Consider the following 144,179-nt stretch of genomic DNA (forward strand, 5'->3'; position numbering starts at 1 on the left):
GACAGGAAAGGAGAGGTCCCCTTACTCAACGTAGCTCTGTGTCTTCGTCTTAAGTTTCTGCGCTTGATGTATGTACTGTTACGCCCTATCCGGTATTTGTGTGTACGTGAATTTATGTTTTTCCCCCGCTTGTGTTTTCTTACGTAGAACTGACCCGTGCTACTCCATGTTGTGTGTACACCAAGTAGCCTATTATCATACAACATGTCTCTCTCTCTCTCTCTCGTTTTATGTCGTACGTATACCAAATAGCCTACTTGATGCGCACGTCTCTCTCTCTCTCTCTCTCTCTCTCTCTCTCTCCCTCTCTCTCTCTCTCTCTCTCTCTCCCTCTCTCCCTCGCTGAAGGCTCTCTTGCCCTCTTTTTGAATAAATTAACGACACTATACCTCCTCAGTATGTGTATAATTGGCCTAAAACACGACAGTGTTCGAACAAATTGACAGAAGCAAAACAACCGTATTTTACCACATTACTACCTCTCCTTTCTCTAACATGTTGAACTTACCTGGCTGAGAAAGAAAGGACAGGTAAGACTACTGATGTCTCCCAATCTGGCCCTCATCACGGGGACTGTATGTCAGTGGTTTTCGTTTTAGAGCTCTAACGACACCACCTCCACCGCTCAGAATTACCCCGCCCATTTGCTCAGAACTAGAATGTCTAAGCACCCCGTCCTCCCAGAATAGCCCCAGTTCTGTACTAGCCGTCCCAGGGTATTTTGAACAATACAGCTGATGACTTTATTTTTCTGAAGATACATCGCCTAAACTGATGAGGGTTACCTATTGTCTCCAGCAAGAAAAATGTTTAGCTTGTGTCCCTCCCCGAAATAGGTATTTGTGAACCCATGACAGTAGCACCTCGCACTTTTTCATAAACTTAGCAGTCCTCGGAGAAAAATGTGAATTAACAGAGCTCGTGTTAGAAGAACGAATCTCTACCGGAGAAGCCGGTTCGAATTTTGATAGACCAGAAAATAGACAGATGTCAGGCCTCCTGCCACGATTATAAGGTACAGGAATCGACACCTAGCAGGCCAGATGATGGAAATTTGCAGGAACACCCACAAAACCTGCACCACAGCAATGATTAACAAGTTAGTAACATACACCGACATAAGAGTTAATAGACATCCATCATAGAGCGACCGATAAAACATTTCCCCGACTACTCGGTGGTTGGGAGAGAGAATGAAGTGTGTAAATGTCTTCCCTGCCAGCTCTCTAAGATTTTGTTTCTTGTACTCATTCAAAGATAACATGCGGTCATCGGAAGAGAGGGGTCGGACGTGACGCACAGCCTGACTGCGGATCATGGACTACCTATGGCATCGACCAAGGGGGAGCCACGGAGCAAAAAGATGCAGGACGAGGCACCATTCTCAGCATGGAAAGCGATAGAAAGAAGGGCTATCCCGAAGCCCCCTGCTCGCTGATCAGCTCATGCCTGAAGTCCCAACCCGTCGGGCCCGATTGATGGGCCCAGTGCTGAAAGATTCTGCTCTCCTTGGCCCTCTTTTTGATCCGATCCCACTCCACCCCCTCTTTCCTCGACCTCCCAAAGCACCCCCATTTTTGAACTTGACTTGACAAAAGAAGAATGAGAAGCGGTTACTCCGTCTCAAGGTACCTATGATAAGACCAGTCAAGGGACAGGACAGAACAGGACTGTGATCCAAGAGCAAAGATTGGTCACACCCTACAACGCGAAAGCCTGGATTTGAGCTGGACCTTAGCTCCACCGCCGGTGCTCAACAGTGCCAACGAAAGAAGAAAACAATGAGAGCTTACCAGTGATGGCTCGATGCAATAAGACACTGGAAAGAAGAACCCCCCCCCTCCCTGACTGTAACTCATGTTGAGTTGTATTCCTCTCCCAACCACTTTTGAATTGACTATCTTCCAACCAAGCTTCCAAGGTCTTTTATCGGTCGCTTCCAACTGCACACTAATAGTTAAAGAAACATTAACTTAGTATAAATGACAATTGTATAGCATCAGCCGTACACATGAGTATGCTGTCTAGTTTGATCCACACAAAGTCTAGGCCTTGAGTAATGTGCATAATATTCCTTGTCTTGCCAGACCACCTCTTACGGTATCGAATTTGTGTTCAAGCGAGCTTCCCTCCACCTATCTCCGGGTCTGACATATGACGCAGCTGATGTAATTTTGTATACGCTACCTCCTCGCCTGTCACATCAACCACATGTAACTATGTACAATTGTGTCAGATTGTTCCTGTCTGTCGTAAGACTCTGTACTTTTAAAACAGGAACGCATGAAAGCATTTTCGATATTATGGCTAAGAGGTTAACGAAGGTGGATGTCGGCTAGACAAGCTGGCTAGATATGTTGAAAAGAGAGGACTGTTAAAATCTGGTTTGCAATGTCAACATAATCGGCGCCATCTTGCCCCCTCTCAGGCCCATACGCTCACTCAAGCAGTAGCCATTTTGAAAGTGCCATGGCCCCTCTGCCCCTCACCGATCACCAGCGCGTTCCCTAGGCGCAGCAAACATCCCCCCGCGCGCTGGCCACCCCCGCTCTCTCATACATGGGCCATAAACCCTCTCCTTCTGCACGACCCTGCCATGGAACCACATCCCGCGCCTGACCAACACCCCCCCTTTTCCATCCCATACATGGTCATACATCCTTTTGGTAACCCTTTCCTCCCCGCCTGATCGTCCGAACTGATCCCAGGCCATCACCTAGCCCTGCGGACGCAGTTTATTGCCCCTACTGTAAAGGAAACACCTCACATCTAAGGGATTGCAGCAGATCAAGGCTCCCAACCATTGTGACCCGATCAGTCGCACATAGCCCCAGGAATTGGCGGAATGCCCAGCTGTGTGATAGCCATCTCCTACTGTGGGTGGGGTGGGGACCTCCACTGTAGTTATGGGTGGGGGCGGATCCGAGCCGGGGATTCCGAGGATGTTCTTTCATGTATCAAAGCAATCTCAAGAATGTGCCATGTGCTGTAAACCGGTAATAAAAAAATAAACCTGTGTAGAAGAGGCCAGGCCTCAGAGATGTGGTTAGAACATCTCGAGAAGATTCCCTGTGGGTCTGATCTGATGTGTTCTCCTCCGGAGAGAATAAACCTTTGTTTCTCGCCTTCCAGTCTTCAGCGCCTGCCTCTTTTATTGGCAAATCATCGAATGGTATAAGAGGCGATTACCGCCGGGCAATACTTGAAAGGTTATCGACTGAAACTGCCGCTACCATTTAACAATGGGGGTAGGCAGACCTGGTATTCCCTGCCTGTCCTGTTCCTCCTTTGAAGCTTCACGCTTTATGACCCCTCCCACATGTGCGGGTTTTTCTATGTAGCAGAGCTCTCTCCAGAAGATAGCCTCTCCCCTGGTGAGCCAGAAATCACTTCATCAAAGCAGCCTGATTAATCCTGTTAACTCTGACCAATCTGGGAAGACTGCAGGAAGGCTGTATTTTTGCTTGCAGACAAGAAAGTATTAAAACCTATTTTCTGCACAATTTAGGATCAATTTAACAATAGCATATTGTTAGATTTATCAATATCATTCTCCTAAGTCTTTATTTATTCAATTCCTAGCAATAATTATGAGTTCATAAGCTACTGCAATGATATCCTATGTGGCTAGGCATCTAAAATGGGGAAAATTAAATGTGCAATTTCTCACTCACCAAGGTATATAAACCATATTTTGCAATGGCCCTGCTTATAGTTACATGCCCCCTCACCCCTGGGACACCAAAGGGAGACCTTGGGGGTCCAGAAAAGGCAAACATACTGTAATTCCTCACCACACAGTGCTCATAGCATCAACATCGATTTTGAGAGGCACATTACTACCATGGGGGAAGTGATATGCCGACAAAACAGAGGTCCTGGTTTTTGGTAAGGATCAGGACATCTGGTCTAATGATTGGTGGCCTACATCTCTAGGAACCTGCCCTTCCCCTTCCAAGTCGGCTCGAAATCTCGGTGTCATCTTTGACACTTCGTTGACAGCAGGTCAGCAGGACGGTATCTACCTGTTGGGGAGTCATTATGACCCTAAAAAAGAAAAAAACAAACAAAAAAAAAATTCTTCATTACCTTTCGCCATCGGCACGTAAGCAGACTGTGATCGCCCTTGTTGGTTCGAGGCTGGATTACTGTAACTCATTATACTCGGAGATTAATAAACATCTTATCCAGCGCCTCCAGGTTGTGCAAAATGCTGCCGCCAAATTTGTTTTGGCTCTTCCAAAAGACTCCTCCGCAACAGCCGCCAGGAAGTATCTTCACTGGCTCCCTATTCATCATAGGATTTCTTTTAAACTTCTATGCCTCACATATAGAGCCCTTTCCATCGGCCCCTCGGATGCTCTGGGGTCTTTGTTGACACGTTATATTCCTAGTAGATATCTTCGCTCCTCGGATGCTAATCAACTGGTAGTCCCCCGAACCAAGAAGGTTAGATGGGGTAGCAGAGCTTTTTCTGCCGTTGCCCCGCTACTTTGGAATTCACTCCCTCTGGAGATTAAATCTCAACCCTTTCTGGTTCTTTTTAGGAAACTACTTAAGACCTGGTACTTTGAGAAGGCCTACCAGTAAGTTCCTTTTATCCTACAGTCAGTATTTTTTGGTAGGCGCCTTGACGCCCATTGGGCTTAGTAGCGCTATATAAGATTTGTTTCATTCATTCATTCATTCATATGTGCAATGTATCTATCCACAGGGCACATAAAACATATTTTATAGGGACCATGCCTTTAATTACATAACCCCCCAGCCCTGGGACAACTAGGGGAGACTCTGGGGGTACCTAATATGTAACAATAATGTAGATTATCATGTGTTAAGTACCCCCACCAACAAAGTCGAGTTTGCAGTTCATTTACTTTTAAAAACAGTGCTGCAATGCAGGGCTTCTTTTAAAATTGCCTGCAGGTGCTCATCAGTGAAGACATGCAAGTGCAAAAAGGGCTGCTGGCCTCTAAACTGCAATGCTCTATTATATACTACGGACTTATAAGAAGTGTTAATCACCCTACTGTATTATCCATGAAGGACTTATATATTAGGTCATGCCAATTGTGGGTTTAGCCTAATAAATAGTATACCCTAATGCATGTGTATGTTTTCACTTGTGTTTTCAAAATAGCAGTGGGTTTTTTCAGCATAGCACTGGTCTTAGGCCTGCCCAGAGCAGAGCCTAAGGCCCTCTCAGAGTCCGAGTCAGAAAACCAGCAACCTCTCAAATGGGGCAAGATGTGGGGGGGCGCTGCAAACAATTCTTTATTTCCTACAGTTACGACCTCCCGCTTTGAGAAAATCTCACCGGGTACCACCACCCTAGCACCCGAAAATCGCACTGAGTATGCAAATACTTGCGCGGCAACTTGCCGTTGGCGAGCCACCCACCAGAATATACTCTGCCATGCGATGATTGGCGGAGTTTTGCTGGAACTCTGTGAAACATGCGTAACGCAGAGTGGGCAAAACTCTGTGAACTCCTCTGGCGTAGCAGAATTCTTTTCCCACCCCTACTCTAAACCTCCCTCATTATAGTTCTCTAAAACACTGTTCCAAAACAGATCATCGTAGAGACAGGAAGAATGGAAAACAGCCAACAAATGTTTAGGATTGATCTGTCAGTCACAAAAAATAATATCTTTCTCTGTATGTTTATGATGTGTTTTTAAACTATCAACCAAGGTGTTTTCTGTCAGTTCTGAGAGATGCTTCTACCAACAATCCTTTGTTCGGAGTGACGTAGCAAAGGTGCCATGTGCCTTAAATTCAAGCAAAGTTATGCCTCCCCACTGCTTGGTTTATGGTAACATTCAGAAGTACCTGGTGTGGAGTGGAAGTAACTGGTACAACTGCACCATCTGCACTATTTATCAATCTGCCCAACTTTTCATACAATAGTTAGAATTTGTCATTAGAAAGGGAACCAAGGAAAGTTTCAGGGTTGTGATCCAAACCAAAAAGTGTATTGTTCTAAACAAATATGGCCGATATGCATTTTTTCTTTTTCTTTTACGTTTAATAAGCTTTATTGATGATGAACATTACAAAGAGTAAGCCAAGAACTTAACATATTAACATTAAAATGGCAAAAAGAGAAAGTAGGCAGAAAAACAGAGTAGAAAGCTATTTTCATTTTGACAATATCATAGGGGGAGGGGGAGAAAGGGAACATAATATAAGTCAAAAACTGAAGATCGAGTGTCAATATCAATACAAGCTACTGAATAATCATGAAATAATCAAAACACCTAAAAACCGATTCAATGATGGAAAATAGTATAAAGAAAAAAAGCAGAGATAATAATACTGTATGGAGGTTGAAAATTCGCAGAACTAGTACGTGATACACAAACCATTGCAATCTTATTTAAATAATTAGTTAAAGGTGACCAAAATACATCCATGTTTAAAGCTGGTTTAAAAGAGGAGGCAAAAGCAATATCCAGTCTGTGATAGTGACAATTATTCAACTAAGACTTAACTGAGAAATTAGTGGAACATTTTCAGTTTATTGTAATTTGCTGAAAGGCTAAAGCTAACATCAAGTCAAATAATCCCTTTTCATGAAGAAGTAATCCCAAAGACTCTAATAAACTTCCTATAAATAGAATAACATTTGATCGAGGGGAATGCAAATTAAGGATACTTGAAATACGAGACTGGATATTCTTCCAAAAGGAGGCTACAGCAGGGCAGGAGAACAGAAGTTGCATCAAATCAGCCAAGGGACAGTCACAAGACCAACAAGTCTTATTATTAGTGTGTGCAAAGTTAGCTATGGATAGTGGAGTAAAATATAATCTATGATATAAGAAAAACATGGGTTAGTGGGGGATGCAGATCTAGAGATCCTCAAAAATCTAGCCCAGATCTTATTCCAGAAATCGGTGCTCTAAAAACAACCCAAATCCGTGTCCCAGGTGAGTTGCAATTTAGATTTTGGACAACCAAAGGATAGGGTAAGTAGATGTTTATCGATCAGGGATGTACCCCTAAAATCCTGTGAAGCGTATCCTTTCCGGGTGTAACAACATTTGAAGGAAGAGTATAAAAACATCTAGATCTATTCCCATGAAGATTGGGAATTTGTGCCAAAACGACACTTAAAGATAGCCTGAAATTGAGGGAAAGAACAAAAAGTAATTCAATCGAACACATCTTGGACCCAAATAATTCCCGTAGATCTATAGGATTTCCAATAAAGAGGTCTATTGTTTCAAGTGGAAAAACAAAAAAATGAGACTTCCATAGGAGGCCTGATAGTAGTAGGAATATAGAATGGTCACCTGTGGTAACAGGCCCCTTTAACTATGCATAAATTGTAAAACGTCAACATTGATGCACTCATGTCTACGTGATCCACAACAGGTAACAGTAGTAGAAGTTTATAGGCGTAAAGTAATGTGGGCCATGTAAGTCTGCTCTCGAGAAAAATACTGAGTGTGTCTACAGAACTGTTTAAGAAAACATTGCATATTTTACATGAGCAGACAAATTAATACAGTAAAAAAGCAGGTACTGGACAACGAATCAGCGAGGCTCAAAAAATCTTTATAAATACAGCCATTGGAAGGACGATCTTGAGTCGAGAAGATTGTTATCGTTGCGAGTGTTCAGTTGTCTTAGCTGTCCCTGTAGGAGCCTCCTCCGTAGCCGCTGCTTCGGCGGCTGCTGCTGTAAGAGTCCCTGGAGCTGTATCCGCCGCTGTATCCACCGCCTCCATACCCGCCACTGCTCCTGGAATCAAAGAGGCTGTTGCCGTAGCTGTCGCCACCTCGTCCTCGGCCACCACGGGAGTAGCCCCTGCTGCCACCTCCATAGCCTCCTCTGTAGCCACCCTGGCTCCTGTCGAACTTGCTAGCCTGGTCCACTCGGATCTGGCGTCCGTCGAGGCTCTTGCCGTCCATGCCCTTCAGCGTATCCTTCGCATCCTCCTGGTTCTTGAAGGTGATGAAGCCGAAGCCCCGGGACCGCTGCATCTTCCGGTCCTTGATCACCAACACTTCGGCGATATTGCCGTACTTGCTGAAGTGCTGCTCCAAGTCCTGCTCGTATGTGTCGAAGCTCAGGCCGCCCACAAAGATCTTCCCATCATCTGAAGAGATGTTTCTGCTCTTTTCTTAAAATGTTTCTAAAATAAAGAGACAGAATATGAATGGGAATCATAGAGAAGATAAACAGCAGAAGGGGAGTAATCATGATTTTATTAGAATCAAGGTGACCTCACCATGAAAGGAATAGAGGATTCCAGGAAGAAACGCGGTTCGAAATACAATCTTGCCCTTTCTTCATGTTAATTATCACTGAATCCGATATGGATTTGTTAAACCAAATGCCTAAGTACTTGATTCTAGAACTATTCCATCGGAAATTAGTTGAATCAAAGTTATGCTTTAAACAGAATTTAGTAATGGGGAGAATTTCTATCTTGTCAGAATTGATTGTATAACCTGAAACTAGGGAAAATTAGACACTTCTTGCAATAAATGAGGAATAGAAGTTTCAGGATTAGATAGAAAAAGCAAAATATCATCCACATAAGCAGACATTTTCAAATGTTGATACCGTAAAGAAATCCCGAAAAAGAAGTGTGCTGGAGTATATGTTATAGAAAGGGCTCAAGCGATAAAATGAATAAAATGAGAGATTAAGGACAACCTTGACACACACCATGTTTCAATGGAAAAAAATTGATAAAGAGGGCCATCAATTGTTACAGAAGTTTTAGGTATCATATATAGTAAAGAGACAAGAGAAATTTATTTAGTACCCAAATAGTGCCAATGAAGAGTTTTAAATAAGAAAGACTAATCTACTCTATGAAATGCTTTCTCCACATCGATAAAAACTGCAGCTAAAGAGTAAGAAAGCGTTGGAGCTTTATTTAAAACATTAAGTAATAACCGGGAATTATCTGATGTTAGTCTACCTTTGACGAAGCCACACTGCTCTAGACCAATTCAATTTGGCAAGAGAGGATCAAGACATAGATCGAGTAATTTGGCAAACATGTTATAATTAACACATACAAGGGATATAGGGCGATAAATGTTACATTGCTTAGGATCACAACCATCTTATGAATTAGACATATTGTAGCTTCTAAAAACGTGCCATCCGCCTTACCAGTACTACCAAAGTATTGAAAAAGATGCAAGAGTTTCAGAAGTAGTAGGTTTGAAAAATAAAGATAACATTCTACCGTAAACCCATCTGGGCCCTGATTTTTTTATTTTTAGGGAGACTTAAAGATTTAGATAATTTCAGAATCGATATATCAGATTCTAGAGATGCAAAGACAAGATTAGCATGGAAAGGAGGGGACACGTGACCAAGATAAGACTCAATAGAGGAGCTGTAAGTAGGAGATTCCGTAGTGTTTAGATTTTTATAGAATTTCTTAACCTGGTCTTTGAAAGATGTATCCCACCCAATGAGTGAATAGAGTCAATCAGTACCCGCTCTTTCCGAGATTTGAGATAATTAGCCAGAAGATTCCCGACTTTATAGCGCCCACCATAGTAATGAGCACTATGACAAAGGAGAATAGATGAAGCATTATCCATATTCACTTTGTTAAAATATAACTTTGTGCGAGCAAGATCCTGTAAGGTGGAATCAGATGAAGAAGAGCAAAACTGATGTTCTAGGCATTTAATGTTAGCTAATAAAGTTCTGTGATGAATAAGTGAATGTTTTCTTAAATGCATCCCATATCAATGCAGGGGAGATGTCTGGATTTGTATTCAAAGAAAGAAATTCCTCAGCAAAGGCGATGAAAGAGGAAGTAAAAAGCTGGTCCTGCAAAAGAGATTTATTAAATCTCCATCTAGAGGATGTGGGTTGCGGAGGAATCAAATCGAAATAGGCAATAACCGGGGCATGATCAGAGATCACAATCGGTTCAATTGAGGAAGAAATGAGGTTCTGAGATAAGGATTTAGAGAGAAAGATGTTTTCTAATTGGGACAGGGAACTCTGCGGGGGAGAGAAAAAAGAAAATTCTGGTATATCTGGATTACATAGTCTCCAGGCATCCACCAAGTGAGGCTGCGTGATTGTGCTATGGAATTGCTTATGAGTCTTGTGAGGGACAAAGCGAATTTCGGATTGGCGGTCAATAAATGGGTCAATAATCTGGTTACAATCACCTCCTAGAACAAAAAATGCATCTTTATGTTAATACACTTTTTAGGCCAAAAGGACTAATGCGGTTGAATCGGCCCATAAACATTGAATACAGTTAAAGATATATTATTAACAAGTAACTTAACCAATAACCATCTACCCTCCGAGTCCATTTCTTTAGAGATAACAGAACATTTCAGATTTTTATGACATAAAATAATTACACAATTTTTTTAGTAGTCATAAGTGACACTAAGAATAAACCGACCCGATTTTGTTTGAGTTTCATAGCTTCTGTTTCTGACAAATGGATTTCTTGCAACAGAACTAAGTCAGGCTTATATGAGGTTAAATGGGATAATAATCTCTTCCTCTTTATAGGGTTAATAAACCATTTCACTTTTCATGAAAGAACTCTGAATGCAGAATATGCAAATTAGATATGAAATAACACCTTTGTTGGAAACGGCCCTTTTTGCAGGGTTATCCCCAAACTTTTTGCTTCTTCCTCCTTTATTTTTTCTGACCCGTGGTTGTTGGCAATAAGACTCTGGGCACTTTACCACTGCTGATCAGTGCTAAAGTGCATATGCTCTCTGTATAAATTGTTATATTGATTGGTTATCCATGATTGGTATATTTGTTTCACCTGTTAGCCCCTAGTAAAGTGCACTGCGGGTGCCAGGGCTGGTGATTCAAATGCTACTAGTGGGCTGCAGCACTGATTGTGCCACCCACAGGAGTAGCGCTAAAATGATGTCTTAGGCCTGCTTGCAGTGCCTATGTGCAGTCCAGGACTGCCATGTCGACCTGGCCAGTGCACCCACTGACCAGGCCTCATCCTTCCCTTTCTGTACATGTCAGGCATCCCTATGGTGGCCCTAGGTACCCCCCTGGGCTGGGTGCAGTGTATCTGAAAGGTAGGGCATGTACCGAGGTGTGTAACATGCCCTGGTAGTGAATTACAGCCATTTTCGTTTTTCACTGCTGAGAGGCTATCTTGCCCATAGGATAGAATGGGGAAGGCTGTTTACATGCCTATCTTCCCATAAGGGCAAGATAGAAAATCCAAGTTTGGTATCTCTGTGTTCAGAATTTAATTATACATCTTTTTAGCAAGATGGTTTTTAAATTCACTGTGTGAGAATAGCACTTTTTAGAAAGTAGCTATTCTCCTGTTTAACCTTCCTGTGTGCCTGTGTGCTGGTTGGCTGACTGGTGTCAGGTGATGTGCTAGGTGGCTCCAGGAGCCTGGATGAGTCAGCAGCAGGGTGAATAGGGAGATCTGCTTTAGATGGGTGGGAGGAGTAGTCCCTGGGTCTGAATAGGGCTGCCCCTGACAAACACAAAGCTGGCTCCACCCCCTGCTGGCCAGGCTGAGGACTCTGCCTCTGCTGGCACAAAGAAGGCTCCACCTCCTGCTGAGCGTCTAACGACCCTGCCCCTCACTCTGAAAGGAACCAGGTGCTCCAGAGCAGAGCACACCCAGGAACCGGTTTGAGCAGGGGAATCCCCCCACTGAAACACAAGAGACAAAGACTTGGAGGGGTATAAGAAGAGGACCCCAGACACCTAAAACTTTAGATCACTTTGGAACTAAGAAGAAACCTCTGCCAAGGAGAAAGCTGGAAGAAACTGAAGAGGAGAAGACTGCCTGCTTGCTGTTTTGCTTTGCTGCCAAGGAGAGGGGAAGGACTTTGCTGTGTCCCCTTCTTTTGATTCTGATCTCCAAGGGCCTGAGAAGAGCTGGCTCCCTGTTAAGAAGTCCCAGGAACAAAAGGACTTCACCACCAGCTCCCCTGGAATTCTGCTGAGAGAGTTCTGACCTGCCTTGGAGTGCTTGCCCAGTCTTGGGGCTTCAGGAGGTCGTTTTTGCTGTGTTGAGGGAGCTGGGAAGCAGAAGCGTGAACAAGAGTGACTGGTACCCAACGCATCATCCGATTGCGTGTCGCAAGACGAGAGTGCGTGGAAAATTTCATCGCGGCACCATCGCAACACGCAGGGTCTCCGCATCGCCGAGTGCGTCGAGCATCGTCCCGAAGCGTGAAGCTTCCTGCCATTGCGAGGGTTGTCGCAGAACCAGTTTGCGGGCCGCACCACTGCCGGTGCGTGAAAAGTCTCCAATCGCTGCGTGCGTCGACGCAGAGTCCCATTCCGTGGCGCATCGAGAGTTGCGGCGCCGGAAGGCAACGCTGCGCCACGCATCGCACCACATCGAAGAGTGTCGCATCGAACCTGTGCGTGAAGCTTCCCCCTAAGAAACCTACGCAACGAAAGCCAAAGGTATCGCATCCTCCCCCTACAGATCGGAGCCGGCGCATCCACCTCTGCTGCGTGAAGCAGGGCTGCTGCAAAGCCTCCCCAGGATCTCAGGAGCATCGCCTTTGCCATCTTCCTTGTTATAGCTTTTGGGAACCTTATCGCAACTACAGGTACTGTTGGGCACGAAAGTGTCGCATTTTGTGCATTGAGAGCCGCATTGTGCAGGACACTGACTTTGACATCCTGGAGTACTTTCTGCAAACTCTTGAACTATCCTTAAAGTAACCTTTTTGAATTATATGTTGGTTTGTCTGTAATAGTTGGTCTTGTGAAGTTTTTAGTAAAGATACATTATTTTTCTAAAACTGGTGTGGAGTAAATCTGTGGTGTTTTCACTGTGTTACTGTGAGTGTTGGTACAAATACTTTACACATTGCCTTTGATAGCCTAGACTGCTCAGGCCAAGCTACCTAGAGGGTGAGCAGGGGTTATCTTAACAGTGTATCCCCCTTTCCCTGACTAGAAGCAAGGGTCCCTACTTGGACAGTGGTACCTACCCTGCCAACTAGAGACCCCCAGATCTAACATTGGTGGTCAGCGGTGAGGATTGAACTTGTATTTGTACTTGACCCACAGTAATTGGTGTACATCACTAGGAGTGCAGACCAATAGACAACCACATGCTGTATTTTTGATTCTATTTTGGAGTAACTCTTCAAGAGCATCATGTCTCAGGTGGCAACAAGTGAGAGGGCAGAATTGGAGTTTTCCATGGAGGATCTGTATTCGTACAAGGTTGAGGAGCTCAAGCAATTCTGCAAAGACCTTGGTTGCCCTGTGAAAAGCGGATCTAGAAGGGATGTGCTACAAAGAGTCTTGAAGGCCTGGTGGGAGGCCCAAGAAGAGGATGATGCAGATGAAGAGGATGGTTTTGTTTCCCAAGCTCTGCCCGTGGTCGGACCAGTCTCAAGGGCTGGCAGCTCCCATTCCAGTAGGAGTCTCACTCCAGAGGAGTTGGAGGAGAATCAAAGGGCTAGAGATCATGAGTTAGAAGTCATGAGGCTTGAGTTGAAGCTGATGGAAATGGAAACCCAAAACAAAATAGAAGAGAGCAAGAAGATGTATGCCTTGGAAGAATTGAAATTGACCTTGGCACATGAATTAAGAATGAGGGAGCTTGATATGGAGCTCGAGAGGCTTGAAGCCATGAGTGTCTCAGCTGAAGAAGAAAGGTTAGCTCAGGAAGTGAGCTTTGCTGAGTTGGAGGTGGAGTCCAGCTCAGATGGTGGCAGCAAGATTGTAGTTTCTAGTGCTGAGAGAAAGGTACAAACACCCAGAGATGTGGCGCCTAACTTGAGGGAGGGGGTTGACATACACCAGGGAGTTCAGGTTTATGATGTAGTTCCAGTGGAGTGCAGTATCCCTGAAGTGGATTGGGGAACTGGCACAGGGGGCCATATTCCTAGTGGTGGGAGGGACACTCTACTGACCCTAGATGAGAGGTACAGGGAGAGGGGTTCCCCCATGGTAGAAACCTTGGTGTGTGAGTGTGGAGACCGCCCAGAAGAGTGTGAGTTGTGTGACAGAGACAGTCAGGTACTGTCTTGCCAATCTCAGGAGAGTGGTGTGAGGTACTTGTGTGAGGCACTGGAGGGTGAGGCAAACGGTAGCTTGGTTAACAACTGTGGGGGGCTGTGTGATTCATTTGTTGGAGAGCATATTTTAAGTCCCTGTTTTCCAGAGCTATGCCAACACCCGGTGGAGTGTGAGTTCTCTGGTTCCAGAGAGCTTGCGTTGGAGGCAGACCTTTGGTTGGATGTCAAAAGGTCTGGAGAGGCATTGGGGAGTGATCCCAAAAGGAGTGGCCCGGATATCTTCCAGACCTGTGAGGTGGAAGAGGTTCAGTGTAGCCCAGTTAGGTCCCAGTGTAGTGGGAGTGGTGTAGGGGCTCACGTCCTGTCTCAGTGGAGAAGGGGTGAGTGTGGGACTGTGGGTCCCAAGGTGCCCGAAACCCAGTCTCAGGGCCTGGAGGATTCCTTAAGGGAACACCAGGTTGGGGGCCTAGACCGTGCTAGTAGGCCATTTGAGGAGGATCTCCTAGTGACAGGAGAACCTGGAGCCTCTGTAAACAGAGCTCCAGTGGTTCTGGTGTCTGGCGGTACCGCTCCAGTTGGGAGGGTGCAGAAGTCCAGACTGAGGGGTGAGAGGGGGATGTGTTCCCCAGTGGGAGAACCAGTGGGTCAGGGACCGGCCAGAAGGGCTGAGTCCCCTAGGAGTGACCATGGTGACACCACTTCTGTCCTGGGGGATCCTCGCGCACTGTCAGGTGGACAGGGGCCGGGAGATCTGCGCCAGGCAGACTGTCACGAGACACATGAGTCATGTGTCACCCTCGGGGAGATACTGTGTGAGTCCCCGGAAGTCCTGGCATGCCAGGCCGGTGTGCAACCTGAGGGTTTAGACCCTAGGTTGGGAGACCAGTTGCTGGAGAGAGGTCCTGAACTGGAGGGAGGGACATCTGTAAGCAGTGTCTCTACCAGTTTGTCTTTGAGGTGTACCGCTCCGAGTAGGAGGGTGCAGAATTCTGGAAGAGGGTGCAGAGGGAGGGAGTCCTCGCCTCTGACCCCGGTTCACCTGGAGGGTTTAGACCCTAGGTTGGAGGGCCAGGTCCGGGGTGTCCCCCCTGACCTGGAGTCCCAGTTGCAGGATAGAACCCCTGAACTGGTGGGTGAATGGTGCAGGACACCTGCCACAGGTGCCCTGACTATTCTAGAAGGGGGTACTGCTCCAGGTGGGAGGGTACAGAGCCCCAAGGAAGAGGAGGACCGGGTGTGGAACAGTCCACCCCAGCCTCCTGTCCAGCCACCGGATACAGGCCCAGGGCTGGTGGGTCAGTGCAAGGTTGTCAGACCGGACCTGACAGGAAAGGAAGTGGACAAAGGGTGCCCAGCACCTGGGGCTACTGCCCCCCACCTTCTGATGCCACAGGGGTTTGAGGGCCCTGAGAGGCATAAGGCCTGGGTCTCATCCCTGACCACTGTCACTGGTCACTGCGGCTTGCTTTCTGTCTGTTGGGACACATCTGTGAGCAAGTTAAGGCTAGGTGCTGCACAGGTGGTGTCCACAGGTGAAGAGAAGGGTTCCACATGGGTTGGCGTAGTGGACCCTGAGAGTATGGATGGAGAGATCCAACCGGGTTCAGGAAGGCATAGAACAGGAATAGTGCCCTGCTGTTTGGGCCAGTTTCCGTGTTCTATCGCCCTAAGCAGGGAATCCCATCGAGGTATCGTTTGGTCTACCCTGGCTTTAGGCTGGAAGGGGGTTGTGTTGGAAACGGCCCTTTTTGCAGGGTTATCCCCAAACTTTTTGCTTCTTCCTCCTTTATTTTTTCTGACCCGTGGTTGTTGGCAATAAGACTCTGGGCACTTTACCACTGCTGATCAGTGCTAAAGTGCATATGCTCTCTGTATAAATTGTTATATTGATTGGTTATCCATGATTGGTATATTTGTTTCACCTGTTAGCCCCTAGTAAAGTGCACTGCGGGTGCCAGGGCTGGTGATTCAAATGCTACTAGTGGGCTGCAGCACTGATTGTGCCACCCACAGGAGTAGCGCTAAAATGATGTCTTAGGCCTGCTTGCAGTGCCTATGTGCAGTCCAGGACTGCCATGTCGACCTGGCCAGTGCACCCACTGACCAGGCCTCATCCTTCCCTTTCTGTACATGTCAGGCATCCCTATGGTGGCCCTAGGTACCCCCCTGGGCTGGGTGCAGTGTATCTGAAAGGTAGGGCATGTACCGAGGTGTGTAACATGCCCTGGTAGTGAATTACAGCCATTTTCGTTTTTCACTGCTGAGAGGCTATCTTGCCCATAGGATAGAATGGGGAAGGCTGTTTACATGCCTATCTTCCCATAAGGGCAAGATAGAAAATCCAAGTTTGGTATCTCTGTGTTCAGAATTTAATTATACATCTTTTTAGCAAGATGGTTTTTAAATTCACTGTGTGAGAATAGCACTTTTTAGAAAGTAGCTATTCTCCTGTTTAACCTTCCTGTGTGCCTGTGTGCTGGTTGGCTGACTGGTGTCAGGTGATGTGCTAGGTGGCTCCAGGAGCCTGGATGAGTCAGCAGCAGGGTGAATAGGGAGATCTGCTTTAGATGGGTGGGAGGAGTAGTCCCTGGGTCTGAATAGGGCTGCCCCTGACAAACACAAAGCTGGCTCCACCCCCTGCTGGCCAGGCTGAGGACTCTGCCTCTGCTGGCACAAAGAAGGCTCCACCTCCTGCTGAGCGTCTAACGACCCTGCCCCTCACTCTGAAAGGAACCAGGTGCTCCAGAGCAGAGCACACCCAGGAACCGGTTTGAGCAGGGGAATCCCCCCACTGAAACACATGAGACAAAGACTTGGAGGGGTATAAGAAGAGGACCCCAGACACCTAAAACTTTAGATCACTTTGGAACTAAGAAGAAACCTCTGCCAAGGAGAAAGCTGGAAGAAACTGAAGAGGAGAAGACTGCCTGCTTGCTGTTTTGCTTTGCTGCCAAGGAGAGGGGAAGGACTTTGCTGTGTCCCCTTCTTTTGATTCTGATCTCCAAGGGCCTGAGAAGAGCTGGCTCCCTGTTAAGAAGTCCCAGGAACAAAAGGACTTCACCACCAGCTCCCCTGGAATTCTGCTGAGAGAGTTCTGACCTGCCTTGGAGTGCTTGCCCAGTCTTGGGGCTTCAGGAGGTCGTTTTTGCTGTGTTGAGGGAGCTGGGAAGCAGAAGCGTGAACAAGAGTGACTGGTACCCAACGCATCATCCGATTGCGTGTCGCAAGACGAGAGTGCGTGGAAAATTTCATCGCGGCACCATCGCAACACGCAGGGTCTCCGCATCGCCGAGTGCGTCGAGCATCGTCCCGAAGCGTGAAGCTTCCTGCCATTGCGAGGGTTGTCGCAGAACCAGTTTGCGGGCCGCACCACTGCCGGTGCGTGAAAAGTCTCCAATCGCTGCGTGCGTCGACGCAGAGTCCCATTCCGTGGCGCATCGAGAGTTGCGGCGCCGGAAGGCAACGCTGCGCCACGCATCGCACCACATCGAAGAGTGTCGCATCGAACCTGTGCGTGAAGCTTCCCCCTAAGAAACCTACGCAACGAAAGCCAAAGGTATCGCATCCTCCCCCTACAGATCGGAGCCGGCGCATCCACCTCTGCTGCGTGAAGCAGGGCTGCTGCAAAGCCTCCCCAGGATCTCAGGAGCATCGCATCGCCTTTGCCATCTTCCTTGTTATAGCTTTTGGGAACCTTATCGCAACTACAGGTACTGTTGGGCACGAAAGTGTTGCATTTTGTGCATTGAGAGCCGCATTGTGCAGGACACTGACTTTGACATCCTGGAGTACTTTCTGCAAACTCTTGAACTATCCTTAAAGTAACCTTTTTGAATTATATGTTGGTTTGTCTGTAATAGTTGGTCTTGTGAAGTTTTTAGTAAAGATACATTATTTTTCTAAAACTGGTGTGGAGTAAATCTGTGGTGTTTTCACTGTGTTACTGTGAGTGTTGGTACAAATACTTTACACATTGCCTTTGATAGCCTAGACTGCTCAGGCCAAGCTACCTAGAGGGTGAGCAGGGGTTATCTTAACAGTGTATCCCCCTTTCCCTGACTAGAAGCAAGGGTCCCTACTTGGACAGTGGTACCTACCCTGCCAACTAGAGACCCCCAGATCTAACAACCTTCAACAGTAAAGAAGAAATAGGAATGAAATAGTAAGGAGAAGGATGAATAGGAGAAAAAGTACAGTAGGAGCAATGAGAGAGAAATTAGAGAAGAGGAATAGGAGACGACACATCCAACAGAGGGAAAAAACACACCACATCCGGAAATCCAGACGAAACAGGAGACAGATATGTGTGAAATCCAGATGATCTGTAATGATGCTAAGAAAAGAGAAAACAAATGAAGATGACTTAATACATTAATACATAAATAACCTTCAACATAAAAACCTGTGAAGAGAGCACAAATGGGAATCAGGAGAAAAATAAATTATTCAAGGCAGTTACATAAAAGTCAAGTTATAAAGGAAGGACCACCAGTATCCATGGAAGTTGTAGAATGTGAATGGAGACATTTCTGAAGGTCTGCAGGATTTTCAAATGTTGAGGTGCGCTTCTGGAAAGTCACCTTAAACAATTACGGGGGAAATAACCCATATCGCCCACCCATGTTACAAAATGCAGGTCGAAGCTCATGGAATTGCTTTCATCGTTTAACAGTTACTGTGGAGAGATCTTGAGATAAAAACAATTTAGCTCCAGACCAAAGTAATAGTTTCTTAGCTTTAGCTGCATTTAAGACTTAAAAAAGATCAGTAAACTTCAAAAATAGGAGGATTATCCCACAGGGTTTTCAAGAAGCAGATGAAGAAGACAGAATGGGGCCCAGTCTATAATCATGCTGAATATTCAAAGCTGCTGATGCGGGAAGGTCCAGACGTTTTATAAGAAAGGAGGTGAAGAAGGAGACAGGGTCATCTCCCTCAATTTCTTCTGGAAGGCCGTAAAAGCGAAGGTTGTTGCGCCTGTCTCTATTTTCATGATCTTCAGCTGACCTTTTTAAGAGCAAAACATCCTTCTCCAGAGATAAAACCTTTGCAGAGACATCCTGTATATAACTTACATGTTTCACTGTAGATACTCTTGAATCAAGTGAGGGCCACTTCGTATCTGGAACCTGTAGACGTGTATTGGTTTCCTCAATAAAAGGTCTCAAAGCACGTATGTCCTCCAAAACAGTGTCCAAAGGAACAGGCAAAACAGATTTCGGCAGAGAAGGGGGGTCTTGCTTAAGAGGGTGATGGCAATTTTGATGGTGCAATGGACACAGATGTTGATCTAGAAGAACGAGATTGAGCCACATTGACAGAATTATGCAAATCAACTATGGAGGGAGGGAGAGCCCGATGCAGATAAGCCAACAGTAGGTTCTTCTACTTGAATGGAGCAACTGTTTACTTCTGCCCATGTGTTAAACAAAACATTGATCCAGCGTGAGCAGATGAAATCAATAAAAGTCTCCTTCCAATAGAAAGGAAATAGTGATGTAAATTTTCAGTTTTAAGAGTAAAAGGAATACAAAAATTATTGAGAACATGCCCAGCATTAATGGAGGAAGCATAAATAAACAGTACCTCAGCAAAGAGGAATTCCTTCAGTCAGAAAGGAATTCAAAATAGCATTGAGTCTACAGCAGCCAGTGTCTCACGGCATTATAAGGAGCCTGAAGCACGAGAGAAAAAATGTAAATATAACCTCATGTGCAGCTGCTATTCCGCGATATGAATTTCCCCATTTAAAAAGAAAAAGAGCTCGGGAACCGCTAGAACTGAGGCTGCATTTCTCAACTTGATGCGGAGTTACTAGATCAGGTGACCATCTTGAAAGGCACCACATGCGCGTATAGGCATTTTTGCATTCAATGTCTGGTTCTCAAAAGTTTCATAGACCTAAAAAATGGAGATTCAGTGTTTGCAAAGTCTAATATGTGCTGAAAAAATACAGCAGGGAGGAGTGTAAGGTTTACAAAACATTTTCAGAGAGTTATACACACCATTCATTCTAGGGCACATTTAATTGTCCTGATAATCATTCTCAGAAATGTTTAATCCCTTTCGGAACTCAAGCACTGTATCTGCTACTCGACGCATGTGGACACATTGGGCCCACTTGAGTATGTTGATTAATAACATTCATGTGACAAATGTGGGCACAAGAAAATAGTGTATGTGCAATTGTGATTTTCCAAGTTTGCACATAGACTAAAGACTGTGAGTTCAGCTCACTGCTCTGCCTGCCATATGATCAAGGTCCTAGTGAAAACTTCCATTCAGACTCTCAATAATTTAGAAAAGGTGTGCACATTTTTTGAAGATTTTACAGCTTTTCCTTAAAAAAGGAATGTCGCACTGTTTCAGTGCCCACAGTTAACAAATAAAATCATCCTGTCACAGTTTTCCAGTAATTGAATGCTGGGATTGTGGCAGACATGTTTTAACAAACTGTGGCAAAAGTTCTGCCATGCAATTGTGCTATGGTGAACCTTCTGTGAATACTGATGATTGACCCCGGAAGTGAAGGTGTAGTTGCAAGAACTACATACCAAATGTTGTCCCAACACCAATATGCTGGATGTGGTCTCCCAGCAGTGGATCAATTAAGAAAGATACTGTCCGAGGTGCATGGTTTCAGTATGAGTCGCAGACAGAACAGACTAGTGATGACCTGGACACACACACTTCTACAAGTCTGTGAAAATGGGCACATGAAGCTAGGTGACAACACAATTTTCGTAGAGAATATTACATCTTTCCCAATCCACAGCCTGCAGTTTTGTTACTAGACTACTTTGCCAAAAAAGTACAAAACCTACTTTAAGAACACCTAAATTATGCAGCATTTGCTTGAACCATGGTGTAAATGGTTGTGTTAAACTAACTTTATCATAATCAACGTTAGATATAGGATAAGTATAAAAAAATCAAGTCACTTGTTCTGGCTTCAAAACAGGTCTTGCCTTTCGCTAATCATAAGACCCAAAATGTAAGCGTCCATGCAAATAATAAGACACATAATATAGGCATCATGATTTCTAATCATGAGACAAAATATGTGTGCATTCTTGTGCGTGCTTCTCAGACTCCACCAGCAGGATGTTGCCTCTTCTATCACATTTGGCTCTGCCATTCTTGACATAAGAACGTCAAGTGATCTTCAATACAACAATCTATTAAAAAAACCTCATAGGCCATTTAAGCTGGAAGTTGCTCCTTGCAGCAAAACATTTCATCAGTTGTGTTTCTGGAAGCTTAGACAGCTGAGGTGAGTTTTATCCACCAAGATATTCATTTCCATTTGTGTAGCCACTTAGAAAAGTAGCTTCATTGTCTTCATTTCAATAGTTTAGTTGAATTCATTCATACTCAACTGTTTTTTAACTTAATTTTCCAATGTCAGTAAGGACTACAACAAATAATAGTGCATACAAGGCCATAATCATGAAAAAGTGATGCAGCAAGTCACCTTGCTGCGCTGCGTCACTGAGAAAGGACAATACTGCACATTATTGTCCTGTCCCCTGCGCTGGCGCTAAATGGACTGCCTAGCGTCGAATCAGGCACTTTAGCACCATGTTGCAAGGGTGCCTGTATTTCATGTAGGATTGTTTTTGTGCTCTGACAGATTATTGGAATCCAAATATCATGTGGACAGAATATTGTGTCAAAATTATCAAGGACAAGAATATCGGGTAGGTAAGTGCAAATAGGTAAGTGTAAATTTACTTTTCTTAATTCCAGATCTACATAGCCTGAAGATGTATATATATATATATCATCAAGGTACATATATGAGGAGTTATATGTAGTAAAACGTTACTTTCCCACAGAAAATGACCTCCTCAATATTCTTGTCCTTGATATTTTTGACACAATATTCAGTACCAGGATATTTGTGTTTCCGATATTTTGTCCAAATACCACAAAAACAATCCTGAGAGGCATTTTTCCATTACAAATAAAGATATTTCTCCATGTTACGCGTCTCCTGGGGAAGTTAAGCATTTTGGCTCATTTGCAGGTTTACCTGTTCTCGTAAATCTGAGAATACCTCAAAATCCATGGATGTTGTGTGCGAAAACCCACGGAACACCCATGTAAACGCCTCCCTGGCACTTAGTAACTCAATGCAGTTATATATGCTGCGTTACATAACTTGAGATTTATGAAGGCGCACAGGGCCATGCAAAGTGGCTTTGCATGGCTTCATAAATCTGATTTTTTTCATTTGCATCACTCTTGCACTACAGTAGCATTGCAAGAATGATGCAAAGGGGCTCATAAATATGCCACATAATGTATTTCATGAGCTTGCACGAAGAGTGCGTACTACACTCTGCACTTAATGTCAACTGTAATACTTCTTCCTCTGTTAAAGGGTGTAACAGGATATAGTTTGGGTCTTATTGGATTCTAATATCCCCCAATCCAACAGTCTCTTTTGACATGTTATTTTAGAGATAAATCTGACACGTGTTTGATTTGCTGTAATCCAGGCAGCCACACATTCCTTCTTTTTCTTTAAAGCTTTATGAGAGATTTCTCATATGGTCAACAATACAAATTATCCATCTGAAGAGTAAGAACAAACAAAATCTCTGAAGGCAAAGTTGATCAATCACAGAGACATGAGGACTCATGTTTTGTTGTACCATAACACAGGATTCGGGTCACAGAAACAATAGTGTGTGACGTTCAACGCCTGAGGTAAATGTACGTAAAGGAGGAGAACAGCATGTCCTCAATAACATCACATTTGGACATTAGGTTGGGCATTTATCCGTAAGCCGTCAAAAGAGGCATGTCGGCATGGTTGGCTATAGCGCTTGTTGAGCCAGGTGTGCCAATCTTTGTTGTCGCTCCTCCACGGATTCCTTCACTACCACCCTCTAAGGGTGCTCCTCATCTCTCCATAGGACCATCTCACATTTATTTAATGTCTTTTTTAGCACTTCTCCACCCTATGTATAGTGTCAGAGTGCTTTACCTCAGACTCACTACATACAAGGGGTCATATTAATGAGAAAATGTCACAGCTCAGAGCTGTGCCAAATTTGACAGCGCCGTGCTCCGACATTTTCAAAATGCAGGGATGCACTGTATTCACAAGCATACGGCACAACCCTGTGTTTTCCCTAGCACTGCCACTAAATTTAGCTGCCTAGAGCCAATGCAGGCATCCACGGACCATAGGTCAAGGGTGCCTGCATTGCACGGAATGATTGTTTATGTGCAGGAAGGTGTCCCTTCCTGCACATAAACAATCACTAATGTAAATGTGTTACTTCCATTTGTGAATGCAGCACGCATAGAAGAAGCAAATTGTTATTATTTAACTGTTGTTTTTGTGCAGGAAGGGACGCCTTCCCGCAAATTAACAATCATTAATGGTGTTTTGCTCTTTCTGTATGTGCCACAGAATTCATCACACACAGAAAAAGCAAAAACAAGGAGAAATAAAAGTCTTTCTCCTCAATTTGCTATTCTAATGTCTCCTCTAGCAAGGTGTTAGTTTTTGGCACTGCCTCAGATTTACACCTCCTCGTAAATCTGGGGCAGTGTCAAAAGGAATGACTGTTGCGGTGGAGCACCCACAGCAACACCCATTGTATGCCCTTTCATGCTATGTGATGCATATGAAGGATCCTTATTTACAAGGCGGCGTTAAGATGCAAAAAAGTGGCTTAATGCTACTTTTTAAATATTGAGATGGGCATAGCGCTACTAGAATGTCGCTAAAAGTGACAATCTGGTGGCAATATCCCTTTGTAAATATGCCCTAGTGAATCACACAAGTTTACAAAACAATGTATAGAAAATGTTAAGGACAATGATGGATTTAAGGGGAAAGAGTCACATATCATCCTTACAAGCGGGCATTATATGTTAGGTCCGCTTGATCTGGAGAAACATAAAATTGAGGTTTAAAATGTGAGAGAGATTGGGGATGCCTTCACTAAAAAGAATACATTTCAAGTTGTGCTTTTCAACAGGCATTTTAACCCGCTATACTACGTTGTGATTAGTCAAACCTGCAACTACAAAATACTCAGATTTATCCAACAAGCACATTTATTCCTGTACGATATTTTGAAATACACTGGCCCATAGACTCCCCCGGAGATTGTAAGCCCAGCATTTTTAGAATCAAATCAAACTAAACAGGGCTGAATGTTATAGAACTCCCAGCTGGACCCTCATCCGGTGTTCCAGCAGAAAATGGCAGTGTTCACCTCCTACACAACACAAATACAAGGATTGAACCCAGGAGTATTTACTCAGGGCACAGAGTTCAAAGCCTCTGGAGATGCAATGTACAAGGTGCATTTGTCACCAGTCTATGACTAAGTTTGAAGCATTGGTTTCATGGGCCTAATTCAAGCATGGAATATGGCATTCCTGCTACCATTTGGGTAGTAAAACAGAGCCATAATTTGGAGGCAGAGGGCCTCCTAAACACCTGATGCCCAGTGCCACTTTACCAGGTGCATATTGATAGCTATACTCCAGCCAGCAACAGGGCAGATGTCAGAGGATAGCAAGACTGCAATATTTATGAATCAATAATGATTAAATGAGTAATGCCATTATCACACATTCATTACCATGTAATGCCTTTACTGGGCACTGCCTTTACAATGCAAGCCTTTTCTATGAATATGCCTTTACCATGCATGCCTGTACAACACATCATAAGTATATTTAAATTAAATGTGAGTGTGTGTGTGTGTGTGTGTGTGTGTGTGTGTTACAAAAATCTAAGGGTATGTAGGGGTATTGTGTGGTAATGGCATTTTTAGGGTTTAGGGAAGTTAAGGGTATAGGTATGGGTGGTAAGAGTGTTTTTAGGATTTAGAAGTGGATAAGTGTATTGGGTGGTAAGAATGTTTTAGGGTTTAGGGGTGGGTAGTGTTTAGGGTGGTAAAAGTGTTTTAAATGTGTACGGGTGGGTAAAGGTATTGGGTGATAAGGGTGTTTTGGGGATTTAGGGCTGGGTAAGGATATTGGGTGGTAGGGGGGTATTAAGGTTTTAGGGGTGGATGAGGGTATTGGGTGGTAAGGGTGTGTTTAGGGTTTAGAAATGGGTAAAAATATAGGTTATTTTTAGGGATTAGGAATGAGTACGAGTATTGTGTGGTAAGGGTGTTTTTAGGGTCTGAGTTGGGTAGGGATATTGGATGGTAAGGGTGTTTTTAGAGCTTACGGGTGGGGAGGATTATTGGATGGTAAGTGTGCTTTTGAAGTTTACATGTGGGTAGGAGTATTGATTGGCAAAGTTGTTTCAAGGTTTATGGGGTGGTAAGGCTATTGGGTGGAAAAGTTGACTTGGGATGTAATGGTTCACGTTGTAACAATTTATTTATTTTATTTTATTTATTTTCTTTGCAAAGTTTTATATAGCGCTGGCTAGACCCGGAAGTATCAGAGCGCTTTACATGATGATCAGCAAGTTACAGATTACATGATTACTTCAGTTACAGATTCCAAGTATAGACATAGGAGAAAGATAGAGGGAAGGAAACATAACGAGGAGGCGAGGAAAACAATGTCAGATGTCCTGCTGGGTAGGTGACGGCTGAGGGGGAGAACCAGGGCCAAACTCCTCTATAGCTGCATAGGACAGCTCCACCGGGCATCGGCCAAGGTTGTTCTGACTCCGCGGTGAAAACAGACAGTAGAAAAACATGAGATTACACGATAATATAAGTTATTTTCGCATTACATGGCAAAGACAAAGCGTCTTATGTGGAATGGAAGGTGGAGGGGAAAAGGTGAACAGGGGAAAAGGAATGCAGATAGCGTCAGGTAGACCAGAGGGGGGGAAGGGACTTCAGGGGAAACAAGCAGTCAAAGTGAAAGATACACAAGACTGTGAAGCACTGTTAGAAACAATGTCCATTGTCAGGGTGGTGACGGCTGAGGGGGTAAACCATAGCCAGACTCCTCTATAGCTGCATAGGACAGCTCCACCGGGTTTAATGCTCCACAGGGTCCTGTCATCCCCTGTACCTCAAGGCGCAAGGCTCCATGTGAATCTACCACTGTGCCTTGATGATGCTTTTCAGTTCTTAATTTGTGATGTACTTGTCATGTGCCATTCAACACGGGCAGTATCCTGTCCAGAGGAAAATGTGTATTTGAGTCTGACTGATAGTAATTGTAGCACTGGTATATGTTGGGAAGGAGAAATTACAGATTATGCTAAGAAACACTGCACATGAGTTATTACTGGCTTTCCACCAGACCATTCTAGACATAGCAGTCACTGTACCCGTAGGTCGGGGGTCTTCAAACTGTAGGAAGGGCCCCGCTAGGGGGGTTTCGGGTGATCCCAAGAGCGAGGGTGATTCAGGCTCTGGCCAAAAGAAGCATTATGGTCTGTAATGGGCCATCACTAACATCTTTTGTTATTTATTCCCTACGTGGTAGTATGTGTCAAAAGGGAAGGGACTCCGAATATTCTTCAAACCCCCCAGCCACATACCGTGGATACTTTTATTAGGTAAAATCTCATAAAATAAATTGTAAAAATTATGAGGGGCCACTCTGGTACAGAGTACCTGCACTTCGATTTTTCCAAAGCCAGCACTGGTAGTCTGTATTAGTTAAGTGATGTGGTGAGATTCAACTTGGCCCCTTAACTTCAGAGCTTGATTCCTCACTACTTGACCAATGCTGTAGCAGGTTCAGCTCGGTTTTACCAGCACAGCTGCAATCCTTCCTTGATAATGCGGTCATTGTAATGATCACGTTGTAATGGAATGCGTTGTAGCGCATTTGATGTAAACGATGTCTCCCGTGTACATGACAGTACACAGCCACCTTGCATACACTACACACAATGTGCAAATGACTATTGTGAACACCCATCAGACCTGTAGAAAGAGTAACAATGTATCTACTGCTCTAAAGAAGGGTATAGACATGTTTTTCTGACGCTGATTTATATAAACTGTTTAGGGTAGAAGATAAAATAAATATCATTTTTTTATTCTCATCTCAATACACATTGAAAAAAAGAAGCAAGCATTTACAATGCAACGGTCTCGGCATTGTTAAAGTTAGAGCTATTGGCATTGCTCATGACATTATTTTTGTTTATGTTTTTGTTTTTTAAACATTTAAAGAAACGGCATTGTTATTTACAATGTCAATAGCTTAATCAATCTCAAAAGCGAGATTTATTATGCGAGCATTATTTGGGAAGTTTGGCAAATCCATAATTATGAGGAAAACGCTGCAGCTGCAGAATCAAAAAATGCCAGTGGCCCAGACTAATATGCATGATTAGTATTTGGATTCCATGCCCATTCCTTCTTTGTCCTCTCTGCTGAAACTGCTGCCCGAAGTGTCAAATTTTATTAATACTAAACAAAAATCGAAATACTGTGCCAGGGCCAGACTTGGCGTTGATAATGATTGTTTGAAAAGGGAACTTTGAAAGTATACGAACTTGACCAATTCTGGTTTCAAAATATAAGAGAACACTGTAGAGGCATGCGTCTATCGACTGTTATATATAATTTGGGATATATTTCTTAATCTGTCGAGTTCAGCCACTGCATGATTATATTGTTGTCTCTTTTTGAAACTCAGGAGCAGTAACATTGTCGTGGTGTCACTAGGGCTTCAAGTGGATGCTTTTTCAATGTTATATGCAAGCCACAGTTACTGCTAATTTATCTTATGCAACTAACAACGATTGACAAAGCCAATAGTCCTAACTTGTTGTAGGTATCATGTTACTTGTTGTATCATTATGCCTGGATGCAATGAAAAAAGAGACAGCAAAATACAAGTCGTATAGACCCCGAGCAACACCGCCCCCCATAATCTTTTTTTATACCACTTAAAGCCCTGGGTAGGATACTCAACAACAGGGCCGAACTGGAACCCAAAAGTAGGCCTGGCAATTATGTCGGACCTGCTGGAGGGTCGTGGGGGAGGTTAACTGTGAAGCACTTTTGCTACAGGAAACGCCCGATGCCCGGGCAAGCCAGCCCGGCCCTGCTCAACAACCCCGTTCTCTCCCGCATTTACCGGAGGCCTCCCGTGTCAGCCCCTATTATCCGTATGCAGCGCGTTTGTTCGCGCTGCAACTTTACCTGACGATTGCTGCACCCACCCTGCGGCTCCGATGCGAACTCCTGGGCAAAAGTATGTGGTGCTCTGCCCCGGGGTGTATGGCCTTTCCTGTGGCCCGGTGGAGTGCTGCTGAACTGGTGTGATGGCTCACGCGAGCCCGTGGTCTGACCCCGCCCACTGGGCCTCACGCTGTGTCGCAGTAGACACTGGCGGCTGCTGTTCGAACTGCGGGAGCCGCACGATTGCCCCCATACTGTGCCTGCATTGCCCGGAAACTTATCAGTGGTGACCTGTGGCCCTGCTTGGGAACCGGACACTCCTCCGATCTGCTCCCCTGCAGCGGTAGCGGTGTGCTCCCCGAGGTGGTCCCTGGTGAGTGACTTGCCGGGACTGGGTTTGTGCCGCGCTGCGGAGAGCAGCCGACATTGGAGACTGCTGGGGGCCCCACGAGACAGCTGCATACGCAGCAGGATCTGCCTTCTTGCTGGGGGCCCCCTGCGGCGGCTACCTACACAGCGGGATCTGCCTTTTGTGCCGCAGCGGAGGCTCGAAGAGTGGCGGCGCTGAGCGGCTGTTTCTGGGAGCCGGAAATGAAGGTGACAGACTGCGGTGCCCTGAGCTGAGCCTTGCTGCCTTTCTCCGAGGTCAAGCAGAAATGCCTCGGAGAAAGGCAGCGGCGTTTTCCGATTCGGGGGCGTGTTGGAGAGAAAAAACACGCCCCCGAATCGCAAAAGGATGGGGCTTGTTTGGAGAGACAAACCTCTTCTCCAATGGCTGACCAGCATTTCAGAGGGCAGCCAATGGAGAAGAGGAGAGATGAGGGGCGGGTTAAAGCCCCACTACTCCAAGTCATTAAATCTCGCGAGCGAGACTGCGCAAGCGCAGCCTTCTCTAGCCGAGACCTAAATATGCATTATTAGAGTGCTTTTGTTATTAACATTATCTGTGCTATAGAAAAACAAACTTCATACAAGATGTCCCATAAAGATGTGAAGGTGGGATTGCTACAGTGAAAATATTTGCAATCATTAACTTAATACAAACTGTCAACCTGAAGATAAATGAATAGGAGTTTGCCACTGAGAGGAAAGCTTCTTTTCTGCATGGCTGGTAGGTAAATACTGGAAGATTTGGCTTCTGTTTAATTTTAATGCTACATCTTAATTTTAGAATTGACCTGGACGCGCTAAAAAATAAACTATGAATGTCATTTTTTTTTAAACTGCTTTCCCAAGAGACTTTACTGCACAGCGGCCCTCCCTTATCATGACAGTTTTCTTGCTCTGTAGTGGGCAGGGCTAGCTCTAGGGCGGTGCGACCGGTGCCACCCCACCGGTCGCTGATATCAGGTGGAGGGTGCCTTTTTGCAAGCATTTTATGGTTATAATTTTTTTTTTTACAGAGTTCTATATAGAGCGAACTTGACCCGGTATTGGGTATCAAAGCGCTTTAGATAGCACCAGTTGCGTTACACGAGGACACATTTTTGTTATTTTTTAGGCACGGGGAGATTAAGTGATTTGCCCACAATCACAGGATGTTCAGCGTCATTGCCGAGACTCGAACCCGGTTCCCATATTTGAGGCCGACCACCTTAGCCGTTAGGCCAACTCCTCTCCCCTGCTGACTCGTTCCTGGCCTCAATTTTCAGGCAACAATAAACATGTCAAGAGATTTCATGAGATTAATGTTCTTCCTGGAAAGAGATCGGAGTTTTGTCTAGTGGAAGTTTCAACTTTTCGTAAAATAGCGCCTAGGGTTAATATGCCTGCTGCAAAGAACGTGGGTTATGAAGATTACAGAGTGCATATCATGTAAATAGGTCAGTGAGTTACTGCTTTTGTCAGAGAGATCATCTTGTTACCTGCAGTTTATAAATTAAAAACCTAGCATAGCACAGTGAGCTATTAACTGTCTTCAAGGAGCTGCATGAAAGCTGCAAAGTATAGATTAAAGCATTATTATTTTTCCCAGTCTTTCATTATCTTAATGCTGCAAAATTGTTCATTTGGGTAGAAATTAATTCTTCTTATTATAAAGAAGCCCCAACCATGATGTTACGTTTTAAATTCTGAGTTTGTGCTTATCCAGACCAAGCACTCTTAAAGTATACTGCCCACCAGTATGGATTACATTAATCCTACACCTGGAAGGTTATGTTTTAGGTAACATTTCATATACACTGGTTGTGTGTGTGATGCAAATTGTTCTGACACCCTGGCGCTATAAACCTAATTAAATGCTTCTGAGAGAGAGAGTGGTTATGGAGACTTGAGGGGCACTGTTAAAGGGTGGCAGTGAGAGAATCCATGGCGGAGGTGGTCATTGGTGGGGGCCAACAGATATTGTCTCACTGGGACCCACCAGTGCTGAAGCCAGTCCTGGTAGGGGAAAATTAACACTGCAAATAACGCATATGTGTGCATCCGCGTATTAATGTGGTAGCTATTTGAGTAGCTCAAACCTACGCGAAGTGCAGTGGAGAGCTGTGCAGTGCAACAGCAAAGATGCATTCTATGCATGAGCGCGAGCCAGGGTGTTACCCTGTTTCAAAGAGTGAAAATGGACTGCTGCTGCGTGAAGAGTTCTTTGTAGAGGCGAATCTCCAGCTATTCCTTAATCTGGATCAGGGTTGATGCATCCCCCTTAGTGCTTCGATGGACAAGACATATTTCCGTCTTCCTTGATCTCTGGTCTGATGATGTCCAGGCTGCAGTTGCTTGGAGACCCGGCAGAGGGGGGGAGCTTGTCCGTCAGATACGCATGCTTACCGGCTTTGACAGCTTTGTAGATGATACAGCTAGTTTTGGAGGTGGAGTGGGCCATCATGGGGAGCCAGAGGAATTCATCCAACTTGGGAATGATATGCCCATATTTTTTAAAGCCCTTTATAAGGTGTTCCGTGGCAAGTAGTTTGCCCCAAGGGCATTGCCCCCATCCAGGTACAAGTGTATGAAAGTTAAAACAGCAGTTCTAAAGTCTCTTTGTGGGAAGAGTCCTTTAACTTTCTTCAGGAGAGAGGGCTCGATCCAGGCTCACTTGATTTTCTTAGTAATAGGACACTTGTGGTTTAGGTCCAGGGCGAATCTGTGCGACTTGCAATTGGGTAAAAGTTGGGTGGAATTCGAGTCATGTAATTGAGCAATGTTTTGCCTTGGCGTTAATGTTGTTCTTTACATATTGCAAGGATTCTTTGTTAGTGAGAATGAGCTTCAACTAGGTGTTGGTCATTCAGTTGGAGATGAGGTGCAAGCAAAGTTTACGACAATGAATGTCTGGAACAATGGAGTCTCCTAAATGTCTACTGTGTATAGACAAATTCTAATGTTGTTATCCCACATAACGGGTTAAGATGACAGGGGACAAGATGGAACCTTGGCAGATGCTGCAGGTGATAGGGATCTTCTGGAACCCGGAGACACTCATGTAAATCAACCGGTGCCAGTTAGATATACGTCATAACCATGGTTTACAGGCCAAATATCTTAAAGGTGTCTGAATGCAAGATTCAGGAAAATATTAAAAAGATTGCAGAACTGGGCATAGGGATCTCATCTAGAGTAATTCCTAAATGTTTAATTTAAAAGCATGGGATTCAATAAATAAAGCTTGATAAATTGGTACACAAATTATTATCTTTTATGCTACTTCTATTATCAAAAGCAAAAAACATTTAACTATTTGCAAAACTGGTATATCACCAATGGAGGGCTACTTATGCAGTCTTACTAGGGATCAATTTTGCCATTTCTAATAGTATTTGGATACCTACATATTTCAGAAAAAGCTGTGTAGGAGAATCACCCTTTTCACTCTAATCACCCCCATTTTCTTTTTACTAATGTTGGCTGTTACTGACTCTGAAAGTGCCTTGCACTTTTCAAACGAGGCCCAGGGCTGGTTCTCTGTCCCATAAAGGTATATGGTAATTGGTGTAATTCTAATTGGCATAGACAACCTGCCTGAAATTCATAGTATATGGTATGATATTCAAGTGTGGAGACCCCAGTGGACTTAATGCACTTAAGTGTGCACTGATGTGGTGTCTGGTGTCATTTTGAAGCCAGGACTGCCTTTCAGATTTGTTTTAAAACAAAATCATGTCCAAATTCGACTTTTGAATTAAAAGTACTTCTAACGCCCAAGTCTACCTTTTCATTACTCATAAGTCACCCCCAAGATCTACACTAGGTACCTCAAGGGTATGGTGCATTCTCACAAAAAGCAGGGATAATATAAAATATGTTTTATATGCCCTATTGTAGTCCTGCTAGCCCCATAGGCTAACATGAGAAGGCTTTATTAAACTTAATGAAGTCTAATTTTGATATCATTCAAAGTATCAAATTCATGGTCACATTAAATCCAACAATTTGCCAAAGTTTGGTCTTTCCGATGTGGAAAGGCAGTCTGAAAGGTACTTTGGGGACCCCTGGGAGGGCCCCCGCCCCCAAGGCCTCCCCTGTCTGTCCTGTGGAACATGTGCTTTCCCCCCAAACATCTATGCACCCTGTGCCAGGCACCACATGGTGCCTGGCACAGGGTACATAGATATTTAGAAACATACCCTTTACCATTGCAGCTTGTGCAGCAGCCCATTTACGGGCCCCAGCACAAGCCGCAATGGTAAAGGCTGTGTTTCTGACCACCATCCTGGTGGTCACATCAACATATCGGAAGTGGAACTGCCAACTACTTGTCGGGCGGTGCCACTCCTGAAACGATGTCGGTCGGACATCTTAAAAAGGGCCTTAATAATTAATAGATGGTTTTCATATAAGTTCAAGTTACCAATATGTATATTTGTCGTATTCTCCTTAATTGGTCACAAGTGCATAAAAATTAGACAATACCTACAACTGGTATCAGGGACCCTTTGGTTACTTATCCACATCAAGGAAACTAGTCCAAATAATTTGCCAAAACATGCATCTTTTGTGTTCTCTTGGTATGTAGATTGTCTAGCCTAGACCAATGTCACTCAGTACTAAGACAATTGAATAATGAAGAATTTTGTTCCTTCAGGTTCAGACCTGTACCAGCAAGCCATCAAAACAACAGAATTTCATGATGATTAAAAACAAGCATTTCTTCCTTCTTCTGGCTCTTGGTGAGTACACATCTATAATAAGCTGCTATAGCATACCTTTTTATAATAGGTTGTGGCAACTGCTATGACAAAGATGAGGGCATAAAACGAAGAGAAAGAAATATTGCTTTCATTAACGCTTTCAATCATACAAATGTTTGAAGGCAACATTTTTGCTTCTGACTGTTGGCTCCATGTCAATGTGGAGGGGATGTAAACAAACACAAAGGCCATACTAGACTGAGTGCAGCAGTGTAGCAATGGACATGCAAGTCAGCCTTCTGTGCCCTGAGGCACTTTGGTAATATGAGAGTCTTGAAGGAGAGATCCTTTATTTGACTAGTTGCTTCTGTGCCTTATTACAGATATTGGCACAGAGCTCATGAAGATATTAGGCAATGCATTGGCAGAGTGCAAAAAAAGAGATGTCACTCAGTCAGTGCACCCCTGAAGGGTGCCCCTTCAGAAAGGAGAAAGAAGGTCCTGTGGACACGCTCATGTGGGCAGGTACAGTCACTCACTGCACCCACCTGCGTGGGGATCTCAACCTTCCTTTCAAATGCACACTGGATTCCACCCTGCACAGTGAGGGCTGGCTGCTTCAAATAGCAGTCTTCTTCTCTCTAATGTACTGCTCCTAGGGTATGGGAAAGTTCACACCAGTGCTGGGAACAGCTCATTCATTGTTATATGGTGCATCATTCTGGCCTGCGTGTGTCATACCCAGTTAAAGGTGTAAAGCACTGCATATTAGGTCAGTGTGTCCTATCTGTCATATCGGCCAATGAGGCTTCAGTGCCACCTTGTGTCCAGGAGGAGTCATTCTTTGATCTATTTGAAGACCTTGCTCCAGTAGTGTTTGTACTTGTTTCAGTGTTGCTTTAGTTCAAGGCACCTTATGCCAGGAAATTCCACATCTCACCCCCAAGAACACAATATATTAATACAATTTTACCATTAAGAAACATGATATATCCACAAATGCCACATTTGACCTTTTGCCACAAACAAGGTCATTATATCATCATAAGGTGGAAGAATGACGAGTAACAATAGATGCACATGGACCACAGGATGATTATAGGAAACATTAGGTTGTTCTGGAATTTCAAATAGATCAACTGTTGGAACTGCCACATTCAGATTGGTTTTTAGTTGAGGCCCCAGCCAGGCAGAATCTGAAATTCACGTCGGAGTGGGTGATTACACTCACTGTATAACCTGCGCTTACCCTTGAGTAGCTTAGCACTGAGCAGTCAGGCCTATCACAGAGGCAATGTGTAAAGCATTGACACAGCACTCTCACAAAATAAATACACTGCGGGTCACAAAAGGGACTTCACACATGGTGTATGTAAATAAAGTTTGTATTCAACACACACATTAACTAACACGACATGAACATCATGTATTTCTGGGTATAAATCACATTTGGAAATATCACTAGCAGCAATAGACCCAACCATGTTAAAATAACAACAGTAATAAGCACACTTGCGAAATAAATTATTTTACCTCCCTCCCCCAGCACCCTCAAGCGATGCGAAACATTGTCAGAACGAGGCCCACCCTGGCAATTATTATAATTCAATACCACACAGTTATGGGGTTCAACCCAGATCACAATGATATCAGTAATGTTTACACACAAGGTAAGTGAAACACTTTTAAACAGCACCATGGGCCAAGGCCTCACTGATAAAAAACAATGTCAAATGTAGTATCATTTTGTTAGAGAATTAATGTGTAAGGCAACACCACTGTGCAGTGTAGTTAATAATAGACAGTCTGTCCCACACACTCACTCAGCACCGATACGGGGTGCCACGGATATCAGGCAGGTCCAACTGGAGGAATTCACACAAGGGGGGCTATGAGGAGATTTTAAGGACATGTGTGGGCAGACATCCCACTCAATCTAATACCAATCCCAATCGTAAGTCTTAAGGGCGTGTGGATTGTGCCTACCATGCTCAGGATGGGAATCCCTTTTAAGGACGGTTCCCCTCACACACCAGAGGTGTCATGCTTCATCATAGGGGTGCCTCCTCACGTCAAATGACCTAGTTGTGAATCAGGCTACAACCCTCTTGCTACGAGGGAGGAGTACAGGGAAGTTTTTTGTAAGAGGGTTGACCTAAAATCCTACTTGAGTGTGGTGTGTTATAGGTGGTGTGCAGTGCTATGGTGAGTAGTGGTTTAAAACTGACTACAAGGTTAGCTAAGGCGGACTTTATTCTGCTAACCTGTGACAGGATTAAAAACAAATAGCTTGCAATGTAGCTGGCAACATTAGAGACAGATGCATTTGGAAACAATCAACATATTTCGGACTCAAGACCTATAAAAGTGTTGTGGCCTTCATCAGGATAAAATTTCAGCTACTGCAATCCGTGAATATGCACATTAGTGAATGAAATCACAATGGACAACGGTATGTAATACTGAACCAGATGTCCTGTTATTCAGTAGATTCTACGGTGGAACCTGTGGTGAAACAAAAAGACAGCGTACTGCATCATTTACAATGTGGAAGATAAACATATAATGCATGGTAGAACCAGTGCAGAAAAGACAAACAATACATCACATGATGTAAACAGTCAAACCACCCTAAAATAGTAATGAGTGGTTATGAATGTAAGACTCACCTACAACAGTCAGGTAATTTTATGCATCTGTCCTGAACTTTGAGCTAAAGGCACATACACCAGCCAGCCTAGTGAATAAAGTTGATTGTGTTAAGGTCAGGAAGAGAAGAGAGTACGAGTGTCGTTAAAAGTAACAGGGGGTTTGCTCAGAAGAGTTTGAACAGACCAGGCAGAATGTGAGCTGTCTTAACATAGATCAGGAGCTGGTAAAAACAAACAAACACCCGCTCTGTAATGCGGGGTGTGTGTAAATGTGGCCCTGCATATGCTGAAGGTGTGCCTCAGATGTTGGTCGGTGCAAGGGTGGAGGCATGGTAAGGATGAACGTGCATGAGTGGCACAAATGGCGCCTGTAGAGCTTAGTCCAAGGGAGGACAGTAGAGGCGCAGGCGGTGATAGCGTTGGTAGTAGCGCATGTGTAATGTAAACTTGGCATAGGAAGGGGGAAATGGCGCAAAACATCCCTCGCAAAAATAGTATAACTACTGAGCAAGAATTAAGCTACCAATACCGCATTGTGGATGCGCATGTCCATCATTGCTGGGAAAAGGTGGTGCACATATCAGAAATACTTAGTCGGAACCTGAGCTTGAAGAGGTCAGTACTCCAATCAAACATTTGCCGTAAAGGCTCATTTACAATAGTCCACTCTGTACGTAGCGGAAGCTTTGTGTCCAATCTCATGAACTGAGCATAGGAAAGGGGATATGCTGCAAAACATCCCTTGCAAAAAATAATATAACTGTGGAGCAAGAATTAAGCTGCTGATGGAAACACAGAACCACCTATGTTGGGGAAAGGTGGTGCGCGTATCAGAAAGGCCTAGTCAGAACCTGAGCTTGAGGTGGTCAGTGCTACAATCAAACACTGGCCGTAAAGGCTAGTTTGTAGTAGCTCGCTCTGTGCATAGCTGAGGCTACGTGTCTAATCTTGTGAGCTGCCGAGTGAGGGTAGCAGGAGCAGAAAGCGTTACTAGATGCTTGCATTAGAGGTAATAGTGTCTGGAAAACATTCTTACCGCTTAGGGAGAGCATGGATTGCCAAGGCGTACACCCATCAGGCAGAGGGGAGGGCGTACGGATGACAGCACATTTTTATTGCAACAATGCAATGAGGGACCCAACTTCCTGTAGGGAAGCCGGGAATGCAGGTGTGCAGAAGCCCAGGGGACAACATAAGTGATGGAATGAATGGTAGTGTCCGAATGAGGCACAGAATTTAGAGGCTCGTGGTGAGTCTTGACTTAGTGGGGCGTGGTGCACTCAACATGGTGATATGATCCAGAATATGTGTCAAAGGTTGCATGCCGGTAAAAGGAGGAAGGACGGGTCGAAGATATCGCAGGGCAGGACAATACATAATATGTGTAAATGGGGATGCAGAGTAAGGTGCAGGAGGTCCCGAGTGCCTAAAGGTGTTAGGTAAGGGCCAGCCAAGGAATGTCATCGTTCAACCCAAGGTTGGATGTATTCAATCTGAACACCGTTCTTTGCTCAATGTGCAGAAGCTGTTTGTAAGTTTGAGTTTGAGCGTCAGGGCACTGAGGTTGTTTTTGTCAAGCACAGTCCAGGTGAGTGTGTCTGCCTGGTGATGCATTTCTATAATGTGTTTAGTAAGTTTAGTTGTTTGCTTAGCGCATCTGATCGTGCTCTGATGTTCCAGTATGCGTGTAGGTACTTTACGTGTCATCCTTCCCACATATCTGAGCCCGCATGGGCCTTTGACGAGATAGATGACCCTCTCAGTGTTACAGTTTGTATGGTGTCTTAACTCCCAGGGTCTCTCTGTGCCCATATCAATAGTCTTGGTTGCTGTTGTTTGAGCGCAGGTGGCACAAGACCTGCTCTTGTACGGGTGGAAGGTGCCATAGGGTGTTGGAGCTCTGTGATGCTGCTGGAGGAGGTCTGGTACGGACCAAACTATCTCTAAGATTCCGCCCCCTCTTAAAGGCAAGTAAGGGTTTTTGTAGAGAAAGTTGTCCCTTGTTAAGAATGTTCCATTTGCGCGTGATCGATTATTTTAGTGCATTTGAGAGGGAGCTGAAGATGTTGACACACACCAGTCTTGCCTGTGCTTGTCTATTAGGAAGGAGATCCAACAGGGCATCCCTGTTGTTATTCAGTGCACGTTTTGCCGATTTCTTGACAAGAGCGGCTGGGTAATGTCTGTGGTCAAAAGGTAGGTCCTCTCGTAATGACCTAGGTTGGTGACTCATATTTGAGCAGGGCGCTCCGGGCCATAGGTTTTTAGTACAATTCTGTTTCCAGATGGCCCTCAGATGGAAAGATCAGGAGATCAAGGAATGCACGTTTTTCTCTGCTGTACTCGCATGTAAACCGGAGGTGACCATTGAGAGTCTTGAGCCATTCATGGAAGGTATTGATGGTAATACCGTTGCCTCTCCAGGTCCATATGGAGCACATTCTCACACAAGTACACAGTAGATGAATTGATAATGCACATGCAGACCCCGTGGCCCAAGCCCTCCTCCACCATTCAACTAAACCCCACTACCCTACACCCTAGGGCTGGAGATAAAGAAAACATTCCACCCTGATTTTAGGCGATTCGCGGCCAGAGTCACACTTAGTCAGGGTTAATCTGAAGAAGGTTGGGGGTAGGTAGCAGGACCAATTTGACAACAGTCGACAAATGGGGATTTGGCCACTCCTTGGGAAGTTCACCCACAGTTTGTGGAGCAGAAGCAGGCTGAGAGTGATAGTCGCTTAATCAAAGGATTCCACACTGTGCCTTCTGGCACCAGCCCAATTCTGAGAAGACGAGGGGTGGGGTCACATAGTCTTTTGACGTAGTCTTTTGAGCAGGCAGTTGGTGTGTCACATAAGAGAGATGTGGCATGATTGACAAAGCGGGCCACGTGAGGTCCTGCAACCAGTGAATCCGCTCACCACCAACAAGCCTCTTTATGTGTGCTGAGGCCCCACAATGCAGGGGACACACACTTTAGATGTAGGCCGTAACCTTTGGTGCTCCAGGTACAATACTCAGTTCAACAATCAGTTGCGACCCAGCAGACGATGTGGGCACTGAAGAGGGCACCGCTCTCCAGGTGTCACAAGTAGATGGTGTTGGTCCCTTGTGAGAGGTCTTTGATGTCCCTGAGACCTCCACAACAGAACAGGGGGCAAGCCAACAAGACCTTGAGAGCACACTTCAGAGAGCCACACAGCAGCAGGTAGTCAGTCAGCCAACCACTATTCAGGAAGGATGTGTGGTGCATGCCAATAGCAGTGATCCTCCTTGTGCACAACAGATTCCTCTGGCAGTGTATCTCTCCCCTGCTGAGGTATGGCACCAGTAGTTATACTGTAGTGTGCCTTTAAATCTGGAGGGGTGGTTCAGAGGTTTTCTCTTTAAAGCACAGATGTTTCCCATAAATTTCAACCCTGTCTGCCACGAGGCTATGGAATGCAGATCTTAATCTTTAGTGGGGCCATGATCTGACTCCCAGAGATCAAGTGTCAAAACCTCTCCCTCCAGTCTATCCAGCAAGGCCCTCAAATGGCAGTGGCCTGTTGTTCAAGTTGCATTCCTCAATGTTTATAACTGTCTCTGAGGAATACATGATGTGCTCCCTCAGCGTGGACTGGAGTCAAAATAAAAGGCACAGAAAGAGTTTTAGAACAGAGAAATGCCCACTTTTTGTAGAAGTGGCATTTCTACGTTATTAATGACAAATCCCTCTATACCACAGGAGAGGGTTTGTCATTCTGAATCCAATGATAGGAAACATTATAAGGCTACTTCACTGTAAGCCACTATAGCAGCTTGAAGTAATTTCAACCATTCCCCCATATTGACCTATTGGTACACCAAACCACATACATTTTGAAAACACACATGGATATTCTTCATAACCTGGGCAGGGAACACACATGTCTACATGCCTCGCCTTTCACCTACCACTTGCTTGACCTCTTGAGACTTACCCCAGTGGTGCCCTATTTGTGGTGAAAAGTCCCCTCAGGATTGCCCAATGGTTAGAAAGCCCAACCTGAGCATAAGTGAAATTGCGTACACACATGCCTACAATGGAAGGCTTGACGCATGTTTAAAAACCTGTGTGCAAGTGTGCAGCCCTACGCCTGCAATGGCAAGCTTGAGCTTATTAAAAAACATCAGGTAAGCAGCCCCTTCTTAATGTGTGTAGGAAAGGTGCACACTCTTACAGTTGGCATTTACAGTGGGAAAGTGCCCAGAGCTTAAGTCCACTAAAAGAGAATCAGCATAACCCCCGAGGTAAAAGCAAAATGTTTAGGGAAACACTACCAAAGGTGTGTCAAGTCTAACACGTGTCCCCCAGCTGAATGTGTGGGGTTCTACCCAGCTTCTAGGTAGTCCTCCTCACTAAGGCAGAAAAACCTAGATAGACCGTCTATTGGAGTGGTCAACCCAAGTCGGTGCTCCACCCTAAAGTCCATCCCCTCTACTGCAATGCACCATCTCAACAGCTTCGGAATCTCATCCCTCATCTGCATTAGCCACCTGACGGGCCTGTGGTTCGTCTGAACCAAGAAGTGAGTGTCAAACAAATATGGCCAGACAACCACCATTTTGATAGAGCTCCCCCATGTTCCTGCGTAGTAACCTCCAGGAGATGAAGGCTACCGGCTGTTCTAGGCCCTTAGCTGAGACAGTGTCGCCCTGATATCATGTTTGAGGCATCCGTCTGAAAAATGAACCCACAAAAGGCCAATATTAATTTTCTGGGCTGCTTCTTTGAAGTCAGCTCCGTCATGGGAGCCTCAATAGTGCTATATCCCTTGATGAAACTCCAGTAGTAGTAGTAACTGGCAAGGCCGCAGAAGGCTCTGACACCCATCTGGATTTTGGGGGGCTCGCAGGCCAGGATGGCTTCCACCTTGGCCTGGAGGGGTGTCCCAAATATACCACTGATCCTTGCTGTATCAGGCACTTACAGGCCTTGATCATCAGATGACTGCTTACTGCAGGGCTGAAGTACTTCCTGGAGTGAAAGAGATGATCCTCCCAACTGTTGCATAAGACAGCAATGTCATCCAGAAAAGCAGCTGAGAAGGCCATGATACCAGCAAGGACTTGGTTGACCAGCCTCTGAAAGGTTGCGGGCCATTCTTGAGCTCAAAGTGCATGACTCCGAAATGGTAATGCTCCTTTCGGAGTGGAGAAACTAGTTTTCTTCTTTACATTCTCGGTGAGGCCAAGGGCACTTAAATACTGGACTGTGCCTAAACCTAGTGATCAATTCATACACCCAAAGAATTGGATGGGCTTCTGTCTGGGTCCCCAAGTTCAGCCCCCTAATGTCCACGCAGGACCTTAGTTCAGATGTGGGGCCCCGCGGGGCAGCTTTTAGTAGCAGAAACACCAGACTGCACCAGGGGATGCTAGAGGGTACTATGACCCTCAATTCTAGCATCTTAGACAACTTGGCCTGGATGCTATACCTCACCTTATCCCGCAACTGTCTCCCCTTTCCTCTCAATCACCTCATAGGGCCTGGTCCAGCAGTCCTGGAGGGCCCACAGCTCTACAACCTCCATCACACACACATTCTGACCAGGTGTCAACTCCACAGGAGTGGCGTTACTGTCGTACCGCTCCTTCATGACATCCTGGCTGGCTCTGGGAGGCCAGGATGTAGCATACTCCATCCCGTGGAGTTCTCATGGGAGAATGCTCCCAACTCTCCTTGACCGAACTCGGAGGTACCCTGGCCGGGTGTCAGAATAGAAGTTCGAAGGGGCTAAAAACCCATTCCCCTCTGAGGGACCTCCAGGTAGGCATGGTAAGAGGACATCCCACTTTTTCATCAGGACATCTGGAAGGCCTCTGATCATGCCTTTCAAGGTCTTGTTGAATATCGCAACAAGCCCATTTGTTTGGGAGTGGTAAGAGGTGGATAATTTATATGTCATAACACACTACTGCCACATGGCCTGCAAGTAAGCAGACATAAAGTTCTTGCCCCTGTCAGACACTATCTCCTTGGGGAATCCCACTCAGGTAAAAATCCCCATCAGGGCCTTCACCACTGCCGGTGCCATTGTGGTCCTCAGATGATTCGCCTCTGTTTACCGGGTAGCATATTCCACCAGAAGAAGGATGAACCTCTGTCCTGTGGCCATCTAGGGTTCCTTAGGCCATACAATGTTCATGCCCACCCTCTCTAAGGGGGTGTCTACAACGGGCAAAAGTTTAACGGGGGCTTTTAGTTTTTGTCTCGCCTTGCCACTGGCCTGGCAGGTCACGTAGGTCCTGCAGAATTCATGTGAGGACACACTGAGTGTGGGCCAATAAAAGTATGGAGCAAACTGTGCAAATGTCTTGTCCTGACTCAGATGTCCTAATTGACAGGGGAATGCCATGGGCAAATCCCAGTAGGAAGGGCCGATAACACTGGGAGACCACCACTGCTCTGCAGGCCCCTCTGTCCAAGAGACATAAACTTACTGTACAGGATGTTGTCCTCCCAGATAAGGTGATGAGTCCTGGATCCATCCCCTGCCGATTGGGCCTCAGCTTGCTGCCTCAGGCCTCCCAAAGTGGGTCTCTCTCTCTTTGCTCTACAGAACTCCTCCCTGGTGGGGCCTCCTTCCACTTGCCAATCGGCAAGCTCTGGCAGGAAACCAGGAGGAGTAATGTCCTCTTCAGTGGACCTTGGGGCAGTCAGGGCCAGTTATCCCTCCATCTCACCAGATTCTGAGGTGGTCCCCCCTTCCTCATCCTCTCCCTCTCTCAGCAGGGTCTGGGACATTGCCCCAGATTCCAGCCTTTTCTGGCTCCCTTCTCATGCAGCCACGGCCCTTGTGGTAGAACAGATTCAGTCGAGTAAACTCAACACCTCCGCATGAGGCCAGAGCTCCACTTCGTTCTAGATAGTGTACTCCAGCTCATTACCCAACTGACAAGCTACAGGTATGGCGTGTCTCATGGTGACATTCAACAGGTCAAAAACCTCCCCCCATCCAAATGGCACCTGGGCCACCAGCAAACAACATTCTCTGTTGTCAGCCACCATCTCCTGGTGCATGGCTTGGGGAATTACCTGCTCTGTAGAGACCAGCTGACTAGTTACCATAGTCATGCTGGCCCCTGTATCACTCAGAGCCTCTACTCCCCAGCTCTTTGATAGTGACCCTTTGCCTATACTTTGCAGTATTTTCAGGCATTTGGATCATCTCACTATCACCTAGAGACACTAAGGTGACACCCCTAAACTTCCCCTCATTACCTAGGACCACCTCCTCCCTGATTACCACGCTTGCCAACCCCGGAGCCTTTTCTCCAGTGGATGGGGGCACTCGCGTTAGACACTTTGGATCTTTTTTGCAGTGTCTGTACCAGTAACACTCATAGCACTTACGAGTCTTCAAATCTGGGGGCCGTATTGGGAATTCTGAATTCGGATTGACAGCTTAAAGTAATTTCAATCATTCCCCCATGATGACTTATGGGGAGAGCCAAACTCATAGGTAATGAAAACCTACATGGGTACTCTTCGCTACCTGGGTACCCTAGTGGTAATGAAAGGTCCCCTCAGGATTGGCCAGTGGTTTAGAAATGCCAAACTGAGCATAAGTGCACTTGTGAATACACAGGCCTGCAAAGGGAGGCTTGACATATGTTTAAAAACCTCATAGGTGCAAGTGTGCACACAAGGTTGCAATGACAGGCTGGAGGCATGTTTAAAAATATCAGGAAAGCACCACTCTCTAACATGTGTGGGGAGGGCTCACACACTTTAAAATGGCACTTACAGTGTGAAAGTGACCAGAGCCCTGTGGCAACTAAAGGAGAAAGAGCGAAACCCTTGAGAAAAAAGCAAAAACTTTAGGGAAGCACTACCAAAAGTGTGTCAGGTCTAACATCAACTGAATCAGACGTGAATTTAATTGTAATGCGATTTTCCGTAATGCTAGTCAGGCCTTTTACATGTTAGTTGGTTCATTTTCATGGTCTGCTTTTCACAGCCTCAAATGATATTAAAACTGGAATGTGCATGTTAACGTAGCAGTGCCATTATCATGATCGTAGTCTGCAGCCTGTTTTGACGGACATGGGATGTATTTGTGAGCTGTGCTATCTGCAGGATGTTGGTTTACTGGCATTCCCAGGTAGTTTGTGCATTATTAGCAGCACGATTTCTTCAAAAAACGTCATACAGTTCCATCCAGCGTCTTTGCAGAGCGGCAGATTGGGATCATGACATGACCTAGTCTATAAATAAACTGGCCCAGGTCTTGTGCATTTGAACTCAATTGAATTGTATTCCCATTACAACCAAAGTCAGGGGAATATGTAATGGTTGATGCTAATGATTCTCAAAAATTACATCCATTTCTTAATGTTCAAGATACTCAATAGTTTATGGAATTTATGCACAGGCAATACATGGCCGGCCAAGTGCAAACTTTGTCATGCTTGCTGTGTCAAAACTGCACGATTGCCATGCACCGCAGCAGTATCTGTGACAAGAGAAGATGCTACAACTAGCTTAGGGCTAGGCAATGAATAGCGACTACCCACAATTACACTGCAAGTTGATGCATGTTGTACATGTGTCAAAGAAGCAGACTTTATTTTCAATGTGTGGTTGCAAGTATTCATTTGTAAAAGAATTGGATATTGAATGAATAGTTGTAATCACTGATTTGCACACATATACGCTGATAATTAATGTTATGAATGAGCCCAGTGGAGTTGTTTTTTCCACTCGTGCATTAGGGAAAGAAGCCTAATGCTGATGATTATCACTTAGAGACCCTATTACAGGGACTGTTGAGCTGTACAAATAGTCATATAATAATGATTTACTAGGTACAAATCATCACCTTTTACAAAGTGCGATTTTTCTTTTCTTGGTGTATATTGCAATCAATTAGAAAGAAAATAGACATCCTCAGTAAATTATTCATCCAAGGTTTAATCATGGATAGCCTTAAACCCAGTCAGATTCAATTCCTTGTGAAACTGCCCTATCTAGACCCCAATTAGATCCTCAGTCAATGTCCAATCACCAACCTTCATTCTTGGGAAGATCACGGAGAAGGCAGTAGTGATCCAACTCAAAGGTAAGACCAGTTTGGGTTGAGACCACGGTGCTGGAAGGAACTTGGAATATTCCAAGAGGCTGTCAGCCCTTTACAGGCTTAGAACAGTGCCAGCCCCTCACTTCCTGACCTGCTCAATCCCCTGCAGCCTCCAATAATCGAAATGCTAAACCGTAGGGTTAGAGGAAGTGACATTGTACTTTTACAGTGGCGTAGTAAGGAGGGCGGCCATAGCGCAAACACAGGAATCGCCAGTATCCTCCCCCCTCCTCGACTCTTAAATGCTGCCCCTGCGGGCGGCAAATGTAGAAACTGCCACAGGCGGCACAAGGTCTAGCCAGCCACTGCCCTTTTATGAATCATAGCATTACAGAGTTGAATTTGTGTCCCAACCACAGCCTCTGATCATCATTTGTTTGCTGTTGAAGGGCTAGCATAAGAGCACAGAAGGGAAAGTACATACAGAATGAGGCCAGGGCTCAATGGACATATTTATACTCAATCAATCAATCAATCAATGAAGCTTTATTCGATTAAAAACATTAATCATAAAAGCAATAACACATTATGTAAATACAATAGACATAAATAGCTACATTAACAATTGATTTCTTGATTTAAAAATGAATTTTAAAAAAGTGCTGACGGAGGCTACAACATATGGGGAATCTAACATTTGTAGGGCTAAAAGTGCTGGGCGACATTGCCTAATACCAAAGGATTTCAAAACCGGTACAATCCATCTTTTCCTGGGAATGGTATAAAACTTGCATAGAAAGACAACATGTAATGTGGATTGAGTAGATAGGTCATCACATGGGCAATTACAAAGATGTTTGGACCAATTATTGCAAGTCGGAAAACTTAATAACCTATGGACAATTCCCAGACGGAAACGGACCAATAAAAATCTATCAAAGTCACCAGTAACAATTGATAAGTACGGTTGAATAGAAGAACACGTAGAGATCAACTGGTGTACCTGTACCGAGATCTTTTCTCTTTCAGTAATCAATCTACGGTCATTTAAAAAGTCCAAACACAATTTTTTCAAGTCCTTTTTCGCAATTGAGGACAAAGAAGTGGGGTCTTCATAAAATTCACAGCAGTCCATGTTGTAGAAAAAAGATTTAATGTAAGCTAGCCATTTTATCCTTGGGACCCCATCCAACTTAGAGACATCTGTGATTATTGAACGATTCAGGGCCAGATTTTCTGATGTCCAAATCCTATGCCACTGGAGTAGTGGTTGTATTTTAATGATGTCTTCAAGAAAACCAATTCCCAGTTCGTCGTGGCATATATATGTTGAAGTAGAGGCAGGAACTCCCAGTAAGAACCGTAGGAATTTATTTTCTACAATCTGCAGGGACGTAGTGTCAGCAATCCCCCAAAGGCCTGCACCATAAGTGGCAACAGAAACACACTTTGCCTTATAAATTTTCAACAACTCAGACGGGGGCCTCCTGCCAAGCTTCTTACTAAAATTATGCAGGGCAGTTACCGTACTAGTAAACAGGGCCCTTCTGGTTTTTATTGCACCTTGCCAGCTAAGTTTATTATCGAATAAAATACCCAAATAAGCAAATGATTTGGTGTATTCTATCGGCTTATCATACACAAACATGGTCTTTGGGCCTTTCCTGACGTTACTACCAGCAATCATGGCAAAAGTTTTAGAGACGTTAATAGTAAGCCCCAAATTAGACATAAATTTTTCAAAAGAGAAAATTACTCTTTGCAAAGCGAGTGGGGTACGGGCCATTAAGACGGCGTCATCGGCATATAACAAAGCCGGAATAGTTCTTGAGTCAATTTGGGGGTGGTCATGGCAATTTTGTACTAGGTATGGCCCTAGGCCGTTGATATATAGATTAAAAAGGAAGGGAGCAAGGACGCATCCCTGTCTCACTCCTTTTCCTATGTTAAAATCGGTTGTACATTGACCCGCCATCCCATATCGAACCCTCGCCTTGGCCCCTGCATATAGCTGTCTGAGGAAGTTAACTAAAACAGTATCCATCCCAAGCCCATCTAAAATTTCCCAAAGCTTGGCATGTACAACACAATCGAAAGCTGATGATAAATCAACAAACGTTAGGTAAAAATTAGCCCTTTTCGCCTCCGAATACTTAGCCATTAAAAGGTTTAAATTAATACTCTGGTCCACAGTTCCCATGCCCTTACGAAAGCCATATTGAATATCACATAAAATTCCCCTGTCCTCAGCCCAATCCTGTAATTTGTTTAAAATGACTCTGCCAGCTATTTTCATTGAGGAGTCTAGCAGAGAAATCGGTCTATAACAGGCCGGGTTATCTCTATCTCCTTTTTTAAAAATTGGGACTAAAATTGAAACCAGCCACGTTGAAGGTAGAGAATTTTCTACGGAAGCATTGAAGAGTAAAGTTAAGAGTGGTCCCCATAGGTCCATGTTTGTTTTAAAAAGATCAGCAGGTACGCCGTCTGGGCCTGGTGCCTTGCCCCATTGAGTCGACCTTATGGCCTCAATTACCTCCTGTACGTTGAAAACCCGGTGTTTCTCGATTTGAGGTCCCTGGGGCAAGGGCACGTGTGGTTGATGCCCTGAGGAACCCAAAGCAACAACAGGACAGTCGTAAAGTTTGGTAAAGTGACTAATCCAATCACTTTCAGGGATTGCGATCTCGATATTGGCTCTATCTGAATTAAGTAAAAAGGGAGCATTGACAGCCTTCCAGAAGGCCGCCGAGTCCTTCAACAAAGCTGCCTCATGTAGTGCCGACCACATTAACTTTTTTAGCTCTAGTTTCCTGTTATTCAGAGCTATTTTATACTCCCTTCTGGCATTCCTGATATTAATATTGTTTTTAGGTTTAGTATGTAGGACAGACTTCAACTTTGCATGGGCTTGAGTGCATAACTTGTCAAACCAACCGTGCTTCACAGGTTTACTTTTGTTGGTTTCAACAAAGAGAGCGGTCTTAATGGTTGCAGTGATTAAAGAGAAATTATCCACTATAGCACTTTTATCGGCCTCCTCGTTTAGGCAAAGCAGGAAATTTGAACGACACACAGTGAGTACTTTATTCAGAAGATCTTCGTGGTTCACACGATCCCAACTTAAGTCATAGCCATTCTGCCTACTAAGATTAATATTATCAATATTATTAATGTTCGGACCCCTTGGTCTTACAATTTGGCATTGTGTCAGAATATTAATGCTTATAGGAAAGTGGTCACTTAAGGCCATGTCGTGAGTACTAAAATTCTTTAGTCTAGAGGAATGCCTATTGGACATCAGAATAAAATCTATTGTGGATAGGACACCACGGCCATTGAAGGTTGGGGAAAAGTCAATCATGGGGTTAGTTAACATGTTACAAAAACCCAGATCGGTAGTTAGCAGTATATCATTAAATAAATCCCCTTGAACCGTATGTGCGAAATGTGAAAGGCAATCTTCGTCATCATAATCAAACATTAGGCCACAAGTCCCTTTACCTGTGTGTTTACATAGGGAGCAATTAAAATCGCCCCCCCATAACGTAATTACATCCTTGTCCATTGGATCTTGGGAGCTCTCCAAACCATCTAACAAAGATTTCAGAATGCTTGCGAGGAGATGCTGTGGAGAGTTGTTATAAAAATTAACAATGATCATCTTCACATGTTGGACACAGGTTAGGCCAATGATTTGGTAGTGAGGGTCATCCAAAAAACTACATTTGTCATAGTTCACAAGATTAGAAATATAAGTACAAAGACCTCCCCTTGCTCTTCCGCTAGAAGATGGGACAGCTGAGGTAAAAAAAGTTCGGTAACCAGCTAAATGAACAGGCTCTAATAGCCAGGTTTCTTGTAAGCAGAGGATATCGTAGTTCCTTGTAAACTCCAACCACAAATCATTATTAGACTTCGAATTTAGCCCTGCAACATTCCAGTACAAAATATGAAGACCCTCATGACCCACTCTGGATATATTGTTGTACCCCCGACTTCCAGGGCCCGGGTTTACTAACTGTGTCATTGAATGTGGGGGGGTTTGAATATCAGTAATGGGCCCTTGGCCCTGGGTCGTGTTATTATCTGTAGGAGGAATTATAGGGGTCATGGGATCAGGACTAAAGCTATCAATACCAATCGGGAGGCCAAGCCCAACACGAGCCTTGCAAGTACTCTTCACCCTTGTCACATTATTCACACCGTTATGTGTGGGGTTAGCTGCAGGTGAAATCAGACCTCCATTATGAGTAAGATTAAATGGACCAACACCAGAGACTGCGTCCATCTTATCACCAGATTTCACCGGGCTCTTCAGTCAGTCAACCTCTTCCAGAGAAGGTAAATGCTGGAAGCGGTTGTGTGTTGGGATGGAATATTTATAACTATGATCTATAGTCAAGGGTTTTAACTGCGGGACGCAAGGCTTATAAAAGAACCCTAAGGGAACCACACCAATGTTACCTGGAGCTAAAGCTTGATGATCCATATTACGCAGTATCCAGCGAACAAAATGGGGGGTCTTAAAATTCAAAACCACGCAGTCGCCAGGATAAAGTTTAGGATCTTTACCCAACCAACTAACCCTTCTTACCATTTTGAATTCCATAAACAACCTATCAGTTTCTCCCACCCTAGATCCCAGCCAGGCCAGAGACTTGTTTCTTAATACCTGCCATGATTCAGGTGAGTCATCTCTCAGCTTAGGTACGTTGGTTAATATAACTGTATAAGGTGTTGCGGCTGGTGGTAAATCCAAAATAGGGGCTGTCAAAGCATAAGGAGGATTTAGAACCGATGTATCATTATGCCGATTGCCAACGTCAACATGAGAGTCAGCCAGCATAGGCCTGTGTTTTGGGGGTGTTATGGCGTTACCTTTGGAAGAGGATACATGGACGTCAAAGTGTCTCAAATTAGATTGAGTACTCCCCGGCTTTGATAAGGAGTTACCCTGATCGTTGTTTGTCGTAGGTTGGGAGGTGCTAGAAATGGATGTTGGTGCGTCGATAGGTGTCGGGGCTTTCGAGTGTTTCAATAGTGTATCTTCTATCACTCCAAGTCTTGTAATGATATTAGTCAAAGAATCTCTAATGAAGAGATCCATTGCCTCAATCTTAGTCTGCACAGCCAATAGGTTAGAATGTGTGGGAACATGAGTAGGGGTTGGCGTAGCCCCACGGGACGCTTTTTTCAGTTTAGGGAGGGATTTATAGATACCCTTACTGCTAGGTTTCTGTGGATTAGCCTTAGCACTGGATGTTGATTCAGTCGATATCTCAACGTTAGGGGCAGGGTTTTTGGGGTTTTTTGGGCATTTAGTGGGTGGCTGAAGCTCGGCATCTTGATCAGAAAGGGAGATGTGATCTGAAGTATCTAATATGCATCCGTTACGGGTAACACCAGGTTTCTCTACCACTTGGTTACTATGGGTTGTTAGAAGGTCTCCCGAACAGGTTGTGGCAGCCGTGCTGTCACGGGAGATTGCTTCCTCTACGGAGACGATCTGTTCCTCCAGAGCTCCCATAGCGCCCGTTAAGTAGTTTAAGATGGAAACATGCGGTCCCTCCCCAGATTTTGGCTGCTTCCTAGGTTGTGAACTTGCAGCCTTCCTTTTCACCATTGTGAGGGGGTGGTTAAAAATAGAGATGAACTAAGAAAAAAAAAAAAAAAAAAAAATAAAACAAACAAAAAAGAAAAACTAAGCGGAATAAGGAGGTCACGTGATGATAGATAACAATACCAGGCCAAGTGGCTTAGAGTACTATCGTCAATCCAATGGACGTACAGCTTGGAAAACAAATCAGAGAAACACACAGTCAACGACAAGTTGTAGTCATATGTTATCTGACGGACAACAGGGACTTATCTGTTGCAGAGGGTGTGTGAAAGTTGAAAACCAACAGATGTGGCCCAGTCCAGCCTACTCCTGGCTATGACGGGCTAAGACGGGCCCGTCTTGGCCCGGTCTTCGCCCGCGCGCGTCCCGCGATGCGGGACCGCGTCCGTTGATTTATCGTCCCTCCAGGGACCGTGGCCAAAGTGCTTCGTGCGCCAGCAACAGGGCAGGGACAGGGAGTAAAGTGCAGCGTGCAGAGTCCTCTCAAACGGTCTCCCGCAGGAGCGGGACCGCGTCCGTTGATTTATCGTCCCTCCAGGGACCGTGGCCAAAGTGCTTCGTGCGCCAGCAACAGGGCAGTGACAGGGAGTAAAGTGCAGCGTGCAGAGTCCTCTCAAGCGGTCTCCCGCAGGAGCGGGACCGCGTCCGTTGATTTATCGTCCCTCCAGGGACCGTGGCCAAAGTGCTTCGTGCGCCAGCAACAGGGCAGGGACAGGGAGTAAAGTGCAGCGTGCAGAGTCCTCTCAAGCGGAGTATTTATACTCTGTATCTGTTGCTTCCTTCATGAACTTTGAGACAAGAGGTTGCAGGGGAAGTGGCAGGATTAAGCAAAAAGGGTAAGCCCTGGGTAGCAGCAGATGTCACTGGCTGCCCCTAAATGATATACCTGCTGCAGTCTTTATCACCTTCAGCCATCCAGCCTTTTTCTACACTGGCTCATTCGGAATGGCTTCCTAATGAATTTCCATGCAGTGGATTGAGTGGTACCTGAAAAACAGAGATTAACTTGTCCAAATAAAGTCTTCCAGATCCATTGCCATGTTCATCTCCTATGGTGTCTTCTGTGCTTTAGTTCTAGAGCTGTTGAACAGTGACTGTATATAGAGGTTGACATTGCAGCTTGTTGAAGGCAACATTCAATCCCCCCGCTATATGCCCTAATTACAAGTCTTATTAAGCTATGGTATTCATCACCTGCAGCACTATCTTGTTATAATCCAATCCAAGATGCCCAAAGCCCGTTTCATTCATTTATTTATTTACAATATTTGTAAAGCACGAACACTCACCCCTAGATGGATATCACAGCACTGAAAAGCCACATATGCTGCCAACTAAAGCACTGGGGACATGGAGAAAGTTCTGTCAGCATGGGATTATTCTGTGAAAAGCCATGTTTTTAGATGTTTACTTAACATGGCGTAGTTGCTGGTAAGGTGGAAGTCAAGGGGCGGTAGGTACAAATGGTCTGCTGCCAGATGAGTAAAGAAGTGGCCTCTCTATCTGGCTATTTTGACACGCTTAGTTTTGGCTAAAGCTAAATGTAGTCATCTCAAGTTTCTGGTTGGTTTGCAAAATTCCTCCTTTCAATGGAAGATCACAGAGCCAGAATCACACAGTGCCTTATGGGTGTTGTAAAATAGCTTACATTTGGCTATATTGCGAATGGGAAACCGGTGGAGGGTTTTTAGGCATGCCAAGCTGTAGCTATCTTATTGCAGACGAGATTGGCGGCCACATTTTGTGTCACCTGCAATAGTGTGAAAAGATAATCTGCCTTTACCATTGAAAAGTTTCAGCCCTCCGTCCATCATCTCCTTGTGTTTGCTTTGTTCACCCTAAGTTGGCAGGGTATGACCAGCCATGGGTCTCTTGCTCAGTTTGCCACTGGTGTAAAGCTAGCCTGGATGATGAAGGGTGTTATCCCGAAACCGGCCCCTGATGCTTGTTTCCAGCCCAGGGAAGACTGGGCTTGGCAGTTCGGGTTGGACTGCTCCTATGAGGAACAGGGTCAAGACTGATTTGTAATATGGCTGGGTCTGAACTTGGGTGGCAAAGTGAGCTAAAGAACGATGATGGATTCAACCTAGATCTAATAGTGACTGGAGGTGAGGGTTTGAAAAGTATCAGTGCTCCGTCCATCATCTTCTTGTATTTGCTCTCTTCATTTTTCTCCCAGATTGAAATTGCCATTGGGTGGGGTCTGCATATGATCAAACCTCAAATCCCCAACTTCTGATCATCATGGTGAGGGATGAGAAGAACACATTAAAAATGTCGGGCACAGCGAGGGGCCCAGATGTACCCCACATTTAGAGCCGTGGGGAGGAGATCTAAAAGTGTTCAGCTGAATGGACTAAGTCCTTTTGTTTAAAAAGGATCCAAACCATCGAAGAGCTGTGGAGTAGAGCCTAATCTTGTGAAGTGTTTTTATCAACAGGGTATATGAGACGGTATAGAATACCACAGAGAGGTCAAGTAGAATCAGGGCAACCACCTTGCTCTGATCTACTTCTAATCAAATATTGTCCAGAATTGCTAGAAGTGTCGATTCCGTACTGTACTAGGCTCGAAATCCAGTCTGTGAAGGATCCAGCAATTATTTGGTAAATTGTGATTTATGATGGGTGGTAAGCGTGAGAATATGAAGTAGGGACAAGGGTCAAGTGGGTAGCATAATTTGACCTCTGTCATCAGTTTCACGACCTGTTCTGCTGACACATTTGCAAAACTCCCTAAGTTGTCATTCACCACTGGTTACGGGCCTAGATGTGCCCAGGTTAGTTCCTCTAGAAAGGGTTGTGTGTCTAATGTTGAATACATTTTATCAACAATGCCCAATTCTAAGGCACCTGGCCCTGATGGGGTACATGATTATTATTTATTTAAGTCTGAACCAAAAGTATAGGCAAACATTTTAACCCATGTAGGTAATGCTGTCTGCTGGAAGGGTATTCCACAGTCCTGGTCCAAGGCCATAATTGTTCCTGTGTTTAGAAGGGGTCAAGATCAGACCCGAAATTCTATCAACCTATTTCCCCTATAGATACGGCCATTTAGGGCTTAGGTAAAGTTAGAGGATTGAGCTGAGCAGAGAAAAGGGATTCCAGGTCTCCAATATGGGTTCAGGCTAGATAAGAGTTCCCTGGACCAATGCCTGAACCTACAATTGATCATCTGAAAATAAACCGTGGCAATGAAGGGCTCATTGCACATGGCTTTTATGAACCACACCTCGGCGTTCGGGCATGTGAATAGATCAAATCCATGGAGGGTGTTGATTGACCTTGGGGTAGACAAGAAAATAGTACATTTCTTACATAATTTACTTCTGGATCTTGCTGCCTCTATAAGGTAGGACCTGGCAGGGAACCTGTCAGATTCTGTGAGTCTACACAGGTGAATGCGACAAGGTTGTATCTTGGCCCCATTTTGTTTTATTTTATACAATAATAAGTTGGGCCATAAACTGTGTGCAGCTAGTAAAGACATACAGAGGGCTGGCTCATTGGTAGTGCATGCCCTTCTTTATTCAGACTACACTGTTTTAATTTCTAGGACCGTAGTAGGTCTGCAACAGTTGGTTGACTCCTTTGTGGCTTTTATGAGAGAATTAGAACTAAATACTAATGATTCCTAATCTCACACCATGTTTGTTTGCAGATTGGAAACACCAGAAAAACTGCTGGGGGGTTGAAGCTTAGAGTTGGTTAAGGTCCTGACTTTTTCATACCTAGGGGTACTTTGTGATGAAAGAGGCTCTTGGGCCTCACAAAAGAAGATACAAAGAAATGCCTTTTCAGGAGCTGCAGCTATGACCCTTGATTTTGCTAAACGAGTGGGGCTAAGCTTATGCAGGCTCTCGGGGTAAATGCACTCCAATTGCCTGTTATGGTAGCAATATCTGTGGTTACCAAGATATGAGGGATCTTCAGTTTGTGGAAAATACTTTTTCAAGAAGTCTATTAGCTGTCCCACAGTCAGTACCAACTTATATAATACATGAAGAATTGTGGGTAGGGTTAAATATGTGATCAGCTAGCACTTGTGCCCTTGCTTAGATGAATCAGGGTATGGTGTAACCCAGTGCTCAATCTCAACCGTGGGAAAGAGGGAAAGGGGTTAGTGGGTCCAGGTATTTAGGCACTCCTCTGTGTATTTGAGGGTATATGTTTTGGTGTTTACTTGTCCTTGGCGATGGGGGACCCCTTCCCCGTTAATTACAAAACTGAAAGATGTGCCAGAGCAAGAAGAAATATTTATAATCTTTTTGAATCCCTTTATTGGATTCTATTTCTATGTATGGATTTATGTCTACTGTTCCCTACAAAACTACAACATAACCGTATGTATATATTCAATCTATGAACTACTTTATATGTATGTGAATTTTAACTTATTTTACTTCTATTTGATTATCACAGCTCAATACACATGATATATATATATACTTTCTTCTGTCATCTTCTTTCTTACCCCGGATGGAACTCTTTATAATGATACATATTTCCTTTTTCTTCTTCTTCTTTTAGCTACCCGTTTTCCTTGATTTTTTCTTTGATTTGATCAAACGTTTGTGTTCAAATTTGCTCTTGATGGCCAAATGCTGTTGATTTCTACAAAATGACTTTTCTTTGTCTGTAAACGTGTACATTGTCTATGCATGTTAACATTGTCGATGACAATTGATGTGACAACCCTGAGGAAGACCCAGGCAGAAAAGACATTTTTGTGGGGCGATCCACGTGTTGGCGGCAGTGTTACAAATCTCTTATTCATGTTTGTACTTCACTCTGAATGACGAGAAGAGGAAAGAGTCTTGATTTCAAAATAAACTGGATTAAATAAAAGGATTCAAAAAGATTATAAATATTTCTACTTGCTCTGGCACCTCTTTCAATCTCAACTGTGCAATTATAGAGGTCTGTCTGACTTTAGACAGGGCACTCTATATCCCATGGATTAAATAGATTAAGGCTGTTACATGCAAATTGTGCTGACCTGACTTATTTGAACATCTGCATGGAATTATAAAGAGGAAGCTGATTTGGGGCAAAGAAGCATTTTTTCCACATGATGAGCACAGAAAAGGAGGCGCAGGAACCCATTAAACCTACAGTTTGCTCTTATATCTTGGTAGAAACCTGCTCTTCGATGGAGCCTTAATTGGCCACAGTCAAGTTGTCTTAACACGATCCCTGCTGACCAGATTCAGCATCAACCTTTTGCAATGGTTCCATGCGGTCCCACTAGGTAGAAACAAGGTGAAAGATAGAGGACCTCTTGCTTATGTGAGGATTTTTCCACAAGATACTCTGCATTTCATCTTTTTGTGACTATTACAGAATTTTGTGGTTTTAGTACATATTGCCTTTATTTAGGGACCAACCTTTTGAGCAAGTAAGACCAGCGTTGGTGCATTTCCAGATGTTGGCATGCCCTCTTATCTGTTTCAATGTAGCTAGTTTCTTGATAGTAGCCGTCAGAATTAGGAAAATTTTGCAAAATAGTAATACCTTACGTCCACTTTCAAACTGGTGGCACCCATTTGCAAATGGGCAGGCGTCCCCTGGAGTACACACAGACTGCTGCCTACTCTAAAAACATGAAATTCTTTTCAAATGCATTCAGCTTCCTTTAAGAAAAATTGGCTGAATAAAAAGAGTAAAAAATGCTTTATTTAAAAGCAATCACAGACGTGGTGTTCTGGTGACCTCAGCAGGCAACCATCCCTGTGATGGCTGTGATTCCAAATTGTGACTATCACATCAATCTTCATGAAGTAGGTCGATTTGCGCAATTCTAGATTTTGTACAACTGGCCCTATAACTTGTGATTTTTTTTTATTATGTTACTTCTAATATATCACGTTTTAAATAACATTTTCACCTAACTATGACATCACTTTGATTTTCAAAAAATATATATATATATCTAAATATATATATATGCACATATTTGTGTAGTTATGCATTATATATTTATACTTATCAATACATCCATATGACTTCAATATTTCAAAGCGCAATATTTTAGATATGATACTCTGGGGGCAATCATGATGGACTGCCCTGGTTCAGCATAGACCCGAGCACTTGGTTTTATGACCCTGCAATGTGTAAAGAGAATGTATTTATACCAATATTTCTATAGGTTTGTGTATTATTTGAAACACCCTTCTTATGGTCTATAAGCAGCACTGTCTAAAATGAATGCGTAATCTTGCTATTTGTGTTTTAATAAAAACACATTGTGAATTGATATAACTTCTCTGTATTGCCCTACACAATACCCTATATGATATAACACAAAATTATGCTTATGAAAGTAATGTACAGACCTTAAGACTGCCCGCATATGGCCTAACAGAATTGTTTGTGGTCTCTATCAACAGTTTTTTCCTACACATTCGAGAAAGGACTAACCGAAGGTGAGAATGTGTTAAAAAAAATAAACTTTTATGTCCAGTGAAAAAAAGTATTCAAAGTTGAAAATAAATCTGGTCTTGTAATAACTATCATGTAAAAATAAACTTATATAGCGGCACATATTATTTATACAGATTGGTAAAATAATACCTCAACATTTTAAAATTGAGGATTACAGATATGTGAATGCGTGATCGATGTATATTTTAGTGATGTCCCTTATATCCTATGTTGGATCTGCTCTGGCGCAAATTACAATGCAACGTGTAACATGGTCTATGCTAAACCTGGCTGTGGTTGTAGTTTTTATGGCATTAGAATGATTGGGACTGATCATGCAATTCTAGAATAGGTAGAGATGTAATTCCATAAGTTAGCATTGCTAAAATGCCGGTATTTAGCGAGCAAAAGGAAAAAACCTCAACGCAAAATACTGAAAAACCAGTATTAAAACAGTAAGGTATTACAAATGGCAGTGAAAAGACACACCTCACACACGTTTTTATGACTATGTCTAGAGCAGACATGCTACTAGAGTGTATGCCCTTAAAAGAGGTGGTTTTATGGTAGAACATTTTAAATGAAGTAATAACGGGTTTATAGGCAGTGTGTAAAGTAATTATGTACCACACAAACAGTAGTAAAGTGAAAACACAACATAGGAACTTGAGATGAAATCTAGTTAGTAACAATTTGTTGTGTTCTTTAAAAATTGCTTAAAGATAGAGTGAGGGTGATAGACTCACATTAAAATTCAAGTGGAGATGTCCCTCAATCCTGGCACTCATGCTCGCCATATGCAAGGATTGTTTGGACTAATAAATAACTCTTTCACTTTTTGAGATGAAAAGTTGCAGGAATCAGTAGGATTAGAAATAAGTTCTGGGAGACCAAGCTCATTGAAGCTTTATATAGTAGAACTATGGAATCTCCAGTGAGTTGTCTAAGTCCAGTCAGCCAGAATGGTTCTGCTTAAATACGTCTCTGTTTTTTTCCATATTCTAAGCCAGGACAGAAGGGACTCTAGTTTTATATGATCTTCTATAAAGGCAATCCCTACTTCTGCACAACAAAGATTAGTGGGAGTAGATAGAGGGACTGACAACAGCCTTTAAAAATAATCTATTTTCTTTTTTTTTGTAGACAATCAATACTGGCGCAGCCCCTCACCCCAGAACCAAAAGTGGCGATACATAAGCATTTACTCTTAAAAATGAGTACTAATTCACCCACTGGTTTGTGCCTAAATCTTTCAGAAAATTGTAAAACCGCCTCAATGGACCTTCGAAACTGTGATAATCTGATGTTCTATAAATATTTCCAATTAAAAGCAAGATCAACAAGTATGCCCAGATAAGTAAAATGAGGGACTTTGACATTTTCTGTACCACCCAGCATAAATGTCCTTGTTTCTGATACCCTGGGCCTGCCTTTCATTATAAAAGATTTTGAGAGGTTCTTCCTTAGCCCCAAATCACCCATGCTAAAAGCATTTAAAAGTGACCAGAACCTGTTGGCTGTCCTTGCTATTAGCACAGCATATTCTAGGCACAATAGTACAGATACGAAACGGGAGCCAATCTTTGGGATATATTTTCCTCTATTACACAGGTATTCCTTTAGGCCATTTATGAATAACAAAAAATGAAACAGGGCCAGTTCACATCCTCGCCTAACCCCTACTACTGAGCAAATTCCTTCTGAGAGGTCCCCTTCCCTACTATACTGAATTTTGGCTGTGGAGTGTGCATGGAGTCTATGCAGTAATTTTATAATTGCACTGTCTATTCCCATGTCTTCCATAATCGTCCATAATTTGAACGCTGAAGAGTGTCCAACACACACATTAAATTCATAAAGGCCAAATGGATGCAGCCTTTTGTGCCCTATATATTTTTTTTGTGTGATAAGACACTAATTGAGTCAATGCTAAACAGTTCCTTGCCCTGGACAAAATCCAAATTGTACGTCCAAGAGTCTCTAGTCCTCGGCTGCCCATACTTCTAGCTTGGCCAGTATAACCCTACCCAGTGTTTTGAACGTGCTATCTAAGAGCAAGATTGGACGATAACAGTGGGGCAGAATCTGGTCCCCCTTTTTGAATATTGGAACAATAATAGCTTCCTGCCAAGTCTGAACCAGGGGATCTACAATAAGTGACCTTATCACATTTGCGATCAACAGACCCTAAAATTGAGGAAAGCATACATGGAGATCAGAGGAGGATTGTATCTGGGACTGGGGCTTTATCTGCAGGGCTAAGTTCCATAGCTAATATAATGTGCAATAACTCAATTGCAATAGCAGATCCTGGATCATGGTGAGCTTCTTCTCCTGATATCAGGCCCAAAATGTTTAGAGAAGTAGTCTACCCATGCTTCTGCCGGCCGGTATAACTGTGTCAACCTATGGACTATCGTAGCCTGAGAGAAGGAGGGAGTGAACAATCTTCCAAAAAGCATGGAAGTCCTTCAGCCTACTTACAGTCTTTAGGTCTTCCCAGGCTACTTACCGTATTTTAACTTTCCTAGCTGCAATGGCTTCTATATGTTCTCCAGGCTTGAGCTACACCTAGTTAGTCTCGAGTTTGCTCCTAAAGGGCTAATTTGCGAGTATTAAGAGCTTGACTGCAAGCATGATTAAACCAGCTGGGGCTATTACTAATCATCATTTTTGGTCAACTTTACTGCCGAATACGTGTTCATGGTTGAATATGCGTGACTAATATCTGCAGGGTAACCGTCATTTTCCAAACAAAATTGTTGTCGTCATTTGCCTCCAACCCCACTGAACAGACAAGCCGTCCGTACCAATACCCAGTGAACTGGGAAAAGTAGGCATTGAGTTGGAACCTCGGAAAACATCCACCTACAGGTACTATGACAGACTCGTATGTCACTAACCCCGGAAAGGGGGAGAGGTTGCTCTTTGACAAGGTCCAAATAAACCTGATGACAATCGTAATTGGCCAACGGGATAACTGAGAGTGCCCAACGTAGTCCGAAGAGTGCCAAAGAGGCATAATCATAGGACCCACTGGTTGTTATATTGGTATTCAAAACATTATATACCTTCCTACAAGTTAGGCCCCAGCCCATTTTAACAGCAGGTCCCAGAATGCTGTCTTTTTTCTGCCACAAGCTCTAGACAAGTCCATCGGGTAACCTTCATCTTGTAAAACAGTGGCAATTGGGGCCTGATATTCACTAACAGGTCCTTCATAAAATATATCTTTATCAATCTTTGACCATTTGATATTAAGGTCCTTATTCTTTGTGTATTCAATCCTATGTTGAGGAATGTTAGGACCTTACATGCCTGGATTTAATTTCAGTTCAAGGGTTAAGGGATTATGGTCATTTAGGCACCTTATGTGTACCTCCTATTTGTTAAAAAAAACTGGGATCAATTCCTTTCAAATTATTATATGATCAATTATAGAAATTGAATCTGACCCTGTGAATGTTAGGACTTGGCTAAAATTAGAACTATTAATAGGTCTTGCATATCTGATTTCTAGATGCAACTGCTCTATTCAGTGCATCTCCATATTGGCAATGCCTAAAGTGTGAAGCAGGTTGATCAGCTTTATCCCAGAGGCCACAGGTCATCATGAATTTAGGGTCATACGTACGGATATTACAATCCCCAAACCAGAATATCACATTTCCCTTTTGTGATCATTCTCAACCTTACACAAGTGATCCTCCAAGTCATCCACAACCCTGGTTACAGTTGCATCAAACATATTATGGTAACAAATATATCAATGACAAATCAAATGATTTCTGTAGTTTAAATAAAAGCATTTGATAGTGCAGTGCACTGTAAACATCCAGGACATCCATACCAACAAGAGTAACGGAAATAAAATGATCAAACCCACTTTTGCACGTCCTGATTGAATAGCTGAAAGTTGAATAACCATTTATGTATAAAGGATCTTGTGGCCATATCTCTTGAGAGCAGATAATGTTACACTGTTCCTCTGTCTTTACCCAGTCTGGATTATTTAACTTGACCTATGGGCCTGCCACATTTCAGGAGATTAAGTTCCAAGTCTTTATCTGCACAGCATTATCATTAACCACGGATGACTCGGCCCAAGGGGAGGCATTACATTTATTGTCATCATCTGGAAGTCCAAGTGTCTGTGGTTTTCAATCGAATTTTTCTAGAAATGACAGGGCTTCTAATCTGTTTCAGACTGATTTACTACCATGCTGAGAACGAGTTGCTGTTCTATCTCTTGCAGGGCCACACTTTTGTGTCCTGCTATTAATGCATTATAGATGATTTATTCTTGAGCTGTAAAAAAAGCACAAGGTTTGTCTGTGGATACCCTCCTGATGGGTAATTGATACGGAAGGCAGTCTAGCAGAACTTGCACTTGATCTGGTTAAAGCTTATTATAATACTTATTATAATACCGTCTCCAGGCCCAACCCTTGATTCTCTTCTGACAGTGACAATCTCTTTTGAGAAGTCACAGGTCCAGCCTGAATGATTTCTCAAGCAATATTTCACTCTATTCAACAAGGTTGAGTGTGTGTTTAATCATGAGTGGCCTATCTTTGACACAGTCTCTAGGATGATTATTTAGGGTGTGCAATCAGGAAGGATATGGGGGTGAACATCATGGTCCTCACTTGAACTATTACAATATTTATATGAAGCAGTTTTATTGTTATGAATACCCACTTTTTGCCACCCACTCTTCTCAGGGGTGCAAAACCTTACTCAGGGGCAAGGATTTTGACATTGTCAGATTGTCACATGGAGCCTCTTTGGACCTCACAAGTTCCATGTTCGGACTCCTGGGGTGGATTGGCTTAAACAAATGGGTAATTTGCGCCTGGGCACTTTGTAGCTCAGAGTCTTTTTGATTCTGTTAGTTCCCCTCTTTCAGTCGCTCTTTCTTTCGCTCTTTCTTGAGCTAGATGGAAATTGACTAACTTTCCATCAGTGGAACTGGAGTTATGATTTTTTTTGTAAAAACAAGCACCTAAAAGACCACGGACAACCATGGATATCTAGTTGCATGAGACCGGGTGAAAGATATGGCCAACAGCAATGTGGTGCGGTTCGAATATAAGGAGTAGTTTGGGCTGGGTTGGCACTTACCTTCGAACTTAGAAGAAATTTCATGAAAAATGTTCTGCAATGGTAAAATTCAGCCACACAAGGCTGCAGACAGTGTCTGTGGAGGGAACGTCATCATCGGGGAGCCTTTGGATGAACTTGTTGTCCTGGGAGTCCTGGGAGTGCGGATACCCCTTCGGTGAAGGTCCACTGAAAAGAATTTGCTGCCTCGGAGAAGAACATAGTGGGCGAAGCTGCGAAGTCAGGCCCACCAGCAATGCACCTTGGGCTGATTGACAAACAGGTTAGCCCCAGTCTTCCCTCGGTTCTCAGACCAGTTTTAGACACAAATTTGGATTTTGGCTATCTGGGAACCTTTAGCACCACAACAAAGGGTCCAGTACTGGTGGGACACCACTTGGGAGTTCATGACTCACTCAGGCCCGCTCATGTTGTGGATTAAAAAAGGAGGGAGCCTTTTATGTTCCTGTGTCTCTAAACAGGAAGCCAGCAAACTAGCCCTTAGAGTCACTTTGATATAGCATGCTCCAGGCAGCAAAATAGTCCTTCCAGGTGCAGCAAAACAGTGTTGTGGAGTACACAGGAAGGCCACAGCAGAAGGCAGTTTTCTTAGAATCCTACTGCAGGTCTAGAAAGTGAAATGAAGAGAATGCCTGGGCATAGTAGCGGAGTTTTGCTACGCAGAACTCCACGAAGATACAAAAAAACTCAGCGAAGTTCTGCAAGTGGCGGAGTGTAGTGCGATCTGCTGTTCAAATTGGTGTTCCTGCTGCTCGCGCTCGCAAACTTACCGTTCGTGAGTGCAAGCGGGGAAAAAACTCTGCTGCACTACATAAACGGAGATTTCTGCACTCTGTGAGCTCCGAGGAGCACGGAGTGCAGAAAACTCTGCAAATTCCGCAAACGGAGCGGAGTTCACAGCCCAGGATCTGAGGGCCCTTTTTATATATGGTGCCTCTTTAGAATGAGGTAGACATTTCTAGGGGTTTTGCCCTGGAACTGCCAGACTGCACTGCCTGGGTTTCAACTTGCTGCAGAGACAATGTGAAGGTTACAAGCTCTTTGTGTGAAGGCAGAGCACAGCCTATTCAGTTACAATTGGGGCTGTGCCCAGCTTCGCCCCGCCCATACTGCCAGCAGATGACCTAGTCAGGCACACCTAATACCTTTATTGTGTGACTGTCTGGGAGGAATTCACAAAGTCTGTCAGTTACATCTAGTCATGTGAACGAGACTTTCTAAAAGTGGCATTTTGAAAATTGTAATTTAAAATCCGACTTTACCATTAAAGAGGATTTTTCATCACAATTTCATACACTCTAAACATGAAATGCTTTCTTGGTCCCCATTAAATGTTAACAGTTAACACTTATTAAATGTGATAAGGCAACCTTGTGTTATCCTGTGGGACAGGTAGGGGTCACAGAAGAAAAAAAAATCAAATTTAAGAGTTTTTCACTACCAGGGCATGTAAAACTTAAACATAATATTGTCCAACCTTTTTATTATAGGGCATCCTGCCTTATGGGCTACATAGGGCCATACAAGTGAAGTTTAAAGCTTTGCAAGGGTATTATATCGCCAAATCGAATTAGCAGTTTAAAACTACAATCAGGATGCAATGGCAGACCTGGGGCATGTTTTAAGGGGTTTCTTAGGTGGGTGGCACAATATAACCTGTTTGTCAATCTGCCCAAGGTGCATTGCTGGTGGGCCTGAATTCACAGCTTCGCACACTATGTTCTTCTCCGCAGCAGCAAAATTCTTTTCAGTGGTCCTTCACCAAAGGGGTATCCTCACTCCCAGGACTGTCTATGGCTGCAGACCTCTGCCTCCTCATGCTTGAGATTTCTGGCTTCCAACAAAGTGACTAAGTCCGAACGTAGAAAACTTCACAACAAGTTCATCCAAAGGCTCCCCGATGATGATGCTCCCTCCACAGACACTGTCTGCAGCCTTGTTGACCCATTAGTAGTATTTACTTTACAGATCTTAGTGTAAGGGAATGATAAGTAAATTAAATAAGCCAATCAGGTGTAAAGAAATGTTACCATGTTTAGTGGAGAGAGCACAAGAACTGTTGCTGGTTAGCAGTGGTAAGGTGTACAGAGTCCTAAGGCCAACACAAATAAATTCAGCAAACAAAGGAGGAAAAAGGCAAATAAGCTGGTGGTGATCATGCAAAGAAGGCCAGGTCCACTGCAACAATTCTCTAGCCTAAAGTCAAGAGAAACTAATCAATACCATTATGGGTTTCCCTACTTAGGCAATAGAACGTGGACAATGACCCTCTTCTGCGGAGGCACTTGTCAGTTCTAAGCTATTCTGAATTCAGTTGGCTCCCTCTGTCAACACTCTCCTGTTCCACTGAACATACCCATGGGAAACCCTTCTCACCTGTGGGCCCCATCTGTGTAGCACCTAAACTTAACTTGCTGACAGATGTATCCCAGTAGGGAGACAGTACCACCATGGCCATCAAGACGATGTGGCCGATTCCACCCCTTGGGTCAGACTTCTGTACTCAACCAAAGGAAAACTATGCCCATAAGGACAGCAACCAACAGAGGCCACTGACCGCTATACATGTCAAGAGCCAGGCCCCAGCCCATTCAGGGATCTCTGACTGCTGAGGTTTTTCAAAGTGAGGGGCACCAGTCCAAGATGTTAGGCACTCTTCTTCTACTCTCCTTTCCACCAGCCCAGAGCTGAACGCCAGGGACTGGTCACTCAGCACATGGTCTATATCCTGAGGCTGACCAGGGGTCAAAGGAAGTATTTCTTCCCCCAACTCCTCCATCTGGGCCTCTGTAACCTCTGTTTTGGAGTGGTACTCGCAGAAATCTGAGCATTTACGGCACCATGGACTGCCGTCCCTCCCAGCTCTCCACACACTGGTGGCAACTACTTCCTAAGAATACAATTAATGGGCCTCTGGAGACTAACTATGACCATTCTCTAGGTCAACTCCCATCCCACTCCAGGGATACCAAGGACATTGGCGGGAAAAGGGTCTGCCCCTGGACCTGAGTAACCCTCCATACCTGACAGGGGTACTGCTCTGGGGAAACCAGCCTTTCCACTACCATAGTCTGGCTGGCCCTGGCGTTCCTCAGAGCAGTGTCAGCAACCCCATTCACCTTGACCTGGTGGAAGTGAAAACTACCACCCTCAGGGATTACCAGTCTACCCTCTGAGTTCACCTAAAGGAGATTAGGGCATGATCAGTCTCCTGCATCTGGGGACCACATACCCCAAGGCAAATTTGACCACCCATGTAGTGGTCCCACCAGTGGGTGGTTTCTTAGGACAGACATGGTCCCCCTGCTCTTGTCCTAGCTGAGAACAATCAAAACAGAAAGGTTGGAACTGGGGCACTCTGGGCACCACCCACCAGAAAAGCCCTTCTTCTCAGAAAGGGCATGGAAATCCTTTCCTTTCCCCTTAGTCTGTGACATATGTGTGTCTCTTTTGACTTCCTCTTCACTCTGCTTGGGGGAATCTGACCCACCCTTCTTGGTTTCATCTCCAGGTACCTTCTTGGACACTCTGGTGCTGATCAGAGGTCTACCTCCTCAACAAGCTTCTTGGGGCCAGTAAGCTTGCTATCTGCCAGTTGTTGACTCAGCCCTATAAAACAGGTATTGAGCATGTGCTCCTTCGGAATCAGGTTGTACAGCTCTACAAATTCATCCACTTTGCTACCTCTCACCAGGCCCTTCAGTGCCTTTCTGGAGTAATCTAAAAAACCCACCTAGGACTAGTTTGGGAGTTTGTGGCTGTCACTCAACCTCTGATGTTATCTCTCAAATTTCAGCCCAAATTTAACAACATTGGTGGATGTAATGGGGGCATACTTGGTCTGGCCTTCAATCTCAAATGCAAGAAGTGTGCCCATCCCCACTCTATTCATGTACTTCAACAAGCTACCCCCCATTACTCCTCTGGGGCCTTGTGTGCCCTCAGCTAACTCATACAAGGAATATTGCAGATATGCTGCCACCACTATTGCTGGACTCTGTTTGTTTGGCTTTTATGTCCAGCTCTCTCAGACTCAGTTCATGAGCCAGAAGCAATTTCTTCCCAGCTAAGGATCTCTCTTCATCAGTCTACTCCTTCTCTGCCTCTAGCTTCATCTTGAGCAGCTGAAATTTGAGCTCCCTCTTTGACTTTCTGTGCTCCACTCCCCATCCTTAGCATCTTAGACTTCCTGGACATCCATTGGCTTTGAGTTGGACTCTTCCTGGTTACCTAGAGATCCAGGGGCATATTTATAAGCCCCTTTTCGTTTCTCTTGCACCATGAAACATGGTCCCCACTACACCTCCCCAGGTAAGATGTAAAGAGGAGAAATATGCTTATAATCCTCATTTTTAGGAAAAAGCCTCTCAGGATTGGTTTTGTGCAGGAAGGGGACCCTTCCTGGACAAAAACAATCCTGCCTACAACACAGTCACCCTTGCACCATGGTGCAAGGGTGTCTGTGTTGGCAGGATGGAAGGGCAGGAGTCCACCATATTGGATAAATACGGTGCATTCCTGCTCTTTCCCTCTGGCACAGGACAGTGCAATGAAGTGACTTTCTGTACTACTCCGTGCCACGAAACGCCTAACTATGCACCCCAGTGTGGTAGCATTCTTGTCTGCTTTCAGCCCCTTCTGGTTGCAGAGTTTCAGCAGCTCAGCCCTACTGCGAGTGTCAAAGTTGCAAAGCTCCATCCCCATGATGAGAAAATAAAGGAAAGAAGGGCACTCATATTTAGAAAGGGGAGATACAGCCAAAAGAAAACTATGGATAATTTAAAAAGAGGTAAACTCTGGTGTCAAATCATTTATCTTGGATTTTTGATTAACACAAATCACTGTATGGTTCTGCACAATTACAAGTACTGATCCACACCGCTGAACACCAATGTGAGAAATTGGGATGTTTGTTGACTTAGTTGTGAGCACTGGTCAAGCATCAGCCATAATACCTGGCCAGAAAAAGTAACTAAACAATGCTAATAAAGCAGCCAGGCTTATTTTAAAGGCAATGTGTGAAGTATTTGTGCAGCAGTATTTTTGAAGTAAAAACACAATGAAAACACAAAGAAAGACATTTCAAAAATAGAGTATATTCTGATAAAATATTTGACTCCAAAACAACAAAAATCCAATTGGTAGAACCGGAGTTCTGGGTTTTTAATATACTAGCACAGAAAATTTCAAACTGCCACCCGCGAACATCTAGTTGTAAAGTCAATGTAAAAAAATATGACTAATCAACATGGGGTGCAGTTCAGATACACAAAGTGGATTGGGCCCGGTCAGTGCTTACCTTTGGACTTAGAGGAATTTTCAAGAAAAATGCTCTGAGAAGGCAAAGTTTAATGGAGTGACGTTGCAGGCTGTGTCCAAGGAGGAAGCATCATCTTGTGGGAACCTCTCAACAGAGTCACAGTAAAAATGTCTACGTTCAGACTTAGTTCCATTTTTGGGAGTCAAAAATCTCTAGTGGGACAAGGCAGGAGGCTGTAGTCAAAGACAGTTCCAGGAGTTTGGAACAGCTGCAAAGTAAGGCCAACTGGTGATGCACCTTGAGGGGATCAACATGCAGGTCGGTCACTGGTTTTCCCCAGCTTTCTGAGCAGTTGTAATCCAAAAAAAGTTCCCATGTTTTGGATTTTGGCTATCTGGGCACATTTAGCACCCCAACCATAGGTGCAGGACTGGTGAAACACTATGTTGGGGTTCAGGACCCATTCAGGATGGGTCCAGGTGCAAGTTCAAGAATGTGAGGGACTTTTAGGTCCCTATGGCTCAAACAGGAGGCCAGCAAACTAGCCTTTGGAGTCACCCTGGTGGTCGTGGGTTGAAGTGAATATGCAGGGCTCAAACAGCAGAGTTGATATCTGAGAGTCAAAGCATACGTTCCAGGTGCAGCAAGACAGTCTTGTGGAGTACAAAGCAGGCACAGCAGTAGATAGTCCCCTGAGAGCCCTTCAGCTGATCCCTAAGTAAACTGAAGAGTGGGTCTGAGGGCCTTTTTTATACCTGGTGCCTCCTTTGAGGTGGAGAGATGTTTCTAGTGGTTTCTCTTTGAAGTGCTTGGAACCTATTGACTCCTCTGCCTTGGTTCCAAGATGGCTGTAGAGACAATATGGAGGTGAGAAGCCCTTTCTGTGAATGCAAAGCACAACCTATTCATTTGCAAGTAGGCTGTGTCTAGCTCCACTCACTCACCAACCTACCAGCAGATGGGCCATGCAGCTACACCTAAATTCTCTATTATGTGGCTGTCTGGTAGGAATTCACAAAGTCGGTCAGTTTCACCCAGTCTTGTGACCTAAGACAAGCTGTAGGCACCAAAGTGCTAAGAGCACTAAAATGCCCACATTCTAATAGTGTAATTTTGAAAATTGTAATTTAATATCCGACTTTACCATTAAAGGGGATTTTAATTACAACTTCATAGATACCAAACATGAAATGTTTACCTGGTCCCAATAAAAGGTAAGCACTTAATAATTGGAATAAGGTAACTGTTAGAAAGACGGTCTCTAGTTGGCAGAGGTATGCTCCCTGTCCATGTGGGGACCACCACTCTAGCCCAAGTAGGTAAGATATGCACTAAAACAGTTTACCTGTGGTCACCCTCTGGTAGCTTGGCACAGAGCAGTCAGGATAAAATACTGTACTCGGATGTATTTTGCAGCATGAGCAGGTACCCGGTATTTGAGGGACATAACGTCCGGTTTATGATTGTCGATGGTGATGAGTTCCGTCCTTTTGGGATAACGCAGGAAAGACAACCCACGGAATGACATATTACACATAATACTGGTGTTGGAAGCATAAAAGGCTATTGGACTTATGAAAATATTGGCAAATTGTATGGGACATTGATATTTGGAGGATTTCATTATTTGAGGATTTGGATACTTTTTGCAACGATTTAATGACTATGATTTCACAAAGAAATAGAGATTGAAGTTTGGAGGATTACCTTTATATTGAATCACATTGAAAGAAGCCTTAAGCCCTGAGGGAGTCGTAGGGTCACCTCATATCACGACAAAAGGCGTTGGCATAAAGAATTGGAGGATCTGTTGATATTAAAAGAAGAAAACAAGAGCCCAACCGATTATTTTTTGCTTTGTTGTGTTATCACTGTATTATTTACTATATAAAACATGTGTGCTCGGAAAAATTGTGACTAGTTTGATCAGTCTTTTGAGGGAGGTAGGGTGTTCTCCTCCCATTTTGAATGCACCGCATTGGGTTGTGTTTCACTATATGTAAGTGTGATTACTCGTGAGCGCCTGTATATCCTCTACACCCAACTAAGTGAATGAGAATGAGGATAAAATTTGGAGGTAATGTGTAAAGTATTTGTGCAACACACTCACACAGTAACTCAGTGAAAATACCACAAAAAGACTCCACATGGGTTTAGAAACATAGATTATTGTGTTATGAATAATTCAAGGTCAAAACAACAAAAGTCCAATAAGTAGAGGCTGAGTTATGAATAAATAAAGTTCAAGCACTTTAAAGAAATAAACGCCATTGGGAGTTATCTGGTCGTGTTGGACCGAGGTAATGTCAACAGTTCGAGCTTAACATGATAAAGTGCAGGTTGGGGACAAGAGCCATGCAGGTCCGCTGAACAGAGTATCTGGATCCAGGTCACAGCAGTGAGATACGGGGTGAAGACGAGCGATGCGTCGATGTCGGGCCCGCAAGAAAGGTGTGCGTTGATTTTCTACAAGCAGTGGTGGTGATGTGCCCGGTCCATTTAGAGAAGCGCCAGTTCCAAGTGCGATGGTTCTGAAGACAATGCACCAGGTTAATCCATGCAAGACGGGCAATGAATCGATTTTTTCCACTCGGCGGCAGCGATGGGTTGGTTCCAAAGTGGTGGTTTTGGATGCAATGCAGCAGTTCTGAGTGTGATGTGCGGTGTCCTACTCCTGTAACAGGGCCGATGTGCCGGGTCCGCTACACCTGAATGGAGATGCATCGATTTCTCTGGAGCAAGCTTCTGGGTCCACTTCCAGTGAACCAGGCACTGAAGCAGGAGTAGAGACTTTAATATCCCTGAGTCTCAAGCAACAGGATACAAGTCAACAAGCCCTTTGAGATCACTTCAGTTGCAAGGGAGAGTCCAGCTCTCTTCAGTAGAGTCAAAGAGCAGCAGGCAGCAGGACAACACAGCAGAAAACAAGCCTTCCAAGTCAGCAGTCCAGCAAAGTATTGGTCCTTGATGCAGCACAGACTTTCTTCTGACAGAGTCCGATGGTAGGTCCAGAAGTATCTGATTTGGTGGGGTCAGAGACTCAGTTACCCAGTTCTTCCTTTGAAGTGGAGATGACTTCAAAGAAGGGTCTTTGAAGTGAACACAACTCCTTTCATCCCAGCCTTGGCACCAGACTATTAGTAGGAGGTAATCAGCCCTTTGTGTAGAGGCAGACCCTCTCCTGTTTAAGTGCAAGTGTTAGTCCCTCCTTCCCTTCCTGCTCGGATAGAGCCATCAGAATGCAGATGAGTGCTCAGACACACCTAACCTTTCTGCATATGTGGCTGTCTAAAGGGAATGCACAAAGTGTAGCTATCACCGACCCCAGACGTGTATTTAAGACAGTCTGGAGACATGCAGAGCTGCAAGAGCAGAGAAATTTCCACTAAACTAGTAAAGTCAAATCCAGATTTACCAGTAATGAGGATTTGCCATCCCCATTACAAAGATATGAAACATGATACAGCTATTCCTTTCTGGTCTGAAAAGGAATTCCCAATGTTAACCTATGAGAGGCGTAGGCTTCACAGTTGTGAAAATTAATTAATGTGTTTTTTCCAACAAGACATGCAAAACTTAAAAGTACATGTCCTACCTTTTACTTATCGAGCACACTGCTCACTGAACGACCTAGGGCCTACCACAGGGGTGACTTATGTTTAATAAAGGGGGAGTTTAAGGCTTGCCAAAGGGTTTTAAATCCCAAGTTGAAATGGTCGTTAAAATGCACCCACAGGTCCTGCAGTGGCCGGCCTGAGACAGGTTTGAAATGCTACTTGTGTGGGTGGCACTACCAGTGTTGCAGGTTCAGTTCAGTTCAGTTCAAATAACTTTATTCGATTGTAAACCTTACAATCATAAAAGCACAATTCATAAACATACAATTAAAATCAGACCATCCATTTCATTTATACAGCAGGAATTTACATAATCAATATAAGACAAGAGTAACAGGCAGAACAAAGCATATTTAAGAATATAAATAGTTATGACAGGGTTAAAAAGATTAAAAATACATAACAACAATAACAACATAGTTAACCCTCCATGCTTTTCCTGAAGGTAATTGCTAATTTCAAAAAGCTGCATACAAATAAGGTGCAGTCACTATTCAGGAGTTGAAGGTAATAAAGTGCTGGTTTGATCTGCGTAAATTTCAGTTCTTTCAGGCATGGTTTTAAAAATAGCCTCCGAGGTACTATATAATAAGGACAAATAAATAAAAAGTGTGCCAGATCTTGCGGAGACTTCCCGTCGCAGCCGCAAGCTGGCAACACTTGGCCTCGATGAGCCCCACTCGGGACCGCTAGTAAGTAATGAAACAAGTCAAAACGGAACCTTGTTAATAGGTAACGTTCGTAGCTAGACATAGGCCATGATAAATATGGTTCCATTTGTAGACAGGTTTTAAGTAAGACATGTTTCCTAACACTGTCTTTCTGGAACTCAACCTCTTCCCGGGCAAAATTCCTGGTTATCATAAATATATTTTTCACAAAAAGGGCATCTATTTTAGTAATGGAATTTGGGGTAAGAAACAGGTCCGGCCGACCTATTTCAGTAAAACAGTCTTTAATGTACTTCAACCACGGAACCTTGAGCCTACCATCCCATGTTAAAGCTTCTTTTAGTATATCATGGGTGAGAGGTATATCATTATTTAACCAGCAGTTCAACCAGCATAATAGGGGGTTTACTGCTATTCTGTCACTAAGGTGGGGCACACCTAACTCCTCGTGTACCGAGAAGTTTCCGGTTCCCCTTGGGAGCCTCAGTATCTTCTTCAGAAAATTATTTTCTGTAACCTCCAGGTCTCGCGTCTGGCTGTAGCCCCAGAGCTCGCTTCCGTAGCAAGCAACGGCAACACTTTTAGCCTGGTATAGTTTAAGTAAGGCAGCCACCTGGCTATTGCCCATTTTTCTCGCGAAGCCAAGTATGGCTGCGTTAACGCGGGTTACCTCGCCCTTCTTCTTGAGAACAGCAGGGCCCCAAGATAATTGGTGATCAAGAAGAACCCCGAGGTATGAAAAGGTTTTGGTGGTTGGAATTTTTTCCCCATTTATGTTGAAGAGATTAGATTTTCGCGACCCTAGGCCTATCTTCATAGCATAGGACTTAGAATTGTTAATACTTAGGCCTCGAGACTCCATAAAATCAAAGAAAGAATTTAAAAGTGTCTGGAGGCCGATTGCGGTCCTTGAGATAAGGACAGCATCGTCCGCGTATAGCAGAACTGGAATGCTTTTTCGGCCTACAAAGGGGTAATCCGCTCCAGTTCTTAACAAGTATTCCTCCAACTCGTTGATATACAGGTTGAAGAGGATTAATTCTGATATCCCCCGTCACTTTCAGGTCTTGGGTATATCGGACATTTGCTCTTGTGTCGGAGTGCAAGTCAGCCAGTAGATTAATTAAGTTCTGCTCAACGCCCATCTTTGACAAAATGTCCCATAGTTTGCCTCTGTCCACACAATCGAATGCGGACGATAAGTCCATAAAAGCCATATGGATGGTTCCCTGTCGGGCCAGGGTGTATTTACCTATAATCAAATACAAGTTCAGACACTGAGTTACTGTCGAGTGACCAGGTCTGAAGCCGTATTGTATTGGGGATATAACTTTATTCTCGTTTGCCCATGCTGTTAACCTACCACTTTGGCTACAGAGTTAATTAAAGATATTGGCCTGTAGCATAACGGGCTGCTACGATCGCCCTTTTTAAACACGGGCACAATAGTAGAGAGCCCCCACGACTTTGGACATCCGTGAGCCACAGCTGCATTTATTACAGCCGTAAGCACAGGGGCCCATAATGAGGTACAAGATTTAAAAAGATCCGGGGGCAAGCCATCCGGACCTGGAGCCTTATTTCCGGTTAACCCTTGAATGCCCTTTTCTACTTCGTTTACTGAAAAACACAAAGAATTCTCCTTAGAAGTTAAAAAATCATTTTCTGCCTGTTGTTCATTGCTTTTAAAAATTACGCTGAAGTGAGTGACCCAATCCTCCTCAGGGATATTTGTACCAAGTGCAGTAGCACTGGGAATATCGAACAGGGGTTTATTAACAATTTCCCAGAATTTACTGCTATTGCCCAGGACTGATGGGTCAAGCAGAGACTCCCAGGTACAAGCCTTAATTTCATTTTTCCTCTTAAAAAGTGATTTCTTATAAATCAGTCGCAGGTTTTTAATTTGACCTGGATCTCTAGGTTTAATTTTTAACGCCTTTTTCAGATCTCTGCTTGCTTTAGAACATGTATGGTCAAACCATTTAGGGTTATTTCTAGCATGTTCCTTCACTGGAACTAGTAGCATGGATCCTACTGAAGACACCACGACCTCAAAAATAGCAAATATTTGCTCAGGTGACGTAAATGGTAACACACAAACCGCAAGTTCCTCACCACATGACTTATTAATTTCAGTGTATAGGTTTTCATGATTTACCAAATGCCATTTCAATCGGCGTTTGCCATTTATACATTTTAGAATTCCTCGGTCTTCACAATTCATTCGCTGTTCAAAAACCCCTCCACCCAATCTAATGGTTAGGGGATTATGATCACTGTAGATATTCATTTGGATGGTGAATCCAGAAGCCTAATTGGCAAGGTCGGCAGATAACAATAAATGGTCTATAAAAGATCCCTGACCTGATCCTTTAAATGTTGGAACATCAAAGACCTTGGACTCAGGCACCATTGACATGGCTACAGATAAATTATTTTCATTCAGCAGATCGTTAAGACAAAGTCCACGCCTAGAGTGGTCAAAATGGAAACCATTCATACTATTACACCCCAGGGATCCCATAGAGGTAACGCGTGGATTACCACATGGGTGTACATTAAAATCACCTACAATCAATAAGTTACGTGACAGTGTACCTGCTCCTTCTCTCAACATCTCTTTCAGAGGCAGTATATTACATTCCCCTTGACTGTTTATAGCATTATAAAAATCAATTAGTCTCAGGGCATGTTTCCCTCTCTTCAATTCGAGCAATTGGATATTCCGATTTACATGATACCGGTTACTTATTTGGCAGGAAAGTGCCAGGTTAATAAAAATGACCAGGCCCCCCTTAGCTCTTCCACTAGTTGAGGGGGCTGCTGGACTAAAAAAGCTTTGGTAGCCCTCAATGAAAACATTATTATCTTCCATCCATGTCTCTTGGAGGCATATAACTGCATATTTCTTGACAAATGCCAACCAGGCGGAATCACATATTTTATCAGCCAAGCCTGCTACATTCCAGGACACTAAACTCGCATTACAAACATCACCGTGCTCTATTCCAGTGGCGGCTTCTGTAGTTATAGGTTTTGGAAGCCAATTTTGTTCTACGTGTGTGTCTCCCATGTTTACTATTGTAGAGGAGCTTGGTTCTATATGGGCTGGTGGAAGAATAAGGGCCTCGGGCAAATCATGCAATATACTAATGTGCTTGTGTGATACGGAACTGTCCGTTAGAGAGTCTGCATCTGGTTGTTAGTAACTAATTCATCAGTTGAAAGGGGAACAGTTGCTGCTTGTGTACACCTAATTTTCCCATGCCCAAAGTTATTTTGTATATAACCAGTATATGTTGGTAGGACTGGAGCAGCATGTAGTCAGTCAACCCCCTCCAAACCATCCTGCTCATGAAAAACATCAAACCTATTTGAAGTAGGTACATTGTAGTAGGTGTTAGGGTATTTTGGTTGGGGGTGATCACGATAATGATACAACCCATGTGGGGCCTCCCATCTATCATGATAGGTTACTGGGTGGTTGACCTGTCTGGCCTCCCAGGATGTATCTCTCCTATACTGTCTTTGATCTCCTACAGTATAATGACCGTAGTTCCTTGATGTTACTCCATTATGATCATAAGTCTTCTCCTGCTCTAAAGTGGGGTATAGATACACTTTGTTTAAACTGTGAGCACTTGAGGGATAGAAATAACTTAGATCCATGGTACGGATCAAGCTATTAATCAGGCCATCCTTCCATCTAGTTATGTGGCTTGCTACACGATTATCCTTGAAGTTGACCACAATACAGTCACCCTCGGTGGATTTGAATCTATGACCCACCCAATCAACCCTCCTGACATTTGTTATTTTACCACTAATGTGGGGAGGGATCGGTCTATGGGCGGTTAACCAATGGCTCACTTTGTTTTTCAAATCCCCATAACTCTCTATCTTGCCCACTTCTAATTGCGGTACACATATCATTACTATGTTGTATTGGTGGTATTCAGGAGGGAGATTAATGTGAATTGGTTTTTTAAATTGTGTCAACTTGGGTGTTTGCACTAGACGTGTGGCAATGGCTGTATTTTCTATTAATATAGGCCTTTTAGGCTCAGCTTGGTCATCAAGTGAGGCAGGGAGTAAACCTTCCGCAGCCCATTCACTCTCATCGCTACCAGTTGTAGAACTATCTAGGATAGTGGGCAGGGTCGACGCTACTATTGGTTCATTATTTACCCATATGGGCGTGTTTAGATCATTATGATCTATGACGCCCAAGAGAGAAGTAGATGCCAAATTAGAACAATCGATTTCTGCGTTATTCTTGGATCGTGTCTTTTTAGTGTTAATTTGATTTCGTTTGCCATTAGCCAGTAAAAAACTGTCCTTCTGTGTAGGTGCAGTAAGAATTTTTAACATGCTCATAGTATCCTTTTTTTGAGACTTCTCAAACTTCGCTAAAGTTTGCTCTAAACCAATGATTTTTTCACTAATGGGCTGCAAAAGTGATCTGACTAGCTGTGCCATTTCTGTCAAATATAATTTATCTAAAGTACTTACACTTTCAGTCTGACATGTCTGGTCTATGTAAGTTTTGGTGTTCTCTGGCTGTGTTTCATTGGGCAAAAATACACCCTGATTTGTAGAAGTGGTAATCATATTAGGTGTTCTGATGAGTGGTTTAGCCAGTCTAAAATTTAACCAAGCACTAGAGGACACCAGGCCACACTCTGAAACAAATCCGCACATAGCAGATGTGGGGCTCACGTCCTGGATTACTAAATCGTTAGACACAGTCCTCCCCAAAAAACTGCATCGAAAACGCAGGAAAAAAGTCACCTCCCCGTGGTTCACCCATGAGGTACGCCTCCTAAAGAAAATTTGCAAGAGAGCGGAAAGAGTATGGAGGAAAGAATTTGATTCCGATAGCAAAAATGACTACAAACGGACGATCCTCAATTACAAAAAGGCTCTAAAAAACGCTCAAATATCCTTTTTAATGAAAAAATTAGTGAGGCATCCTGTTCGTCCAGAGAAACGTTTCAAATTGTGAAAAAACTTTTAAAGACACCAGCACCATCTGTCACGCAGAATCTCTCGGACAACCATTGCAATGAGTTAGCCACGTTCTTTGACTTGAAAATACAAAATATCCTCCAACACCTCCCCCCTCTTCCCCCTGTGGACCCCTTTCCTCCGCTCTCGCCGCAGTGCCAGAATAGGGATACAGAACTAATCAGGTTCCTTTCCATCAGTGAGGCAACCTTAGGGCCCATACTACAATCTCTCAAAAGCGGGTCCCCGCATGACCCAGCACCTGTCCGACATCTAAAACAGGTTGCCCCCACCATCCTAACACCAATGGTTAACCTGATAAACTCCTCTATAGAAAGTGGAACGGTTCCCGCAAGCTGGAAGAAGGCTGTGGTAAAAGCCCTAATCAAAAAACCCAACCTCGACCCTGGCAATTTGGCCAACTTCAGGCCGATCTCTCTCCTCCCGGGCATTAGCAAGATGGCTGAAAAATGTATCAATGGTCAGCTATCAAACTATTTGGAATCCAACAATTTACTTAAAACATCACAAACTGGCTTCCGCCCGGGCCAGGGCACTGAAACAGCGATGGTGGCGGTTGTCGAAGAGGCTAGGAAGATCATTGATGCAGGAGGATCAGTGGCAGTGATCCTTCTGGATCTCAGCGCGGCATTCGACACCGTCAACCACATTATTCTGGCACAGAGGCTTGAAAACCTTGGTATTTCAGGTCCGGCCCTCGCTTGGCTCAAATCTTATCTCCACAATCGTTCTTTCCAGGTGGCGGAAGGCGACTTTATCTCCAGGGAGACCCCGATACGTTGCGGAGTGCCTCAGGGCTCGTCTTTGAGCCCGACGCTCTTCAACGTGTATATGTCGCCCCTGGAAAAAATTGTCGCCCCGTATGGTATTAAACTCCTTACCTACGCTGACGACACTCAGCTTGTTGTCTCCCTTAGTCGGCCAGATAATCTCATCAGCGACCTGCACTCCTGCCTAAGGGACATAGTCAGCTGGATGAACGTCTCCCATCTAAAACTCAATGGGGATAAAACGGAGCTAATGGTGATGGGCAATCAGTCCCACTTCCGACCGGAATCTCTATGGCCCCCGTGCATGGGTCCTCCCCCAACCCCTAAAACCGACATTAAAAGCTTGGGGATTTGGTTGGACCATAACCTGACCTAAACACCCAGGCAAGGAAAACGGCTGGAACCTGCTTTGGCTTACTTCGTACCTCTCGAAAGATCCTCCACCTGCTTCCCTTCCAGTCAAGAAAGCTACTCCTACAGGGCCTCATCCTGTCCAGACTGGACTATGGAAATACCCTATATCTCGGTGCTCCAAAAAAAGTCATAGCCAGGCTGCAGGTGGTGCAAAATGCTGCTGCCCGGATTCTCACAGGCACAAAAAATCACCACTCTGCCAAACCGGCGATCAGATCACTCCACTGGTTGCCCGTGGAGCAAAGGGTGCAGTTCAAGGCCCTGTGCCTAACCCATAAAATCCTCTATGGAAAAGCTCCGCCCATTTTCAAAGACCTCGTGGTTCCTTATACCACGACTAGAACTCTTCGCTCTTCTAATGCCCACCTTACCCAAATACCCTGGATCAAGAAAGCTTGCTCCGGTGGCCGGCGGTTTTCATATCAGGCACCCAAGATGTGGAATGCCCTTCCACTGGACCTCCGTGCCCAACCCAACCTCTTGCCCTTTCGTAAATCTCTAAAGACTTGGCTGTTCCCTTAACCTCCTTTTCGCTTCCGCCTGACCTACCCCGATTTTCTGTCAGCGCTGGGACGCTCTCGGGCAGCCATGCGCTTTATAAATCCCGTTCCATTCCATTCCATTCCATTCCACATCCTTTGCTTAGGGCTTATGATTACCCAGGGGTCTGTATGTTTTCCTTACAATAGATTTGGTTTTTTTCCCAAAACGCTGTTTCAACTTTTTTGGGGAGAGCGGTTTATCAGCTACTATTTTATTTGCGAGGGGTGAACTTTCAGCAAATACTTCCCCTGGGGAATGTGATGACATAGTTCCTGGTTAAAGCGGACACAAATTATCCCCGGAGTTAGAGACAAACAAAGGGCTTCTTTCTATACTATTTAATAAACTGGGTGAGCCTAGTGATGCATTTTTCCTACTACTTTTGCCACTAGGTAACCTTGAAAAGGATTGCAGCAAAAGTGATTCCTCCATATTAATAGAGGACTCCACAGTGTTATTATTAGCGGTGGTGTGCATTAAGAGATTGGGAAAACACATATTTGGGGTCAGTGAAAGACGCCTCTCTGTATTTTGTATTGCATCTGCAACTACACCTATGGTCTTTTGTAGCATCAGGTCTATGGCTGTCAGTGACGGTAATGGTGTAGATGGAACAGTTTTGTTTCTGGTCGACGATCTTGTGGCGACGGAGATCTTTCTTGCTTTAGTCATCATGAGTCCGAGGAGACAACTATAACACTAAATGTTTATAGATTATGCAAAGGTTGGTCGCACACTGCTCGTCACACCAGCAAGTTGCCCCAAGGGACTGTGGTAGATGTAGTGGCGACGGCGGGTACGCCTATGCCACGATGTATAAAGAACAGTATGTGTTGCGTTAGCCATCCCTGGACACGTGTTTCGAGGTAGTTGCCTCTCATCAGCAGGGAGCAGGTCAGTGTAAAGGGGTGCCGCGTGGACTGCCAAAAATGTAATTAAAACAGGTCAAGTACCTCTCATGGCGCGCAGGTGCAGATCCAAGGCTCGTCAGCCCGTTGGCTCAAGGGAGCCGTAATAAATTATGCAAAGGTTGGTCGCACACTGCTCGTCACACCAGCAAGTTGCCCCAAGGGACTGTGGTAGATGTAGTGGCGACGGCGGGTATGCCTATGCCACGATGTATAAAGAACAGTATGTGTTGCGTTAGCCATCCCTGGACACGTGTTTCGAGGTAGTTGCCTCTCGTCAGCAGGGAGCAGGTCAGTGTAAAGGGGTGCCGCGTGGACTGCCAAAAATGTAATTAAAACAGGTCAAGTACCTCTCATGGTGCGCAGGTGCAGATCCAAGGCTCGTCAGCCCGTTGGCTCAAGGGAGCCGTAATAAATTATGCAAAGGTTGGTCGCACACTGCTCGTCACACCAGCAAGTTGCCCCAAGGGACTGTGGTAGATGTAGTGGCGACGGCTAATTACATTTTGGCAGTCCACACGGCACCCCTTTACACTGACCTGCTCCCTGCTGACGAGAGGCAACTACCTCGAAACACGTGTCCAGGGATGGCTAACGCAACACATACTGTTCTTTATACATCGTGGCATAGGCGTACCCGCCGTCGCCACTACATTTACCACAGTCCTTTGGGGCAACTTGCTGGTGTGACGAGCAGTGTGCGACCAACTTTTGCATAATTGATTACGGCTCCCTTGAGCCAACGGGCTGACGAGCCTTGGATCTGCACCTGCGCACCATGAGAGGTACATGACCTGTTTTAATTACATTTTGGCAGTCCACACGGCACCCCTTTACACTGACCTGCTCCCTGCTGACGAGAGGCAACTACCTCAAAACACCTGTCCAGGGATGGCTAACGTAACACATACTGTTCTTTATACATCGTGGCATAGGCGTACCCGCCGTCGCCACTACATTTACCACAGTCCTTTGGGGCAACTTGCTGGTGTGACGAGCAGTGTGCGACCAACTTTTGCATAATTTATTACGGCTCCCTTGAGCCAACGGGCTGACGAGCCTTGGATCTGCACCTGCGCGCCATGAGAGGTACTTGACCTGTTTTAATTACATTTTGGCAGTCCACACGGCACCCCTTTACACTGACCTGCTCCCTGCTGATGAGAGGCAACTACCTCGAAACACGTGTCCAGGGATGGCTAACGCAACACATACTGTTCTTTATACATCGTGGCATAGGCGTACCCGCCGTCGCCACTACATTTACCACAGTCCTTTGGGGCAACTTGCTGGTGTGACGAGCAGTGTGCGACCAACTTTTGCATAATTTATTACGGCTCCCTTGAGCCAACGGGCTGACGAGCCTTGGATCTGCACCTGCGCGCCATGAGAGGTACTTGACCTGTTTTAATTACATTTTGGCAGTCCACACGGCACCCCTTTACACTGACCTGCCCCCTGCTGACGAGAGGCAACTACCTCGAAACACGTGTCCAGGGATGGCTAACGCAACACATACTGTTCTTTATACATCGTGGCATAGGCGTACCCGCCGTCGCCACTACATTTACCACAGTCCTTTGGGGCAACTTGCTGGTGTGACGAGCAGTATGCGACCAACTTTTGCATACTAAATGTTTATAGGACTGCGATTAGAAACTATGACAAACCACGCATGCAATATTACAACCAACCGAGACACTAGTACTGTCAATATGAGTGTTTACCCAGGATGGTGGAGATGTTAAGGGGGTTGCCCGTCCCGTCACCTTCTGTCCCCTGAGGGCCACAGAGTTGCAGGTCAACTAGCAGCATATAACTTATAGACTCTGGGTATGTGGTATTCCACTTTACCAGGGACTTACAAGTAAATTAAATATGCCAATTGTGTATACACCAATTTCCCCATGTTTAGGGGAGAACCACATGCACTTGAGCACTGGCCAGCACTGGTAAAGTGCTCAGAGTCATAAGGCAAACAAAAAGAATGAGCAAAAACAGGAGGTAAGCAGGCAAAAGGTTTGGGGGAAGACCACTCTAAAGATGACACGTCTAACAGCAACCCAATGTTATCCTATGGGACAGGTAGGCCTCACAGAAGAGAACAACAAATTTGAGAGTGTTTCATTACTAGGACATGTAAAGCTTAAAAATACATGCCTAACCTTTTTATTACAATGCACCCTCCCCTATGGGTTGCTTAGGCCCTAGTTGGGGTGACCTATATGCAGTAAAGGGGACGTTTAACTGGGTTATATTGCAAAGTCGAATTTGCAGTTTATTTCTGCAATCAGTGTGAAATGGCAGCCCTGGGACATGTTTATTGGGGTTTCTTAAGTGGGTGGGACAATATGTAGCATTTAATTTATAGGCCCTGAGTGTTTGGTATACTGCTCTACAAATAACTTAGAAGTGAATTAAATATGCCAGTCAGTAAACCAATGTGACCATGTCTAGGGGGGTGAGCACATGCACTTTAGTACTGGTTGGCAGTGGTAAAGTGCACAGAGCCCAAAGGCAAAAAAAAACAAATTCAGTAAAAAATGGAGGGAAAAAGGCCAAAAAGGTTGGGCATGACCTTGCAGAGGACCAGGCCCAACAGATACATAATAAGGAAGATTATCATATACAAGTGGATTATTGAGGGCTATAAGGAGCGTGAGTAAAACATACCATAGCAAGCTTTGAGAAAGCCAGTGTGACTGACTTGCATTTTTAGTTAGAACGAGTCTTATTAGTTTGGGTAACGGTTGTTGGTAGATATTATTTGAATATAATAGTGTCTTTCATGGGTAGATTATCAGCTGTCACTGCTGTGACTGTACTACACCACAAATGTGTTGGAATATCCCCTGTTATAAGTTGGACGAACTGCCATGCATCCGCATGCAATGCCTCCAGTGGACGGTGGAAAAAATGCAACAACAGCCTGTCGGTTATTAGGCTTTTGGTCAATGAATGCCTGATTATTTGCCTTATTTAGGACGGAAGTTCTTAGCTAATTTCATTTCTTTTCAAGACGGCAGGAAAAGCCTGGTAGTGCCGAACAAAATAACATTAAAAAGACCTCCACCCTCTGGGAAAAAACTCCCAAGGTGTCTGAGTCAATATTTCTTGCTTTCCCAAAACAAATTCCTATTTTGGGGATTTTAGAAAGCAAAAAATATTGCTGGGTTGCCACATGCAATGCAGTTGCCAGTGGTCATCAGAAAAAGCTACAGGTGCCAATAGTAGAACAGCCAGGTAGGTAGAGTTATCTGAACGTAGCAGGTAGTCATCGGCTAAGATGGTTTAGGTTATGACCGCTACCTACCTAGTGAAGTGGGAGGCTGCCTGTCGAACCCTAAATTTCTACTGGTCACTCTTACAGCCTCCAAGTCCTCAGGGAATATTTGTAAGCAGGTCTGTTTCCATCTAGGTCTAGTTCACCATGGGCAGCTGCACCTTCTACAAGGCAGGAAGTCATTTTGTTTTTTGAATCCCTATTCCTACAATAGTAGGACACCTATTTGACCTTTAAACCACTATTCCAGTGAGTAACAACAGTAGACTGAAATCTTTGGGTCTTCCTTCATCCAATAGCAGACGGAGTCCTCTTTTCTTCAAATATTTCTTTTCAGAGCCAGGAATTCCCTCAGGTGTTTAGACAGAATAGCAGAAACACAAATATCGTGGGACAAAGTATTGTGCCAACAACATTGAGGGCAACAATATATTGAAGGTAAGTTTCCATAGGCAAGCAACGTTCCATACATAAATAAACGTACCTTAAAGGCATATATATCTTCAAGGCACATAGATGTGGAGTTAAGAATAGTAAATATATACTTAACTATTTGCACTTACCTTCTTGATTTTTGGTCCTAGAATGTTTGACAAGATATTCCATGCACGCAATATTTGTTTCCGATAATTTGTCAGTGAGTCATTCTCTTAGGAGGTGGTTCTGAGGTACCAATGTTATACCGAATACCCTCAACTTTTAGAGAATTTCATATTCCCAATGTTGTCAACTTTCTCAGAAAAGGCCAATCTCCTTTTGCAGCACTTTCTTTCTTAATTACTGTAAAACATCCAGGAGTGACCTATATGCAATAAAGGGGGAGTTTAACTGGGTTATATTGCAAAGTCGAATTTGCAGTTTAATACTGCAATCAGGGTGAAATGGCAGCCCTGGGACATGTTAATTGGGGTTTCTTAAGTGGGTGGCACAATATGTAGCATTTAATTTATAGGCCCTGAGTGTTTGGTATACTGCTCTGCAACTAACTTAGAAGTAAATTAAATATGCCAGTCAGAAGTAAACCAATGTGACCATGTCTAGGGGGGTGAGCACATGCACTTTAGTACTGGGTGGCAGTGGTAAAGTGCACAGAGCCCTAAGGCAAAAAAAAACAAATTCAGTTAAAAATTTAGGGAAAAAGGCCAAAAAGTTTGGGCATGACCTCCAGAGGACCAGGCCCAACAGATACATAATAAGGAGGATTATCATATACAAGTGGATTATTGAGGCCTATAAGGAGCGTGAGTAAAACATACCATAGCAAGCTATGAGAAAGCCAGTGTGACTGACTTGCATTTTTAGTTAGAAAGAGTCTTATTAGTTTGGGTAACGGTTGTTGGTAGATATTATTTGAATAGAATAGTGTCTTTCATGGGTAGATTATCAGCTGTCACTAATGTGACTGTACTACACCAGAAATGTGTTGGAATATCCCCTGTTATGAGTTGGACGAACTGCCATGCATCCGCATGCAAAGCTTCCACTGGCTCTGACGGTGGAAAAAATGCAACAACAGCCTGTCGGTTATTAGGCTGTTGGTCAATGAATGCCTGATTGTTTGCCTTATTTAGGACGGAAGTTCTTAGCTAATTTTATTCCTTTTCAAGACGCCAGGAAAAGCCTGGTAGTGCCGAAGAGAATAACATTAAAAAGACATCCACCCTCTGGGAAAAAACTCCCAAGGTGTCTGAGTCAATATTTCTTGATTTCCCAAAACAAATTCCTATTTTGCGGATTTTAGAAAGCAAAAAACATTGCTGGGTTGCCACATGCAATGCAGTTGCCAGTGGTCTTCCGAAAAAGCTACAGTGCCAATAGTGGAACTGCCAGGTAGGTAGAGTTATCTGAACGTAGCAGGTAGTCATCGGCAAAGATGGTTTAGGTTATGACCGCTACCTACCTAGTGAAGTGGGAGGCTGCCTGTCGAACCCTAAATTCCTACTGGTCACTCTTACAGCCTCCAAGTCCTCAGGGAATTTTTGTAAGCAGGTCTGTTTCCATCTAGGTCTAGTTCACCATGGGCAGCTGCACCTTCTACAAGGCAGGAAGTAATTTTGTTTTTTGAATCCCTATTCCTACAATAGTAGGACACCTATTTGACCTTTAAAACACTATTCCAGTGAGTAACAACAGTAGACTGGAATCTTTGGGTCTTTCTTCATCCAATAGCAGAGGGAGTCCTCTTTTCTTCAAATATTTCTTTTCAGAGCCAGGAATTCCCTAAGGTGTTTAGACAGAATAGCGGAAACACAAATAACGTGGGACAAAGTATTGTGCCAACAACATTGAGGACAACAATATATTGAAGGTAAATTTCCATAGGCAAGCAATGTTCCATACATAAATAAATGTACCTTAAAGGCATATATATCTTCAAGGCACATAGATGTGGAGTTAAGAATACTAAATATATACTTAACTATTTGCACTTACCTTCTTTATTTTTGGTCCTGGAAATGTTTGACAAGATATTCCGTGCACCCAATATTTGTTTCCGATAATTTGTCAGTGATTCATTCTCTTAGGAGGTGGTCCTGAGGTACCAATGTTATACCGAACACCCTCAACTTTGAGAGAATTTCGTATACCCAATTTTGTCAACTTTCTCACAAAAGGCCAATCTCCTTTTGCAGCACTTTCTTTCTTAATTACTGTAAAACATCCAGGAGTTCCTCATCTATAATAGCCTTAGAATGACCCTAGTTGCTGGAGCCTTGTCTCTTCGTGTAGCCAGGCAATAAGGATAGGAGGTTTTCTCCCTACTGCCTTTGCTGATTTTGGGCCAGTTGGGAGCACAGACCAGAAACCTTGGTCGACTCTGAGTATGAAGGATTCAATCCCTAATATCCTGTTTTGAAAACTCCACTAAGGAAGAATAAGCTAAGAAATCTACCCTTTGTGTTGTGAACTGTTCATGTCACCCTATCATGTATCTAATGCCTACTAAGTGACAACTGTGCACATAATTCCAGTCTTCCTGCTCAAACGAAGATAAGTCTATTGTTTTCCAGGAGGAGAATCGTTCATAGTTATCCTCAGATGGGCATCCAGTCTCTTCAACAGGGCTACTAGGTAAACCAGTTTTCTCCCATGCAGCTCAAAGCACACTTTTATTAAGCTAATTCACTACTAATTATATCAAATATTGGCTTTACCAGTGAACTATATCAGTAAAATTTAAAGTTGTTTGATTGATAGTTCTATCATTTTCGCAAGCAAACATCAAAAGGTATTTTATTAATTAATAACTAAGCCTTTTCAATGAAAACGTTCCCTAAACATCAATAAGCAGCTATGTGCAACTGTTTACTGCAAAAGATCCATAATACCTGACATTTTACATAGATTAAGCTCACAGCACAGTGGGCATACCATCACGGTCTGGTCTTATCAACGATGCCTTTGAAAACTCCTAACACACTAGATGAGTTCTGATAACTAGTAAACAAACTGGTGTGTCATCAGTATATAAGCTTTACAACATTCAATATATGGCTGTATAGATGCATGTAAATAAGCAAAGATCTTACCTGCTTTCCTATACAGTTGTCATGTTATTTGCCCAAAAACTGGTAAGCAGTGTCCTTTGAAGACTGTAACATTATGGTTGTAAATCCTTTAAATGGAGGCAACTCCCTTAATAAAATTAGTGGATATGTGATCACAAGAATTAGACAGTGTTTCCAACAGTTGAAAATCTCCAAATTTAGTCGAATGACTTCCTTTTGAATCAGCACATACCTTACTAATAGAGATATTCCTGAATATCTGAATGAACAGAAGATCACCTTTCTTGTTGGGAAAATAGATTTTCAGTAGATTTGAGCCTAAGTGGTTAGGAGAAGAATTTTAAAAATGATTGTTAAAAAATAGCAAATCTTTTTCACTCACATGTTTATTCACTAATGTAATGAGTTAGTCAAAATTGTACTAAACATGTCAAGATAAACTGACATTAAAAAGGCCTTGGGTGGTAAGATTATTTCTTAAATTTAGAAGGATTTCTCTCTGGGTATTTTTGAGACAACCAATCAACAACAGTATTTTGAGAATGTAGAATGAATGTGATGAAAACATCTTACTGTTCAAAGAAAATGCCTAGCAAGCTTGTTCTCTTTTTTTGCACTCTGCTTGTTGCAGTCCTCTGGTCAGAGAAAGACCAGAGGAATATTCTGACTGCGCAATTAACCTGTGAACATGAATGCAATATATCACCATGAGACTGAAAACCCACACTTGGCGATCATCTGTGCTCCTTAACTCAGGTAACACCAGCTATTCAACAGAGACTGAGAACATGACTAATGGCTGTTGGTGGGAATTTGTTTAGATCATTGAGGGCTACTTAAAACACCTGCCTAATTAAAGGATGCAGACTGACTAAGTCACAGAACTCAGGAAAACTGCTTCAGTTCACCATAGTGAGCATGCTCCTGTGGTTAAATCTAAAGTTTCTGTTTGTATAATAACTGGCTAGGCATCCTTAGCATACTTGCCCTGTAGGCACAGGGTCAAGACTGATTTGCATATGGCTAGGTCTAAATTGGGTTGGCATGGTGAATAAAAGAACAATAGATTCAATCCAAATCTATTGACTCGGGTTGAATATTTGCTCTGCATTCCGTCCATCATCTATGTGCCCAGACGTGGGTCCCAGGCTCACAGTGTAACTGGATTCAAGCTAGCCTGGCCGATGAGGGGTGATGCACTGAAACCGGTCCCAGGATGCTTGTTTCCACTCCAGGGAGGACCTGGCTTGGCAGTTCAGGCTGGACTGTTTCTCTGAGGCACAGGGTCAAGACTGATATGCATATGGCTAGGTCTAAACTGGGGTGGCATGGTGAGCAAAAGAACAATGACTTTAACCCATATCCATTGACTGGGGGTAAATGTTTGATTTGCTCTGCTTTCCGTCCGTCATCTGTGTGTCTTTTGCTTTTTCGCCCTAAGTGCGCCAGGCATACCCAGACATGGGTCCAGGCTCACAGTGTCACTGGATATCTTTTGCTTTCTCACCCTACTTTCCCTATTGTTTAGCTTATACCGTACTTCTCTTTTTATATAAGAAGAAGGCAGGTTGGATATTCACTTATTGTGCCCTGAATTGCTCATCCTCTCTACACTGAGAGTCACGTTCAGTAGGCTGTACTTGCTCCATTATGCAAATTCAAAGTAGGACAGACCCCTGTAAACTAGAGGAAAAAGACACCAACCCTCACAGTTGTAGTCACAGATTGCCCTGTATCCCACTGAACCTTGTCATGGAGGCGCCCATTTAAATCACGTTTACTAAACATATTGACATGCTGAACATCTTCTAATATGTAGGAGATCAAAGATAGTGCATACCTATCTTTTTCAGTTATCACATTTAATCCTTTCAAATTAATGAAATGATGAAGCTCAGATAAGGCTTTCTGTGGAATAGAAATTAATGCGCCAGCAGTGGATTGTGATGGAGTGATTGAACACATCTTCAAATTTTCTTTTAGGTACTGTTGCATTGCTTGTGTTTTTGTCTTCAAAATAGCAAGAATTCACCCAAATGGAACGACAGAGTTGGTTATCATCTCCATTGACCAATAATACTCCATTGGCATCTGCATATTCATGATATTAATTTTATTTCATTGGTGTGTTAGATAGGTGAGAGATCATTGATGTACTTAGAGCAGATAACATAATTTGACTATCTTCAGAAGAAGCCTTTTTAGAGCCATTTTAGACAGTAATTTGAACCAAGAAGCAGTGTTTTCGGCTTTCTGTTCCTGATTCGATTAGGTAAAAATAATGTAGCTCATACTGAGAATAATGAGATATTAAGGAGTTGCTCTTAGTTTAAAAGTAACTATATCCTGAAGGTGTGCAAACTGTTTGATTTGGGATTGTTCCATAACTGGAACTGAAGAAATAAGAGTGCCATCAACTGATTCATCAACATGTCCATAGTACTTCTTCCTAGTTGGTAAGTGATTTGATCAAGTTCAGTCTACATCCATGTACACACTTGTGACTCCACATATAACAAGCGCATGTATACCTCTAGCCCTATTAACCCAATCTATAAAACTTATCAACAATTGAAGCAATATGAAGCTTATGAAATTATAGGACTAAGTTGATGAAACAAGGGCTGGCAGAGTGAACTTCACAGAGGAAATGACAGAGTCTTGTCATTTCACAGATTTTTTCTCAGACATATCGGACTATCGCTGAAAACATGACATTTCTGTCCAAAAGTCCAGCCATGATTTTCCTTTTCCTCTATTGTTAAACTTCAAGTCATTCTCAATTAATTGTTTGGATTCAGAGATTTAGATTGAAGCATTATTGCAGGAAGTTCAAGAAACATTTTCTTAGCATTGGGCATTTCTTTTATTTTAATATCACCTTTTTGGTGTCCTGCTATCAGTTGGAATACTCATTTTGAAAAAAAGATCTTGAAAAAAGGAAGGTCTTAGAACATGAAACCCTGCAACATTTAGCTATTACTGTAGAGTGCTATTGTTTTCACTTGCTGAAAAGATTCTCTCCTAGCAGTTAAGAAACTATTTAATATTACAAAAGGCTCATGACATTCTAGTTTATAGTTGTCTAGAGAAAAGGATAGACTCAACGGGTAAACAGGCCAATAGACACCAGAGGTCTGCTCAGTCTTATCAATGCAGTGATCAGGTTTAGCCCTCTTCTTCAGTGTTTCATATGCCTGTAGACTTCTAAACACTTCCCTAAGTTCTATGGGACATTTATTTATTACCAAAATCAAAAGTGAAAAAAACATTCAAATCGCAATTAGGACAGTGAATGAATTTTCTAGTTATGGGAATGTGCAGTGCTGACAGCTTGCCAAATGGCTGGATCTCTTCAAGCAGTTCTATGTAGCTGAGGATAAGAAAATGGAAAGGGTAGAGCATCCTCTAAGTATTGTACAGCGCCACAGAACTGAACGGTCACAATGACTCATTTCAGAAGAAACCCTTGTATATTAATTCAGGTTCTTTATAAAATATAAATATTGCATATTTTTCAGTAAATCACACATCATATATTTTGGTCTGGATATGGATATTTTTCAAGACAGGGCAAATTATGAAAATACAATGAACTATGTATGGATCAAGCAATCCATTCATGCATTTTTTACAGCATTACACTAAGAAGCAGAGGTGTGCTGATATTTGAGTGTTGCAGTTCTCTGTGCCCTATGCTTTCAACCTGTACCTGACAAAGTCAGGTTATGTAAGTGGTAGCTGATGTTCCATGTTCAGATCCGAGACGGGCCATGGTTGGATTGAATATGGTAGCTTCTGTAAGTAATGGTCAAGTAAACAAAGCAACAATGGCTATGAATGTACCCAGATTACCTAGAAGGCCCTTTGCTTTCAGCCTCCACATTTTAGGTCCGTCTTATTTTTTTTTTTTTTTTTTTGGTTTCCTCATATACCATTATGGAATTCTTAAAGGGAGCTTAGGCAACTCAATTTGAAAAGGTCGATCCTATCCGGCCCTAATGTTAAGCGACCAAGTTCATACAGAGCCATGCCTAATCCCTCAAGTTGCCACTGCTTTCCCAATCCACTCCTTTTCACGCCAAAACTGACTCCCTGCGTTACTGGGGAGATTTAGGAACCGACAGGGCCCAAGGTAAATCATAGGAACACCAAATTACCTTTACCTTTACCTATCTTGCCATGCCACCAAGGGCTTCCAAATTTTATCAAAACTTGTGAGATCACATGCCATATCTGACTTACTGGTAACAATAACATGTTTAAGACAGTTTGAAAAAGATGGAGGTAACGGATCTTTCCAGGCTCTGCATATTTCACGCCTGGCTAGGAGTATGACGTAGAAAATGAACCTTGTGTTAATATCCTCAATATTGTAGGCAACTCCTAGTCCGGAAAGAATAGTATTAATTGTTATTACTATTGGTGTCTGCAGAACCTCCCCCAAGAAACCCTGTACCGAATCCCAATAATTTTTTATTTCTGGACATACAGCCAACATATGCACATCATCTGCGGCCAGGAATCTGCATCTTGGGCAATGATAATCTAGATTGGCGAATTTCATAAGTTTCTTTGGGGATATATATGCCCTATACATGGTATATAAATGGTTCCGCTTTAATGTTGCCGGTTTTACCACAGCCTGCAAGATAGTAAATGAGTCAACCCAAATATCCACCAAATCCACATTCTCCAATACTAGTAGATTATTCCATAGCTTTTGCATCTCTGATTCGCAGATGTTCTCAGCTTCTAACATAGCTGTATACCAGTATGAAATTTGTTTTTTCCACTTATTTTTCCTATATATTAAATCAAATTTTGGATTAGGGTTATTGAGATTCCAGGGCTTAGATAGCCACCATCTGGATAACTGATGATATTTAAACCTAGTAAGAGTACCCCCAGTAAGACCAGATACTGCCTCCCAACTGAGAAGCTGTGAGCCAACCTGGAGATCCCCCCAGCGCTCAATCCCAGCGGCCCTAAGAGGACGAGATAGTAAATCGTCAAGGCAGGCCGGTGTTCCTGGGGAATCCCAGATTGGAGCCTGCACTGAGTAATAGGGAATATCGATCTTCTGCCTCACAAAGACCCAGTTTCTAATAGCTGTCCCCAGGATCTTTAGTCTTATTTTTTTGAAAAATTTTGGGTCTCCAAACTTAAAAAGAAAATGCGATTGGCCCTGTGGTATATCTCGTAGTAGTGCTTGAAATAATAAACCTAATGATGTTGCCTCTATCTCCCCCGCCAAGGGTCTAAAGTTCTTGAAATGGAAAGCGTGGCAGTAGACCAATAGATCAGGAAAGGCCAAACCACCTGCCTTTAAAGATCTCCTAAGCTTCTTCCATGCTACCCTTGGCGATTTAGAGTTCCAAATAAAGGAACCCAATTTCCCTTGCAACTTTTTAATGGATACAGTGTTAAAAGATAATAGAATTAAATAGGAAAGTAAGTTTAGGAAGGATAATCATTTTTATTAGGTTAACCCGCCCAAAGATGTTTAGAGGGAGTGATGACCATCTTTGCAGTAAAGCACAGACCTCCTTAGAGACCTTTTCCATATTAATTTTGGTGATATCCCCAATTTTTTGGGTCAAAAGGACCCCCAGGTATCTAATTTTTGACTTGGTGCCCACCGTACTAACCTCTTGGTTCCACTCCATGATTTCGGTTTTATCTTTATTAATGGAGTAACCAGAGACCGCCCCAAATTCGTCAGCTAGAGCTATCAATTTGGGCAAGGCGACCCCTGGGTTTGAAGTGAACATAAGAAGGTCATCAGCATATAATGCGAATTTTAGTTCTAAGTCAGAAATCTTAAAGGGTTTAAATGCTGGTTCAGATCTAAGTAAACAAACAAAAGGCTCAATATACAAATCAAACAATAAAGGCGACAGCGGACAGCCCTGCCTAGTTCCACGAGCAATTGGTACCCAGGAGGTTAAAAGACCGTTTATTAATATCCTTGCCCGTGGGGAGCGGTAAAGAGACCTCATAGCAGTTACAAACTTATTTGGGAAGCCAAAGGCTTCCAAGACCCTCCATAGATATAACCAATCTACCTGATCAAATGCCTTAGCGGCATCCACTGCTGCCAGGGTCAAAGGGAGCTTCTTGCTGATAGCAACATCTATTGCTGCGATAACCTGAAATGTCAGTTCGTTTAGTTGTCTGTCTGGGATGAAACCCCTTTGGTCCTGATGAATAATTGTCTTTACCGTTTTGGCCAGTCTGGCTGCAAGCACACCGGCAAAAACCTTATAGTCTGTGTTTAACAGCGAGACTGGCCTGTAAGATTCGATCTTTAATGGGTCCTTATTTGGTTTCAGGATTAGCGTTACAGTAGCCTCTGCCCATGAGTCGGGAGCATTCTCGCCGCCCGTAAAAATTTTATTAAACAGGGTTGTGAGAACTTGCACTATTTGATCTATAATTATCCTGTAAATTTCTACTGGCAGGCCGTCGGGTCCAGCTGCCTCACCCTTAGCCATTCTCATCAGCTGAGCTCTGACCTCACCTTCCTTTATGTCCGACGCAAGGAAACTATTATTCTCTTCAGCTAAGCATGGGAGCTGTATCTTACTTAACCAGCTTTCCAATGACAAAGGAGATTGGTTTAATCTAACAGAGTACAGCGTTTTGAAGAAGGATTCAGCCTCAACCCTAATTTTCTCATCATCACTTGTGACAATACCCGAACTTTCCTGGGTGAGACTTGTGATCATATTTCTATTTCTGTCCATTCGAGATTTCCAAGCAAGAAGGCGACCACATTTCTCCCCATAAGAACATTTTTGAAGTTTGCTGGCGTCCCATCTACCTTTCAGGACTTTATCCAAGCCTGCTTGATAGTCTGCTCGCAAAGCATCTAGTTCCTTTTGTAGGAGAGGTTTTATACTAGAATGATTGGCAGAGGCTGCTTGGAGTTCCAATTCTTTCACTTTGATTTTTTGAAGCTCTTCTTCCTTTTTCTCCTTATTCTTCCTATTCCTAACAATTGACATGGAGGTCAGCATACCCCGCAGAAACGCTTTATATGTTTCCCAAACCACTTGTTGGTTGGCTGAGGCTATATTATTGTTAAAGAAATCCTCTGTCAAAGTTATCAGATCCATTTTTGTCTCATCCTCTAGTAACATAGATCTATCTAGGGTCCATCTCCTTTGTATTTCTTTTACTTTGAAAGTAATGATTAACTCCACTGTTGAGTGGTCTGACAAGATGGCACGGGTATATTCGGTAGTGTCAACTGCCGCAAGTAACACCTGATCAATAAGGAAAAAATCTATTCTGGAATGGTGGCCATGCCTGCGGCTATAAAAAGAAAAATCCCTCCTTGTGCTGTTTCTAACTCTCCGGGATTTCACTGGAGTTGTAAATTTGACCCTCGATGTTCGATCCAGCTTATCATCTAAAATCAAATTAAAATCACCCCCTAAGATAGCTGGCCCTGTGTGATCTAAAAGAATTGTTCTAAGCTTCAGGAGTGCCCCTGGAAGATCTTGATTGGGGCCGTAATATACAGCACATACAAAAGGGATACTCTGGCACTGTAGAGACGCCACCAACCACCTTCCTGATCGATCAGTGTCATATTTCACCACCTTAATTCCTGCGTTAGCTCTAATCAATATTGATACCCCTCTAATGCTACCATTCTGGTCAGAACATAGGACTTCCTGTATCCATCTAGCCTTCCCCAGCTCGGTCTCACACTCTTTTTTCTCTAAGTGGGTCTCTTCCAATAAACAAACCTGAGCCCCTGTCCTAAATAAATATTCCTTAACCCTTGTAAGTTTCCTCTTATCTCTTAGGCCATTCACATTCCAACTGACAAACTTAATTTTGTTATTCATATTAACCTTTCCATCTACCACCACAGGCCCTGCTCCCTTCCATATCCGGTGTATTTATTGATGTGTATATGGGAATTTTTTTTTTACCCCTTTTGCCCCAACCACCCAGCAAACCACCCACCCCCCCTGAGGAACCCCTCCTATACCTACTCTGGCGATCTTGTCGCCTGTGGGGGCTCCCGTGATCTGACCTGGATCCTTCCCGTCAGTTGCTAAGAAAAAAAATCAAAAAAACAGACTCCTGTATATGAGCCGGGTGAACCCTTATCTTTTTTTTTTCTTTTTTCTTTTTTCTTCCTCCTCTTCCCTTTTTTTTTTATTTTCTCCACCTTTTCTTCCCCTTCTTTTTATTTAAAAAAAATGTTAGGTCCGTCTTGACTGTTTTGCCTTACCTCTTTTACTAAATTGATTAAGCCATTGTTTTGTGACTTTATTAATCACATCTTGGATCAAAGAAAATGCCAGCCATAAAACGCCCTACTGAAGGAGCAGTGCCTTCACCGCTTTCATGAAATTCAGATGATTGGAAATGAGTCTGAAATGAAGAGGAAGGGCATACCACTCCCTAGGTGTCTTCATTGCAAAAGAGCACCTTCCAGTATGTTTCCTCTTTCAATAGGGAACAGTAAATTCAGCAGCCCTAGCAGAGCAAGTTAGCCTTGATGAGTGGTATGGTTGGAATTTATCTTGAAGATACCTGGTGGGAGTTGTGATGAACAAGGAACGGTACCTTTAACAGAATTCATCAATCTGGAAGTCAGTGAGGCTAAATTTTGAACAAAGAGACATGAAATTGTCTTTGAAGGTCAAAAACGATCCACAAGACTTAGTTCCAAAACAGCTGTGTTTTATCAATCATGCCAATAAGAGAGCCTATAAGCCGCACCTTGTAGTAATTCAAGTCTCAAAATGACCATTGTCTGAGCATCAATTTATCAGCACGCCAAATAAAGGAATTTACATAACTTCTTTAACATTTTTAGGTGGAAATGGGATTATTATGCCGGGTGGATGACTACCCACCTCAAGGTATGTGGACAACCCCCGTCTTGGTGAACCCTAAAGGTCACTAACTTAACCTAAGCTAAATCCCCTGGTAGCAATGGCACAGAGCAGACAGGTTTAACTTAGGGCAATGTGTAATATATGTAGATACCAAAACAGTATTGAAGTCAAAATGCAAGGCAATACAAATCTCAAACTAGGGGGTTGATTAGGATGGCATGCGGATCGATCTGCACGCCATCAAGAGGTGATTTACCCACCACCATATTAGGATGGTGGTGGGAATCACTATTGTTACGCGGCGATCAGAAAGACCGACCACCACGGTTCTGCAAGGAGGTCCTTTTCCGCCGGCCTTGCGGAACCCGGAACCAGGCAATCATTGCGGCGGTGCATTAGAGGCACCGCCGTAGTGATTACCATGGACCTCTTCGCCTGTCTTTTTAAGGCAGATTCTCAGCCGCAAAAAGGCAGGCGGAGACTGGCTATGGGGGCCTGTTGCGGGCCCCCGGGGGTGCGGAGGGGTGGGGGTGCACTGGGGGGTACCATTGCCATGCAAAAGGTGGCAGGCACCGCGCAGTCCCTGTCAAATTGTGCATGGCAATGCACAACATGCTTCTTTGGCATTGCGGTGGGTGCTGCCTACAGCAGCATCCGCCGCAATGTAAAAGATGCGGAATGCGACTACTAGGGTGGTGGTCGCATCCTAATCAGTGGTGCGGGACCGCCGCACCGCTGGCAGACGGTCTCAGCACCGCTAGGGTGGCGGACAGACGAAGGTCCGCCCGCCGTCCTAATGGGGCCCTAAGATATAAACTTAGCAGACATTTTTACAAACAAAATCCAATAAGGAGAACCAGAGATATGAATTTTATACATTTTCATGTTCAAAAGTTTTTTATTGCCATTTGCAATGATCAGAAGATAAAACAAGTATGCATAAACATTGTGACATACAGGAACCCAGTACAGTAAAATAGAATTCATAGCATTGCAAGCCATAGATCATAATAAATGTACAAGCACAGCATGTTGCATCTCGCCATGGTCTATCACAGATGGTGAAAATCATGTACGGGTAACAGACACCCATTCGAGTAGACAATTGCAAAAGATGCCTAGAAGCATGTTATTGACAATCAATACAGAGGTCGTAAAAGTAGATACAAAACCTTTTCTATGCCAAAAAGGAATAATAATTATGTGCCTTTGATAGTTTCCTTTACAAGATCTATGGATAGTTGAATGAGAAAAAAGGCAGTAATCATGTACCAGGATGCCTAAAAATAGTAAGATGATCACAAGGTGTAGCAACCAACTTTATGGGGGAAGAGGGGTGAGGGGGAAGAATAGGGTAACTGGGGAGTGCTCAACCACACCCCATACGGATGAAAGAAGCTAATGCAGTGACTTAGCCTCAAGAACAACACATTTGTCCAAAGTAACCCAAATTACAGAAGAATTTTAAGTAGGAATGGCACCAAGAAGCAAAAAGAGCCAGTAATAGTCAATGGCCACGGTAGACCAGATCTAAGGTGGAATTTAAGGCTGACGGCAATGGAGCTTGAGTTGTATACACCAACCAGGTTCATCGTGGTCAAAGATTTTACCGTCTGAACTATTCTCTTCAGTTCCAATCCAACACAGATGTACCCTTCTAAAACCCCCTCCCATACCTCAGGGAGGCACACTTAGACTCACGGGGCATCAGGCAGATGCCCACAGCAGGGTCCAGTTCAAGTCATTGGTCATCTGGACAGTTGCATGAAAATCATCTTGTAGCTTGTTACCTCCCTGTAGCCACAAATGAGGTCAGGCAGCTGACCATTAAAGTCCACTTCTTTGCTCCGGGTACAGGAGAGAGCATGATCAGTTCTTCAGGGCTAATCTCAGGTCACAGTAAGCAGGTCCGGACCTTTTCTGATCTTTCACAGTTCCAGGTAGTGATCTGAAGTGGGTGCCTGGAGGTGCCACATTTTTACCTGTACCCTAGCTAGTCATGGGAATGGCTTCTGGGCATGCCCTAACCTATAGGATAAAAGTTTCTGTGGCCAATTCGAACTTCTTTGGGCATTTCCAAGATGGCAAAAGTCATTGGCTATACTCAGCTTGAGCTCTGAGGCCAGGTGTATGTGAGGAATGTACACTAGTAATCTTAGTGTCCTCCCACATCTAACAATAATATCTACTTTAATGCAGACACTGTAGCCACAACAAACACAGAGGCAGAGGTCTGGTACAGTAAAATAGGAATCTCCAGCTACCAGACAGTGGATACACAAGAATTGTCTTGGCATCCTGTTCTCTTCCTTTTAAGTATTCCCTAGTGTTATATGTGAACTCAGAAGACCTCTCAAACAGGATTTTTACACTCAGGCAAGATTTTACACTGTAATGACAAAAAGGGATTCTCACATCCCCACCCTTTTGCTGTGCTCCAAGGAGTCATCCCTGCCTATTCAACTTGGCCTCCAGCCAGGGAGGAAATACATGTCTCCAGATGGTCCAGCTAGATGGTTGGTTAGGCACACAAAACATATCATCATAGGTGAAATGGATAGAACATCTCCCACATACACTATCAGACCACTTCCCTGTCCAACTCATACTGGAGATGCCAGCATCTAAGCATAAAGCTGCACATGGTGATTGACACTGGGGGCCCTCCAGGACAATATGTTCAGGGAGGAAGTGAGGACTACACCTGTGCATAAGCCCACATACAACACACATGTAGCAATAGAGCACAACACAGTAAAATCCATCCCCTTGAAGCACTGATTGGTCAAAACGGCACTTGCGGCCATGCAGAGATTAATTCGGGGCTTGCACCCAATGAGCCTGGCACCACATCTACAATAGACTGAAACTACGTACACTTCATGCCCCAGCACAATCACTGATCCATTGTACATTAATACAACCTATTCCGGAGACACAAGTCCTCCGTAGGCTATAGAGGTGGGCTTGCACATGATTGGGAATATTTAGCCAGGGGGACAATTTGTGAACTACTTCTCCATTGAAGCAGTTGTAAAGTGCACTATAGTGGATAGGTTTACATACCTTAGGCTAATGGCACTTTATAAAACACACAATTCTACTTTCCCGATGGAGGCACCATCAATAATTGCCCTGGAACCAATCATTACTAGCCCAACTAACAGACAATTAGTGACATGTTGTACTCTATTTTACAAACAGAACCCATATGGTGACAGCTGGAGACACATATCTTTGGGAAGAGGACATTAAGAGCACAATTACTGATAGTGTGTGGACATACTGTTGTATGCAGACAGGGAAATTGACTCCTAATTGTCGATTACACTTTACCCACTTTAAATGGTTGTGTTGCCTATACTGCACGCTTCTCATTCTGGCCATACAGCAACTTCTGCTGGATTTCTATTGCCTACAGTGTGGTACTCGCAATTCAGACTTAATATGCCTCATCTGGCATTGCCCATCCATTTTTGCCTACTGCTTCACAGTGTTTTTAAAAAAATTCAGAGATGGCTGGGATATCAGTGGATCACCCACTTAATGTAGCAGTCGTGAGCCGTACAGCTCGTATTCCATGTAATATATGATGGCTTGTCACTATTGCTCTTTACTGGAAAAGAGACGAGTCGCATCTACATGGGGAGAAATAAATAACCTACAGTGAGAGAAGCTTCGCTAGATATGGTCTACAGTGAGGAACAGCTACAAGTCCACTACTCAACATTACCCTCTACCAGCAGGCCAAATGATAAATTATTATTATTATTATTATTTGGAGTTTTATACCGCGCACGGTTACCCTTGGGCATCCCAGCGCTGTCAGTAGATCGGAGCATCGCCCAGCGCATATCATCTCAAACCGGAAACAGGTGGGTTTTTAAAAGTTTACGGAAACGCAGAGTATTGGTTTCTGCCCGGAGTCTGAGTGGCAGGGAGTTCCAGGCGGAGGCCGTATTCACTGAGAACCGTCTCCCACCAGTGCGGGCTCGTCTTACTCTATAAGACTGGAGAAGAAATTTATAATCAGAGCGAAGAGCCCTTGCTGCTTTGTAAGGTTGGATCATATTCCTCAGGATCGCTGGGCCCTTCCCCTGCAGACTCTTCTGCGCCATGCAGAGAGCCTTGAAGGTTACTCTTTCCCTTATCGGGAGCCAATGCAGTGCCCTCAATGCTGGTTTAGCAGACTGCCTTCTGGGGACATTAGTTAGCAGTCTGGCTGCTGCATTTTGCACCTGCTGCAACTTCTTGAACGTGGATTCCGGAGCGCCCAAGAAGAGGGCATTGCGGTAATCCAGCCTGGAGATGATGAGCCCCTGTATAAGCAACTTGCGAGAGGCCTCAGGGAGGAGTGACAGAATCTTGCGGGCTGACCGGAGCATACCAAAACAGACACCCGCGGTCTTTTTGGCGTGTGTACTAAACGTCAGGTCTTGCTCCAGCCACACTCCCAGGCTCTTAATCTCCTTCTTTGGGCTGGGAAGAGCTCCCATGCAGTCAGGCCAACAGCTGGGAGAAAGGGAGAAGGAAGACTGGCCTAAGATCATGAGCTCGGTCTTAGAGCCGTTCAGTTTCAGGGATGAGTTACACATCCACCCGAATCCTGCCTCCAGGCAGGAATGGAGCGCCGCTGGGTGCTTTTCTAGCTCAGAAAGCCCCACCACCAGCTGCGTGTCGTCCGCATAGCTGATGATGTTAAAGCCGAACGGAGACACCACATCCTCCAGGGGGGCCATATATACATTAAATAATGTAGGGCTCAGTGATGAGCCCTGAGGAACCCCCCACTGGAGGGCAAAAGGGGGGGACTTCTCGTTTCCTTCCCAAACTTCAAATGACCGTCCACCTAAAAAGGAGGCCAGCCATCCCAGAGCCTTCCCTGTGACACCCAGCCCTTCCAGTCGCTGGAGTAATACCTGATGATTCACGGTATCAAAGGCCGCACTCAGGTCCAGGAGGATCACTGCCACTGACCCCCCTGAATCCAGAATGCATCTGGCCTCCTCCACCACGGCCAGAAGGGCGGTGTCTGTACCCTGTCCAGGCCTGAATCCTGTCTGGGAGTCCCGTAGCCGGCCATTGAACTCCAGGAAATTCGAAAGTTGGTAGTTAACCAGCCTTTCAGCCACCTTACTCATCCCAGGGAGCAGGGAGATCGGCCGAAAGTTAGCCAAGTCAGTGGGATCAAGGCTCGGCTTCTTCAAGAGAGCTTTTACAACTGCTTCTTTCCATCCAGGTGGCACCACCCCCTGTGAAAGCGACAGGTTGATCAACTCGGTCACTGGGGCCGCAATTGTCGACGCGACTTGTTTAAGATATCGCATCGGGACAGGGTCTTTGGGAGAACCACTATTCAATTTCCCAAGCACACCCAGCACTTCCTCCGTAGTCACGGGGCCAAAAAAGTCCAGCTCAGCGGCTCCTACCCTTTGCTGAGCAATTGGCTCTGCTACTGCAGTTGGCTGAGGGAGTGAGCGTAGGATGGTCTCGATTTTTGAGTTAAAGTAGGTAGCCAACTCCCGGCATTTTCCCTGGGGATTGTTGTGTATAACCGGTGAGTCGGGAGTTTTTATTAGCTCTTTCATTACTTTAAAAGATTCTCTTGAGGAGCAGGTGGCTTTGCAGATTCTTTCATTGAAGTGTTGGATCTTAGCTTCCCTTATCGCGTTCTTATATGCTCTCATTGCTGAGCGGTAGTTGTTCCTACTAACTGTTCCCCAGTCCTTCCTCCACTCCCGTTCCAGCCTTTTACAGCTCTTTCTCAGAGCCCTCAGTTCAGGGGAGTACCATGGGGCCGAGCCCACTCTCTTATCCCTGATGAGCATCTTTTTCATTGGGAGAATGGCATCTAAGGAGCTACTCAGCCAGGTCTCTAGGCTGGCGTCCGCCGCCGCCGGGTCAGAGTCCCCATGGGGGCATGTTGATTCCAAAAGGGTCGCCCATTTATCCATAGGGAGCCTCGACCAGGCTCTATCCGTCCTGAACGTCCTAAGTGGGGGAGAATCCCAGGTCCCAGGGGCCCAACTGAATAAGACCAGGGAGTGGTCTGTCCATGGGAGGGCAAGGGGAGGTGGGGCAGTCAGGTACTCCATATTGGAAAAAATAGGGTCTAGCAGGTGACCCTTTTCATGGGTCGCCCCTGAGTTGATTCGTCTCAATTTCATGGCATTCAGGTCGCATTGTAGGTTAGTGGCCGACACGTCTATTGAGTCCTCGAAATGGAGATTCAAATCTCCTAGTAGGATAAAGTTCGTCGTAGAGGAGGCTATGCAGGTAACGGATTCCATTAATGAGTCAATGAAACCGGCCACTGCCCCCGGGGGGCGGTAAACCAGGAGGCCTGAAATAGCGGCCGTGGGGGAGAGCCGCAGGGAAAATTGACAGCTTTCGCAGTCCTTAACCCCGGCTTCCTGCGTTTTACACGTGAACGTATCACGGTACAGAATGGCCATACCCCCTCCCCGACCCATGGGCCTATCGAGATGCAAGATAACAAATCCCGGTGGAAGGGCACGAACCATATCTGGGCCTGATGTGGACGTAGTCCATGTCTCTGTTAGAAATAAGACATCGAGGTCCTGGTCCAGGATTAAGGAATTTATTTCTGTGGCATGACAGGGCAGTGACCTGCAGTTCAGCAGACCGCATGCTAAATGTTTTCTAGCCTTATGGGCCCCAAACCCTGGACGACACCTCTTGCAGCTGACAAAAGGTTGCCCATCCTTCACAAGGTACCCACATGTATCCACTTTAAGAGGTCGTAATGACAGGAGCTCACTTGCATCATACCGACGACGGTTGTCCTGCAAAGATATCGCGACGGGCATATTGGCAGGCCCTAGGCCCGGTCGGGCCCGGACGGGCACAGACGGGCTTTCCTCTGGCGCTCCTCCGGCGCGACGCTGCGCGCGTGCGCTGCGCGCGACCATTTCCTCACCTAAGAAGTGTATGGCAAGGGGTGACGGTCCGAACTAGAGCGCTAATCCCGGAAGCGACGTGGGAGCGCTTCCGACCCACACCTAAGATGGCGGTCGGGGGTAGGGTAGCGAAAAAACACCCAAATGGTGAGTCTAGTGCATAAACTTTTAAATGCAAGCAATGCGATCGTGTTGGGGAGGCAGATAACAATAAAAGCACAATTTAGCACCGTTTTTAAAAAGCACGAGGATCAACAGTTAATACACAATAAAAATATTAAAAAAGGAGAGCCACAGACAATATCACGTTTCAGGAGGCAGCGTTAGGTGACAGTCCTATCTAAATGGGGCCCTTTTAAGCACTGTATGCTTGTGTTGTAATGGTGGACTAGCAATATGACTGGGACACAGTTGGAAGTGCAAGGCAAGTTTGGGGACAAATGCGGGGGTTTCCGCATGGTGGCTGCCTAGCTAAACTTTCTGTACAATGGAAATGTGGTGTGCTGTCTCTCGGAGGTGAGGCTGGAGCTGGTGATGATGAACTTGATGCTGTGCATGAACCCGGGCTTACCAACCGGTCTCTCACCTCTGCCTGGGCTATGTATACCCTCTGACATACACCGACTATGCTATTGTGCTTTGCTAAATGTATTTATTTATTTGAGTCTTATATAGTGCTGCCAGACCCGAAGGTATCAGAGCGCTTTGCAGCATTTATCATGATGCAGTTGGACACAAATCATTTCAATAAACAGCATTGTCTTGTCCTGTAAAGGCCTGGAGGGGATCATAGGAGCGAATCAAAAGGCAGGCGATGTAAATGCCTTCTTATTGAAGTGTCTATATTCTCCGCTGGGTGAGATTCCTGTGGCAGAGGAACTCTGTTTCAATGGGCGGAAGCTTTCCATTCGGATGAGTTCGGTTGAAAAAGAGGTTTTTGAGCTGTATTTTGAGGTTTATGAAGGAGGGGTTAGTCCTCATATGGACTGGGATGGAGTTCCAAATTTTAGGCGGATTTCCAAAGAAGGAGCGTGATAAAGTTTTTTGTTTGCGAGTTTTGGGAGGAATGAGGAGTGGTGTGTTAGGGCTCCTGAGATTCCTCATCTGGCCTGCCTTTTTGAGTTTGGAAGCCAGGTTGGCAGGTTTATCGGTGTGAAGAGCTTTGTGTGTCAGACATGCAGTTCTGAAGTTGGAAGTGGAACATGCTTCAATTGGGTGCCATTTTAGTTCTCTCAGAGAGGGAGAGATGTGGTCTTATTTCTTTACTCCGTTGACCATCCGAGCAGCTGCATTCAGAGTTGTTCTGAGGGGACCTAAGTGAGAGTTTGCTGTTTCTGTGAGGGTTGAATACCCTTAGTCGAATCGGGACAAAATCAAAGATTGTGTGGCCTGTTTAAGGTCATTGGGAGAGATGAAGGGTTTGATTTTGTTGAGTAGTTTTAGATTGAAGAATGCGCTCTTCGCAGTGCCTTTAATATGTTTGCTCATGTTTAAACGTCGGCCAGAGTGATTCCCAGTGATTTTACAGAGTCGGCAAGGGTAAGACTGCAGTTAAGAGCATTAATGGATTTTAGCCATTCTGTGACTTGGGGGGTCTGCACATTGTTAGATATTAGAAGGATTTCCCTCTTATTTTGGTTGAGTTTTAGGTGGTTGTGAGATAGCCAGAGCTGGACTTTTCTTAGAGTGTCATTTAGTCTCTTTCTGTCTCCTATCGAGGATGTTTTTAGGTAGATCTGGGTATTGTCCGCATATAGGTGGAAGGGGATGTTAGCTTTTTTTAGAATGGCGTTGAGGGGCTACATGTAGATGTTGAACAGTGATGGGGAGAGAACTGATTCTTGTGGAACACCCCTAGTTATGAGTAGTAGGTCAGACGTGAAGTTGTTTATTTTTATTCGTTGAGAGCGGTTCTGTAGGAAGGAGGTAAACCATTGTTGGACCATTGCAATAGATATGATTCATGGTACATTGTATGTGCGCTCTAGCATAATGCTGACTGTTGTTTTGCTGTTGGTATATTGAATACTAATAAAGGTTTTTAAAAAACACACTTTCTAAAAGTTACCTTTCCTTAGTATTTATTAAAAATCTGACTTCACTACTGAATTGGAATTTTAATAACTATTAATAATTATTGTTCAATTACTTCTATAGTAGTGCCATTCCTTAGATACAATATTAGAATTCTAATCTGTACATTGCACAACTAGGCCTACCACAGTGAAATGTATTTTGCCTTTGGGTGCTAGTTACTGCAAGCACATGTTAACATTACATTTCTGCATGTCCTACTTTTAAAATGCCATGTACCCTGCCTTGTGAGCTAGAAGGCCTACACAGGGGTAACATAACATTAAAAATGTGTTTTTTATGCGGCAAATGGCTTTATTTTGACAGTCTTGATTTCAGATTTTTCACTGCTACAGCCAGGCTACACAGGTTAGGCCTAAAACTATTTTAGCACTGTAGTTGATGGCCCAGAAGGTGCTGTTGTCCACTGGTAGTATTTAACTTTCAGGCCCTAGGAGCACCTTGTACGACCTACTAGGGACGTACAGGTAAGTTAAATATTCCAATTAGGAGTATGCCACTTTGATCATGTTAAAAGGTGGAGCGCAGGCACTTTACTACTAGTTAGCAGAAGTAAAATGCAAAATGTTCTTAAGCCGTAAAAATATAGGCTCTAGTAAATGGCAACAATATGGAATGACAATGCGGAAAAAATGAATTACTTATACCTGGGAATGCAGTGTTAGAGAAGGTACTAGGAAGAAGCCAAGGTATTTCAAAGAAGCGATTAGAGTAGATCTCAAAAGAGCCACCAAATGTGAGGACTATGTTCTTGTGCAATGCTGGGTGCGAGTTTTTGATTCTCCTTTTATCCTGCCCCTTGAACTGCCTAAGCAGGTGATCAATTCTGACATCCACGTAGATAATAAAAGTGTTGCGGATTTCCTATGGAAACACGATCCTAACTATAACTATCTACTGGCGACCGCCAGTAGATAATATATATATATATAAGGTCCTTAGTTGAACGCCATAGTGCACTAATTTTGTTGTGGAGAAATAAGAAGAAACCTTCACAATTTGCATGCAATCTTGGCTGTGAGAGATAATTCAGTCAATGGCAGCATCCTTCGTCCCAGTATCATTGAGTCCGGACAATGACATGTGAAGGAAGATGGTGTCAAAGTGGCTGAGAATCAAGGTGAATAAAAGATGCTTTACGCCTTTGTTAATCAACTAGTGTCATTCATCCACTTCTACAACCAAAGCCAATTTAGTACTAATGGTTTAGAATTTAGCATAGAACCCTTCACAGGTAAAGCAGTATTACCAGTGTTGACTTGTGTTAGAAACTGCGTTACTGGTTGAGTGGGGTGTTCACCCTGGTCAAGCAGCAACTACAATCCTAGTCATGGTAAGGGACAGGTACACCCTAAATTAACCTGTGCTACCCTCCAGTAACTTGGCACACAGAAGTCAGGCTTAATGTAGTGGCAATGTGTAAAGTATTTGTGCAACACTTCAAACAGTAAGAACAATTAAAAGACCACACAATAAGGATCCCAAACCAGGTTAGGAAAATATAACATAGTTGAATAAACAAAACAAGACCAAAACAACAAAAATCCAATTAGTAGAACTGGAGATATTGAACGTTAATGTTTATAGTGAGAAATAGCTCCAAAAAGTACAAAGAGCTGTCATGTAATTTCCATTTATCTCTAGGAACTGCACATTTGCAGATGACATAAATTTAGGATGGTCTGATTTGATGCACCCCCTCAGGCTATGTTGTGCCTCAGACCAGCTAGCTCACAGTGCCCCCATTAGTCCCCTAAACCTAAGCAGCTACCGAACAGTTCTGGCAACCATTGAACATGACAACTCTGTTTCCTTAGGAACTGTGGTGAAAGGCTTCAAACTTTTGTCCCAGTCACTCGTGCTCTCTTTTGCCTAGAGAAATATACAAAGAATACACAAGGGGGCATTTTCAATATTTATTGAACCAAAGTGATTCTTGGATAGAAAACATGGACATGCTGATTAATAGACAGAAGCAGACAAAGGTTATAATGAGTGTCAACAACGTGAATAAAACAAAGAGTTCCACCATCTTGTTGAGACAGGTTATATATGCATACATATAAAGATCATAAAAATTGAGCGTACTCCTATGATGCTAACCCTAACCTACATGTCTAGGGAGTAAATGTATGAGCTGCCAAGAAAACCCCCTTCTGGATGATCTAACCGCTTTACCTGGTGGATAAGGATGTATGACCCTGTCTTGGTCACGAACTGGACACTCCTCACGGAGATGTCAGCCAGCTGCTAGGCCAAAACTTAAGCTGGGATCCTTCGGAGTCAGCAGAAGTTTCTCTTCTGAGTATGTTAAGAAAAAAAGGCTATATACAGAAACTGGCATCCTTGCTTTGGGCCAAGATTGTGATGACAAACATCATATATTATGTAAGTGAATTTTGGCATCCAATTGTAATCTCAATCACGGATATCGTCCATCCAGTCCAAGCATTCGTCCTGTCTCATAGTATACAGAGATGAGTAAATCCAGAATGATACATTGATAAATATCACGTTGCAAATGCCATGTTCATCAAAGTCTTTGAAGACAAATATGCCGTTTGAAACGTGACGCCAATATTCACTTGATACAATATATGATGTTTGTGACTAGTTTTGAAACGCGTTGGCTGGATGCTCTTATGAAAAAAATGTTTCATCAATATGAATTAAAGAAGGAATAAATATGTTTTGGAATACCATAAATACACCACTGAATTTGGGCAATAAAAACATCAATAAACATTGCAGAATATAGCTATGTACAGTAAACTGAACAAATTCCATAGCAGTTAAAAAGATATTGAAGTTTAAAAAGCGAATTAAAGAATGATTTCATGTATTAATAAGATTTAATAAGATCAAAACAGTAGGAAATGGCAAAGGAACATTTATCATGTGCAGGGGGTAGATTAAAATTGTACGGCGCCTTTGCCACATAGAGTTAAGGAATGCAAATGGGGTTGTTGTGGACTACCATATCTTCCGGTGCCCATTCCAAATAATACATTTTCAATTTCTGCTGGACAGTGGTACTGAACGACGGCAGGTACCAGAAAGGAAGTGCCCGGACCTTATTTTGTTGGAACTCTGTGTGAGGTGCGGTAACTCTTGTCTGCCTTTGGTGTCGTTAAGTTACTTATGCTTTGAATTTATTAACATGTTCAGTTCATTACTGAGCCAGCTTAAGACAAGGAAAGATACTTCAAAGAGGCCATTGAGATCCCCAGCATTACACCAGGACTTGATGGGTTATAATGTTTTCGTCTTTGTGCCAATAACTTGTATTACCTTCTTCCACAGAATGCCCCGAAGACCAACATTATACATTGTGTGACGCTAGTTGTCAAGCAAACTGTGCAGATCGAAATTTGAACAAGCATTGCAACAAGAAGTGTGTCGCTGGATGTATCTGTGATGCCGGGTACATCCTGGAGCATGAGGGTTCTGAATTCTGTGTACTGAAAGAGAATTGTGACTTATGTCCAGAAAATGCCTATTACAGTGCCTGTGAAGTGCAATGCCAGAGAACCTGCGAGAACTACAAGCAAGCATTATTAGCCTGCCCCAGAATTTGTGCTCCTGGTTGTGTTTGTAAGAAAGAATTTGTCAATCATAAAGGCGACTGTATCCCCCCAAGTGAATGCCCTATATAGGAACACTATTGAGAGCTCAGTTATTAAAACGAGGCATGCCTCTTACCCCTGTCCTTTTTTTTTTGGGGGGGGGGGGGGTGATTTGAGAGGCAAAGCCGAACAACTAACTTCCCATTTATTTTAATCCTGCTTGCAACTTTCTCTGCTCATATGTGTCTCCTACAGATTGCTTGGGACACAACCAGATTTGTCTCTCAGGCGAGAACCAGAGTGTTGTCAAATTTTGAATAACAATGCATTGAACGGTGTGCAGTGTGTTAATCTCAGTCCCTGGGGTTCATTTCAACAGACTTGAGTAGCAAGTTGTAGCTACCAGGCACAAGGGGGCACATCTGACCAGAAAATGTTCCTAACCCATTACTAAGCACCAATGTTCTCACATTGGAGCTTAGTAATGGACTAGGAAAATATGCTAAGAAAAAATGCTTAAGGCCTAGATTGTCTATACAGCAGAAACGGACGATTCATATGTAAGCACCAGGTAAATATAATTTGCCAAAGTGGGATAATTACAGAGTGTGGTAAATGCAAGGATGCTGTGTCAGAAAGTGGCATAGTATTCACAATTCGAATTTGATTTTTGGTATGTTTTTCCTCTTTTCTGTCTGTTTTCTTTAGAGGTGGGTGTAAACCTTGTAATTCTGCGTAACATAATCATGTGGTAAGAGTAGGCTTGAATTATGGGCAAGAAAAGTAATTCTGCATATACCACTATTTATTAGCACAAAAATGCTTTTTTGTGTCCAAAATGGGCACGAGGATGCATTTTGCACTACAAAATATCACTAAATACAAGAGAATATGAATTGTGAGAGCGTGCAGCCTCTCGCTAAATGTGCTCTTCCAGTAAAAATAATTTCAACAAATAACTCTTAATTTTGCGAGAAGTAGTAATCGTGTAACTTTCGATAATTCTGCATCAAAGAGTAACGCTAAATTACCGAAATTACTGTGACTACTCTGGCTTAATTGAAAGTTTGACCTGGTTTAATATTCATCTGTGAGATTCTGCTAAGTGTATGAGGGGACCCTGGTAAAAATATGGTATATGCACCCTCCTCTGCTGGTTAAATATCCCAATGATGGATGACAATCTCGGGACAATATCCTGTTTTGCACGTGCATTGACATAATCCCCAGTAATTATAATCGTGGCCGAACATGTCTACCGCTACAGAAGACCTATGCCATCTGTATGTCTCACAAATTTACAAAGCACCAGCTGCTCTTTTGTGGGCATCTGGCATGAGAAACTTTTTAACATGCTCAACATAATAGAGATTGTTCACGGAGTTAATTAATCTCCTGTAACCCAAATCTGTCGTTAGCAATCGAGATTTCCTACAGATGTTTCTCTGCCAATAATTTGCATCCATTTTGTTTGAATTACATTTGGTTAAAATGAAATTACTTGAATGCCATTGGCTGGAAATTGTTCTTCAAAAATAAAAGTTTAATGTTTAAGAATAAATTGGTGCAAAGCTGCATTTTGTTCGAATTCTTAATATTCTAAAAGTGGTGGTACCAAAAGCTTACAATGCACTCTCAACAATAAGCATTCATCTCCTTTGTCTCCTAGCCCCATAATCCTATCTTACTCCTTACTTTTTAAATTGCTAATATTTAAGTACATTCTTCCAACCTCTACTTCTACTTTCACTCTCGTTTTTTGCAAACAATTTAACTTTACAACTATTTGAATTGAATATATTGAAAGTGTCAATGTGGCTTCTGCGCCCTCCAAAAGGGGCACCCAGAAGTTCAGGAATTCTCATATAAGAAAAAGGCAACCACAAAACCCTGATCATGCGAAAATACCTCCAAAAAAGAAAAAAATCGAAAACCCGTATTAACAATTACAAGACTGAGGTCCACGCCACTGCAGGCCATCACTGGTCATGTATTTGTGGGATACATGGAGCACTGCACACATACAGTTAAACTACCTGCAAATGTTCCACCATGCACTGAGCCCCAATGTTACATACACAGGACCTCCCTCTGTACTTTCCAATGAAAAATAGACACCTCACCCATGCACTCACCAACTTCCATGTTCAGAGGTCTTTTGAATACAGTATGGAATGGCTCTCCTATTTTGTGGATTCAGAGCAGTGCAGTTAGTGCTGTCATGTCTAATACTATTTTTTGTTTAACATCTTGCAATAAAGGGCCATGAAACTAAAATGAAAGAAACAATAAGATTGGCGATCATCCCAAAAAATGGTAAAAAGTGCAAGAGAAAGCCAATAGCGACTTACTACGAGTCGCTAATTTCAAACACTGCCTACAACTTATATAGGATATCTCAAACATTATAAGCCATCCACCTTGCTATTTCTAGTCACCAAGCCACACTGACCACTAGATGTTGTGTACCTAGCTGCTGGTGACCTTGCTTCAATGCCCGTATGCATGTTTGAAATAGCATGTAGGGTCCTATTTATGAGGCCTTGCGTCACTATTTCGCCGCCGGTACGTCACTGTTTGTGAAGCACCACCAGCGTAAAAAATGCACCATGTTGCACCCTATTTACAAAGTGACGCATGTAGGCAGATGCGTCACTTTGTAAACCCCTGCGCCACATTATACCTGCACTAGGACTAATGTATTGAGGGTGGGCTTTCCCCCGCAAGAAGCCTCGTAGAAGTGGCACATTGAAATCTATGAGATTTCAGTGTGCCACTTCTAGGATGCCAGTCCGTCAATATCTTTCACCTGCTTCACAGCAGGCGTATGACTGACGCAGGCCCTTTCACATGGGGCTTGCCTCATGTGAAAGGACACATTGCTGGAGTTGCATCACTTATGGGACACACTCCAGCAATACGTCACTTTTGCGCCTACAGATACATCAGAAATACTGACGTATCTGTAACTCCTTGCAACATGATGTGCCATACATTAAATATGACGCATCCATCATGCCCCAAGGTGTGCTTTCATGCAGCGATGCGTCACTTCTCATAAATGAGGCCATTAATGTTTTCATTTTTTCCTTACAGTGCATCCTCTGTCAACGTGAGATTGACATAATGTGGGAAATATATTGATTGTCAGAGCATTGTAATCAGCCTCTATGTCTATAGGTGAACTCTGCAGAATACTGGGTTTAATACCGGGTCCTGATATTGTTTTAGCATTTTCAAAATATTGACTGGTTTCTTGCCAGAAATGTTCTACAGGCTTGGTAAAAAGACACGGTTGATAATTTCCTACTTTTAGCATTCGTTCTACATTCTATTGTGTGTGTTCAGATGGCAGCTATTCTGAGGCATCTTGGCCCAGATTTTAGAAATAGTTTTGCAAAGGAGTGGAGGTTGCATGTAGTGACGTAGCCAGACAAGTTGCTGCCTGTATTTAAAAGCGGGGGAGTGGCTGGGGGGCTGGCAATCCCTGCAGCGGCCGCCCTGCGGCCGTGCTTATGAGGGTGGGGTGCCCCTCCTTGCTACCTACCCCACTGGTTGCATGGGAGGACAAGAGCAGGACAGATCCATATATACTGGGTATGGTGCCGTTTACCGCTCTCCCTGCACTGCCGCACTTTTGGCTGCCATGCAGCAAGACACACATCCTTGTGCAATACTGAAAGGATGTGCGAGTTCTGTAATGAATAGTTTGTATACTGGAAGGAGGCACTTTCAGTACAAAAACTGTTCTTTAACACTTTTCCAGCTTTGTATGAGTGCTGTACAATACAGCACACATGCAAAGTAGAAATAAAACTAGCAGAAATGGAAACATTTCTCCTCTTTGCACGTACCTCGAGGAGGCTCGGTATATTTGGCACTTCTCCTGGTCTACCATTTTTTTGTAGTTTGAGATTCATATAAAAAAAAACGTGCAGTTGCATGGGAATGCCTATGCACCACCCATGGAGCTTCCTCTAGACACAGTGTAATGCAGAGTAGCGCATTGTGCATCTTTGCCTTACTTTGGGAAACTGCCCAACAGAAACCCTGATTTGCTTTGAATAGTGAGTTAAAATATAACACGTTGTGTCAGGTTAGGGTTACAGAAGTACCTCAAACCTGGTGCAAAGAGTTAGTAAATCTAGGCAATTAGACTAAATCTTAAAATCCAAAAACAGACATGATGGTCCCATTTTCAACACAATTAACTAGTATTAATCTTTTATCAACCCCCTGAGTAATCAAGGATACTCGGGAGTAGGAGAAAAATCTCCTCAATGACTTTGACTTTCACTAAGTACTCCCTGCCGTACTGGCAGAGTCAATAATGAAACTATTGTGTGAGGAATGTCATTCCCTGCCAGTGCCGAACAAGTGTTGAGTGTTCACTTTCATCTCTTCCCACGCCTGCTGGGATCTTCGCTGAAGTTTCAGTCTCAGAGGTGCTGTAGGTTTTTCAGCCAGGTGCTCTCTTGGAAAGTGCTAGTAATATGTGAATATCTTATGGTAAGAGTACTATACAGGGAAAGGTATTACTCTGTAAGAGCACACTGGCCATCTTTATTGTACTGTTTTCATGAGTTTCATGTGCAGTAGTGAGTTGAAATCTTTCTTGCGACTTCCGGTGTGTGATTAAATCCCAGCAAGGCAAGCTCCACATTTCATGATACCTACACCAATATAAAGAATACCATTGAGTTGTGTTAAAGTAAAACATGAAGGGGTCTATTTGATACGTTTTAGCCCCGTGTGGGTGTCATAGAAGTGATGCAAAATGACACTCAATCTTTTTTCACTAATTTACTTTCCAACGCTAAACTTGTTTAGCGCTGGAAATCCACACGAAAGAAGCGCAAAGTAATGCATAGTGCTGCTTTGTATTATTGGGTGATGCATGGGCGTTTCCATGCAACCACCCAAAGTTTCTAATGCTAAGCCCTTTTTACTTAAAAAAGTAGACAGGGTTTAGCGTGAGAAAATAGCACCCATGTCAAATAGGCATTATGAAGGAGAAATGCTTTTGTTTATCCTTTCTTTTCTGAATTTGTATGTGTGCTGCAGTATATAGCACACATACAAAGCGGGAAAAGGTTTCAAGTTAGACTAAGCATGGTATTTTGTACTGCAATGGTTCCCTTGAAGTACAAAACCAATGCTAGACTCACAAAGATGTCCTTGCACTATGTAGCCAAGGTGTGTCCTTGGCGCATAGCAGCATATTTCTGCACCGGCACTATATATATGGCGCTCTCCTGCTTTCCCCTTATCACGCAGCACAGCATTCGCGGCTGCTGCACTGAGCTACGTGAGAAACTGTTGAAGGGATTCTGCACATACACAGAACTATACACAGAATTATGGGACCTCGGTGTATAGGGGCTAAGCCTTCCTACCGCCTTAATGAACACAAGCCCAGGCCCGACTAGCTATAGTGTCTCACTCGCTCTCCTACTCACAAATTGCGAAACCAACAATTAGACACGCCAGAACACAACACTCCCAGATCTCTCAGGAATCAAGGTAACAAGACACACCTTTTCACTCACACTCTTGTACTTGTCGACAATAAGATCTGACAGAGACGCGAAAATAGTTTGAAATATTTATTTTAACTTACGTGCTCTAAAATGCAGTATGCGAGCCATCACCATCAGCAAAATGCATAATATCAATACAGTTAGCATTGCAGCAAGGCCGTATATCATAAAGGGAGATGTAATTTTATAAAGACAGTGGATAAAGGACTATAAGGCCTAACCACCCTCCCCTTGGTAAGCAGAAGTATTATTATATAATAGAAGATCTCTGGGCTTTGTCAGCAGACCCCATGCCTAAGGCCATAGATCGTATTTTTACATCACAGGTGCGGGTTGCTCTTCTCCCTGGAAAACTCCCTCTCCAAGTGTGTGTTACTTAAACATGCATCCCCATAATATCAAAGTACGAGTCTCCAGCAAAAAACAGCTGCAGTGGTATGTTTTGTCTAAGTGCTGGGGCCTGACCAGAACAGAATAACAGTGGCAGTGTTTATCGACCTTGCTCACAATGTTCAGGTCAAACTCCAGGAACCAGCAGAAAACCAGCACAGCAGAGAGTTCTCATGTGAAAGGCATAAACAGAGTCTTTCAAAAAATAAAGATATGCAGTGTCATGCACAAAAGCAGCATCTTGGCTACCGTGCTCATGCTAACTCAAAGACTCTAGCAACCACGTGACAAAACTGGCAAATCTGCCCCGAAATGTCAAAAACGGTGTTTGTAATCTTAATGTTAAAGTTAAAGCGGCTTATTTATGAGAGGCTTGTGCTGCCAGAGCGTCGCTTTGTTTGATGCATCAGCAGTTCAATCCTCCCAATCATATCTATGAGGCCACGCAAAGACAATCTGCGTGGCTTTGCATGGCCTAATAGATTTGGAGTAAGACAATGCAGTGCAAGTCACTGATTTGCTTTACTCTTCACCAGGGAGGCTTTCCATGGGAGTTGTGGTGGGTTTCTCCACTCAAGCCCTTGGATTTTGACGCTGCCCCAGATTTACTTAATCAAGTAAACTTGGGGCAGTGCCAAAACCTAATGCCTTACCAGAGCAGGCGTCTTTGTTTTTTCCTCTTTCCATGTGTGCTGCATTCTACAGCACACAAAAACAAAAACACCTATTGGGATTGTTTGTATGCAAGAAGGTGCCCCTTCCTCCACAAAAACAATCCTGCCTGCTATGCAGACACACTTGCACCATGGTGCAAGGGTGCCTGCATTGGCACTAGACAGCAAATTGTGCGCTAGCACGGGGGAAAAGGATGGAAATGCACCCTATTTCATTAATACGGTGCATTCCTGCCCTTTTACATTGGTGTTGGGCAGTGCAGCAAAAAGATTTGCAGGACTTCCCTATGCCAATTCCCAATAAATGAGGCCCAAGATATTTATATTCCCTTGCTAGTAAACCGACATGGGACACAGGACGTTATGGAAACATTTTTGCAATGCACACTTCGTCAGTGTCCATACCACCTCTGCCCACCATATAGAGTTTGAGCACTAGGGAGAGAAACATGGGAATGGTGAAAGACATGCCATTGTGAGCAGCTCTGGCTGAGGTGTGGTAGACCACTGTTTGTTTGTAACTGATTCCAATGGACCACTAGAAGACTCAGGAATTGGTAAGTTTCTATCTTGAAATAGAAGCAAAGGCAGTATCTACAATGAAGATTGCATAACGTTTATTACACTTTCGGTCTGACTCACAGTGCCTGCTGCCAGGGCCAGCTTCCAGAGTCATAATTGCAGCTGCGGATTAAATAACGACCACTTAAACTGCATTTTCCTCCTTGAAATATGTTTTTTTTCATGTAAAGCTTTCAGCAGAAAGGAGGTATTTATGACCTTGTGTTATTTTTTTTCCTCACTGTAGGCCATCACAAGTATGTTTTTATGAAATTCATACTAATAACTTATGGCAAAAATTACTAAATAATGTTTTTCATTTTGCAGTATATATTCTGCTTTATAAGTTTTTAATATATTTTCTATCACATTTTATTTAGTTCAACATGTACATTGACAGCAGAACATGCTCACTATAAGCCTTCGTTCTCCCCATGACCCGAAACAGTACAATGATTAAAGGGACGTTTTCATATGGTGTTTTCCCCATATGTTACACCACTACCCCTTGCTGTTGTGTTTTTCTTTTTCCAAAAGTCAGAATTTCCTTGTCCAATGAAGGAGCTGAAGCCTCCTGCCTTTCCAAAGGAATCACCGTGTACTGGGCCCGGGTGGCCCGAATGTTATAATGTTTCTGTGGACAACCCCTCACATATCCGTCTAGGCGAACTAAAGCCCTCTCTTCTTGAGGGTAGACTTTGTTGTTCCAGGCCTTGACTATATCTCTATTGACCATGGCAAGATCAAAACACATCAGGACAATCTGATGCCTGTTGCTTCCAATGGCTGTGGTTACATGTTACTGAGCAAATTTGGGGTCTCTAGGTTTATCCCAGTACTTGTCCATGGCATGTGAGCACTCCTTTATAAAAAGGCAACTACCCCTCTCATGCCCATGATGTGTGAAGTAAGATCCCATCATTCGTATCACATCGCAGGCTTGTCAGGGATGATATCACCCCCATTTTCTATAGTCTTTCTCATGTGAAATAGACTGTATGGCGGTATTTTAGTTGGATTATTTTAAATTCTGAGGCTATTGCTGTTCCTTTGAGAGATGCAGATACCTCCCTTCAAATGTAGTCGATAAGCGGTCCCGAGTCTTTGTCTCACACCACCTTTAATGGGTTAAATTTGTCTTTGCATTTAATAACTAGGCTAAGGCAAATATGCAAGATATTGTGGTTGGTCCATTATCCAAGCAGGATTTTGGCTTTGAGAGGACTATTGTCTGGTAGCTCAGTCAGGGACTTTATGTGTGTGGTAAGTTCATGCCTGAGCTGAAGGTACCTAAATAATTGAGTCTTGTGATGTCATACGCTTCTTGGAGGTTGACAAAGGATTGGAGCATAATTCCATGATATCTCCCAGCACAAAGATGCCGATGATGTCCCACATGTTGAAGCTCTGTAAAGTGGTCACGTGGCTTAGTGAGGACATGTGCCACAGGGGTGTCACTTTGTTTAGGCATTGCAACCACCTCAATCCGTTGTGAGTATCCCAGCCAACGTGGAGTGCCAATCTAGTGGCCAGAGGGTGTTGGTCTGTTGAGGGGTTGCCGAAGAGTAAGCAAAAGAGAGGGATATTCCTCATCTCCCAATGTTTCGATGTGAGAGCTTGGACATCCTCAGCCCCAAACCACCATTTGTTGATGACCATTAGGTGGGACTCTCTGTAATAGGAGGTCATATCCTGGGTAGCCATGCTCCCATCATAGTGTGATTTGTAGCACTTGGAGAGGGCAATTCTCGGATCCTGGTGGATTCCCCGAAAGGCTTTCAGAAGTGCCTCTAATTTATTTACAACAGAGTGAGGAAGGGTGAAGGATAGCTCTATATAAGGTATGGCAGGCGCGGTAACACTACCATCTTATAGTTGGAGCAACTGCCCCAGACCTACAATGGGACCCTGGACCAAAGCTCTGTGTCACAGGATAGCAGGTCCAGCTGGGGTTGGATGTTCTTCTCTCATGCCCTCTGCTGAATGATCGGCAGGCAGACACCAAGGTATTTAAACTATCTGTCTAAATCTGCAGGCCCTTTTCCCACTCCAGCTCAGATGCAGGGCAGTTAACTGGGAATATCATGGATTTGACCTTATTTATGGTGAGCCCAGAGAAAGTGCCAAAATAATTTGAATATCTGGAGGATCCAAGGCACAGACTCCCGGGGCTTCACAGGGAAAATCAAGACATCAGCAGCATACACTGCCATCTAATTTGAAAAACAATGTGCCTGTAGTAACCACGGAGGCAGTGGTTAATGAATAAAGTCCTTTATTCATAAAGATAGAGGAACACATCCATAGAGCATCCTCCAGCTTCATAAACTGGCAGCATTCACAGAATCTCTCAGTGATGTCATTCTAATGACATCACTGAGTTCTACAGTAGAGAATGAATTCCCCACACATCTCCCCCCTTTATAAAGAATTTACAATAAAATGTCAAAAACTATACATGTTAAAATTCATAACAATAAAGAAACATTCACAAATCACAAGAAATACAAGAATATGATCATTCAAAAGAATTTGGAACATCAATTTTGCACAAGTTCCCCATGCTCCATATTTTTCCATCTTCAAGAGTTACCACTGAGTTCATTACTTTTACCACCCTTTGTGGTTTAAAAAATGTACTTTCTCCTTTTTTGCCAATACCATTCTTTTAGTTATCACCCAGTCACCAACTGCAATTTTAATATATTTCACTCCTTTTCTCTTGTTGTAATCATCCTTATTTCTTTCTTGAGACTCTCTAACTCTTTCTGCAATTCTTTCTCGATCTACCCAAACCTGATCTTTCTTTTGCAACCACACAGGAGATTCTTTGGTTGCCGGTTCTCTCCCCTTTAAAAGAATTTACGCCATTACCGTGGAAACGAGTTGAACTCCTTTAGTGAGGTAACTAATAAGAATATAAAAATGGAAAGTACAGACGAGTTAGAGAAACCTCATTGTGGGATTCTTTTTGGAAAAACTGAAGTTAAATTATTAGCAGATTCAGATAGCTTGTTTACGTTGATTTCCAAGGAAGTCTACTTAAGAGATTTAAAGAAAAGTTTAAGTGAATTGCAACATTTAGATATAAGTGCTGTGAGGTATAGTGGAAAAAGAATAAACATTATAGGAACGCAGTGGAAGGACATGTTTTTCAAAAGTAGCAGTGTTCATGGGATAGTATATATAACTGAAGATTGATCAAATCTTTTAGGATGGTGACATCAAAAAGATCTTAATATCATGCTTGACCCGAATGCTAAAGAACCAGTGATGATTGTAGAGTCTGCTCAAGAATGTAGTATACCTGTTTCAGATGATAATTCAGATTGGGGGAAAAATGTAATGTTGTCATTTCCCCGTGTCTTTACTGATGATTTAGGCATGCTCAAAAATGTTAGTCACCGGAATATTTTAAAGAAGAATGCTCGTTCGGTGGTGCATAAGGTTAGGTCCATACCTTTGCTAATGAGGGAACCCTTACAAAAGGAGCTCGACAGTGCCCATTGCAGTCCTTTGAGCAAATATTCCACCTTCAGCCATTGAATCCAAAGTATCAATTGAAATTGTGAATAGTACAGGTGACATGGGGTATCCCTACTGTGTCTCCTTGTATATCCGGAAAGTGTTGGATAAGGCACACCCGCCTGTACCACGACTGACAAGTTGATGTACAGCAGTTTCACGTTACCATTGAATATGGGGGTACATTTCAGTCTAGTTAGAATGCAGAGCAGGTTGTCTCATTGTACTGCATCAAAGGCATTTTGGAAGTAAGCAAGCAAAGATGTGTTTGCCCTGGGCTGGAACTTGAGCAGAACCATTGCATTGTGGACTGATGGATATTTTGAAGTGTGGTGGGCTGGGGAATGAAGCCTGATGTATTTAGGTCAACAAGAGAACAAACCACATGAAGCACATGGTTGGCCAATGCCTTGGCCTAGATCTTTACTTCAATATTTAAAATGGATATGGGGCACTATGATGAACAGTGTTCCAGTGGATATTACGGCTTTGGTATGACCACAATCTCTGCTAGCCATATGTCAGGGGCAGTATCCCTGGTTACAGGGCTGAGGTTAAGGACTTAGCAAACGTGTGCACAAGTGGGTTTGGTATGTTTTCAAAAATTCCATTGAAAACCCATTGAGGCTCTGAGTCTTCCCTGATTGGAGCTGAGCCAGGGGCTTTGCTAATTTCTCCCTTGTAATATCCACTTCAAGCACCATCTTATCCTGGGTTCAACCCCAGCAGCACCACTAGGATTTCTCCTACAAATTCTTTTAAGGTCATCTAGTTTGACTCTCACATGTCTGCATAAAATGCCTGGTAGTAGACAGTCAAGCAAATAGCATTGTATCAATTGCTGGATGCCCACTTGCCATCTGTACTTAAGACATATGCAATTAGGTTGTGGTGGGCGATGTTGGTGCATAGCCAGTGTAGTGTTTTACTCGTCTTGTCCATCTCACTGATAAATTCTGCTTTGTCTGGTGAACGAAGCCATCCTTGCCTCATTTAGGAGCATCTTCTGAACAATCCTTTGCATTTGTAGGTAGTCTCTTACAAGGGCCGATGAGAGAGATATGATGAACTCCCTCTCCAACCTCGAGATGCATGATTCGAGGTTAGACACTTCCTGTTGCTGCCTGTGCTTTCCACCTTTCCAACTGATAATGTCTCCTATCAGAATGGCTTAAAATGGCTCCTACAGTGCTACTAAGGAAGTCACTAAGCCTCTATTGATATCTAAGTACTGAGCTATGACTTTGGAGATGTAAAAACTAGATTCCGCATTTCGCAACCACCATGCATTAAGGTGCCAGCGTGATTTTATCCTCCAGGACCCAGCTGCATCTTGAGCTCCACTGAGAGTGGTCTGACAATCCTCTCACTAATATGCATGTCTCAAATATTCTATGTGTCTGAGAAGGTCATCCTTTTTGTCCTGATCACCCCCATTGTCTGCTTGATACTGGTGGTAACTGACTCTTACTGTGTCCTGGGTTCTGCTTTAATAGACCCAGGGCCACTGCTCTGACTATAAGGTATATGGTAAGTAGGTTTAAATTCAATTGGTACTGACAGCCTAGCTGTACATCTGTAGTGTATAATAGGGCATGTAGGTTTAGAGGCCCAGCAGACTTAATGTACGTAAGTGTGAATCCTGCTATCATTTTAAAGGTAGCACTGCTGTTCAGACTGTCTTTACATTACATTTATAAGCAAATTCAAATTTGGAATTAAAGGTACTTCTAAAGTCTTAAGCTGCCTTTTTAAAACAAAATACATCTCCTCTAGGAACCCCAGGCATATGGTACTTTGTAACTATAAGCAGGGACATTCTAAAAGATTTTTTACAAGCCCTGGTGGGAGGAAAAACTTCCAATTTTCTATTTTCCTCATTGTAGAAAAATAGCTCCATAGGTAAGATGGAAACATTTTATGTAAGTATTAATATTTTCAGGAGCAAGATGGAAATATCTTTCAAAGACTCAAAATGATAGTTATGATAAATCAAGCAACATGCCACTGTTAGATTTATAACTATTACAGAAAAGAAGCTATGGAACTTTCTTTTCTGTAAGCCAAAATCCAGCCTTCCAACTGCCCTCTACTAGGTGGCCAGCCTCTGCCAGGCTGAGCCAAGCTGTCTTAATTAGGTATGAAGTGGCCTTCTAAAGAGACAAAGGATTTCCTATGGGTGGAGAACTGCAGTTGCTGAAGCAAAAGACAGGTTGGGGGTGGAGTAGCCACACTGGTATTGACACTTTAGGACAGCACAGGGTCATTTCCACATCCTGCACACACAGCCACACAGGAGCCCCCTTAATTTAGTGAAGGGGCTGGAAGGGTAGTGTTAGAGAATCTTAGCCACACCAGTGCATTGGTTTAGCCAGATGTAAGCCTTCAAGAAAAGGTTTCTCCATTTTGGAAGAATAGTGCTTTCAGAGACAAGGATTTGCCACACATTAGAAGGAGTGGTCACATCCCAAGAGGACAGCACTCTTAAGGACTGCACATCCTGAAGACTTTCGAACTACAGCCCTAAAGGACTTTTGCCTTGCTTCAAAAGGATTGAGTAGGGTCTCCCTGAAAGCAACAGATACAATAGAGCTACAAGAGATCCCTGCAAGAAACTACAAGTACAAGAAGGACTACCCTGATAGAACCCTGACCTTCATTCCAAAGAACTGCACTCTGGATGGCTGCACCTGATGCACACTTGCAACTACAGCTCTAAGGACTTTGCCCTGCTTCAGAAAGTGGAAGGAGTGGACTCCCTGAAAGCAAGAGGTTAAAAGAGCTCCACCTACATAACCCCAACAAGAATTACCGATCTGGAGGGTGTCCAGTGAGGTTTAAGGATTTGGCCGGGTGCATTGTGGGAATTGTAGTCACAACATCCCAATGACCACCTCAGAAATACTAGACCCTTGCATAGGTGTTTTTGACACTTTGAACCCATAAAAGAACACTGCTGGAAGTAAGTGCAAAAGTGTTACATCATAATGGTGAGCATGATCTTTTTTTAACTCTTTGACCAGTATTTGCTTTTAAGCACTAGTTTTTCTATCAATCTTTAAAAATTCATATCTCTGGTTTCCTTTATTGGATGTTTGTTGTTTTGGTGTCTATTTGTTAATAAAATATAACTATGTTTATAAATAGGTGCAACATTTCTATGGTGTATTGTGTCTTTTTAATTTAATGTATTTTGTGTTTTTAGATGATTTATACACCTTCTCCATAAGTTAATCCTGCCTACTATCAGCCAGATAACAAGGTCTGAGCAAGGGAAAATTTACTGAAATCTTGAATGGGCCTTGTAGTGTGATGGTGGCCTTATTAGTAAGCTTGACATGAGGAAACAGTCTAGCTGAGAGAACACCCTGTGCGCCCTTGAGTAAAATGTGTAGCATCATTCCCTGTGGGTGAAAAGTCCTCCACTTTAGGGCCAAAACCCTCACGAAACCACCTAAGCCGCACTTTGTTATGTTATGTTAGAAAAACTTATATAGCGCACAGCTACCCGAAGGTGTCCCGGCGCTTGCTACAGTCCTCCTAAGGTTTGGCCAGGGGAAATTAAAACAACCATGTTTTGACCGCCTTCCTGAAAGCAAATAAATCAATGCAGTTTCTTAAGCCGACAGGAAGTTTATTCCAGGCCTTGGCTGCCCCAACGGAAAAGCTTCTGCCTCCCCATCTAACTCTCTTAGAGGTGGGCACTACAGTAAGTTTAGCTCCTGATGAGCGTAGAGATCTTCCGGGCACATACCATTGAAATTGTCGCTTCAGATAAAATGGGCCTGTATCGTGTAGAGCTCGAAAAACCAAACAAAGTGATTTAAAAAGTATTCGCTTTTTTACTGGCAGCCAGTGAAGTTTTTTTATTGAACTCGAGATGGAAGCAAATTTCGGAGTTCCCGTAAGCAGCCTGGCAGCTGTATTCTGGAGCATCTGAAGTTTTTGTAAGCTGCCCTCATGAATACTTAAGTAAAGGCTATCACAATAGTCAAGTCTTGACATAATCTAGGCCGAGACCACTGTACGCTTCTAGTCAGCCGGCAGAAGGGGCAGAATTTTCCTCATGGTCCTGAGGGTGTAAGAGGTAGCAGAGAGCATTTACTTGATCACGCATGTCCAGGTGTTCATCCAGCACTACCCCCAGGTTCTTAACTTTCCTGGAGGGTACTGGAAGAGTCCCCATGGCCTCAGGCCACCAACCAGGGGTCCAGAGATTAACATTGTTCCCAAACCGAATCACCTCTGTTTTGCCAGCATTCAATTTTAGACAGTTATGCAACATCCAGTCTCCCACTGCCCCCATACAGTCGTGAAGCCTCTCACCCGTTGCCTCCTCCTGACCTGGTTGCAAGGAGATGACAATTTGAATGTCATTGGCGTATGATGATAAACCAAAGCCGAAGGATTCAATCAAGGGGGCCAAGGAGGAGACGTATACATTAAAAAGCATAGGGCTCAGGGAAAGACCCCTGAGGCACCCCACAAGGAAGGGAGAAAGGTTTGGAAGGGCACAAGCTCTATTACCCTTGGAGGAACTGTCAAGATTCAGGTTTGCCACCCCATATAGGACCCCCCTTAAATCCAGGGTCCAGTTGAAATTGGGCAGCTAGCATTTGCAACGTGTGAAGGAAGTTGACATTGAGGAGCAGGGGGCATCCACACAGAGGATTATTAGGGGTCTGCCCATGGAGGAGGCCAGAAATTACCACCTCTAGTCATGCTACACCTTGGCCACCTTCAATAGTATACATTGGTGTATCAACACCAACCCCCCCATAACCCCTGCATAAAGCCTGCATGGAACACTTGTCAAGTGACTTTTTCATTCTCTTCATTAACACACAAAAGATGCGCTAAGAAAAATACTCTTTAACTAAAAAGCATGTTTATTTCTACAGGTACACCCTGTTGTTCAACACATCTAAATTATATACACGGAGTATGACTAAAACTGCATGAATACATGTTGCAGACAACAAAAATAAAATGAACATTTCTACCATGTTTAAAATGTCATATAAGAACCTAACACCCTCAAATCTACTTCTGTGCTCTACTCTATGAGTTCAAGGAGTATAATATCTTGCATCTAGATTTTCATCTATAGAATGAGTGCACTACATACAGGTTTACAGCAAAGCATTGTAATTATCAGGAGTCAAGGAGTCCATGTTCCTTGTGAAAGGCAAACATGTGCTGCATCAGGTTCAGCTTCTCCCAGACTCGGGCTGGGTATCAACTTCAGTAGTAAGGCTATACAGCAGCATCTCTGGCAGGCAGGATATTCTCTGACAGAATCTTGTTTGCAATTATCTTGAGCGAACGACCTCTCCTGACAAGTTCTCAAGCGACAATCCTTTTATACTATATTTTTATCTAAGATGGAATTTCCCAAATCATCTTAGTAATGTGTGATATAACCAGTAAACATCAATATGCTAGTCTAAGATGCATTCTTTAAATAAAATAAAGTAATAATACTGTTTTTGCTATTGTTCTTGTTTGACCTTGAAATTGATATACCAAGACTGAGGTTGCATCAGGTGCCTTGTTGATGTCTATATGTAAATGACTGGACACTTTACAATTCTTGGAAAGGTAAGCACAGATGACATCCGCATAAAAAGGCAGACATGTTGATGATTCTGCAAAAATACAGAAAGCGGAGTCTGTTTAAAATAGAGTTGGCCTTTTAACTTCATGCTATTTGGTAGCCAATCTGGGCTAAGAATCGACACCCGTTGCCCATTAAATGTGTCTCCTGCAGGAGGAAGATATTGGACCTGCATTGATTGGTGGCCCATAGGATTGTAATCAATTTCATTAGGCCTAGGATTTCCTCTGATTACCTTAGGGTTAGGATTTCTAATCCTCTTTCTTTGTTGCCTCAGATTTCTAAAGGTAGCCTCTCTATCCCACACACTTTGGCTGCCATTTTAAAAATGCATAAAGCTTCCAAAATGCAAGCTATTTTCCCAGCTCTGAAGATCTATCGGGCCATTAATCAAGCAGCTGCACTTTATGGAGTTGAGCAATGAGGAAATACAATTCTCAACATCTTAAAATCTAAGGAGTTTAAGTTCCTCAACTCACTGCTTCAGCTGCCTCAGTCTGCTCGCACCTTACCTATTATTTTGGACACTGCCCCTAAAGGGATAGAGTTTCTTGCTGCTTTATGACCTCTTCTTTATTAGATCAGAATGTAGTAAAATCCTGAGTTGGACCTGATAGAAGGGATCTGCTAGAAATCAAATGTTTAAACTCAGGCAATAAGATCAAGTGGCTTTTCCACCACAAGCAATGTTTTTTTAAAATGTAGGCTTGCAGTCCCTGTATACCTTCCCCAGGTTAATTCCTTCCAACTCTAAGGCTATTCAAAACAAAACCTGCTGGGATTTTTAGTGACACAGTGGCACCAATCATCACATGTGGGGTCCTTTTCGCTTCAACTTTTGACCTTTAAACCTGTCCCTAAATTCAAGTCTTATCTTAAAAGGCTACCCCTCCCTTGGCAAAAAGTCTATTCCCCACATTTCGCTTTGTCATTCTTTCTTAAGGTGTTTCACCGGTAAATGGTCTTATGCCCCTTCATTAATGACCGAATATTGATTGTACTAGTACAAACATAAGGACATTAACCACTTTCAGGCTTTTTGTCCACTTTTCTCGCCCCCTAGGTATAAATGGACTCACCCTCTTTGCCTCAACTGGGGCATCAACCGATTTTTGGTGGCTATTTTTAACTAACCTCTCAAGGGAGAGGAGTTAGCCTAAGGGCTAGGGCGGAGGACCTCGGATCTGGGGAACAGGGTTCGAGTCTCGGCAATGACGCTGAACATCCTGTGATTCTGGGCAAATCACTCAATCTCCCCGTGCCTAACAAAAACAAGCATTTGCAATGCAATAGGTCTCGCATTTACGTGAGTTTGAGCTATTGACATTGCAAATGACAATGCCTTTTATTTTTGTTTCCGTTTAAAAAAAATAAAAATAAAAGGCATTGTTATTTACAATGCCAATAACTTAAACTCAGGTAAATGCGAGACCTATTGCATTGCAAATGCTTGTTTGATGGGGAACCACTAAAGAAGGGAACGTGTTACAAGCTGCAAAAATGTCAACAGTGTCTAACCCACATGAGTCTTTCTTCAGTGAGGACAGGATTGTGTTGGGACAGATGGACACTCTTGAGTCAGTATTTTTATTCAAGAAAGTGTAGCTGGTCCTACACGTTCCTAAACTCACCCTCATTTGAAGGGATGGCATCTTCCTTTGACTCATTTTCAGCTGCCAAAAAAAACCTGAAGCCCCTTCCATTTTCATTGCCATCGATTGTATTGAAAAGCTTGCCTGGTCCTCCACAAAACCGTTCCTCTCCATTTATTTCCATAGGTTCCCCCCATAATAATAATTCAATCGCACCCTCCTTGGAGAGTCAGATGTTTGAGACGTGTGGCTACCTCATGAACCTTGCCATGGGGCCACTTGCCTGACTTAAGATGCTTTATTTGTTCCTTTTGTTTTTTAGTGCGCATGCAGCGGAGTTGACACCATCCAGTTTAGCAGCGGCATACTTCACTTGTATGGGGTGGACATATAACCAGGAGAACAGAGGCGTCATGAGGCGCCTTGTGACCTCCGTGTTTATGAGAACGCGCCGGGTGCGAGGGTTTTCGTTTTGAAGTATTTAAGAAGCCGTTGCTAGAGGCGAATGTACGTTCGTTCATCAGCTGTGTGTTTTGAAAAACATTAGACCCGTGTGACTCGTGTCTTTTTCTGACTGTTTGAACCTGCATATGATTAATAATCTCTGAATGAACGAACGCCCAGAAAGCTTTTTCCTTCTTTGTCGAACTGGGCCTCCTAGGTGGTCATAGATTTTGAATTGTTTTGCTAGGTGGTTATAATTGTGATTGTACGTGTATAGCGCTTCATACTCCTTGCGGGTCTCCGAAGCACATCATCGGACAAGTGGCAGGCTACACTGTGGGGTGTACTTAGTTGAAATTGTATTGGTATTTGTTTCAAGATCTATGCGGGAAGCGTTTTGGCGTGAGAGAAGCGCACTTTTCATTGGTCTCTTGCTTAGGAGTTAAACTGCAGGTGCCAGATGGATTTTTTTGGCGGGGAGGGCTTGAATGCTGAACCATTAAGGACGGACTATTTATTCAATACATTTGTGTGTAGTTATTTGTCGATTTCGTTCAAAACTAACATGTCACCAAAGGCTTGTTTGGATCGCTAGACTTTAATGGGTCGGGGCTTGAGCGCCAACCCAAAGCCCAAACCTAAAAGCTTGTTTTAGAGTTTGGCGGACCGAACAAACGTGACGGATAGCCCACCCGCCTTGGGTGGGAAACCCCTTGCTAAACTCTAAATAAGGCCCTAGGAGACAGACCTCTTTCAGTGCTCTGCGTGTGTGATGTGTGCTGAGCTCTGAGGCAAGATTGCGGGGCCGATCCTGCCTATGAATCCCTCTGATCGCTGCTTGCACAGTCATTTTGTGGGTACAAATAAGAGCACTGTCATAGAAAACATTTGTGTTTAATGTGGATGCTTCAGCAGCAGTATTGAGGTCCCCTGATGCAAATCCGTGTTTGTTTGTGGACGGCTCAGTAGCTGGTCATTATGCCTCTTCCATGAAGTATTCTCTTCTACTGCGTTTAAACGCCATATTGTTTTCAGGCTCAGCGTGTTACCATCTGGCATGTGCAAGTGATTACTTAATCCGATGAATCAGCTCTGTGTTGTTATTTTCCGTTGATTTTACACATTTCCCCACCTCCGCCTGTCTTATTCTAGAGATGTTTGTTTTTACTCTCTGGAAACGCAGAACACCCCTACCGCGGGAAGGCCGGCTCTGGCGACTTTTCATGCTGCATTTGCTTCCACAAGTGAATGTAGCATGCGGCGTGACTGGGTGAAATATTGCTGAGCAGATGGCTGAAGGTTACGGTCTCATTCGCCCTTGGCTCAGCTCTGCGCTGTGACCCAGATCGGCAGCGACTGTAATTGATTTCTTAAGCTAAAGGCTGCAAATATAGCTGTGGCATTAGACTCTTCCGAACGCCCTTACTTCATTTGTGCAGTTGAGCCGAAAAAGAAACCAGTTGCAACTCTAACAAGCTTTGGCAACGCGGCCGCGCCGCGAAAGTGAAAGTGATCGAGATTACGATCGCTGCTACGAAGGAAAGACACATGGCGCTGCGCGCGTGCACGTTCACGTGCACTGAAGCTTTAGGCCACGGCAGCACTTTGAAAAGCCTGTATACAAAATGTCTCGGCCAGATCAGCGCAAGCGCTGGATCAGACGAGACCTAATGAATGAGTCCTCGTGTAACGTAACTGATGCAATTTAAAGCGCTCTGATACCTGATACCGGGTCAAGTTCGTGCTATATAAAAAAAGGGCCACAGTATTTACCATCAGTAGATACTTACTCGCAGGCTGGCCTATATTTCTTGATTCCTTTCTTCTGATGCTTAAAATCCTTGCTAAATTACCAAAACTTGAAAGACCTCTTTTTCATCTGAACTCACAACAATCTTTATTTCGGTCAAATAGACCTTGAAAGTGCCAACATAGACATACATAGAATATTACAATTTACATATTCCCAGTTCATTAGATGCTTCAAAACAGCTGCTCATTAGAACAAAAACACAATTTTCATATGGATTAAAATAAATAAATAGGGAACTATATCCATTTAAAATCATTTGGCTAAAAGGATAAAACGTAATAAAATAATGAATTATTGGATCTCTAGACTTCCACTATTGTAAGTAAATGCTTTGTGTATTTAGGGCAGTCCAAACTGGTGTTCAACGAGCAGGGTTAAAAGATTGCCATGAAACACTTTGTTGAGGTAGATATCATCAGTCATAACGTCCTTGTATACCTTTCCAACACACCTTTAAAATGCCAACGTGCATAAGCAAAGTTGAATACTAGTTACATATAAGACAGTAAATCAATGTGCCCCAGGCCTTCAGCTTTTTTTTATTTTTATTTTTTATATTGATGCATTGTGAGCTTTAAAACTATACAAGTTGCTGATCGCGGACATGGTAAGGGAAACGCAATAGGACTAGTTGACAAAATACATGGTTTCAATTGTGCCTGCCTTCTAATTCCCCACATATGACTTAAAAACGTAGCTGTCGCACAAACAGAGATCTTGCATCAGTTTTTAATATGCAGGGGGACCTCACTGTTGTCCCTAGTGCACAGTTGTTTGATTATGGGAACAAGCCACCTCCTCCTAGGGACTGAATATGCTGGGCAGCCAAAAAAGGCATAGCCTATTCTCTAGGGGCAGAACAGTAGGGACAGCCCCAACTGGCAGTGGCATTACCTGACCAAGAACTTGTGAATGTGCTCAGAGGAATTGTACCATGTCGAAATTGGATATAAAGCTTTCTATCAGCAGGGACCTGTATCAAGTCAAGGAAACTCTCCAGCAATTGCTGTTTAAAATCTGTGACTTTCCCTGTTAGTAATCCTAGGTTGCTGTTCCTAATCTCATTTCCAAATGTCCAATCCCAATACATGGATTTTATGTGTCTTTTTGTGGGGAGGTCTTGGGGATAATTGCAGCATCCTATTAATCCAATATTTTTTAATAAAGTGTTTAGATTCCTTATCCACCCTGTGTATCTAAACTACATACTTCCTCCCAAGCCAAGGCATATGGGTGCAGATCTGGGATTGTAAGGAATCTCAGCCAGAACAAAAGAGGTCGTAATTTGGCCAGGTCCTTTATTGATCTGACACCCATATCAAATTTGAGAGGAAGTAATGGTGTGCTTGATAAAAGTGAGACTTGAAGTTGGTGGTAATTTGCGATTTCTTTGAAAAATGCACTTGTGTGCATTTTTCAAAGTGCCATGTGGTGCACATACATGCCCTTAGGACATGTATGTGCATCACATGTGCACACATACATATTTCAGGGGTGCAACAGGATGTCCTTTTGGCACCCTTGCAACCTTGAAATTGCATTCTCAATTTGCGATTCTCTAATTGGTAATCACAAATTGAGAATTTCTTCCCAGTCATTCCTATGGGCTAGGAGGCCCATAGGGATGAATGGGAATGTATTCCTTATTTGCGAATTTCAATTTGCGATTCGCAAATAAGGAATATGTAGGATTCGCAAAAGTTTTTGCAAATCCTACATACATTGCATTTTGCGATTCTCTGATTGCGATTCTCTAAAAATCACAATTTGAGAATTGCAAAACTCTTTTTTCATACATATGCCCCTGAATTCCTCAAGTAGCTGTTTTCAATTGCGGATAGATCATCCATATTATCAAACCCCCAAAACTATGCACCATACTGAGCACTGCTTACTGCCTTGTTCTTGTAAATATCTACTGCTGGAGTGACCAGTTTAGTGTAGGATCCAGAGTGTTCCTTTCTCAGGGCTCCTACTATCTGTCTAAACCTAAAGTTGGTTGTGATCATGTGGGACTTCCAGGACATTCCCTCAGCCAACTTCACACCCAGGTATTCAAAGCCACATACCTGTTTCAATCTAATGTTATCTAAAGTAAAACAGCCTCTAAACGATTTATGTGGATTAAGCATCATTAGTTTTGTCTTACTAGTATTTAATTATAGTCCCCTCTCATCACAGAATGCTTTAAATTGGTTTAGTAGGGATTGCAGCCCAATGGGAGTTTTGGAGACAAGGAGCGTATCATCCACAAAGAGGAGGGTAGTGATCTTCATGTTCCCCAAGGAGGGAGCATCAGCTGGTATTCTGGCTAAAATGTCCACAACCTTATTGATGTATAGTGAAAACAGTGTGGGGGTTTGCAAGCAACCCTGTCAGGCCCCCTATTTACAGTAATATGGTCAGACACTTGGCCCTGATTAACCCAATGCACCCAGGCATAGTTGTCTTCATGAAGACGAAAAACCAATGGCAGGATCTCCTGGGGCATCCCCATAAATCTCAGTACCTCCCAGAGTTTTCCACGTGGCACAAAGTCAAATGCTGACTTTAAATCTACGAAGGCGACATATAGGCTCCCTCTTCCTAAAACCACGACTTTCCAATAGAGGAGAATGAATCCAAAAACCTAGTCAATTGTCCCAGTCTTTTGTTGAAAGCCTGCCTGTAGTGGTGATAGTATATTTTCGTCAGTCATCCAATCCTGGAATCTAGCTAAGAGGGTACGGCTGAACACCTTCTGGATGCAATCTATTAGGCTAATAGGCCTATAGTTACCTGGTTTGCTGCGATCCCCTTTTTTAAAAACTGGTATAACCTCAGCTCCCTCCCATGACTCTGGGATTTGTGCTCCCCCTGCTATGGCATTAAAAAGTAACAGCATATAGTTTGACCAATTATTTTTATCATATTTAAACAAATCACCGGATATTCGGTCTGGTCCTGAGGCTTTTGCAGCTACAATAGATTTGATTGAGGTTTCTATTTCCTCCTTAGTGAAGTTAATCCTCACTGGGTTTGGTGATAAATCTAAAGAAGACATCCCTTTGGAACGGATTGTAATAGCATAGTAAAGGGCTCAAAAATGCTCCTGCCAGTCCAAAGATTTTATATTGTTTGCGGGTTGGCTTCCCAAATCACCCTTTCCCACCAGAAACCAAATCTTCCCATAATCTTTCATTGAACATGCCTCCTTGATTTGTTTCCACTTAGCCTCATCCCAGTTCCGCTTGGCCTTCTTGATGGCTAATTTATAAGACCTCCGTAAGTCGCGTACCAGAGGTAAGTTTCTATGTTTGATGGCTCTAACTAATTGATGCTTTAGCGATCTGGAAACCATGGAATCAAATAACCAAGAAGGATAAAGTCAAAAAAATCCCTAACAGCAAAGGTGCTGGGGTAGCCAACTACCAGGCCAAAATCAGAGGGACCCTGAGAAAAACAAATATAGGCAGGGACTCTGGGGAATACAAATAAACAAGATTCCACCCTCAAGAACAAGGGATGTAGATGTCACCTGCCGTCTAGTAAAGAGGAGCGTAGCCACGTCTCCAATTGATAACAACCACAAATTTAGGAAATGATCAGGGGAGAATACAATACATAACAAAGTACAGAAATATAATACAAAAACAGTATTTATTTCATAATGTAATACATAAATAATATTAATTTAAAAAAAATATATATATCAAAGCAAGTCAAGAAACACACAGAAGCATAAATACATTAAATATGCATAGACAATAGAAAGGATGTATGTCGTTACAACGCACACTTTTACAACGCATGCACTTACAACGCATTTTTTACAACGCAAAATCCATTACAACGCATTCCATTACAACGCATGACACTACAACACATTTTTAAAAACTACCTTTACAACGCATTCCATTACAACGCATACTACCTTTACAACGCATACCATTACAACGCACAATATTAAATTGCATTTAAGGTAAGTATTAGATAGTATAGGGGTAAAAATTACTCCAGGGGGTGCAACAGTAGGGTAAGTGTTGGATAGTATAGGGGTAAAAATTACTATTCTAACTCCAGGGGGTGCAACAGTAGGGTAAGTGTTGGATAGTATAGGGGTAAAAATTACTATTCTAACTCCAGGGGGTGCAACAGTAGGGTAAGTGTTGGATAGTATAGGGGTAAAAATTACTATTCTAACTCCAGGGGGTGCAACAGTAGGGTAAGTGTTGGATAGTATAGGGGTAAAAATTACTATTCTAACTCCAGGGGGTGCAACAGTAGGGTAAGTGTTGGATAGTATAGGGGTAAAAATTACTATTCTAACTCCAGGGGGTGCAACAGTAGAGAAAGTGTTGGATAGTATAGGGGTAAAAATTACTATTCTAACTCCAGGGGGTGCAACAGAAGGGTAAGTGTTGGATAGTATAGGGATAAAAATTACTATTCTAACTCCAGGGGGTGCAACAGTAGGGTAAGTGTTGGATAGTATAGGGGTAAAAATTACTATTCTAACTCCAGGGGGTGCAACAGTAGGGTAAGTGTTGGATAGTGTAGTGTAATATTATGCGTTGTAAAGGTAGTATGCGTTGTAATGGAATGCGTTGTAAAGGTAGTTTTTAAAAATGCGTTGTAGTGTCATGCGTTGTAATGTCGTGTGTTGTAATGGATTTTGCGTTGTAAAAAATGCGTTGTAAGTGTAGTGCGTTGTAAAAGTTGCGTTGTAAAGGTTGTTCCCCCAATAGAAAGGGTAAAAAATTTGACCAAAGTTCATCGAATGGTTGAGAAATAAAGAATCATATCCCCACAAAAAGAGCTCTATGCAATAAAATACACGAATACAGACACATATATCTCCATCAAACTTACCATTCAAACACTCCACATTCACACTTCCATCAATTGAAACAATTCATATAAACAGCAAACCATATGTATAAAAGGTAGACGGCAGACCAGAATTTGTATATTGGGCTATAATACAAGTAGCAGGTATTCACAATGGTATATCAATCAATCAAAGCATTTATATAGCGCACTACTCACCCGGAGGGTCTCAAGGCGCTGGGGAGGGGGGTCCGCTACTGCTCGAACAGCCAGGTCTTGAGCTGTCTTCCTGAAAGCGAGGTGGTCTTGGGTCAGGCGGAGGTTGGTCGGGAGGGAGTTCCAAGTCTTGGCGGCCAGGTAGGAGAAAGAACTTCCTCCTGTTCTGGCTCTTCGGATGCGGGGGACGGCGGTGAGGGCGTGGCTGGTCGATCGGAGCTGGCGGGTGGGAGTGTAGAAGTTGAGGCGGCTGTTGAGGTATCTTGGGCCATGGTTGTGTAGGGCTTTGTGAGCGTGGGTGAGGAGACGGAAGGTGATTCTCTTGTTGACCGGGAGCCAGTGCAGGTCTCGCAGGTGTCCGGAGATGTGGCTGTGTCGGGGGATGTCGAGGATGAGTCTTACTGAGGCGTTCTGGATCCGCTGGAGTCTCTTCTGGAGCTTGGCGGTGGTTCCGGCGTAGAGGGTGTTGCCGTAGTCCAGTCGGCTGGTGACGAGGGCCTGGGTGACCGTCTTCCTGGTCTCGGTCGGGATCCACCGGAAGATCTTACGTAGCATGCACAGGATACTGAAGCAAGACGAGGAGACGGCGTTGACTTGTTTGGTCATGGAGAGGGAGGAGTCCAGGATGAAGCCCAGGTTGCGCGCGTGGTCTGTCGGTTTGGGTGCGCTGCCCAGGGCGGGGGGCCACCAGGAGTCATCCCAGGCGGAGGGTGAGGAGCCCAGGATGAGAACTTCCGTCTTGTCTGAGTTCAGTTTCAGGCGGCTGGTCGTCATCCACTCGGCTACGTCTGTCATCCCTTCGTGTAGGTTGGCTCTGGCGGTGGCGGGGTCGTTGGTGAGGGAGAGGACCAGCTGAGTGTCGTCGGCGTAGGAGATGATGTTGAGGTTGTGTTGGCGTGCGATGGCCGCAAGGGGGCTCATGTAGACATTGAAGAGGGTGAGCGAGGAGCCCTGAGGGACGCCGCAGATGACTTCGGTGGCTTCTGATCGGAACGGGGGTAGGCAGACTCTCTGTGTTCTTCCGGCGAGGAAGGAGATGATCCACTCCAGTGCCTTCTCCTGGATTCCGACGTTGCTGAGGCGCTTCACTAGGGTGCGGTGGCAGACAGTGTCGAATGCCGCAGAGAGGTCCAGGAGGATGAGGGACGCTGTTTCTCCGTTGTCGAGCAGGGCTCGGATGTCATCGGTGGCTGCGATCAGGGCGGTCTCGGTGCTGTGGTTGGGCCGGAAGCCAGACTGCGAGAGGTCGAGGGATCCGTTCGTCTCGAGGAAGGCAGCCAGCTGCTTGTTGACGGTCTTCACGATGACTTTGGCCGGAAACGGGAGGAGCGAGATGGGGCGGTAGTTTTTGAGTTCGGTGGGGTCCGCTGATGGTTTCTTCAGTAGAGCGCTGAGTTCGGCGTGCTTCCAGCTCTCAGGGAAGGTTGCGGTGTCAAAGGAGGTGTTGATGATGTCCCGCAGGTGGGGTGCGATGACAGCGTCGGCCTTGTTGAAGACGTGGTGAGGGCAGGGGTCGGTTGGAGATCCGGAGTCGATGGTGTTCATCGTGCGGATGGTGTCTTCGGTGCTGATCGGGGTCCAGGCGCGGAGTGTGGTGGTGGGGGGCGTAGATGCAGTCGTGGGGAGCATTGGTTGTGTGCTGAAGCTGTTGTAAATGTCAGCGATCTTGTTGTGGAAGTAGGAGGCGAGGGATTTGCAGAGGTCTTGAGATGGGGTGATGTCGTTGTTTCCGGCGTTGGGGTTGGAGAGCTCTTTGACGATGTTGAAGAGTTCCTTGCTGTTGTGTGCGTTGTTGTCCAGTCGTTCCTTGAATGCAGTTTTCTTGGTGGCGTGGATCAGTTGGTGGTGTTTTCGGGTGGCGAGCTTGAGGGTGGTCATGTTGTCTGGTGTTGGGTCTCTGCGCCAGGCTCTCTCGAGGGCTCGGCAGTTCTTCTTGGAGCTCTTGAGTTCGTCGGTGAACCAAGGTGCTTTCTTAATGCCGGGTCTGCTAGGCGGGGTCCTCAGTGGGGCGAGGTCGTCTGCGCAGCTGCTGATCCATTTCGTGAGGTTGTTGGCGGCTTGGCTGGGGTCCGCAGAGCTGGTGGGCGGGTGCTGGCTCAGGGATGCGGCGAGCTGGTCGGCTGTGATCTTGTTCCAGCTTCTGCGTGCGACTTGTTGCTGGTGGTGGTGGACCGTTGTTCTTCTGAAGCTGAAGTGGATGCAGCTGTGGTCCGTCCAGTGGAGTCCGGTGGCGTGGCTGAAGACGATGTCCTTGCTGGATGAGAAGACGAGGTCGAGTGTGTGTCTGGCGTAGTGGGTGGGGGTGATTACCAGCTGCTTGAGACCGAGGTTGGTGAGGTTGTCCAGCAGGGTGGTGGTGTTGCGGTTGTTGTTGTTCTCCAGGTGGAAGTTGAGGTCCCCGAGGAGGATGTAGTCGGCGGAGGGGAGGGTGTGCGGGCTGATGAAGTCGGCGATGTCTTCGCTGAATTGTGTGCATGGTCCCGGGGGTCTGTAGATGAGGGTGCCTCTGAGGGTGGTCTTGGGGTTGGTGTGGATCTGGAAGTGCAGGTGTTCGGCAGTGGTCAGGGTGTCGTCGGTGTTGGTCGTGATGCGGATGGTGTTCCTGTGGATGATGGCGATGCCTCCTCCTGTCTGGTTGCCGTAGGCCTCCGGGTGATCTTGTATCCGTCCGGGATGGCGATGGCGATGTCGGGTGCTGAGGAGGCATTCATCCAGGTTTCCGTGAGGAAGGCGACGTCTGGAGACGTGGTGTCGAGCAGGTTCCAGAGTTCCACGGCGTGTCTGTGGACGGAGCGGGTGTTGAGCAGGATGCACTTCAGGTGGTTGCTGCTGGTGCTCGGCGTGGCGGGTGCAGTGCGGGTCCGGATGCAGGTGAACTTGCAGGAGTGGCAGCTGAAGGGTCCGTGGGTTCGTCTCGGGGTGGCTCGGTAGCATCCCGGGATCCGGCCGGGGTTGAGTGCGTTGAGTTCGGTGGTGTTATAGGTCCGGCGGGGGGGTTGGTGTCTGCGGGGGCCAGGGGTTCTGGCGCTGGGCACCGGCCAGGCGCGGACGGGCGCAGACGGGCTTGCCTTTGGCGCGCTTAGGGCGCGCACGCTGCGCGTCAACGCTGTACGTTTGCCCCTCTGCCATATGAGGAGAGTGGGGGGGGGCGGAGTGAGGGAGGAGCAGCTGGGAGGCGGGAGCGTGGCGGCGAATGGGAAGGGTCCCAGGTGGACGGGGGCGGGGCCGCAGGGGAGCAGCGGCGGGGAGCGGGGAGGTGGCGGGAAACGCGGCGGGGGCACAGCAAGAGGGAAACAGCGAACAACAAATAAACAGAGGACAATGGCTGGGCACAGTAAGGGTAAAAAGGGAACAAACTAAATATAACAGGAGACAGTGGCTGGGCACGATACGGGCAACGGAGGATAAAACAACAGTCAGCGGGGAAACAAACTGGAAATCACAGGAGACAGTGGCTGGTCACGATGCGGGCAACAAGGGAGAAAACAACAGTCAGCAGGTGAAGAGCAGCGCTGCGCTACGGAGGCGGATACCACACCAGTGGTCAGGAGCACAGCTGCGGGCAGCGGTGGGATCGGGGCAGCCTGGGCTCACTCACGGGGAGTGTGCGCGGTGCGTGGTGTGACCGGCCCAGAGGGTCAGAGGTATATAGTCCACTAGGTACTGTCTTGCTAGGTGCCGACGCACGTTTCGGTACTAGGCTAACAAGTAGCCATCACCTTGCTCAGGGCACTAAAATGTTTGAAGAGAGCACTGAAGTGGGGAGGATCAAAAAGAAAAAGAAGATCCAACAGGTGTATACTGTGAATAACTTGGATCCGCAGTCTATATACTTCAAAAAAGCGACAGCTTCAAATACTCTATAAAACAAAAAATTACACAATTATAGGCATTCCCCCCTGAGATCAAATGATATCATTAAAAAGAACCACGGTTTCCACATAACCTCTACCTTGAGAAAGTTTTCATCGTGCACAAAAAAAGGGAAACACCCGTGTTAATAACCACTGAAAGTGTAAGAAAATCCAAGAAACAGGAGACAAAGAAGTGTGCCCTATAGAAAATATATAAGGAACCAGTAAAGCCCCCAAGAAAAACCAAGATAACAAAAAAGAATTATTTCTGTTAAGATTAGAGCCAAAGCTATAGAGTATAGAGTAGACAAAGGTCTCCAAAAGTAGCCAGACAGATATACATAAGATGTTCACAGAAAAAGTATAAAAAACAGATAAAGAAAAGGAGCAAAGTACAGGAACAGAATATACTAACTCACTAAGCTTCAAATGAATAAGGGCTCAGTCAACGCTTTTAATCCAAGAAATTGAGTTTTATACTAGACAACCGATGATGGAAAGGATGAGGCCTACTCAGAATAATAGAGGTCCCACAGCACAAACAATTCTATACAAAGACAAAAAAGATAAGAAACAATAATCAAAAGGTATACACTAAATGGTATGCAGCATGTATATCATCCATTGAGACATTCAGCCAAATACGGCTGTAATTTTACCTTAAGTACAAAATCACTCCGACATACTCAAGGATCCAGAAATACAAGGTTGAAATCAGAATAACCTGGTCGAATAATATTAGTCTTGATCACCAAACGACAGTGAACGAATCTGTAAAAAGATATATAAAAAATAGAATGGCGCCTCAAAAGAAACACAGTTCAAAAACAATAGTCCAGTGGACACATATATTACACAATATAGTGGATATCAGTTAATCTTAGATAGCCAACTAAAATTCACAAAAACGCAAAAAAAGGAGAGTATATTGAAAAAAGCAAACAACCGGAGCCCACTAACATTAGTGGTTCCCTTTTAAACTCTAAATTGCAAATCCTCGAGAGCAAGATAGAAAAGAGTACAACCAAAGATTACGGCTCTTACCTGGCTAGCACGGAATCATGCTGCCAAATCTATATGAGGGGGACATCAACCGAGAAGCGAATGCTCGGCGAGTCCCGAGAAGGGGGAAGAATGCCAGGTTCTTTCTTCGGAATGGCAGCCAAAGTCAAGCGTCCCGATATTTCAAAAAAAGAAAACGACGTCCGTCCAGGAAACAAGTCAAGGCAGAAAGAGATAAATTCACGCCCTCCCTCAGGAATTTATTAGTTGAACCACACATCATAATGGACGGTACACAGTGACAGCCTACGTGTGCGCTAGAGATAAACATAGGACTGTAACGGCAAACAGGTCAGTCCGCGCTGAAGGAGACCAAGGAAATATCGGACGCCATGTTAGGGGAAATAACAAAACACGAAAGAAGCATCATAAAGTAAGAAACAATTATATAATCACAAGAAGGCAGGACAAAAAAATCGCCCAACATGAATATAATTCGCAAAAGAGGGGGAGGGAGGGACGAAGGGGGGGAAACGAGAAAGACAATATAATCTCAGTGCTGTATAAGAACAAAAAAATCAGATTCTAATAGCTTGTTACCATGGTGTATGTTCATTAAGTCCTTGCCTTTCAGAATCAAGACAAAAAATTAAAAAAAACTCCCTGGTCTTACGAGTTTTGCTATTATCCCGACCTTTGATAGATGCAATCTTCTCTAAGACTGTCCATTTCAGATCAAACTCCTTATGTCCCATTTGTTGCCAATGATGGACCAATGGGGCCGATGTTCTCAAGGTCCTATTATTGGATTTGTGCTCACCAATCCGAGTTTTAATCTCTCGGCCAGTTTCGCCGACATGGGGGAGATTGCATGGACACATTATGCAGTATACCAAATTCGTGGTACTGCAGTTGGTCATTGAATTTAATGTAATGTGCTTGTTCCTAATGTCAATATGATCAGCGACAATAGCGTTGTCACACGCCTGGCAATTGCCACATCTGTGGTTGCCTTTATTGGGAGAATCTCCTGAAACTGACTTTTGTAAAAATTGTTCAGAAGTATTAGGTTTTGCCTTTACTAGAAAATTTCGGAGGTTCTCATTCCGTCTGAAGGCAAAAATCGGATTGGTAAGCTTCGGAGTGTCATCTCGAAGATTAAGCAAATGCCAGTCTGAATAGATAGCTTGTTGAATTTTTTGATTCAAATTTGAATGACGAGTCACACAAACCAATTTTGCATCCATGGGATCAGATTTAGGTACAAACATAGTGTCTCTGTTGAAATATTTCGCCCTCTTGTAAGAATCACAAACCAACCTTTTAGGATATCCTCAGGCCAAAAGTTTAATTTTAAGGACATCAGCATGGGTATCAAAGTCATATATATCTGTGCAGTTCCTGCGCAAGTGCAGGAACTGGCTAAAAGGGATACCATCTTTCTGGCAGGGAGGATGAAAACTGCTTTAGTGTAGCAGTGTATTTTTCGCCATAGGTTTCGTATAGAGTGATACAGTAATCTGGTGGTCCCTATGTTCTATCCACACATCGAGGAATTCCACCTTTTCTTTAATTTTATTCGGGGTGAGTTTAAGATTGTAATCACATAAGTTGACCTATTCGAAAAATTGTTCCATGTCAGCCTCGTCACCTTCCCAAATAAAAAAGATGTCGTTGATAAAGCGATGCTAATCCAGTATATTTTCATAAAAAGGGGCAACTTCGTTGTATATATATTTCTGCTCGAAGTTGCCCATGTACAGATTGGCTACGATAGGGGCACAAGCGGCCCCCATACTGACTCCCTTCACCTGCTTAAAAAGCTCTCCATCAAATTCAAAAAAGTTTTCGCTGAGCACAATATCCAGACATTGGATGATAAAGTCAGAATTAGATGCCAATCCAGCTTGTTCAACATATTGTTGTACCACTTGGAGTGCCTGTTGTTGTGGCACATTCGTATATAGTGCCTCAATATCCATAGTGACCAGAGTTTGGGTATAGTTATTAAAAGGCCTATTTTCAATTTTAGAGACAAGATAACACGTATCTCTAACAAATGATGGAAGCTGAGTCACTCTGGGTTTGAGAAAAATTTCAATATACTTTGAGAGTGGTTCAGTGGCTGATCGTATTGTAGACACAATAGGGCGTAGGGGAGGATCCAGAGGGTTCTTATGGGTCTTAGGTAACCCATAAATGACCGGAACCCGAGTCATGGTCGGTGTGAGAAAATCAAGTTCTTTTTGAGTGATTATTCCTGCTTGTTCGGCTCTCTGACAGATGTCAAAGATCTTCATTTTGACCATATTTTCAGGGTCACCCCTTACTCTCTGATAGTGTTCCTGTACTGAGAGTATGTTTCTCATTTTAGATTTGTAGTTGGATGTGTCAAACAAGACAATCCCACCACCCTTATCACAGGGTTTTATGGTCAGATCAGTCCTGCCACCGAGTTTACTCAAGGTCATGACTTCTAGTTCAGTCAAATTGGATGTGGGCGATGGAATTGATCTGGTGATATTATCAATTCTAGAGAGAACGGATTTTTCAAATATTTCCACCTCTGGATCAAGATGATCCAGTCCAGGAATAAAAGTGGATGGAACTGTGAGTCCAGACAGACTGGGTTCATCTGTATTTTCTTTATCCTGGAAAAATTTCTTCAATCTTATCCTTCGGAAGAAGGCAAATAGATCCCTACGTAGTTCAAATTTGGATAACCTAGAGGTGGGAACAAGTGAGAGTCCTTTTGTAGGTAATCCCACAGTATTATCTTCAAGATTTTCTTTACTTAAATTAAAAATGGGAATATTGTTTAATTGCGCCAGTATTGTTGGCATCTTGTTTGAATATATTGCTGTGTTTGTTCCTGCGCTGCAAATTGTCCTCTCTGTTGCTGTATTGAGAGATATCCCCGCTGTTGAGTCCGATACCTTGGGCGATAGTTCCCACCCTGGCCGTTCCCTAAAAAACGGTTGCTCGGTCCTGATCTATCAAACTGTCCCCTTCTATTGTTATACCAGTCCTGATAGGGTGATTGATCGTCTCCCTCTGAGTCTGTAGTGTCCGAAAAGGTAACTACCTTCCGATTAGTCCACAAATGCTGATCGGTGTTGGAATTAGTGGATCCACTCACTGAATAGTAATTCTCAGTCAAAAACGGATAAACTCTTTCTTGTGAAAAAAACCGAATATCCTTACAGAGTTTCTCTGTTTTTCGTTTAAGTAAATACTCTGAAAAAGAGTCTAGCTCAATATTGATTTCTTCAATTTTTTTCTTAGCTTCCTCCACTGGATTACCTTGTCTGAGTTTATCTTCTAATTCCTCAATTTCTTTTAATAGTACCGCAACTATTTCCCTAGCAGTCTCTATAATCAAAATCATCCAATCTCGTGAACAGCGATTGCAAATGAGTGCCCACTTTTCTAGAAACTTGCGTACTTCAATAAATAGTCCTGGTATGTTGCGGACTCTCAGGCCTATAGGGATAGTACCTGCCTTTAAGATTTCCAACATGAAATTGGCGTGTGACTCTATTCGTTTAGTCTTTTTCTTCAAATTCAAATGCTTAATCCAATCATCATTGAGGCCCTTCGAAAGGGTAAAAGTCTTATCACTGGCAGATGTTTGGCCTAATAATCTAGCAAAATCTTCATTGGAAAAACCGAAGGTCTTAATACTTTCCATGGACAACCAAGTGTATAAAAAAGGAAGAAAGGGCCTAGTATCCCAACCAGTCGTACCACCACAAGAGAAAAGATTACAAAGCAAAAAAGTGACAGAATCAACGATATAAAAAAAGGAGACAAGAATATAATAATAATAGGAAACCGTGGAATCAAATAACCAAGAAGGATAAAGTCAAACAAATTCCTAACAGCAAAGGTGCTGTGGTAGCCAACTACCAGGCCAAAATCAGAGGGACCCCGAGAAAAACAAATATAGGCAGGGACTCTCGGGAATACAAATAAACAAGATTCCACCCTCAAGAACAAGGGAGGAAGATGTCACCTGCCGTCTAGTAATAGAGGAGCGTAGCCACGTCTCCAATTGATAACAACCACAAATTTAGGAAATGATCAGGGGAGAATAAAATACATAACAAAGTACAGAAATATAATACAAAAACTGTATTTATTTCATAATGTAATACATAAATAATATTAATTTTCAAAAAATATATATATCAAAGTAAGTCAAGAAACAGACAGAAACATAAATACATTAAATATGCATAGACAATAGAAAGGGTAAACAATTTGACCAAAGTTAATCGAATGGTTGAGAAAACAAAGAATCATATCCCCACAAAAAGAGCTCTATGCAATAAAATACACAAATACATACACATATATCTCCATCAAACTTACCATTCAAACACTCCACATTCACACTTCCATCAATTGAAACAATTCATATGAATAGCAAACCATATGTATAAAAGGTAGACAGCAGACCAGAATTTGTATATTGGGTTTATAATACAAGTAGCAGGTATTCACAATGGTATATAGTCCACTAGGTCCTGTCTTGCACTGTGCCGACACGCGTTTCGGTACTAGGCTAACAAGTAGCCATCACCTTCCTCAGGGCACTAAAATGTTTGAAGAGAGCACTGAAGTGGGGAGGATCAAAATGAAAAAGAAGATCCAACAGGTGTATACTGTGAATAACTTGGATCCGCAGTCTATATGCTTCAAAAAAGTGCCAGCTTAAAATACTCTATAAAACAAAAAATTACACAATTAGAGGCATTCCCCCCTGAGATCAAATTATATCATTAAAAAGAACCACGGTTTCCACATAACCTCTACCTTGAGACAGTTTTCATCGTGCACAAAAAAAGGGAAACACCCGTGTTAATAACCACTGAAAGTGTAAGAAAATCCAAGAAACAGGAGACAAAGAAGTGTGCCCTATAGAAAATATATAAGGAACCAGTAAAGCCCCCAAGAAAAACCAAGATAACAAAAAAGAATTATTTCTGTTAAGATTAGAGCCAAAGCTATAGAGTATAGAGTAGACAAAGGTCTCAAAAAGTAGCCAGACAGATATACATGAGATGTTCACAGAAAAAGTATAAAAAACAGATAAAGAAAAGGAGAAAAGTACAGGAACAGAATATACTAACTAACTAAGCTTCAAATGGATAAGGGCTCAGTCAATGCTTTTAATCCAAGAAATTGAGTCTTATACTAGACAACCGACGATGGAAAGGATGAGGCCTACTCAGAATAATAGAGGTCCCACAGCACAAATAATTCTATACAAAGACAAAAAAGATAAGAAACAATAATCAAAAGGGATACACTAAATGGTATGCAGCATGTATGTCATCCATTGAGACATTCAGCCAAATACGGCTGTAATTTTACCTTAAGTGCAAAATCACTCCGACATACTCAAGGATCCAGAAATACAAGGTTGAAATCAGAATAACCTGGTTGAATAATAATAGTCTTGATCACCAAACGACAATGAACGAATCTGTAAAAAGATATATAAAAAATAGAATGGCGCCTCAAAAGAAACACAGTTCAAAAACAATAGTCCACATATATTACACAATATAGTGGATATCAGTTAATCTTAGATAGCCAACTAAAATTCACAAAAACGCAAGCTAAAATAAACAAAAAAAAGGAGAGTATATTGAAAAAAGCAAACAACCGGAGCCCACTAACATTAGTGGTTCCCTTTTAAACTCTAAATTGCAAATCCTCGAGAGCAAGATAGAAAAGAGTACAACCAAAGATTACGGCTCTTACCTGGCTAGCACGGAATCATGCTGCCAAATCTATATGAGGGGGACATCAACCGAGAAGCGAATGCTCGGCGAGTCCTGAGAAGGGGGAAGAATGCCAGGTTCTTTCTTCGGAATGGCAGCCAAAGTCAAGCGTCCCGATATTTCAAAAAAAAGAAAACGACGTCCGTCCAGGAAACAAGTCAAGGCAGAAAGAGATAAACTCACGCCCTCCTTCAGGAGTTTATTGGTTGAGCCACTGCAGAATATGGGCCATCCTTACAAGCTGGCAGCAAAAATAATTCAATATTTTCAGGAGAATCTATACACAAGTCTGTGCGGGAGACACTAGGTTCTAATGGCATGGGTATAGAACAAATGGTATGATGGAATTAGCCTGTTCATTTTTAGATTGGAATTGCACAGGGGTGAAGAAATTGCTAACTGCCTCTTGAATTGGATGTCTAATGTAGCTGGGGGAGAGGTCCAGGGCAATAAGATGATACACCAAGCTCTCATCAGTAAGAATTAGTTGGATGGCATCTGTTGGACTATTATGTTAGGCACATCGCTTTGCATGCAATATGTTCTCCCTAATCATGGATCTGCACCCTCTAACATGCCTGATCCAGTGGAGGGATTTGTTAATTAGGGTTTCCTCGGTCTCATGCTTTGTGTGGTGGTTGAATTTGGGGACATTGAGAAAAAGAATCAGTTTTTCATGGGCAGCAGGAGGAGTAGTAAAGCCCACCCAACATTGCAGGATGTTTCTCCTTGCTATTTCACTATGAGGATGTTGCAAACGGTGTAATTGTCTCTATCTGTTTGATGCCTCTGGTATAGGTGTTGGTTTAGCTAGCTTATCGCTCGCTACATTTCCAACCATAACAGCTGTATAATTACT

General features: G+C 43.7%; 2 protein-coding genes across 2 annotated transcripts; one reads left to right on the forward strand and one right to left on the reverse strand.

The window, feature by feature from the left end:
* Positions 1 to 7,634: 7,634 nt before the first annotated feature.
* On the reverse strand, positions 7,635 to 19,312 carry LOC146809251 (uncharacterized). Its single transcript, XM_085614849.1, has 2 exons — positions 18,889 to 19,312; positions 7,635 to 8,131 (listed from the first exon to the last, which is right to left on the reverse strand). Exons 1-2 carry the CDS (start codon positions 19,310 to 19,312, stop codon positions 7,635 to 7,637), a joined length of 921 nt encoding a protein of 306 aa, XP_085470975.1.
* A 1,734-nt stretch (positions 19,313 to 21,046) lies between these two features.
* Positions 21,047 to 109,052, forward strand: LOC146809252 (uncharacterized). The gene is made up of 5 exons (XM_085614850.1): positions 21,047 to 21,270; positions 21,631 to 21,697; positions 33,117 to 33,201; positions 56,881 to 56,916; positions 107,229 to 109,052. Exons 1-5 carry the CDS (start codon positions 21,047 to 21,049, stop codon positions 107,579 to 107,581), a joined length of 765 nt encoding a protein of 254 aa, XP_085470976.1. The 3' UTR covers positions 107,582 to 109,052.
* The last annotated feature ends 35,127 nt before the right edge of the window (positions 109,053 to 144,179 follow it).

The sequence above is a fragment of the Triturus cristatus genome, chromosome 7 (genome assembly GCF_964204655.1).
Source record: "Triturus cristatus chromosome 7, aTriCri1.1, whole genome shotgun sequence".
Classification (NCBI taxonomy): Eukaryota; Metazoa; Chordata; class Amphibia; order Caudata; family Salamandridae; genus Triturus; species Triturus cristatus.

What these genes read in the sequence shown, in the direction of transcription:
- LOC146809251 (XM_085614849.1), bottom strand. Translation starts at nt 19,312, where the DNA reads ATGTGGCTCAATCTCGTTCTTCTAGATCAACATCTGTGTCCATTGCAC. An exon ending in CACCTCCTTTCTTATAAAAC is followed by an intron (nt 8,132 to 18,888) that starts GTCTGGACCTTC and finishes AAACATTTTAAG; the next exon opens with AAAAGAGCAGAAACATCTCT.
- LOC146809252 (XM_085614850.1), top strand. Translation starts at nt 21,047, where the DNA reads ATGAGACAAAATATGTGTGCATTCTTGTGCGTGCTTCTCAGACTCCAC. An exon ending in TGGAAGCTTAGACAGCTGAG is followed by an intron (nt 21,271 to 21,630) that starts GTGAGTTTTATC and finishes GTGCTCTGACAG; the next exon opens with ATTATTGGAATCCAAATATC. An exon ending in CGAGAAAGGACTAACCGAAG is followed by an intron (nt 56,917 to 107,228) that starts GTGAGAATGTGT and finishes CTTCTTCCACAG; the next exon opens with AATGCCCCGAAGACCAACAT.